Source organism: Mus caroli, unplaced genomic scaffold, assembly GCF_978045245.1.
Source record: "Mus caroli unplaced genomic scaffold, Mus_caroli_1 scaffold_6, whole genome shotgun sequence".
In the NCBI taxonomy this organism is placed as follows: Eukaryota; Metazoa; Chordata; class Mammalia; order Rodentia; family Muridae; genus Mus; species Mus caroli.
Window position 1 is genome coordinate 99,027,736 of NW_028227261.1, and position 142,265 is coordinate 99,170,000.

The following is a 142,265-nucleotide window of genomic DNA, read 5'->3' on the forward strand; positions in this document are numbered from 1 at the left end:
TGAAGGAAAGGAGACATCAATATCTAACCTAGGACAACTGGGGTGTACTAGAAAGGGAGGCCTCCTCCTGCGATTTTTTTTTCAGAGCACCCAGTCACCAAAGACAGATGTGTGGAGAACAGCTGGAAAACAGCCTTTTATCTATCACCCAGCGGGTGGTATAACTGGATGATATACTTGGCTCAAGTGACTGTCAGCCATGGGAGGGGACTATCAAAAGATTCAACAGTGTTGCAGGGGAGCACAATGAGCAGACAGCAATGAGTTAAACCTATGTCTGTGGAATTAGCCCCATTCTTCTTCTGAGGTTGTACAAACTTGGCCGGGCTGTGACCCTTTCCTGGGTCTCTGGAAGAAAGGTGAGCAAACCTGCTTTAAAGGAGAGTAAGTGACAGTGCTGTCTGAAGCTGCTGAAATATCCCAAAGCTGGGAGCCAGGTGCCTGTCACAGAGACGGGGAACGGACTCTTTGCGCCCCTATCTGAGAAAACCTAAATATAAATCATCCTTTGAAAAGGGTGCCTTGGGTGCCTCTCCTTGCAGGGGCTCGAGCCCTTTCCAAACATCCACACCCCCTTTAATCCAGGTAAACACTGAAAGAGAAACACCTGGAAAAATGGCGCTTTTTTTTTTTTTTTTTTTTTTTTTTTTTTTTGATGAGTGCAGGCAATGAACAAATGAGGCTCAGCTTCTACCCTAAGGTCACACACAGGAGGCTCCTGTGGATTGGGGAACAACCTGCCACCGATTGTTAGCTAAGCTGCCCTCAAGACTGGAGAGCAGAGAAGCAGCTAGAAAACCCCTGTTGTGTGTGCTAAGTATTGCAACTCGCAGTTCTAAGAGAATGTAAGAAGAAACCGAAGAGACTCTGACAACAGAGCTCAACTTTTATTTATCCCCCTCCTGCTTGATTTGAGTAGGATCTGTTGGTCCAAAAGTAGTAACAGGATACAAGGAGGGAGGAGGGGAGGCGAGATGCTTTAGACATGGAAATTGACGTCTTTCCCCTTCTTTTTAGTTCAAAATCAAAAAAGGAATTCAAGGAGAAGAGACTAGAGCGGGGAGAGGGAGGGGGGTGGGGGGAGAGAAAGAGAGAAGAGAGCGAGGAAGAGAGGAGCCCAGAGTCGTCCGCAGTCCGCGGGCTTCCTACCCGCAGAGCCAGGACCGAAAGCGCTTTTCCGCAGCCGCCGCGGGCTCGGAGCTTTTAAGGGTTTCTAATCCTGGAAGGCTGTCTGACATCACCCCGTTTCTTGTCGGCTGATGTTTCGTACAAGCCTCTCATTTCCTCAGCGATCTCGGAGCCGCCAATTACTGCCCCGATCTGGTGTTTATGTTTGCCCGGTCCTGCGCCTGGCCCCGCGCCCGCCCGCGAGCTTGCGCTTCCCTGGCCGCGCGGCCCGAGGGGGTGGGTGGGGGGCCCTGGCCCGCGCACCCCAGCGCAAGGGAGGGGTCCCCCTTCATTTTTTTTCATTGACTTCAGCACCATGTGATCAGGAAGTCTGGCCTCCCTCCATTTCCCCTCCCGACTGAAGGGAAACATTGTGTAGCAGCCCGCCGCGGCCACTGGTGGGATGGCCTTCGCTGGCCTGACGTAGGGGGATAAAAATAACCGGCATATTTAAGGCCGGAGCAGGAATCCCGGCGCTCACACGCGGCCTGGTCAGTTCCCGACGCCGCCAGCAGCGCTCTGCGCAGCATCCTAGCTGCTGAGCCAGCCAGCTCGGGAGTGCCTGCACCGCAGATCTTGCCCTTGACCTGGGGACCCAGGCCTTGGAGAGGCACCTCGCAGAGCCCTCCCCTCTCCATTCTCGGCGGCCTTGCGTTCTGTGTGCTGCCTCCCTAGAGATGAGAAAGGAAAATGCACATCAGGATGGCCTCAGAGAAAGTGGCCAAGAAGCCTGATGCTCCCAAGGTTAAGACAGCCTTTGTCTCAGGGGAAGGTGACAACAAGCTGCCACTCCAAAAGCTGCATGCCTCCAGCCAGGCTCAAATCAAGTCCCTTCTACGCCTCCCTTTTATACTGGAACTGCGTGTTTCGAAGATTTACAAACACGTGGGAGAGCGAAAAAACAAAGCAGCAGCATTTATCAAGGCCAACTTCATCAAAGAAAACAGAAAAGATCCACCATCATCACTATGCCCCTAGAATACCTAGTAGTCTGAGATAATATGATTTCCCAGTAACTTGTCCAGCTGTTGCCCACCCCACCCCACCCCCAGCCAGAACACTCGGGCTGCCCCCTACAGCCCTTCACTGGGGCTTCCAGCTATGCAGGGACCCAGAAAACAGAAAAGGAGGAATATTCTTTGTGCCTAGATGTGGAAGCCCTCATATCCCACAAGCACCCTCTCTCCCTGTGAACCTGTCTGCAGCTGGCATTCTCCTGCTCATGCCCTCGGGTAAACCTAGCGTCCTGTACAAGAATTTCGGACCTCTTATTTTTTACACAAAGGGAAACTGAGGCTGGGCGAGGTGAGTCAATGTGCTGATAGGACTTTCTGCACCATCTCCTCCGTTCAGTTACATCATGGATGCTGTGGCGATTTCTCACATGGGGAAGGAAGCCAACTCAGTTCTGTTGCCCCTCCTCCCCAACTCCAATCCAGCCCGGCAGAGGTGAGTTCTCCTGTGACCTGTGGAATCCTCACCTCTGCCCTAGCTCTGAGCCATACACAGGTTTTTACTCCCAATTAAAAATGAGAAGTCTCCCTGTCTTCCGTTGTCTAAAGTAACAAGATATTCCGAAATTTCTGGCACAGTGACTCTCCTAAAAAGCCAAATGTTATGAGGAAAAGGAACGGACCCCCTCCCTCCCTCCCTCCCCACTTTTTGGTATTACAGAGATGACAAATATCTATTTGTCTGGGTGGACGAGGCAAAGAAGTGTTCCCTAAGAAAGACTGAGAATTTAACCACCTCAGAGGAGGGAGACTCCAAGGATAGATGTGACTTGGCTGATTCTGCAGCTCCCAGCACACTGACTGGCAATTGCTGTTCTTGACCCATAATAATTAGACTGAATGGATAGAAGGGATGAGGGAAGCCAGGTACAGCAGATCGATCGAGGTACATCAGAAATGTGTGGTCTGGTCAAAGCTTTAGTGACTAGTGATGGTCACATTACCATATCCCTGGAAGGTAGATGCCATTGTCCCCGCTGTGAGTGTACAGAAAGTGCCACAATATGAAAGTCTCAGCACAGCATTTGAACCCAGACAGCTTACTTCCAGAAGCTGTGTTCTTAACTACTAGGCTAAATTCCAAAAAGCTGAAATGTCAGAGAAGCACCCATCCTTCCCTAAGCACCTCCTTGGTTCCATGAGGCCGAGTCCTGAAGAAGAGAAGGCTTTGCCTCTCAAGCCCCCAGGTCTCAGAGAGAGAAGCTTGAACACACAACTGGACTACAAGTACCTCACAGGAAGACATGGCACACACACCCTCTTCTCAGTTACCCCACATCGCTGACACAAATGTCTGTTGAAATGGTTACTCCTTACAGAAGCCGACCTCTGGACCATCAGCCATCTTCCCTATTTGCATTGAATGTAGCTAATGACTATGACATCAATCAAGCCTACCTAGCTGCTATTGCTCTGGCCTGAGAATATCTGAGGACAGAAATGGTGACTGGCCTGGTCAGTATGGGGACAGTGGGCACTCACTTAATATTGATAATGGATGCACACAACGCATTAGCCCTTCACTGCCCTCCTTATCGATCAGTATAGGCCCCTGGTGACCATCACTCTGACTTTCAGTGTCTCAGCACCTCAACTGCTGCCCCACAGAATTTGCCACAGTTGTTTTTTGACTTCCTTCTTCTTTCCCATAAACTCATGAATGCAGAAACCACCTCGATTTGCCTACCACAGTACACCCCACTTGGATTAAAGTGCCCCACACATTGTGACGCTCAGTAAACACTTAAGAAGTCAATGAGCAAACGAATGAGCAAGTGAATGAATGAGTGTGCAAATACATGAATGGATGGTAGGGATGAATGGACCAACATTCCTTGAAGCAAGCCTTATCTCTTCATTTACAATAAGTCTATTCCAAAAGTCAATCGGGACTGTGGAAAGCCACTGAAATAATGTCACTGCCCACGTTATATTCATAAAGTAAGTGCTTTTTGTTTGTGACCACTCCAAATCCAAGACTCATCCATATTGAAGATAAAAAAACGACATGAAAGGGGGTCATTGAATGAGGCCCTTCTTCTCGTACAATGTGGGCTCCAGTGGCCACTATCGTTAGAGCTACACACAGACTCTCTTTATGCCTCTCTGTTTTCATTAGCTCGGGTAACTTGCCAACGAGTGATCCTTTGGGGCTGAAATTTTCCATGCTGGGTCTTGGCAAAAGGTGAATTTTGGGGAAAAGTTTGAATAAAATCCCTTCAGCCATTTTTTTTTTTTTTTAGTTTGATGAGGATAAAAAAAAATACATTTTTTCCCTCGCCTTTAATTGAAGACATTTTTAGGCCACAGGAAATGCCAGTTCAGTTGAACTTTGAAAAAAAAAATGAAACTGAGATCTAAACCCACCTAAGGAAACAGGGGAGATCATTTGGGGCTCAAGAAATTTTTTTAATTAAAAAAAATAAGTCCAAAAGTGTCCTTTAAAACTGTGTTGCAGCTTTAGCACCCACGGTATCTGCTCTCACAGCCTGGGCTGTATAAGTCTATCCGTTATTTTAGCAGATCACAAAGGCTCAAGCCATTTAGAAGGGTTATAAAGCTTGGATTTCAGCTCCTCTGCCGTGACATATGATAGCACTTCTCGCTTGCTTTTGTCTCAAGAATCTTTCTGTACCAGGAATATATGGTTTGAACAATCGCCTCTAAAGAGAACAAAGCTGGGGTTCCTGGCACGAAAGGATCGTTCCTTCAAAGCCAATCACGCAATTTGCTTTCGGGAATTTTCTCAGACAAATGCTAACTGGACTATTTTATCTGGTATTAGATTTTTCTCAATATTCTATCCAATATCAGATTCTTGCTTTCTTATTCATGGGAAACTACCAGGCACCAGGCACGTTAGCATTCTTGCCACAACATTTTTCTCAGAAAGCAGCGAGGAGTTAGAAAAGCCTGGGTTTGATTCTCAACAAATTCCACAAACTCTCTATGACTTAGTTTATTTGCCAGAGAAATGGGAATAACGGCACTAACTCAATAGACACGGTGGTGATTGGTTAGGCCAAATGTCCTCCCCTTGCCTTCTACATTAAGTGGTATGGACTCAGTGCTTAATAAACAGCAATGTTTCTCCCCCCCACCCCCCATCCTCATCAGGTTCACTCACATTTCTCCCACCTTCATGCTATCTAGTTGGCTCCTTGAATCTCTTTGTCTTAGGAAACAAGCTAGGTGAATCCTCTGATCTGAGGGCTCCGAGAAACAGCAGAATCAAAATAATACTAGCCATACATTTGGATCCATGCTGGCTCTTTGCAGGGCTGTCAGCACATGCACCCTCTTCAGATGTCCATGTGTCCTCCTCTCCTACCCGAGGGACCCTTCCCACCTTTGTCACTTTAGGAAGTAACTGGGTTATCAGACAAACAGATGACTGAGAGGACAACTTAGCACTTTCTTCTTCCTTATAGACAATGACTTCTAAGCAAGCGTTATTTTAACACACGCTGTATGAGACCCAGGACCTGCTAGGATTGCTCACTCACCTGGATGGTTTTATATTAAAAAATGTGCTACCAAGACACCTTACTCTCCAAGTGGCTCTATTTAGCAATAGGCGGGCAGCAGCCTCCAACCAAACCTTCCTTGAGCCCCAACTTCTCCTATTCAAGTTTCTCCACTGCATAGATACAGAAAGGCTTCGACAGAAGAAAACACTACAGGAATAAACAGACAAAAGAGGGGAGTGAGGGAAGAAACAACGGGGGGGGGGGGAGGGAGGGGGAGGGAAGGAGGGAGGAAGGGAGGGAGGGAGGGAGGGAGGGAGGGAGAGAGGGAGGGAGGGGAGGGAGAGGAACAGAGGAGGGATGGGGGATGGAGAAGGAGAGGGAGGGATGGAAGGCTAGAGCTAGCTAAGGCTCCACACCTCCACGTCCTCTGGCTACACTGTATTCTAGTTACCGGGTTTCCTGCCACAAGTTTGGCTGGGCTTCTTGCCTCCTCTTTAATAGCTAGAATTATGAAACTTCAAGATGATTGAGTTGCAACTGTGTGCCCTTGCTTTTGGCCGTTTTCTATCATTCCATCCACACCCCATTTCACAGACAAGAAACAGGCCCAGAGAGGTTAGGCAGTTATCCTTGGAGACACAGCTAGAAGATGCCACATCATCTTAAGTGACCTTTCAGGGTTTCTCAAACCTTCCCACCCATCTCCCAGCCACCCAACATGCATGTGAGTGGGATTGTGGGTATGTGTATACCCATACTCACATATGCATAATGTGTATTTATGGGAAAGAAGATGTGTTCTATGGATCCAAAACTGAAAGATACATCTATGATCTATGAAACAAACATCTTCTAGGATGGAAGAACTCCACAGCGGGGTCTTCTCTGGGGGAGAGAGGAGATGTCCTTGAGATAAGGGACAGAAAGTTTCCGCTGTATTTGGTCAGTTTTTTATGTCATAAGCTGGTTGTATTCATGTGACTTTTTATGTTGTGTTTCATAAGTATTCATTTTTCATAATACCTTTTATTTTTTAAGACTTATCAGCATTTCCTGTTTTTTTCCTTGCTATTTATACTCTTGCATCATTGCACAGACACAACACACACACGCGCACACACGCACGCACCTAGAGGCACATTTAGCACACAGTCTATCTCTGGCAAGTACACAGCTCAGATATACCCTCTCCCAAAAACCCACACGTTTGCTCATGATGACAGGCAAAGATTTAAACAAACACAGACACCCTGCCTGGCAGCTCCAGCCTCTGACCACCATTCTCTTCTTCAGTCAGGGACAACAAATCCAGACAGAGGGACTTTAAAACCTTTGGTGTTGGAATAACACCAGCTGAGCAATGGGGTCACCTAGAATTTGGCAGAGTGAGGAAGTTTGGGGCCTTCTCTTGGGAGCTGTCATGGACAGATGCTACCATTGGCCAGAGTGTGGAAGAAGCCCTCTTGCCACTGGCTCATCTGGGAAGGGACAGAGTTAAGGAGCAGAGGGAAGTCTCCAGGTTTTCACAGTTTGGGTGGGAAGCAGTAAATGTGTGGGAAACAACCTCCTCAGAAACCATAGCAACGCCCATTTGGCGGCTCTGGATTGGACCCCAACCAGAAATTTATTAAGCAGCCTCATGAGCTGTGGTCTCCAGAAGAACAATACCAAACTGATCAAATGTTAATAGCTTCAATCTGTTCCTACACAAGGAGTTCTTCCCCATCCCCCTCCAGGCACTTTGCATTGCTGCCTCCAGCCTCAGCTGAAAACTGTTCTGCCCCATCTCAGAGCCTAAGTGCAAGACCAGGACCATGAGGCCCACACAGGTGAGTCCTGGCACGGGCATGGAAGGTCCCTGGGGCCTTAGCAAGGCTGCTCCTCAGCTGGACTGTCCAAGTGGAGGTATCCAAGAGCATCTCCCCCAGCAGTTCTCACTCTGGCTGTGTTTAAGGATTACCTGGTGAGTTTTAAAGGTAGTGCCAGTGTCTGGATTCCATAATACCCAGCTCAATCAACTCTGAACCTCAGAGGGTGGAGCATGGTTATCATGTTTAAAGCTCCCCAGACAACTGTAATATCCTGCTCGAGCCTCAGAATAATTTCTTCCCGCTGTTGGATGGGGAAGTCAAAAGAAGACCATGCACTTGCCCAAGGTCATAGAGCTGGAGAGTCAGTGCTCAGAATAAAACCCTGACATCCCAAGACCTAGCTCATAGCAAGCTCCATTTATCCGGGCTACAGCATTCTAGAAAAGTGTAGTGATTTCTCCCCTCCCCTCCCCTCCCCTCCCCTCCCCTCCCCTCCCCTCCCCTCCCCTCCCCTCCCCTCCTTCCTCTCTCTCTCTCTCTCTCTCTCTCTCTCTCCCCATGATTCACCTTGAATCCTACTTGAGATAAAGTGGGTCCAAAGATAACACAAGAAATAGAAGTACTCTTGTTGATTCCCAGCATCCACCACCATTTTCGGATGAATTGTGGCTCACTATGTGTCTCCTTAGCCAGATTCCCAAGGTCCCTTCTCCCCAAGATAAAACCCGAGGTATGGCTTTACCCCTTCAGGCTTCATTCCTGCTCCTGTGTGATTTGAGTCTGCTTCCTAAAGAGTAGCATCCTGGAGAGGAGGGAAGGGGAGAGAAGAAATAGGAAAAAAATCAGCCTATCCCTCAGTTCTTATTTTCTCTATTGGAATGCTTCAGTAGGAGTCAGGCATGGTACTAGAGAGTTATAGTCCCAGCACTCAGGAAGCAGAAGCAGGAGGATTAATTCAAGGCAAGCCTTGGCTACATTGTGAGTTTGAGGACAACCTGGGCTTCATGAGAGTCTGCCTCAAAAACAAATACCAGAGAAGCCTCAACAGCACCTCTTCACCAGTCTTCAGTCTCCAGTCTCCCCTCATAGAGCCATCCAACCATCCTCTCTAGGATACACACTTTCTATGTTGCCCCTCAGCCAAAGTGTCTCAGGTAGGCCACTGCTAACAGGCTCCAAAGCACTGATCAGCTAACTCATTACACAGGGACCATATCTCACATTCTGGGCCAGGAAATGGCTGCTAGGGCAGAGCTTTAGAAGCAGAAGTCACAGTCCCATTGAGAGACTATTCGTGTGACCACTACTGTGAAAGAGGCAAAGCCAGGTCGTCAGAGATGGGAGGATAGGCACACAGGAACCTACTCATGGAGATGTTAAGATGGGTTCCCCTGAGCAAAGGATGGGATCACTGATCTGCTATCTGAAAGAAGAGGAAAAGTTACAAGTGAAGAGAGGAGGAATCAGACATGGGGGCAACAGAACGCTCAAATGTTCTTGATAGGCAAAGGCTGGTCTAGGAAGAAGATAACAAAGAAGAAAGGAGACAAAGAGGGTCAGGAGAAGGATTGCGTGAGACCTTGTGAATCAGGATTTTAGTGGGGTGACCAACCAATCCAATGTGCCCAGGATGAAAAGTGTCCCAAAATGTAGGACTTCTAGTGCTCAGATGTTGAAGGAAGAAGTGGGTGTTAGGGGGATGAGGGATGGAGCTGTGCACCTCAGATGCTTTGTTGGTTGTGACATGGTACCAGTCTTTAGAAGGTACCAGGATTGAAGAGAGGGTAACAGATTCAGTAGTTGAAGTTGGAACATTAGGGCAGTAGCCAAGTGGAGAGGCTAGCTAGCCTCTTTCTTCTAGATCCCTCCAACAGACTTAGATTTGGGAGCCATCAGCATAGACAGGGTAATGGAATGGTGGGGGTGGGTTAAGTAACCTGGAGAGAGTAACCTATGAGAAAATAAAAAGCCTACATGGGACCTACACTCAGCCTCATGGAGTCCTAGTCTACAAATATCTGGAAAGTTGGGGCAAAACCAACAAAGGAGGCTGAGAAACAGTAACCAGAACTGTGGGGTCTTGAAGCATAAAAAGTTAGTGGCCAGCAGGATAGAATCATCCACTATGCCCAACGATACCCTTGGGAAGCAGTGAGATCAGGGGCAAATGGGAGGAAAGGAAATAGAATCAGAGCACTGGAAGAAAAGAGCCTTGAGAAATTTGTTTAGAATGAAAACTGATCGAGTGGGATCCAGACAGAGGCACAGGCAGGACGGGGTCTAAAGTCACAGATCTGAGCACAGTTCATCACGATGGGGAAGATCCAGTGGAGAGGAAGAATCCAATGACACAGAAGAAGAGCTCTTCACCCCTCCCACAATGCACTGCAGTGTGGGCACACACTCCACCCAAACAAACACTCCATGCATTCCTTGCGTGGTAGATGCTTTGCCTTTGACCACAATGAGGATGGCTCTCACCGAGATCAAAGAGCAACCTTGAGAAGCCTTTTCTCCCAGCTTCACACAGCCCTGTATAAACATCTCACAATGGCATCCAAATATGACTGATTTCCATGTTATCTCTCCTACTGAAAGAGGAAATGAGATACAAATTCATATCAAATCACACACACACACACACACACACACACACACACACACACACATTGGTCCTCAGGGCACATGCATGGAATGAAGAAATGAATGAATCAACAATGAACTTGGACAGGCACATGAGTTTCAGGAGTTCCTCTTGGGTTGGCATGAGACATGCTCTCTGTTCCCCAAGCGGCAGGGACCACAAAGCTCTCGATGTCTGCGATCCCTGGAAGGGAGCAGGCAACAGGAGGCAGGGTGGGGTGGACACCTCATGAAGATCACATTCTTCCTTTCCATTGTTCCTACTGGGCAGTGAAAGAAAAATAGAACATCTACTAAGGCCCCGTGTGTGCACCTTCTCTTCTCCCCCAGCAGGGAGAGAACAGATGGGCGTAATTTATGCCCACGCCCTTGCTTTGCAGCCCTGGCACTCAGGAGAAAGGTGCAAGGGCAGAGTCCCACCCAGCTCCTGCAAACTTCTCTCAACATCTAGGCAAGAGAGCCACAGCAGGGCAGTGGGGTAGGGCTGGGAGCAAGAGAGGACAGGAAGAGAGGGAGGAGGAGAGAGAGAAGGGAATGACTGCTGGGAAGTGGCCTTGGCCTGGTAGTCCCTGTATCGGCCCAGGGCACACCTTATTAACTCCATGTGTTGGTAATTCCACAAGGAGCAGAGGTTTTCTGTCATTTGTTTGTTTGTTTGTTTGTTTGTTTGTTTGTGACAGGTTCACACACAGCCCAGGTTGGCTCAGATTCACTATATAAGCAAAAATAACCTTGAATTCTTGATCTTATCTGTGCCCCCCAAGTGCTGGGATTAAAGCCATGCTTGTATAACCACTACCTGATCCAAGAAGCAGATCCTTACACCTGCTTCAAAGATTAGGATACTGAGGTGCAGAGAGGAGAAGAATCTTCTCCAAGGTCACCCAGCTATGAGTGGCAACAGAGCCCAGAGTTCCAACCAACCCCTGGATCCCAGTTATCACCCCCATTTCTTCAGACCCCACTGTGAAAGGAGGTCACATCTTCACTTGACCCTTCATCTTTCATGGCCATCTGAAGTGAACTACTGAAGGATCCTTTTGATCCCAAATCCTCTGCTGAGAGGCTGGACACTGATGCAGAAGCCATAAAGAAAACCCGGCACAGAGTTCCAGAAGACAGCGCCAGAGAAGACTGTGATGAGATGCCTCCGTAGCAGACAAAGAACAGCATCTTGTCAAATGAGGGTTTCTGTGACTTCCTTTTGGGATCAGCCCTCTGCAGGTGGCACTAGCCTACCTTCAAGGTTGGAAAAAGAGCTGAAGGTGCTATTCTGAGAAAGCTGAGCTCTGGGTCACCAAGCCAGGCTCCTAGCAGCCGCTTGCCTCCACAGTCCGTGTCCATTGAAAGTAACTGCTCCAGAGTTAGGGTTAGTGTGACAGCGAGATCCTCCACATGTTTTTGAACCCCACCATTTCCTATCTGACTTGTTGATGTCATCTGCCTCTGGGATGTGACATTTCTTATCCATGCTCTAAAGGCTAGTTTGTCCATGGCCCTGAATCTGAGTACATTTGAGAGCTGTGATCATTCCCATGTCCCCAGAGCCCATTGTGGGGCTTGGTACCCAGTAAGTGCTTAGTCAAACATATTTTAACATCTATCCATATTGAATTCATATTTGGTGCAGACTTCAGGTGAGAAGAAGCCAGACTTGTTTATATGCTGATAGCAATCCACAAGGCAAATGCTAGTAGTATCTACAATGTACAGGTGAGCTATGAAATCTGAGGTCCAGAGAAGGAGACTCTCAGAAGGAGAAACAGACAAGATCCAATCATTGGTATTAGGATCCAGAACCAGTTGAGGCTTTGAACCAGGGGTATGCAAGGTGTAGCTTGTGGGCCAGAGCCTGTGTGCCACCTAGCTTATGACGAGTTTTATCAAATATGGCTGACCCCATTCATTTTTATTATGTGTGGCTACGGCACAATGGTCAAGTTGAGTATTACAACAGAAACAATGGAGTCTTGCAGGATATTTATTACTAGCCCTTCACAGAAAGTGCCCACAACCTGGAATAGTAAGTAGGTCATATCTATAATCATAACACTCAAGGAGCAGAGACAGGAAAACTGCCTTAAGTTCATGGCCAGCTTGGGTCACTGAGTAAGACACAATCAAAAATGAAAGGGGACCAGCAAGATGGCTCAGAAGTAAAGGTGCTTGCTAAAAGACTGTAATAGCAGCCTGATTTCTGGGGCCCCTGTTATAGAAAGAGAACCAGTTTCTGAACTTTGGAAAGTTGATCTCTGAACCCCAAAGGAGAATCATTGCAAAGGCACATACCCACACATATACAGAAAATAAATAAATTGGTTTTTAAACAGCTTTTTAAAGGGGTAGGAAGGGGTAGAGGAAAAAAAGGAGAGAGGGAGGGAGGGAGAGAGAGAGGAAAGGAAGGAAGGAGTTGGGGGTAGAGAGGGATAGAGGAAGGAAGGAATGGAGGTTGGGGTAGGTAGGAAGGTAAAACATCACCCAGACCTGTTCTATCTACAATTCTAAGCTCCCTTCCTCCCTCCACATGTTCACAGTTTTCAAGGGTAGGGGAAGTACCACTTTTAAACATATATGCAAAAGACCCATGGTATGGTAGAGAGGACATTAAGCTGAGGTCTGAATGGCCAGAAACCTCAGTCATGGAGCTATGGGAGAGTCTGGGTGGAAACAAAGGTTCTGGGTGGTATCAGGATCCAGAGAGGCACAGGAAGCCAGCATGATTGGGTCTGCGTAGGGAGTGGGGAGCATGGGGCCTGGCATGGAGCATGGGTAGAAAGGGGTCTGGCTTGGAGTAGTGCCAGAAACCGTGTGATTAGATAAGTGGCCCCAGAGGAGACCTGGGGCCCCTCCCTCCCTGGCAGGTCTCCGTCCTCTGAGCTGTGAAGTTTGCTGTCACTGTGGGTCATTCTCCTGGGATTGTCATGGTCAGTAGTAATAAAAAACATAACAGAAAAACCCTTGGCAACACGAAGGGCAGCCTCAAGTCAAATGGCTGCCTCTGGGGTGCATACTGAAGTGAGCTAGAAGGTTCATAGCCCTAGAGAGCTGTAGGACAAAGAAGTCAGGGGCATGGTTAACCCGGTGAGCCCTGACACTCCCTCCAAGCCAGGATGAGTATCATTTGGCCTTTCTGGGCCTGGGAACATCCTCTTCATGTGGCCCATAGCCAAGGTGGTTGGGGATGGAAGGCCTAAGCACCTGGAGTAAAGCACCAAGAATTTCCATGAGATGGTGACCTAGTCTTCAAGAGAAACATGAACAGAAGCCTGGGGGTCGGGGGAGTGGGGACATGGGTGCACCAATACTGGAGGTCAGGAAGATAAAAGGGAATACCTGGGTAACATGTAACCCCATCAAACCAAGTTTCTAACTGTCCTTCACCCAGCTCCTGACTCTTCCTTAATGCTAAACAATTGCTCCTGTCCTTGTCCCCTCTGGAAGGACTGAACAAAAAAGTGGATGAATGATGCCCAGGTTAAACAAAAACAAAAACAAAAAAAACCCTGCAGTCTAGCAGGCCAAGACAGCTTCCTGGCACCACTATTTATTAACTAGGTCAATCTCCCCTCTCTAGAATGGAAATATCATCTCCCACAAAACTCACATCAAAGGTTATGAGGATTATGAATCGTTATATGCAGACAGCAGTAGAGTGAGCACTCTTTAAAACTTATCAGGATCTTCTGCTCTTGGATTCCTGGGGTCAAGCAGGTTACCTGGACGAGAGCAGATACACAGCAGGGCCTGCTTGCTGCAGCTGGTATGTCTAGGACATACAGAAAGGTCTGACTCTAGGGACACAGGAGACTCTTAAGAAAGCCCAGAGTGACAAATGGTCTTGGTCTAGTCGTTCATTCTTCAGTTTATTCACCTGACACAATGTAGGCAGCATTTGCTCTGCTGTGGGAACATAGAAAATACCCAGAAAACCGAGTAACCGGAGGCCTGGCACGCAGACGGATGGCAGGCACACTTGTGCACACACCTGCCCAATGGTCAAGTGCACGTGAATGATATCACCTGGTATTCTCTAAGCACAAACACTTCTTGCATACCAGAAGATACAGGAAAACACACTTCAGTCAAAAGGCAGGTCTTTATGAAATAAAAGGGGGGCTATTTGGGGAACAGGAACTAGACCAGAGGAAGGAAGTAGGGGGAGAAAAGGGGATTGATGCAGTAGAGAGAATATTATCAAAGTACCTTATGTGTATGCATAAAGCCTATTTTTGTTACAGTTGTGTGTGTGTGTGTGTGTGTGTGTGTATAGTATGTGTGAGTGTGTATGTGTGTGTGTGTGAATATATATGTGTATGTGGGGTCTCACATGTAATACAGAGCATGTGGGAGTCAGTTTGCAGGAGTTGGTTCTCTCCTTCCACTATGTGGGTCCCAAGGATAAGCTCAGCTCATCCAGCTCGGTGGTGTTTCTACCTGATGAGCCATCTCACTGAGCCAAAGCCTAGTGTTTTATGTAATTAAAACAAGCTAGTCATTGTTTAGAGCACGTGATGTGAACCCCTCAGGTTTGATATGACAGACAAATGTGAGTTCAAATCCCAACTCTTCTAATTACAAACTCTGTCTTGAGCAAGCCACTCACTTTCAGAGTTCTTTAAATTGGAGACTGGGCAAACAGCTCAATGGTAGAATACTTCCCTGGTGTGTGTGAGGTCCTGAGCTCTCGCTTCAGCACTGAATGAAAGACACAAAACACACAGACTTGAATTGAGGCTGGTAATACCAGTAGGCAGGAGTGTGAGGCAGGAGGATCGTGAGTTTGAGGGCAGCTTGATCCACATAGCAAAATGTTGTCTCAAAAGAAAAGAAAAATGCAAAAGACAAAATTAAATTAACAATAAGACCTAGCCCTGTGACCCTAAAGTGGGACAGAGGAAAGAGTTCACATATACAAATTGCCCTCCATTCTGGGACTTCCCTCCTCTCAGGAACCGCCTATACTGACTGAATTTACTGCCATCCAGAGTAGATTACTGCCTTTCTTGCTGCCATATCTAGCCATGCCACTAAGTTCTAAGCAATGGGATATATTTAGAACAGGCGTATAGAACTCTAGGAAATGTGTTCCAAGCGTGCCCTCCCTTGCTTCTGCCTTTCTCTTCTTTTCCTGCCTCCTAGGATGTGGCTTGAGGCTGGACCTCAAGCAAGCATCTTGGACAGTGAGGTGACCTTGAGAAGAGCCACACAGCACAAGAAGCCTAAACCCTGACATTACATCACCTCCAATCCCAGTCCCGACTGCTTCTGACCAGAAGATGGGGGGGGGGGGTGAAGATGAGAAGTGGAGCTTCTCCAGCTACTAATACTGGTTAGGAATATAGATAGTGTGATTTTCAAATATCGCTGAATTGGATCCAATCCTTAATAACCAGAATTTAGGCCGAGTGATTTTAGGCCGATGTGTGTGCCCTCTTCTCAGTTCCCTACTGTCTTGTCCCTTTAGCACTGCCTTCCAACACCAGGTCTTCTCCTTTGGGCTCTGGTTCTCCTTCAGTGAGGTCATGTGTCCTACAGGATGTTTTCAAGGTTTACCCACAGTTAACAGGGGCAGGTGGCTAGAAGGCCAAAGTGCAGAAACAGCTTGATCCATGCAAGAGGGTGACAATGTTTCCAAGTCCAAGTATATGTCTATGGACTAAGTCTAGCTGTGTGGTTGAACACCAGTAGCCTCCAAAGAACTCTGTCGGCTTCTCAATGTGAGGCTGATGGGATGCTGCCTCCAGTGGACACTATATCCTGGCTTGCAGGTCCGAGAGAAGGAGAGATCCATCCTGGAGAAGCAGGATCCTGTATTCCGATGAGGACATGTTTACCTAGAACAAGGCAGGAGAAGGATTCACTCGCTTAAAAAATACTTATTGAGAACTTATTGTGGAGCAGGCGTGTAAGAACAGACAGTAGATTGTTCCCTAATCATAGGGACTGCTCCTAGGAATGTCTGCATGGCAGGCAAATGTGTATCCTGGCCCTGGCAGTCCCCAAGGAGTCCAGCATCTTCCCCCCAAGCCCCCCGCCACAAATTCATCTAGACACTTCATTCCTATTGAGAGCAGGGTCATAGGGCTCACAAGTGGACTTGAATGCTGTGAAGCTGGCCACAGACAGGCAGTGGTCAGCAATAGTTGACAACGACCCGTGGTTTCCTGCATAGTCATGAAGGGTGGGTCCTGGTTATGAGGCTGCTCTTCTCCTCAGCCAAAGTGTAGTTATCTTTAACACAGCATAGAGGCCAGGAGAGAAACCCAGAGGCAAAGCATTTGAGAAGTCACAGGCTGAGTTTGATGGCCAGTGCTTGCTCTAAGAAAAAAATACTGGTGGGCTTCCCACACAGTGGTGCAACCTCTGTTTCATGATACATAAAACCTCTGTATGTTTCATGATACATGTTTCTACAACGTGGAAACAACCATGTTTATTTGGAATTGAAAGGATAAGTGTTTTCTGTGACAGGAAAGAAAAGAAAAGAAAGAACAAGGAAGGGAGGGAGGGAGAGAGAGAGAGTGAAAGAAGGAAGGGAGGGAGGAAGGAAGGGAAGATGGGAAGGAGTGAGGGAAGGAAAGGAAGAAAGAAGAAAGAAAGAAAGAAAGAAAGAAAGAAAGAAAGAAAGAAAGAAAGAAAGAGAGAGAGAACGAATGGACAGTCTAAGGACAGACTAGGAAAGACAGTCTCATTCAGCTGAAACCCCACGAACTCTGTTTCAACTATTTCTGAAGGGCCTTGTCCATTTATTCTTCCATTTTTTTTTTTGGTTTTATCATAGACAGACAGACAGACAGACAGACAGACAGACAGACAGACAGAGATAGTTCCATGTACTCAAGGATGGCCTCAAGCTAGCTATGTAGCCTAAGATTGTCTTGAACTACTAATTCTCTTGCCTCTGCCTCTCAAGGGCTGGGATTGTAGACCTGTGCCACTGCACCCAGTTTATGGCTGCTGGGGATTGAACTCAGGATCTTGTGCATGCTAGACAAGTCATCTGCCAACTAGCAACATCCCTAGCCATTTTTATCTTTTTAAAACTATGAGAAAACATGTATAGCATGCCCTGCTCACTCTGGGCCTGGGATCCCCATTAAGTGCAGGTACAGGGTGCTTCACATGGATCCAGCATGCCTGTCTCCATCCAGAGAGGCTCATCGACTGCCTAACGAAAGGGCAGCCTGCACTTCCATTCAGAAGGCACAGCAGCCTGCTTTTACACAAGGTGCATTTAACAGGCAATAATCTCAGGTGCCATGCCTGTTAACACTTTATCAGCTAGACAGAAAACACAGTCCCCAATCAGGCCAGGCCAGGCCAGGCCAGGTGTGGAACACAGGCCGCAGAAAGGGCAAGAGCTATCAAGGCCTGGATTCCAGCCTTACTCACTCCACTGCAGCCAATCCCAAGGCCAACTGTGTCTGAAAGCCTTGTTAAGTCTGTTTTATAACTTTCTTTTTTGACAAGTGAGGCCTTTAAAACACGTTTCCTCATTGTGTGAGGGTGAAGTTCAGTCCAAACACTTGTCTGCAGAAGACACCACCGGGTGGACAATAGCCAGGAGACCTCCATAAACTTTACTCATACCCTGGGGCCCCTGGCTGGACGTGCTTCTTCAAGACTCCCTGTTAGTGGTGCTGCTAAGAGTCAGGACATAATACAAAGAGTGAATATAACCCTCTGTCCCCATGATAACTGTATAACCACTATATCTATCTTCTATAGCTCTAACATCAAAACCCAATGCTAACATCCAAGCTTTCTGAAAGGAAGACTAGATTCTGATGCACCACCCAGTTAGATGGAGGTAGCCAGTACTCAGATTCTGACCCATCTATAACAAACCTATGCTCATTCTAATCCACCAGCCACCTAACAGACAAGCTTTTTCTTGGAAAAATAAAGTGTGTGTGTGTGTGTGTGTGTATGTGTGTATGTGTGTGTGTATGTGAATGAGTTCACATGTTTATGTATGTACCTCCACATGTATATGGAAGTGAATGTAGAGGCCAGATGACAACTTTGGGTGCCATTCCTCAGATACTACCCACCTTATTTTTTGAGACAAGGTCTCTCACTGGCCTGCAACTCACAATGAGGCTGGGCTGGCCACAAGGCCCACAGGTTTACCTATCTCTGCCTCCCCAGCTTTGGGACTACAAGTGTTTACCACCAAAGATGGATTTTTCACATGGATTAGGGAACCAAACTCGGCTCCCATAGGTGCTTACAAACTCAGCACTTTACCAAGTGAGCTATCTCTCCGATCCCTTAAACACCACATTCATTCACACGGTCTCTAAAGCTGTCTCTCGTACTGCCGAGCCTCCTTTTAGAACCGTGTGTAGTCTGGGAATCTAGGTCAGACTCAAATCTCCGTCTCTTGAAGACAAAGCAGCTGGAATCTTCTGGGGGAACTCACCCTGTGGCAACTGGACAAGCTTTAAAGCCTTGCCTGTGATGTCCATTTAAGATAGATCAGGTGGCCTATGTCCCATCACTCTTCTGAGACCTTCTGGATGCAGCCCACATAGTCAGCAAGAAAAGCAGCACCAGGGTCAAGGGAAAATCTCCCACTCAATGACCTCCAGTGGGGAGGTTTTGTGAGCACACCTGACCCAGGGTACCAGTCACTACCCGAGTCGTTATGAACCGGACAAAGAAAACCTAAAGGAAGAAGAGTTTGTTTTGACTCGATGTTTGAGAATGCTCTCCACCACCAAGGGGGAAACGGCAGCAGGACCATAAGACAGCTGCTCACAACATGTCTACAGTCAGGAAGAACAGTGAGATAAGTGTTGATGCTGAGGTCCCCTTCTCCTTTCTATTCAGTCAGGGTCCCCAGCCCAGGGAAGGATGCTGCCCACATTTACAGTGGGTCTTCCTGCCTCAACTAACTCAGTCTAGAAACCTCTGCCGGACATGTTTGTCCCATAGGTGACAAACTGACAACAGTATTAGCCATCACTTGGAGTCTGCCTCAGAGGATGGAAGTTGGGTTGCTGAGAGCAAAGCACACAGATGTCCCACGCATGGAGGAGTCCTAGGTAAGCATTTCCTGCCCTGTCCTCATCTCCTGCCTTTGGCCAATACTCAGCCTTTCCTCTCCCATTCACACAACCCCTCCACTAGAAAATCCAATGCTAGGTAGGCAGGTGTGGATATTAAGTCAGTAGTTCAATGTTCTTTATTGACCATAGACTATTATCCTGGGAGGTAAGAAGAAGTTAAACATTTTCTCTGAATGCTTCTTGCGTGTTGATGTCAGAACTTCATGAAATCTGCGACATCATATTATGCCAGACATATGACTGCTTGTAGCCCACCCCCCACTCGATGATTGAAACATAATTCCAAAGGCATAACTCCAGGGAAAGGGTGCTCACTCCCTACCAGTATAACCCACCCACACCTTATCTGACCTCTGACTATGTGGTGGTTTGAATATGCTTGGCACAAGGACTGGCACTATTAGGAGGTGTGGCCTTGTTGGAGGAAGTGTGTCACTGTGGAGTGGGCTTTGAAACTTTCCTCCTTGCTGCTAGGAAGACAGCTGTCTTCTCCTATTTGCCTTTGGAACACAATGTAGAACTCACACTCTTCCAGCACCATGCCTGCCTGGATGCTGCCATGTTGATAATGGACTGAATCTCTGAACCTGTAAGCCAGTCCCAATTAAATGTTTGTCTTTATAAGAGCTGCTATGGTCAAAGTGTCTCTTCGTAGCAATGGAAACCCTAACTAAGAGAGACTACAACAGGGTTTCTCTTGCATTGGCCCACAGCACACCATCAGGCATGCTTGTGCCCTGAAGCCCTGTGAAATGCATCTGCTTTCTCCTCCCTGGGTAGAAATCTTGCAAGCTTCCTAACCTCCCAGTACCTTCCTTCCTCCAGAGAAGTGCTTCCCCACCTTGCTAATACTGTGGCCCTTTAATGCAGTTCCTCATGATGTAGCGACCCCTGACCATAGAATTATTTTCATTGGTACTTCACTGTAATGTTGCTACTGTTATAAATCGTAATGTAAATAACCGTGTTTCCCCGAAAGTCTTAGGTAACCCTCAGAAGGGGTTGTTCAACCCCAAAGGGGTCATGATCCACAAGTTGAGAACCGATGCTCTAGAGGAAACTCCAGCTTCTGAATCCAAGGCTTCAGAGTCCTCCATAGCTTGAACATCTCTTCCTATATCTGCCACCTCCTCACATTCACTCCATATATAGGTCAGGACCCAGAGCACTGAGCAGAATTTCTGACTGGCCCCAACAAGCATAAATAACAAGTTAGACTCTTAGAACCAGAGTCCTTAGAGACCATATAGGGATGCTGACCTTACAGATGTGATGTGTCATCATCTATGCAAGTGCCCTGGTACCCAGGAGAACACAACCACATTTGTTCACAACAATAAACAATAGCATCATTGTTGTTCTTGTTTTCATAGGATGAACTCATGATAGACCTCCGTCTAGGAATTCTGATCTCCTCATCAATGATGTCAATATTAATCTTGGAAGTCCTTCTGATAAACAAGCCAGGTTTTTTTTTCAATTAAATAATAAATAAATAAAGGAAATCCTTAGAAACAGCAAGTGCAGGAGTGGTTGCCAGAGGTTGGGAGGAGGGGAGAAGGAGGAATGATTGCTGGTGGGTTAGGAGGTTTCCTTAGGGGCTATAAAAAATTTCTGAAATTTGATCTCAGTGATGGTTGTGCAACTCTGTGAATGTAGTAAGGACCACCGAAGTGTGAATTTGCCAAGGATGATCTTACAGTGTGTGAATTATATGTCAGTAAATCTATAATTTCTAAAAAGCCAAGGGACCCAGATAAGTTTCCCCAACTTTCTTCAGCTCCACTGCCTTATGCTCGGTGCCTTGACTCAACAAAAAGCAGTGTTAGCCCGGTGGTGGTGGTGCCCACCAGCACTCGGGAGGCAGAGGCAGGTGGATTTCTGAGTTCGAGGCCAGCCTGGTCTACAAAGTGAGTTCCAGGACAGCCAGGGCTACACAGAGAAACCCTATCTCAAAAATCAAAACAAAACAAAACAAAAAACAAAAACAAAAACAAAAAGCAGTGTCTATTACTAGTTAAAGAATCCTTGAAGAATCTGTCTTAGATGGCCACACACACACACACACACACACACACACACACACAGGCTGTCAGCTAGAAACACTTAGAGTCGATGTCATAAGCAATTACCTTACCCAGCCTTCCCAGAGATCTCTAAGGTTGGGGCTCTCAAGCTTCAGTGTTCATCAGCATCACCTGGAAGGCCTGTTAAGACAGACTGCTGGGCTCCACCTTTTGAGACTCTGACTCAGAGGGCCAAGCTTCTGGGTGAATGCCTGGAGTCTCGTATGGGAACCACTTTCCACACTTGGCAAACCATTGCTAGAAGGAAGTAGTCACCTATTTTACAAATGAGGAAACTGACCCTTAGAATAGATTCAGTAAATCGACTAGATCACATGATGTTGCAGGCACTGTGGAGAGAGGCCTATCTTCTTCAGTTTTTACATCTCTTTTCTCTTGTTGCTCTTAGAAGCCAAAACCACTCACCATCCTTTTCCAACATTGTTTTTTTGCAAGTGGAGTGGCTAGGCAGTGTGATTCCAGATCGTAGCCTGTTTTAGTTCAGATGGAGACCTGATTCTAAATGTTTTTCCTCATCTCCTGCCAGCAACATGGTAGAGATATGGTGGTCAGTCTCCATTGTCAACTTTGCTGGATTTAGAACCACTTAGGAGACATAGCTCTGAGTATATCTGTGAATGTGTTTCCACAGTTTTAACTGAAGTGGGCATTATCTCAAAGAATTCAGTCTCAGACACTAAAAGGGGACAGGGGGAGGAAGCCACCAGGGGTCCTCTGCCATGTTTGACTGAGACCTCAAACGTGGAGCCAATATATACACTTCCTCTTATACGTAGTTTTGAGGTGTTGTTGTTGTTGTTGTTGTTGTGTACTTGTTGGGTCAGGAACCCCAGTCTCACAAGGGTCTTCTTGTCAGCCATGCAAACTGGAGCCCTATGGATTCACATGCCAGCCAATCATTCTCCTAGCAGGTGGATACATGGATGGAGGATCTGTATGAGAACCGGGATTTATGCCTAAGTCTATCTAACCTCAGACTTATTTTTTAAAAGCACAGCATGTTTACCTACAGTTTTCTGCACCAAAAAAAAATTTTTAACCATACAGACCCTGGAAATAGAATTTTGGACTATGAAGTAGTCAACACTTCCTAGCAAATCTCTTAACTTCCTTCTAATTGTGTCTGTCCCCCCTAACCCCACCCCGAAGGGAAGTGGCTTGAGTAATTAGCCTCAATCCCAAGCAAAGGAATTGGGTGTGGTTGAATCTAACCAATGTCCTGTGAGTGACCCAGGCACACATATGCTTTTAGCCAAAACTTCTCAAAGTATGGTATGCCACCATCACGGGCAGCGGCAGCACCTAGGAGCTGCTTAGATACACAGATCTCTTCTCTTTGTATCTCATTGCAGCCCGGATGAATCAAAATCTGACCACTAACAAGATCCCCAGGGCCTTCATTTGCTCATTAAAGTTGAGAAGTAGTGTTCTAGTTCAGTGGTTCCTGGGTCTGAGTGAGCATTAAAAATCACCTGGAAATCTATAAAGAGACAAAAAAATCAGAGATCTGGTTCTCACCCCAGACTTAATGAAGCAAAACGTTGCCTGGGAAGAACTAGAAACCACATCACTACCTTGTATTATTTTTGCATTATTTTTCTCAAGGATCGTTTTGAGGAACTGATGAAAATTATAGTCCTTCTCCCCGAGCACTGCACGCATATCTACAAAGCAGTCTGCCTTTAATTTCAGAGTCACAGGTCCCTGACATCCACCCAGAGACCTCCTAGGACCTGTGGTCTCCAAAATAGGAGATCTCTACATGTCTGGGCAGTTATAAAAATGCACTCCAGAGCCTAATAAGAAAAGGCAGCCCAGCTCCTGCCAGCTGGGTGAGCCCCAGTTAGTTCTCACCTGAAGATGATTTATATAACCTGCTGGAGTCCGGGTCATAACTCAGCAACTTCTGCAGAGAATATGGCTGGTCTTCTCTGGACTTCCTATCAGCCCAGATTATACAACTATTCATTTCATTTTCGGCAAATTAGCCTAATTCACATGGAAGATGACTTCCTGTTTAGCCACTACTCACAGGATGCCACCGAGGCAGATGCCTCATTGAATTAAGAGAATATTTTGAAAATTGCATGCAATGCACTTCAGAACAAATTATTACCAAGCAGGGACAAGGATCTCAGCTCCCCAAGCCAACTGAGCAAGCTTGTTCTACTTCTACATGGATATTTCTCCCACCACACTCATTCAGCATCTTATTATGTCATTGATGTCTTGCTCTGTCAATAAGCCACAGGTTCCTAGAACCAAATGACAGATTTTTCATAACTAGCTAACATAAAACCTGCTACAAAGAAAATAGTGAAAAATTATTTGGAGAATAAATATGGTAGTGGATGAATGAATTGGTAGGTTCATGGGGGAGGGTCCATGGATCCATTGGATGGAAGGTTGATGCATATATAAGTGGGTGATGAGTCGGAGGGTGGATGGATGGGGAGTTGGATGAATGGGTTTGTGCATAGGTAGGTGGATGGACGAGTTAGGTATATAGGTAGGAGATGGGCAGATGAGTAGATGGATAGATGTATGCATGAGGGCTGGAAAGATGGCTCAGCAATTAAGAGCACTGGATCTTCTAGAGAACCCAGGTTCAATTCCCAGCACCCACATGCCAGTTCGCAACTGTCTGTAACTCCTGTATACCCTCCCACAGACATGTGGTCAAATCGACAATGTACATAAGATGAAAATATAATAAAATAGTGAGTGAATGTATGAATAGATTGCTGGGTTAGCAGGTAAACAGATGAATAGATGGATCGATGAATGACTGTGGGGGTAGATGGAAGGTAAGTGGATGAGTGATATGGGTGGATGGATAAGCAGATGACTCATAAATGGAGGGAGAGATGAGGCAACAGGTTGGCAGTTAAATGGAAATGGAGACTTTTTTTTTCTTTAAATATAATAGGATGGATAAAACCACAAGTTCAAATCTAGAAAATTCAGATCAAGTGCTACCATGCACTGGGAATCTATGGGGTCTTAGTCAAGGCATTTATCAAAACGCTCCTACCTGCCTTATCAAAACGCTCCCATATAGAGAAGCCTACTAAGCCCTTGTCAGGAGGTTGCAAATTGGAAACAAGTCTGATGATATTTATCTATTAAAATGTCATAATTAAACCCAGTATTTTGTATACTAACTTTTTAAAAATGAGTAAGTGAAAATATATCAACCTAGTGTAGGCCTAAGAGTTATGCGATTGACAGGACTTAGAATACAATAAAAAAAAAAGATAAAATAACTGTGGAAGGGGCACATGCCTGCAATCCCAGTACTGAAGAAGCAGATGCAGGAGCCTGGTCTGTATACCAAGTTCCAGGCCAGCCAGGGCTACACAGTTAAACCTTCATTCAAAAAGCCATCCAACCAATAATCAAGTGAGAACCTGAGTTTCTAAGGTGACTGTGATGATTAACTTTGAGAATATTTCTCCAAAAAGCAGGACTATGGCAAGAGAGGGATGCTGTAATCTGGCAAGTAGCTCTACCTCTGATCTCATCGTTATCAACTATTAGACCTTGGGCACATTGCACTTGTTTTAAAAGGGGAAATAGCAATAACACACACACACATACACACACTCCCTCATGGTTCTGAGGAGACCCACTTAGATAAAAGCTCCTCATTACAGGCAGCAATGTGAGTTTGCAGAATTGCCAATAGAGGTGATTGATTAAGAAAAATGCCCACTGTTATTGATTTGATCAAGTTGAGTGGGAAATCATGATCCAACCATCCGAGCTCTCATTGGTGGCTAGAGAGAAGTAATGTTATACTGGGAGGAACCATCACCACAAAGTCTCTATGAACTACCAAACACTGAGGTTTTCAGGGTAAGTTCCACTACTGTGCACCACATAAGCAAATCTCAGCTGCCTCGAGAAAGCAAAAGATGTATGCATTTCTTTCTATATTTCTCTCTTCCTACCCCTACCACTCTCTCCTCACCAATCAATATCTTTCATCATAGCTCCTACATCATCTTTCGCCATAGCCTTTGAGGCAACAAAGTTATCCTGAGCTTTGGAGAGCCAGAGTCCCAGGTTTGGAAACCTCAGACTTCTGTGCTCTGGATAAAAGACCAAATGAGCCTCCCCTCTGTGGGCCCCAGATCCCCATGTCAACCCACCTTGAGTCAGCCACTTCAGCCTATACCTAGAGGCTGCTGCAGGGTTTAAGGAAATATCAAATGTAAGAGAGCAAGAGCAAGTTTCTCTCTTCTGAAAACGGACAGGAGTTCCAACTAGAAGAAAGTAAACCTTATCTGTTTTGTTGTTGTCATTGTTGTTGTTTTGTTGTTGTTCAGGAATTAGAAGCAAAGAACTCTTAGACTAAAGTCAGGAAAAGTCCTTTATTGCAAATGCCTACAGAAACATCCTGGTATTTTATGACACTGGCACCTTCCATGAGGGCTCTGGTTGGATGAACTGGAGAGGGCCACCAGTGTTCTCAGGACAGTGAGTGATCTCCATTCTTTCTGCCAAGATCTTGCTCAGAATCCTCAAGTCACATCATTTCCAACACACTGGAGCACCATAGCTGAGATGTAGTCTCCCATGGTTAATGCTGTCAGCTTGTTAGAACTTAGGCTTACAGAAGAGATGTGCCTCTGGCATGGGTACCAGAGATAGTCTGGGTTAGGTTCATTGAAGTGAGGAAAGCTATCCTAAATGTGAAGAGAGAAGAAAATGACCGTCAGGATTTGTCTCGCTGTCCTTCCTGCCTGCTGACACAGTGAGGCCAGCTGTCTTATCCAGTTGCCACCACTCTTTCCACACCATGACAGAAAGTACTCCTAAACTGTTCTTCAAAATAAACCACAAGAAAAGTAACGAACCCAAGCTCCTTGCATCAGAAAAGTAGGAGAGACATGATAAGTAAGCCTCTGTAGGTCAACCAGCCCAGGGAACACGAGCACTTCATGAGTCTGCCATGTTCCAGAGCAGCTCCTGTGGAGCTGAACCCCCCTTTGCCTTGGGGAGTCTCTATCTCATTCAGATCTCAGAATGAGGAGATGATGAGAATCTGCTGTGTGACCCTGGGAATCTTGCTGAGCCCCCCTACCCCATGTAGTCTACATGGCCCAACACTCCACACAGAACTCATGTGGCTCTCCTACACATGGTCTTATTTTACCTCCCCATAAGGGAGACTCTGGTAGGCCCACTGACAAATGAATAAACTGAGGCCTGAGGAGATAATAAAGTACTCAAGGGAACATAGCAGCTAGACTAGAGCAGACCCAAGGCTCAGATCTGTGTCTTGGCTGCCTCTGTCTCCGCTGTCCTTTCTCTTATACATTACCAGCAGCTACCCAACATCCAAGTCCCCAGCCTGCAATTTCCAATTCTCCTCCATCCCATTTCCAAGGCCCTAGGCCAAAACTCAAGAGCAAACACAGGGAGGATGCAGTACCTGGCAGCCATGCATAAAAAGAACAGGGCTCCAGGTACCTGAATCACCTCTTCATAGTGATAGGACAAGACAGTCTTCACCTGTGGCAGAAATGATCTCTCTCTCTCTCTCTCAGAAACCCTCAAATACCAGAAGAGAGCACATGAACCCAGTCATGGTAGCACATCTCTGTAGTCACAGCACTCAGGAGGCTGAGGCAGGAGGATGAAAAGTCTGAGGCCTGGGTTACATAGTGAGTTGCCAGACTAGCCAGTGAGTGCCAGAATAGACTCTTTCTCAAATCAGCCAAGTAAGAAACAAGAGGGTGAGTAGGCAGTTCTTACAAAAATAACCCATGTCTATAAGTTCCTAAGCTCACTAACCATCAGTGACAGGGCCTTAGTTTAGGAGACACTCTCCACACAGACAATTTAGACCAAAGAAGTTCCTCTCAGAGTTCAGAATTCTGACAAATGAAAGAGAGAGAGAGAGAGAGAGAGAGAGAGAGAGAGAGAGAGAGAGAGAGAGAGAGAGAAGAGAGAGAAGGAAAGAAACAGCGTAGGCCTATCGTCCAAAAGGGGAAAAAAAAATCAATGTTAAATGGCAGGTAAGAAGGAAAGAAGTAATTTATCGGGAGAATGACAGGAAGTCCATGGGTAAAAAACAGAATTTCATTTTCTAACCACACGAAGTAGGTGTGTAGTCTTCCCTTCCCCCAGTTCCTCTGTAAATAAGGGGCTAGTGCTATCTGTGAAATAATTTATGATCTGGTGTGCTCCATTGTAAATGGCTGCTGTGTTTGCCAGCTACACCCCTGAGCACACTGACCTTCGCAGGTGAGCTTTGTGTTTATAGCACAGAAAATTGTTTTACTGCTGCAGCCCAGGCAACTCATATACCGGACACCTGTCAGGAGGGAGAGGGGGATCAATCTCTCTGTGCTTTCAGGAAGAGGGATCCACAGAGGAACAAGGTACCCCTCGTGTGGCCTAGCCAGGTCAAACAAACTACTAAGTACACGGTCAAGTTTGGGCCACAAGAGACATCCAAGCCCAGGATGAGCCAACTCAACACTCCAGGCTGGGGACTGAGGGCCAGAAGGCAGTCTGGAGACTCGAGAAGTCTATCAATTCTGTCAGGAACCAACAAACTGAAGTCCAAGGCAAGCATGCAAATAATGCCAAGGGCTAAGCTGGAATAACCTAAATATGCTGGGAAATATGGCAAGCAGGAACAAAAGAAAGATGGCGACAGGAGCCAAAGGTCCAAAGCTGCACATCCACCCTGAGGCAAAATGAGAGGTGTCTGCAGTGTGCTCAAGAAACAAAGTTGAGTGGAGTGGCGAGGGCAGGGCTGAGGTAAAATAAATAAATAAATAAATAAAGCATCCGTTGCTTTTGATTGTACAGCTCAGTCTAAGGAGGAAACTGTCATTGTCATCACCATCATTGTCATCATCATCATCATCATCCCCACCAATACCTCAGTACGTAGATTTCAGAGAGGTGTGGAGATAGAACACACACCCTTAGAAGGATAATTACAGGGCTGTGTCTGTACCTCAGTGATAGAGTTCACATCCATCAGGCTCTATGTGTAAGCCCTAATACTTCCCTTTTAAAAAAAAAATAGAAGAGGCAGTGTTGAGAGGGAGATGGCTTAACAGGTCAAGCCTGACCGCCTGAGTTTGATCCCCAGAACCCACAGTAAAAGGAAAGTTGGTCTCTGACCTTTACATGAGCACGGGGGCATGTGTACATTCACACCCACACGCATGAGTACACACTCAACAACAATAGAAAGCTTTGAAAGATTTAAAGAGAGATTTACTAAGCATCCACGTGGCTTCATGGACTCCCTTTTGCTAGTGAGGCAATCAAGTCTTCACCAGACATTTAACAGGGCCCCTGATTTAAAAACAAAACAAAAACAAACAAACAAAAAACCCTCTTGAATTTTGAACCACAAGATGAGGCCTACATGGACCAAGAACAGACAGAGGTATACAAAAGAGCAGAAATAAGGGCTAGATCTATCGCTTAGTGGTAGAGCACGTGCCTCTCTTTCATGAGGCCTAAGGTTCAATTCCTTTCACTATTTAAAAAGAGAGAGAGAACAATACTATACTTGGAGGAGTCCTTTCTTTAACACAATGATGAAATTGAGGACAGGACACAGTTTCCTCACATGGAGGCCCTGGAAGAAGGCTTCTCTTTCGGCCCTAGGCCTAGTCAAATGAGGAAGAGTCAAATGGGCTGGCCTGCAGTTGCCCAACACCCTGGGCCTCTGGGGAGAAGGAAAGAGGAAGTTAGCCATTGTGTCCAGACCAAATGAGAAGCTTAGTGCGTTCCATGCCTGGTGTTTTCAATTCTGGGCCTTTGAAGGCCATTTTAATTTTTTAATTGAAAAAAAATTACAGTTGATGATCTGCCAGTTCCTCACACACACAATTATCACTGAAGGCCAGACCCTCACCGCCTTGTAAATAAACAATAAACTGAGAAGACCTGAAGTCAGTGAGGTAGAGGTTTCTTCACCTGGGTCCCTGCTCCCCTGACTATGCGCACATCAACACTGATGAAGCCTCAGACAAGATCTTCACACCATAACCCAGAGCCCAACCCTGGGGCTAGAACATCCTGACACTTGTGGATATCATATCAACTTGTAGATCTGACTCCTAAATAATGATACAGAGCATGAGGTAGCGTTCAGAAGTTTCTAGACCACTTGCCTAGCACTTGCAAGCCCTGGGTACTATCCCACTCTGCAGACATGCACATTCATCTCTATAACAATGAAAGAAAGACTAGCAACAGGACATGCAAGAGAGAGAGAGAGGAGAGAGTCCAAAGTGGATGTGCCTTGGAATCCCAGCCAGCAGAGAGCTGAGTGTTCTACTGGCAACAACAAGGCAAGGCAACATTGGCAAAGACCCTGAAGGTCCCAGAGCCAAGCCACATGCCACTCACTTCCAAGTCTTGCTGTTCTCCCATCCCCCGGGAGGGAAGTGTGCTATAAAAGAACACAGAGCACGGAAAGAGCTCTCCCCTGGCTTGTTCAAGACAGAAAGAAACAAACTGAAGTCAGGTTGATCTCTGGAGATTCCAGGTCTGTGGGCTGAAAAGCCCCTGGTCTAAATTTACCCTGATCATTCACTACTGGGGCTACGACAAGGCAGTTACTTAGTGAACATTTGCCAAATAAAACTCACCTAATAAACAAGATGCATGTGGCTTTGGATGTAACCCAGGGAGTTATTACAACCCCTAGAGAAGGGAAACACTAACATCCACCCACTCATTCTTTACTCCATACATATTTGATGAGCATCTGTCATGTTGCAAACTATGTGGGACACACTAGGGAGAAAAAGCATGGGACATGCTAGACACGGTCTCCAACTCTCCCCAAGCTTACAAACCAGTAGGAGAGAATGAAGGTAAATTAAGAGACACCTAAGATAAGTATAGATTGTAGTAATGGTATGAAGAAATAGGCAGGGGGTGGAATAGAAGTTATTGGTGAGGGCCATTTGGCTGGAGAGCCAGGGGAGCTTCTGAAAGGGGGTCTTTCAGGAGCTGAAGGGTGGGAAGAGGAAGTGCCATCCAGGCCAAGAAAAGGAACATGTGGCTAGACTAGGAAGGATTCAGGACATAAAAGGAAGATGTGACAGGAAAGACACAGTAGATATGGAGGTTAACTGTCTAAAGGTGCACATCGCTTTATGTTCTGCCAGTACAGTGTTCTCCCTCCTTCTTTAGCAGCAGAAAAAACTTTTTTTTTTTTAGTCATGAGGCTTGATTAGTATTGATTCCTCTTCCCAGGACAGAGATGGGACACTAATCTATGCTTAGTTAATCAATCCCCACCTGCTCCCACCCACCCCCACGATCCCAACCATTCATCATAGCAAGTCCTCTTGTGCCTGGGCTGTCCATACACTCTATCAGGTCAACAAACAAGATCTCACCTGCAGCTGTTAGTGGAGGTATAGACTACAAGGAGGAGCCGTGCACAAGAACAGAGCCAGCTGATGGCCAAGCAGAGCTGAGACGACCTCCCGCTCCTGTGTAAATCCTTCTTCTAGCTGTCCCTGGAGGTTTCATCTTTGTGAATGATTAAATCTCTCCTATTTCTCCCTTTTCTCCACTAAACTGAAGACACTGTTTCTATGACAAAGACTTCAGACGTGCTGGCAGCTGGGTGACAAGAAGAGGACCAAGAATAGAGAAAAACCCATCAGGGAGCTAAACTGGGGGTGAAGGGGTAGAGAGGAGAGTCTGAGCATCTCTGAGCAGAACCCAGAGGGGGGAAGCAAATGCTTGCTCTAGCATGCTCGGTCTTCATACATGGTCCATACAGATCTCTAGCTGGCTTGGGGTGTGACACACCCATGCCTTATGTACGTGTCTTCGCTAATTTAGATCCCTCTAAAGGCCTGAATTATCCTCACCTTCTATCTCTCAGCTCATAAGATCCTGTGTACAAATGACTTCCAGGAAATAGATCAAGGAGTTCCCTATTCACCTTCCTCCCCATTTCATCTTTGTATGACATGGTCATAGCCCACGATGTATATGTGGGGAATATGGGTGACATCAATTTGCCATAAAGCATTGGATTTGAGGTCTTCTAAAACTGGAGTTGCAGGCAGTTGTGAGCTGTCATGAGGATTGGGAGAACTGAACTTGGGACCTCAGGAAGAGCAGTCAGTGCTCTTAACCACTGAGCCATCTCTCCAGCCCGCCCATGATTATTTTTCAATCTGTGTCATTTCGGTCTCTCCCTGAGAAGTGTACACTTGAGGAAGCTAGGGCCCGTGCCAATCTCCTTTCACCGAACACAGCTTGGCACATACAGGTACTTGGCAAGAATGTGTTAAAGAAATGCTTTCCCTACCAAGAACTGAGAATAGTTTGAAGAAATAGGCATGTTTACCCAATGGTACATGTGTATGCAGTAACATCACAGAGAGTCAGGTGTGGGGTACACACCTATAATCCCAGCACTCAGGAGTTTAAGGGAAAAGGATCACAAGTTTGAGACTAAGCTTGAGCTACACAAAGACATCCTGTCTCAAAAGCAAACAACCGCCAGGTATAGTGGTCCATGACTATGATTCCATCACTTGGGAGGTAGAGGATCCAGAGCTCAAGGTCATGCTCAGACTCATAGTAAGTTCAAGGACAACCTGAGCTAAATGATCTAGGAATGGAGAGAGGGATGAAGGAGAGAGGGAGGGAGAAAAGGAGGGAGAGAAAAGTCATGCGGTACTCCACAAATCTGCATAACTTGCATGTTCCCATTAAAACTTAGATAATAAAATAATTATAATAATATAACTAGAAATAGACACTGCAGGGTAAGAATAGAGACCCATAAGCAAATGAACAGTGGTGTCTCTACTTAGGGCATTTGTAATTGGAGAAAAATACAATTATCAAGTTTTGGGAAAATGTATGAAAACAATGTCAGTTGATAAAAGATGAACAACGCATTGCATGGATTGTACCAATATTTAGAAATGAAAGCATGCCTACAATGGAAACCTGAGTACACATGGAGAACTACAGGAAGGGAGGTGCAAAATCAAACAAGTGATGTGGAAAGCAGGTAGATCCGGGCTTGAGTTTTTTTTTTTTTTTTAATATAGCACTTTTTATTTCCTTACAAGTTGATTTAACAGTAAGTAGGTGACATGGAATTGGGCAACATGCTGACTCAGAATAGAACATTCTAGACTATTGAGGCTGTAGGAATCATGCCAAGCCTTCTGAATAGTTTGAAGGTCAAATAGGAGCCTCAAATTAGAAGCTCCCTGTTCAGTAGCCGGGTGTGGTGCTATGCGCCTTTAACCCACTCAGGAAGCTGACATAGGAGAATCAAAAGTTTAAGACCCCCCTGGGCTACAGGATAGATTCTGTCTTAGTACCTCCTCCTGAAAAAGAAGTGCCTGCCTCAGGTCTGGCACAAGTATTTAGCACATAAAATTAATAACAACTTCAACAGAAACTAATGAGCACCCCTGTCTAAAGAAAGGTGAACAAGGGGGTGGAGAGATGGAACTGTGGTTCAGAGCACTCGCTGCTTCTCTGGAGGAACTGAGAGCTGTTCCCAGCACCTGCATGAGGCAGTTCACAGACATCTACAGCTCCTGTCTGCTTCAGAGGACCCTATGCCTCTGGCTTTCTCAGGTACCTGCACTCATGCATACAGACCCACGTTCAGACACATACCTACACAGAATTAAAATGAATGAAAATGAAACTGGAGAGACAGGGAAGATGGGATGATGTATCTCCAGCACAGCCAACAAAGCCTTGGAGAAATATTTAGTCTCATCTTTGAGGGTTTTAAAACAGGATGTAATATAGCCTAGGCTAACCTTGAACTCGTCTTGTAGCAGAAGACAACTGTGAACTTCTGATCTATCGGCCTCCATCTCCTGAGTGTTTCCATCACAGGTAGTGACGCCACGCCCAGTTTATGCGGTGCTGGAGATCATACTGAGGGCCTCATGCATGCTAGGCAAACACCCCCATCAAAGCTCCATACCCATCCCATGCTTATAATCTCTGCTGACCCTTCGTTTCCCCATGTGAGGGGAAAAAAAATCTGACCTTGGCCTTACAGAGCTCTTAGGAGGCTGCCAGGCCAAAGGGAGCGACTCCCAAGACCTTAGCGGCAGCAGCCCAGTCATCAGTGCTAAGCAGAGAGATCCAAGGGAACAAAAGCTTCAACGAAGCCTTGTATTTTTCCACCCCTTGATCTGGTTGGTGCTGACTACTCCTTTATTGTTCTTAACTGAGTGCAGGGGAAAGGCTTTTTAATGGGCAAAGAAGGGAAGAAAGAAATGAATCACTGGGTCCTTTAAGAGAGGGGACTTTAAAAAAAAAATTATTATTCCTATGCAACATCAAAAGTTGCAAAATGGTTTACAATCACTTACTGGCTGCTCCTGGGGTGTCATTCAAAGAAGCTAAGTCCTTCTCCCTTCGGAAGGTCACTGTGTGCGTGGGGCTCTGGATAAATGATAGGTCAGGTACCATCTGTGCTTCCAAAGGGCCGCCACTTATGTCAGAGGAGAATCAGGTACTGAAGAATTATCAGGACCTAGTGCAAGTGTCAGACAGCAGAGTGTCCTCCCAGTGTCACTCACATCCATCTGTTGTGTCCCATCCCCTCACACCAAGGCAATGACCAAGGCACTGAGTAGGGGAACAGGTTTTTAGAGGAGCTGAAACTTGTGCCCTTCATTTGACCTATAGGGCCCTTTTCAGGCTCTATGCGTTTCCTCAAGGATCTCTGCGAAATACTCGGAACCTCTCCCGGCCTCCCATCTTACTGCTCTCGCCATTCCTGGACAATTATACAAGGAATGCTTGTAGTCCCCACCCACTCCAAATGAACACACTGACATTCTAACCTGGAAGATGATGCTGCAGGTAGGGTGGGGCTATGGCAGGCAATTAGTGCCTTGTGAATGAGCTCCAGAAAACTCGCTCACCTCTTCCACTATATGACGGCCCAGAATTATGGCATCATCAAGTAATCAGAAAGCAAGCCCTCAGCAGACTCTCCATCTAGCAGACCATTGCTCTTAAACTTCCCAGGCACTATAACTGTGAGAAACAACCCCTCTTGTTGATAACCTTCCCAGTTTGTAGTATTTTACTATAGTGCCCCAAACAAATAGGATGCTACACCTACAAAAGATATCCAAGGGCACTCTCTCATCTTCCCTTAGCTTCGTGAGGACTTGGTGAAGTGCTGAAAGGCTAAGAGGCCTCTCTGCACTGGCCCCTCTGACCAGGGACTTCCTGCCTCCAGACCTGTGAGCCATGAATGTCTGTTATTTGAGACAGACTTTATGGGTCCTTTATCACATCAGCCTGCACTAAGGTCCTCTGCTCTGCCCTTATCATACCAAAGTCCCAACTGTACCCCAAAATTGTATTCCATGGGCATACTAAAACCTCTGCACTCTCTGTGTGTTTAACTATGGGGACACTTACATACTGAAATTTGGGGCTATGTCAATCTGTCAGTCAGCTCATGGGGGACACATGAATAATGTGTTTCCATGTTTCTTACACCTTACATTTGGGTCTAGTTCCGTAAACACATGTTACGTTGGAGGGGGAAAGGATACAGTGTTCATATACATGATGTAAACAATAGCAATAAGCTGAGCCTGGTGCTGCAGGCCTGTAACTTTTGTACTTGAAAGACTGGGGTAGGAGACTCACAAGTTCAGTGCCTGAGACACACAGTGAGATCAGAAGCAGCCTGGGTAACTTAGGGGGAGTGTAGCTCAAACATAGAATGTAAAAGAAGGTTAGGACATAGCTCAATGAAAGAGAGCTTGCCTGGCATTTAGGAAGGCCTGGGTTTGAACCTCACCATTACATAAATAAAACCAAGCCAAGACAAGAGTTCTTGGTCATCCTTGACTACATAGTGAGTTTAAGGCCAGTCTATGCTACATGAGACCCTGTGTTAAAAAAGAAAATTTTTCAGCAAATAATTTTTTTTATAAAAGGCTGCTGAGGTTTTTTGAGGGGTGGGGGCGGGGGCTGTTGCAGGAGTGAGGACTTGAGTTTGATATGCAGAACCCACATAAAAATGGCGGCTGTGGTGAGGCATACCTTTTAATACCAAACCTGGGAACAGAGATAGAGGGATTCTTGGGGCTCCGTGGCTAGCTCCTGAACATAGTTGGTGCTCCTCAGAACAGTAAGAGACCCTGCTTCAAAGGAAGAGGATAGCATTTGTACGGATAACATAAGAGGTTGTCCTGTGCCTTACACACACACACACAAATATGCATACATGCACATACAATCAAACACACTCACAAATGCACAGACACACACACATGCACACACATACACTCATACACACAATATATGTATTTAATATTTATTTATTAAATTATATATAGTTTATATATATTTATATATGTATATAATTTATATATACATAAATATATAGAGATTATATTTTTAAAGGCCTGGTGCTTCCCCACAGGAACTTGGAAAGTGCCACCCTAGAAGTCAGCTGAGAAAATTCCCATCTTCCAGATGAAGAGAATAAGACCCAAAGAAAGAGTGCGTCACTTGCCCAAGCTCAGCACCACTGACAAGAGACAACTCAGGAGAAACCATGACAGATGAAGAGAACCGTGAAACCTCTCAGCAACTGGTAACAGAAAAAGCACTGGCCCCAGACAGATGTGTACTAGTGCATGCACATTAAAAGTATGAGAAAAAGGCATTTCCCAGCATCACAGCGGCCAAAAATGGGGCGGAGGGGGGATCACAGCTGAAATAACGTGCCTCTGCCAAGAGCTACCTGTAAAGACAGATGACAGTCTCTCTCTCTCTCTCTCTCACACACACACACACACACACACACACACACACACACACACACATCTTACTGACATCATGTTTATTTTGTTGGTTATGTGGCTTGTTTGTTTTGTTTTGCTCTTTTTGTGACAGTGTCTCCAGTAACCCAGATGTATCTGAAGATAATCTTGGAACACCTGGGTCCTGCACACCCAGACCCACGGGGAAGCCTTACTTACTTCTCGAATGCTTTCCCAGCTCTCATCACAGAGGCTCGTTAAAGCCCGACAGCCCCATTACTGGAACTACATCCACCAGGACTAAGTCTCCTCCTTCTCAGAGCTGATGCTGGCCCTTTCCAGAATGTTCTTAAATAACCTCCTCATCTTATGCAACTGAGAAAGCTCTGTCTGCCTGAGAAGTTTTGGAACAGTACTGCTGTAGTCAAGACTCTGTGTTTCAAGGACTAAGTTTTAGTTTATTTGGGTTCTTGAGGCAGGATTTCTCTGCGCAGCCCTGGCTGTCCTGGAACTCGCTCTGTAGACCAGGCTGTCCTTGAACTCAGAGCTCCACCTGTCTTTGCCTCCTGTATGATGGGATTAAAGGTGTGTGCCACCACCACCCAGCTATTTCAAGGACTAACAATCGTGTTCATTTTGTTGACTATGTGGCTTGTTTGGTTTGTTTTGCTACTCTTGAGACAGCATCTCCTATAACCCAGATGTACCTGAGGATAACCTTGAACCCCTGATCCTCCTGCTTCCATCTCCTGAGTGCTGAGCTTACAGACACGAGTCACCATTCCCCATTTTATGTGACACTGGAATCAAACACTCGGTGCTTTGTATAAGCTAGGCTGGCCTACATCTCCAACCCAACCAAGCTCATTTCTCCACAGAGAGATGGGGCTGCTCTTAGACCCACACAGACACACTAAGAGGTAAGTAGAGGCCACACTAGAGGCTGGGAAACCTATGTACTTTACCCACAAAGCTTACAAGAACCACTTTATCCCTCTCTCCTCTCAGCCCTTCCCCCTTTCTTCTTGTCTCTGGGAGTCTCTTCCAGTCTTCACACACACACACACACACACACAAAGAATTAGCTGTGTAATTGTTTCACCCACACCTGACTACTGTTTGTTCCTACCTCAATTCCACCTGGCACCTGAGCCATGGAACAAAGTACCCACTAAGTCCATTTCTCTGGTCCCAAGTCTAACTTCCAAGAAACAGAATCTAATTAGGTAAGCTCATCTTTATAGGCCACAGTTCCAATCAGTGGTCTCTAGCTTACCTAGGAATCAGCTCTTCTAGGGTCCAAGGTCTATCTCGGGCCTACAGAGTGGTTGCCAAGAAAAGGTAGGTATGGCTATAAGTCATGTCTGCTTAGATGCAGGAGACTAGAACACCTAGCATTGAGAGGCTAATACTCTTCTGATTCATGACTCAATTCCTCACTCCAGCAATGCCTTATCTGTTACTCTTGCCACACGGTGGGAACCCAAGGAATTCTCACCAGGTCCTCACTAGACTATGTTAATCTCTGGGGACCTGAACCACACCATAGTCAACTTTGTAGCAGGATGCTAGGTACAGAGGAGATCTAAAATCAGCCTAGAGGAGAGGACTCAATGAACAGCCAAGTGAATCATTTCTTGAATAAAAGGATGGGTTGTGCTATGTCTGCTCTAGAGAAACTAAAGCAAATCTCAAGGCCAAGGGAGGGGGATAAGGTAGATTGAGGAGTAGGGGTCTTGGTGTGATATGGTGGCATGCCCTCTAACCACAGCCCTTTTGAGGTAGAGGCAGGAGGATCCTGAGTTTAAATTTATTCTTGGCTAACTATCAAGTTTGAGACCAGTCTCAGCTACTGACATCCTGCCTCCAAACCTAAAAATTGTGGGGGATTCTACATAGAAAACTTAAAAGGGGTGTGGGGGGAAGCATTCCAAAGGATGAGATAAAGAAGTGTTTGATGTGCCAGACTGTAGCTCAGTTGGCACAGTGCCTGTCTAGCATGCATGAGGCCCTGGGTTCAGTCACCATGATTGTGTAAATTCAGACACAGTGGCACACATCTGGATTCCCAGCTCTTGGGAGGTAGAGGCAGAAGGATCAGAAGTTCAAAGTCACAGACCAGTGAGATGGCTCGGTGAGTACAGTTGCTTGCTGCCAACCCTGATGGCCTAAGTTTGATCCCTCGGGCCCTCACAATGGAAGTAGAGAGCTGACTCTCAAAAGCCATTGCAGGACCATTCACACACACGCACCTGCAGGTGAGGTGACAGAGTCCAGCTTGAGGTCACCATCCATGTCTCTAAAATGGAGCAAGTGGTAGCAACTTTGCTGCCTGGCTGAGAAAACAAGGATGGTATAGGAAGCGTGCCTGGCAGAGGACCTGGGATGGGTCAAAGGGGAAAGGTCAAAAGTGCCCATGCGCTCTGGGTGAAAGAGCTCTTCCAGAAGTTGCCAGACAACTCCAGGTAGACCTTAGTGGCAAAAGGGACTGTGCAGGGGACCTGGGCACGTACACACTGGCTTTGCTCTTGTGTCCTCCAACTTGGGAGTCTGAGGCAGTAGGGTTGTCTGTGTGCTGCTGGCTGACAACAGGAGGCCTGTGCAGGCCAATAACAAAGTTATGATGTTAATCATTACAGTGCTGTGTCTGTTTCTGTCTGGGAACAAGGCATGCTGATCTTTGTTCCCCCTCCATAAAGATGAAAGGTGAGGTGCTACTGAAAGTGATGAGTCCCAGCAGAGAGAATGGCATGCCCGCCTTGCCACCTGGCTGGAAGGACATCAACTAGCTTCTCTCTATGTTCTTCTTAGAGTCCTTGGAGGGTGAAGTCTGAGCCCCTTGCAGGCAGAGGAGCAGGGAGGCAGATTTTCTCCTACAGGGAAGCCCCTTGTCTTAGTTGGCAGTTTTTAGTGCTGCGATGAAATACCATAAGCAAAAGCAATTTGGGAGGGAAGGGTTTATTTGGCTTACACTGCATATCATACTCCATCAGCACAGGAAGTCACGACAGGACCACAAACAGGGCAATAACCTGGAGGCAGGAGCTAAGGCAGAAGCCATGAAGGAGTGCTGCTTTCTGGCTTGCTCCTCATGGTTTGCTCAGCCTGCTCTCTTATAGAACCCAGGACCCCCAGTCGTGTCTTACAGAGACATTTTCTCAGTTGAGGCTCCCTCCTCTCCAATGACTCCAGTTTGTGTCAAGTTAACATAAAACTAGCCAGCACACCAGCACACCAGCACACCAGCACAAAGGAAGCTTCATGGAGCCAATTATCAAGAGTTAAAATATATGGAAAGATATATATGCCCAAGTCGTATGAAAATGTGTCCCCACAAAAAAAAAAAATCAAACAGAAATGTACCTGTGACATTATTCACAACCATCACAAGGGAGAAATAGACCAAGAAGATAGGTGTCACATAAAAAGGTTTGCTACACAGGTCTAATAGCCTGAATTCGATCCCTTGAAGTCATCGTAAACTGCTGGATGCAGCAGTGTGCAATCTGTAATCCCAGCCCTCCTACAGTGAGTTAGGAAGTGGAGACAGGAGAATCAACCAAAAGCTTGTGGCTCAGCTCTCCTGGAGTCCACTGTACGATGCAAAAACCAGAGAAACTCTACCTCAACAAAGGAGAAAAGAATGGACTCCCAAAGGTTTCTTCTGACCTTCATACACAAGCCATGACATGCACATACACACATATATACACACCATAAATAAATAAACGCATTTTTTTCAAGGTGGAAACTATTCTAATTCTAGCTGCTTGGGAGGTTGAGGCAGAAGGACCACAAGTTCAAAGCCAAGCTGGGCTACAGAGTGAGTTCAACACCAGCATGAACAACTTGGTGAGACCCTGTATTAAAACTAAAAGCTAAAGGGTCAGGGATGCTGCTCGGCTGCATGGCACTTCTTTAGCATGGGGGGGGGGGATTGAAAATGATGTACCCAGTATGAAAAGAAATGAAAGAAAGAGTAGAAAGGAGAGAGGAAGGAAGAGGGGGGAATGAAAAGGGAGAAGAAAAGGAAAAATGGAGAGTGGGGAGGAGGGAGAGGAGGAGGGAAGGAGGGAGAATGGAAGGGAAGGAGGGAAAGGGAAGGAGGGAGAAGGAAGGAGGGAGAGAAGTGGAAAACACACAAATGGCCCAGATGCCCATCAATAGAGGGATGTAGGAGATGGTTCATTCCAGGCTAAGGATCTCCATAGAAACAGATGGGAGATGAAGGTTGCCAGGAGTATGGGGAAAGGGAATCAGAGTTGATTGCTAATAGTTGTTGGGGAGACTAAAATGTGTGTGTCTGTGACTATGATAAAAGCCCAGCACTTAATACTTTAAACACATGAACTGCACAGTGTGCAGACAGTATGTTTAAGGAAGCTGCTTGGGCAGTCCTCACCTAGACTCAGGGTCCTCCCCAACCTATGGCAAAAGGCTCGGCCCTGAGCTTCATCCTAGGTGGCAGATCCACAGTCCTGAGCAAGGCCGATAACTCCTGGCCCTCACAGCTGTTATGTTTTCCTAAGACACTCTGCAAAATTAAAATAAGCATGTGCAAGCATGATGAGATTCTGAAGCAAATACAGAGCTTCAAGAGAGAACCCTTGAGAATGCAGGAGCATGCTCAGAATGGGAGCCATTCCAGCAAAGACTAGTGCATGCAAAGGGCATGGGGTAGGAAGAGCATGTGCTAAAGGCACAGAAATAAGGTACGGAGTGCTGAAGCACTGCTGTCCCCTTCTTCATGAGTTCCCCTGAACACATCCCACTGGTTCCCTAAGTCTCATCAGGGAGACAGTAGCAGTCATTCATTCAGGGCCCTAAACTGTACTAGATGTAGAAACCCAAATATGACTTTCCTTTCCACCATCTCCATCCTGTCCTGACTTGCAGATGAAGTCTACACATCCAGCATTGGGTATGCACTCTAAGCAGGTAACAAATATGCCCGTATAGTTCTCCTACCAATAGTGTGAATCAGAAAGACGAATGGCTCTAAATGCTGTATGGCATCAACCACAGAGTCAACCTGTAATGGCTTGTGAACTGTCTCCCTGAACAAACTCGACTTGCCCAGTCCTTGTCAGTCCTTTCTTGACCAGTGTGTCAAGAGCAACCACTGCTGTGGCCAGTCTACAACGACTACCTTTGAGCAGGCGCCAGACTTATCTACCAACTGGTCTGAGTCAGACAGCTCTGTTAAAGAAAAGGTGATACTACTGTGTATTTTGTTGTTGTAATTTTGAGGTTTTCTCTGTATCGTGTGTGTGTGTGTGTGTGTGTGTGTGGTATGTATGTGGTGTGTGGTGTGGTATGTGATGGGTGTGTGTAGAGGGCGTGGTGTGTGTGTGTGCACGCGAGTGTGTTTTGAGGCAGAGTCTTCTATAGCCCAGGCTAGCCTTAAACTGACTGTAACCAAAGATAACCTTGAACTCCTGTTCCTCCTGATGCCGCCTCCCAAATGCCTGGATCCAGATGTTACTGCTCTGTCAGAAGCTTGAGGTTGAAGCTCATCTCTATGTAGATTTTCTTTTTCCTAGCAGTGTTAGAAGTATAGGACAGTCCTCTGGTCACTTCTCTCTGGCAGCAGCAGGCTTCTGCTGCTGTTTCTGGAGCATCGCGTTTGAATAGCAGAGCCCCCACAGTTCTGGCTGTGGCCGTGTTGATGCCGTTAGTTGACAGAAGAGCCTGGATTGGAGTGGCCAAAGTCTGCCTCCAGGTTCTTAGATTTTTTTTCTCTTTTTAAAGATTTATTTATCCTTTTTTAATATGTATGAGTGTTTCCCTGTGTGTATCTGTGTGCATTACACGCTTGTTTGGTACCCACGGAGGCCAAGAAGAGAGCATCTGATCCCTGTCTCTGAGGCAACTCCATCTCACAGATTTTCCAAAGAATCCCAGTTTGGTAGCACATGAGGGTGCATAGTGGGTCTTGGGTCCAAGAGAACTGGCTGTTCCTAGGGCAACTCCAGAGATGCTGACTTGGAGACACACTTGCCCCCCACTCACCTCCTTCATCTCCCTTACTTCTCCATCTCCCACATGACAAATAGCCTCTATTTCACCAGAGCTCATCAGGGCTAATGTACACTTAGTGTCTAGTACAAGTCTAGTGCACATCTTATTTAAAACAAGAGTAATCAATGTTCTCATTTGCTGTGCTATATTGTTATTGCTTTGTGGTTTGGAGGAATTCCTTTTTAAAGCATGGTCTCACTACGTTGCCCAGATTGACCATAAAATCCTGGGGTCAAAAAAAAATCCTCTTGAGTAGCTGGGACTCTTGGCCCACACCACCATGTCCAGCCCTGTGGTAAATGTTATATGTCTCATATTTTTCTCATGGAATCTTTTCCCAGCACCCTCTCAGGTCAGTATGATCATCTGTCTCATTTTACAGTTGAAGAAAGGAAGACTGAAAGAGATAGCATATTGCAAGTTCAAGAGGAGGAAGCTATCCCTTCATCCATCAGGACCTGAACTCAGGCACGTCACAGTGATGCCTCAGAGCCTCATGAGACTGGCTCCATTCCCCAGAACCCTCCTCAGGCCTTCCCAAGAAATCACACACCAATTCAACACAGGTTCATCTCTGAGTGGCCCTGTCTGATGACCAGGACCGTGTGGAGGATGATTAAAGCCAATCCCATAGCTCTAGATGATCCCAGCACCTGTTCACAATGGTGACCCAGCAATATCTCAATGGAGCAGAGGGAAACACAATACGTAGCTCTCCTGTGTGCTGGGAATGAAGACAAGCCATAAGGTGAGGATTTCCAGGCCATACACCATCAGGCAGTCAGAACTAGGCCCACTTCAGCCCTAGGCTGAGTTCCAGGGAAATGGTGGCTACATCATATGTTATCTTGCCTCTGGGAGGCCAGGCAGCCCTGTGTCTACACAGGAAAACCAAGGTAGATAAATGCAGGAATTCACAGCCCTATAAAAAATGAATTAAGATAAAGCACATACCCTTACTACTTAATGAGTGAGCTTTACGGACAGCAATGCATGACAATGACTCAGAGGAACACAATTATCTTATCGTAAGTTAAAGGCAATCGATTTTCATTTCTAAGCAAATACCATATTACCTCGATCCTAACACACCTAGATTTTGAGGGGGAAGAGTAGGTGGGTAGGCTTTTTTTTTAACATTTTACTCTTTCTGAGGTATGGGGACAAGTCACCCTCAGATGAGTAAGTTGACTCTGCATCTTTCTTCTCCCCAAGGCCAGTGTATTGAACTGAGCATATGAACTTCAACCGTGTCTCCCTTCCTCTCTCACCTCTGTCCTAGGCTAAGCAGACATTCCCTTCCCCACCCCCACCCCCTCTCTTTAGTTCAAGTGCCAAGAAGAAAGCTATGCCTTCCTGAGAAGCTTAGGCGCCTGGCTTGCTTGCTTGTCCTGGATGGAGCAGGCACTGTCTTGGGGAAGGATGAAGTACTTAGGAAAACTGAGGAAGAGAACACCTCTTCCTCAGCCCAAGACCATCCCAAACCCTGATTCCGAGTGTGAAGAAGGGCATGGTTAACTGAGCCTGGATCTAGTGAGCTGGGGTATGCAGCCGCTCACTTCAGCCCTCTTGTCTGTGCTCCCTGCTCTCTGCCCAGAGGTCCTTGGCTTGCCATGAGGAGAGACATAAGATGCTGCCTTCTTGGGGGCAGTGGGCCAGTGTATACTGGAAACACACTACAGCATCTCTCTCCTGAGCCCACAACCCCTTCCTTCTGCTTCATGACATGCCACCCACATGCCACCCACAATTCTCAGGACAAATACTAACCTCCTTTGCAGGCTGCTATTCTAGATGTGAGGCTTCTGGCCATCATGTCCTGGAGACTCCTCCATCACTCTCTCCTCCAGTTGTAAAAATGTTAAATGTGAAAGGAGGTCTCGGGGCTGCCTTCTTCACATGGGAGACTGGGGCAGAGAAAACATCCCAGATTCAAAAGCAGGCTGGGCTACAGAGTGAGATCCTATAAAAAATAAAAAATAAAAATAAATAAATAAATAAATAAATAAACAAGGCAGGACCAGGGATGCAGTTCAGTTGGTAATATGCTTACCTATGTGCTTGCCTAGAATGCATGAGGCCCTGGTTCCTCCCCAGCACCACATGAATTAGGTGTGGGGATGCCTACCTATAATCCTAGCACTTAAGAAGTAGAGGTTTGCAGATCCGAAAGTCAAGGTCCTCTTCAGCCATGCCACAAGCTTGAGACCAGCCTGGGATATGTAATGTCTTGCCTTTAAAAAAAAAAAAAACAAACAAACAAAAAACAGTGTGAGAAAGCAGTCAGCAGGTTTTCCAGTCCAGGATCAGGCAATCCAGAATGAGAAGTACCAGGTTCAAGCCTTGCCCTTCACCCTTCCCCTGTGTGTGAAATGGGCGTAACCCCTCCCGTCACCTGCAGGTATTACAGCAAATCTATCTAAAAGCTTTTCCATGTCTCAGAAGTCACAGGCTCCTTCCCAAGAGCCCTCAGTCAGTTTCGGCTTTCTCTCATGCCTGATACGATGTTGCTCCGTTGTTCCCCACAGGCGCAGAGCTAGAAGATGGAACCAGGTCCCCAGGCTGAAATGTGGGTGGGGTGGGACGCTGCCTATAGTGTCTTCAGGGAAAGTTTCATAGAGGCAGATAGCTAGCAAGCAAGTGAACCGGTTAGGAAGAATTGACCCCACAGAACACACAGCCAATCAGCAGGGCATCTCCACAGGACAGGAGAACTTGGCCCAGACCCAGATAGCTGTATTCACCATCCTGATCTGACACTAGGTCTTGACTTATGTGCCTGTAAAATGGGAACGCTAAACAGTGCTTGACACCCAGGGTCCAAGAATCCTTGGAATGATGCCCAATGCCTAGCTAATTCTATGGTCTTGTTCACTACTGCCCGGGGCTTGAAGTACGTTATTATCTCATAGAATCTTCACAAGCCTGGGAAGAAATAATTATTCCGTAGATGAAAAACCTGAGGCCCAAGTCCCTGTGCTGAGATGCAACAGGCCAGGGGTTTAGAAGCCCCTGTTCTTACTGACCTCACCTTGGGCTGTAGCAGCCACTTCCCACCCTCACCCCAAGAGAGTCAGAAGAGAGAAAGATCATGTTGAGAGGATGAGGAGGTGAATGAGGCAGTAGAGAAAAGGACTCGCTGGGAACAGCTCAAAGCCAGAGAGCTGGCAGCAGGACAGGCTAGGGGAGGAGCATCTTCATCCCCAGGAGGGGACACTAGCTATAGGCTAGGGACCAGCATAGACCTCCAAGTCTTTCCCAGCAATGCTCTGAGCAAGTCTCTGAGCCTCCTCCTGCTGCAGACCACACCCCCAGTCAGCAATGTCAAGGATGGACAGAGAAGGGGAGAGGGATAGACCCAGCCAGGATTCAGCATAGACCTAGCTCCAGGATTGACCACGGCTCAGGAAAGCCCTAAGACACCCTTTCTTCCCACACTCCCAGGGCTCCAGGTATCACATCATCCTGGTCACAGAACAGATGGGGAAGCTGACCTGGAGGGGACAGAGCCACCACCCATCCTGGCCTAGGTTGCCTAGCACCTGGCCCAGCAGCCATCTTTGTCATCACAAGGATCAGCCACACATCCCAGGCAGAAGCTAGCTTCCGCACTGGAAAGAAGAGTCCCCTCCACATGGAGACGTTCTCCCCTGGGACTCGGTGCCCATTCCCAAACCCAACAATTAATAAGCAGGAAAGGGGCTACCTGAGCCTGCCACAGGGGCCTACATCGTTGGCTACAGAACATGACAAGGAAAGTTGAAACTGGAAAACATTATTAGCAAGATCAGAATGTGAGTCTCCCCATACCAAATTCCTGGTCTCTAGAGCACACACATAGAAGACCCAAAGTTCTGCTTTAGGTCAGTCCCAGCTAGCAATTTATACTATTCTAGAAGCTTCATTCTGCCTTTTGATCTAATAGGTCTGAGGTATAGAATGGCACTGTGTATGTGTGTGTGTGTGTGTGTGTGTGTGTATGTATGTATATGTGTGTGTATGTATATGTGTGTGTATGTGTGTATATGTGTGTGTATGTGTGTGTATGTGTATGTGTGTGTATGTGTGTGTATGTATATGTGTGTATATGTGTGTGTATGTGTGTGTATGCTCACAAGAGAGAGAGGGGGTGGGAGAGAGGAGAGAGGTAGGTGTAGGGACAGGGAAGCTGTTCATTCCATAGAAAAAAAAAGCATCCAGTGTCTTGGGCCATGCTACCTTTCAGGACCAGGACACAAAGCTAGTCACCAAACCGGTAAATACCTTCCAGGGAGAGGGACACCATCCACTGGGAGGCCCTGCTGTCTTATGGGGGCGGGACATAGCAGGAGCATCTAAGGTAAGTCTATGTGTCAACTCGGGTAGACAAGGATCTCCCCGAGGTGCCTGTGAGAGCTACAGCCCTTTCCTGGTCCTCAGAGGGTTTGGAAGGAGCCTCTTGAAAGCAATGGCTCAGGATGCTCTGCCCCCTCTGCTTTCTGCCCTTACAGCACACACAGAGGCACCTTGGGAGCTTCTCCTGAGCTTGAGGGTCTTTCCTTTTAAGCACAGAACCTCTGGTTCATCCAAAGAGGGGGCTGCACCAGTGTTACCTCGTGATCCTCAGCCTGTGGGGACTTGAATTGTGGGGACTTGACTCATGAAAGAACTGCTCAATGAAAGCCATCGATTCTGGCTCTGGTGGTTCCTCGGGAACACCACGATGATAAGCATCTAGACGACTCCTGACTGTCCTCTACATCAGATGAGGCGTGGGAGATGAAAGGACCTTGGAACCAACATACCAGCAATGATATCGGTCTTATTATCCCTCATAAAAATGGCACCAGTTAAGTGTCTCTCTGGGAAAGGCCATGGCTGCGGAGCTCCTAGTTTTAGCGGGAGTGCACTTCTGTGTAAGTGGGAGCACACAGTAGGCCAGGAAAGCCATCTGGGCCCTGAAAGACCTGTAGCTTCAAGCAGCCCTCAACAGCATTGGCGTTGTTGGTCTCATTCCTTGGCTTAGCGCTAAGCTGAAAAAAAAAGAAAGAAAGAAAAAAGAAAAAATGGCGTGTCCTTAGTACCCCTGTTCTGCAGTTGTCCAGCTGTCTGTTAGCTGTAGCCAATGGATTACCAGGCAGGACGGAAGCCCTGTCCAGCCTTAAATGACCACTGGCTCCAGGCTGGCCACCCGCCCTGGCCGCCCGCACGGAAGGGCTGGACTTTACCCAGCAAATCGGGAAGGAACTGGAGTCTCTGAACTTGGGACTTGGGCTCCATCGATAAGCCAGTGGACAAACAGAGGGCAGGGGCCAGAGCTCCCCTTTATACACACAGAAGCTTGGCTCCAGTCTGATACATCTAGATCTTTGCCCTTTAGTTCAAACAGGAAATCTTAAAATGGAAAATGAGCTGCGTAAGGAAGGGGCGCGGCCACCAGCCTACAGGGAAAGACAGCAGGTTGTTGGCAGAGAGTACTGGGGCTTCTCGCAGAAGGGAGTTGTGCTGCGTGGTATGTTTAAAAGGATTCACCAACTGTATATGCCAGACAGCAAGCAGGCAGGTGAAGATGCTCTATAGACAGCTTAGAGCCAGGGAGAGTCAGGAAGCTGGCTTGAGTCACAGCCTTCTTCCATGAGGGGTCTGTGGAGAATGGTGTCGCCCAATAGAACCTCAGCTTCTCCATCCATAAATAGGGCTGGCAATAGCATCTCCTTCCAAGTACACACAAAGGCATCTGAATGAAGCTGTGCACGGAGTATTCGGAAGGCCAGCTTTGCATCCTAATGAGGCCCCTCCCCAAGAGATATTTCACAATCGAGGGGGGAAATCCAAAATAAGATCTCTGGCTCCCCATGCCACCCCCGTACACCTCCATGCTACCCAGTTCAAAGCAAAGAAAATTGGGGGAAGGTAAATAATTAGAGAAGCTGAGCGGGTCTCCCTGCTGGGGGAATCCAAGTAATTATTCACCTGTAAATTACTCCTCTCACATTAATTCCACCTCTAGATCCTTCAGACAAGAGAAATTCATTTATTTACGTCTCTAACCGGGCTGCTTTGGTAAACAGCCCAACAAGCTTGCGTGGCCCATTAAAGGGGGGGAGAAGCGAGACAGGAGGAGAGAGGGAAATTAACATGTGGTCATTACTGGCATTTAGAAGATTACCTCCAAGGGTAATTAATGGGGAATCAAAGCCAAGGCAGACCTCATACTCAGCCAAAGGGGAGGCCATGGCAGCCAGGAGGGGCCTGCAGGAAACCTTGGCTGCAGGTGTCCTGGCGTCCCACTTGTGAGATGGAACCTTCCAGCAATCTTCCTTTCTGCCCTAATGCAGTGGCGTAGGCTGCCCTGAGTGTAGAAATAGCTCTCCCTATATAGTGAGGTCATTCTTGATTCTTGCCACCAGCCCCCGCCTCAAAAACCCAAACCTCTCCAGAGCATTCTCAAGCCAACCTGGCTATTTCTGGACCTGGCACATGGACACTCGTTAAGTTGTTACTGAATGAATGAATCCACACAGCTGTTCATTCTAGTGCCATAAAGCCTCTCAACTTTACCTAAGCCCATACTCAGCCCAACCCCTGCCCCACCCCACCTATGGAACTGACAAATCAAACAAGCTGATCATCTTCCAGCTCCAACCAGAGAGGAGAACGTTGTAAATTTAGGCAGTTTTCCCTAGGCTCAGACAGCCTGGATTCGAAGTCTAGGTCAGCCCCCAGATCACCTGTGTGGCCCTGGAGACGTGGATTGACATCTCTGAACCTTAGCTTCCTCGTCTACAAAATAAGAATGGAAATAGAAGCTACCCAGTCCTTACTACCAGGTGCATTGCAAGTTAGTGGAGAAATGTATACCATCTAATAAGCATGCACTGTTAGCTTCAGCAACGAACGCCATTCATGACATCCCGCCAAGCTTCTTGGTGTCCTCGAATGAAAGGCAAAGAAACTTCTTCTCATGTACTGTGAATATCGGGCCCCAGATGTCTCTCAGACTCAATCCTCACCACTTCCCATCCCTCTTCGCTGTAGCCACAAAGTCCTTCTGGTTTCTCAAAAGCTTACTCTACCTCCACGGCTAGCACAGGCTGCATCCCAGATGCTGGCAGTCCAGGGTGAAGCCCCCGGGGAAGCGACTTCACAGGAACCCATCCTGCAGAGCACTTATGAGGCTGGAGGCTGGCCTCCTTGGCTGGCCTTTCTGAGCATACATGTGGTCTAGAAGCTTTCTACTCACCTTGACACACTCAACAGCCTTGGGAGCCGGAACATAGCTGAGTTTTAACATGAAGGAGCTGTGGTCTCCAGAAGGGGCAGTGACTCGGTCATGGTCACCATATAGTATCAGAAGGGACATTATCTGAAGTTTCCCAGGCTGGGATACAACTCAGAAGCTGGTAAAGTATTTGCCTAGCAGGCAACAAGACCCTGGGTCTCAGTCCTCAGCACTTCATAAAAGCAGGCATGTTGGCTCATGTCTGTAACCCCAGAACCTGGGAGATAGAGGTGAGGGATCCAAGACCCAAGATCAATATGGACTACTTAGTGAGGCAGATGAAAATAGAGAATCAAGGTCAGCTAAGCCAGACACAGTGGTGCAAGGCTGTAAATGCAGCTGCTCTGGAGACCAAGTCATAGAAATGCCAAGTTCAAGGCTAGCCTGAGTCTCACGATGAGTTCAAGAACAAGGCACCTTAGTGAGACCCTGCCTAAAATATTCAAACAGAAGACTGCAGAGATAACTCATTGGTGGAGAGTTGTCTGGCATGCATGAGGTCTAGTATTTAATGACCAACACCAAAGGTGGGCGTGGTGGGGTGGGTGAGAGAAGAAGAGATGGAAGAAAAGAGTAATGAAGAGAAGAAAAAAGAAGAAAAGAGATAAAAGATCAGAACCAGTTGAAGCAAATGTGGAGATCAACATTAGACCCAGAGACAGCTCCAGGGAACCTGGAGGGGACTCAGAACCAGGAGCTAAGGGAAGAGATGTGGCAGGGCAGGGACTGAAAACACACAGTGACAAACAACAACAGCAAAGCTGTTACCACAACAATCACCCCCAAAATAGCAACATGCACTTATTCAGCCTTTTCCTCCAGGTACGTTCTATGAGCCTCGTTTTAATATTTCACTCGAGGGATAAATGATCTCTGTATGCTAGCAGGCATGTCAGCAGACATAAACTGCACAAGGGCAAGGCCAGCTCTAGAGCCCAGCCCAAAGCCTGGCCTGGTGCCCTCAAGAGATAGCAAGAGTACAGAAAGAAAGAAATGACAAGCTAACACAGATGTTATGGGGAACCCCCAGGATGTCCTTAAACTCGTATTTATGGAAAAAAAAGAACTCAGAGTATTATTATTCTCATCTAATTTTATTTGTTTTCCAAATGACTGCCTAAGCAATTACGTAAGTTAAAAGTAGTGTCTGGAGGAATCTGAACTCCAGGACCCTCATGCTCCTTAAACACTAGTTTCTATTTAGCATCTTTATTGGAAGGAGGCAACAGCACATATATAAAGTAAATTTTGGAATATAGCTCGACTGGCTGGTTGCTAGCTTAGCACCCACAAAGCCTTGGGCTGGATCCCCAGCTCCACATAATCCTAGCATGGTGATTCAAACACATCAGAGGCAGGGGCAGGAGCATTAGTATTTTAAGCTCACTCTCAGTTACCTAGGGATTTCTAGACCAACCTGAGCTAAATGGCCATGACTCAAAAAAAAAAAAATCATATGGTTTTCACTTCATACATGGAACCTGTCTACCAGGCTAACAAGTCTGTAACTATTTAGAAATATAATCTCTAGAATGTATTCTCCAACCACTAAATAGATGATCTAGAAATAAAAAACAAAAGGGAAACAAGAGGAGTGTGGTTTTGACAATATCTGAGTATAAATCCAAATAAGGCCAAGGTCACAGAAGAAATTAAGCTGTGCCTTTGAACATGCTTAGAACTGCTGGTGACAAATCTATTGGCCTGCGCATGTGCACAGCAGAACAAGTTTCACGGATGGGTTATGGATGGATGGTAGTGCTGGTTTGGATGGAAGAAGTGCCAGGGTGCTATAGACTAAATATCCAGTTTAAGGGGTTGGAAAATAAACACAAAACAAACTCGAGGAAAGAAAACTTTAAAATAAATATAGACGGGAGCAGAGATGACTGGACGGTTAGACAGAGCAAGCCCAGGTTTAACAAGGGCAGACATGGTTCTTCATGGAGTTTAAAATGACTGATAAATTTTGAGAGAGAATGATCAAGACAATTATAAAATTATGAAAGCTTAGAAAAGGAGCACCATGGCTGGAGTTAGTGGTCTGTAAAGAAGCTGAGGCAGGAGAATTGCAAGTTCTAGGTCAGCCTCATCAATTTATAACAAGACTGGAGGGGAAGGGGGGGAATGTCAGTGTACCTCAGAGGCACTTCCCTAGAATATGTGAGGCCCAGTGTTCCATATAATAACAATAACAAAAGTCATCACTGGGAGTGCTAACCATGGAGTATGGTTACCGATAGCGTAGTGGTGAAAGAGCAATAATCACTGTTATGAACGAGTGGACTGAGCTGCGTCTCAGTGGGAGGCTACTTGCCAGGCACGTACAAAGCCTTAGCTTCAATACCTAGAATTTAAAAGGACGTACATTGTGAGTGACTTTTTGTCAGTAAAATTTAAATAAATAAAAGAGAACTTATAATTATGATTTACAAAATCCACTAAAAATAATTAGAATTTTTGCCTTTTTCTTTAACCATATATATATATTATATATTTCATACACATGTATAATATATATGTGTATGAAATATATAATATATACATATATAATATATAATTACATATGTGTCTGTAATATATATAATATCTATTAGACTTTTTAATAGCTAAAGAAAAATATTACATATTAAATTATCCTAAAGGAAATTTAATATATATTATATGTAGCATACATATATATGTTAAAGTCTTAAAAAGAGCTCCCATGGGTCTAGGGAGATGATTAAGTGGGTAAAAGTGCTTGCTACAACAAATGGAGGACCTCACGTCAATTCCTAGCCCTCACATAAAAAGTTTGGTGTGGTCATGGGCATATCTATGACATTGGTACTGTGGGAGACAGAGAAGAAAGGTCTATGAGCCTCCAGGCTCAGTGAAGACCCTGTCCCAAAGGAATGAGGCAGATGCAGATGCACTAAGTCACTTAATGTCCTTTTCTGGCTCGCAGCACAAGCACCTGCATATATAGGACACACACACACATATCATGTGGCACAGCCTTATAAACAGAACTCTCAGGCTCAACAATTCCAACTCATGCAACACAGAGAAATAATTTCCCACGTTTGCTGAAGAAAATATGCCTACATGAGACGAAATAAAGAAAGAAAAGAAAGAAAAAAGAAAGCTATCCAACCTTGTCACATGTGACCCTAGATGCAAAGCTGTGTACAATGTAGTTCATCTACCCCAGTGGTTCTCACACTCCCTAATGCTGTGACCCTTTAATACAGTGCTCACGTGTGGTGACCCCCAACCACAAAATTATATTGTGTTGGCTTAAACCAGTTGTATATTTTTGCTATTCATCATTATAGCAGGGTTTGAATTTTTTAATATTTATTTTTACTTATTACATCTATATGTGTGTGGTCGAGGTTGGAACCCACAGAGGTCAGAAGAGAATGTCCAGGTCCCCTGGAGCTGGGGTGTGGACGCCCGACTCGCCAGCAAGGAGGACACCACAACAGGATTCTTCTGCACACGTTTATTGGGAGAGCTTGATAGCGAAGGCGAAAGACCCTGAGCCCCAGAACTGGCGCTGCTTATATAGGCCTAGGAGTGGCGTGTCTATACCTGATTGGTTGTGCTTTCAGTACCTCATTTACATTCCCCAGGATGGGCTGTGACTTGGTGCGAAACCCTTATGCACATGCGCTTATTGGTTGTTTACCCGAACTTACAGGCGGTGGCCAGCGGTAGCCATCGCCATCTTGTAATGGCGTATGTGACTTCCCACACTGGGGTTATAGGGAGTTATGAGCCACCCAATGTGGGTTCTGGGACCCAAACTTGGGCACTCCGGAAGAACATGCTCTTAACTGCTGGGCCAGCCCTCTGGCCCCCTCACAGGAGCATATTAAGGGAGATTCCCCACAAGACTATGAGCAGTCACAGAAAAAATGTCGTTTAGAATGCAACAGCTTAGAATGCAACACATGATTTGGAGGCAAGAAACTTAGAAAACTAGAAACAGAAACCTCCCTGGTTTGAAAAATTACAAAAATCCAAAGCAAACATTACACTTAGTGGTGAAGTGATAAAAGAACTTGCTTAAGGTTAACAAAGCAGCCATCTTTATTTTAGATTGACTCATATATACATTATCAAGCTCCTTAAATCACAAATAATGACATTTATAAAAAAAAAAAACACTAAGGAAAACTAGAAGCTACTGAGATTACAAAAATTAGCAAGATCGTTATCATTATGAGAAAAAAAACTGTTACCTTTTTAAAATGCAATAAACATGAGTTAGTGTGAATTTTAAAATCTAAGCTGAACGGGCATGGTGGTGCTCAGATTCTGACTCGTTTTGTTTGGGGCTGTGTATGATTCTCATCAGTGGTACTGAGGCTAGGCCCAGTCCCTCTGGCATAACTAGAAAGGTTCCCACCACTGGCTTCCAGATCCATCCCTGGGCCTTCATAACTGTATTTTGAGACAGGTTCTCACTAATTTGCCCTGGCCTTAAACTTGTGACCTTTGGTTGTTGGTCTCCTATCCTGAATCTTGCTCTGGAAACCAAACTGGCCTTGAACTTACAAAGATATGTCTGCCTCTGCCTCCTGAGTATTGGGATTAAAGGCATGAGCCACGCTGCCCAGTTTCTATCTTGGTTCTTATTAAATTTTTTTTCATTTTCAAAAAATACAGATCTGGAGAGATGGATGAGTGGTTAAGAGCACTGCCTGCTCTTCCAGAAATCCAGGGTTCAGTTCCCAGCCCAAGCGAAGACGTCCAGTCCAGTTTTAATTCCAGCTCTAAGGGCTCCCTCTCTAGCTTCCTCAGGCACTGCGCGCGCAAGGTGCAGGCAGAACACCCATCCACGTGAAATGAACAGATCTAAAAATAAAGTACAACTTACTAAAGAATAAACCCTCTGTTTAAAGGATAGGTCTCTATATGTAGCTCCCGTTGGCCTGAAAGTCAAAGTGACCCTCCCCTTCCTAAGTTCTGGGATTTCGCGTGTGTAACACCTTGTCCAGCTTTACAAAAATAACTACAAGACCTCAGTGGGGAAATTCGCAAAATGTGGGTGCTGTTGTTTTGTTTAATGGGTTTTGTTGTTGCGGGGGGAGGGGAGAGGAAGGGAAACAAAACTTCAGCAGCTTTTCCACAGGAACTGGAACATTGGCTTTGAAACATCTGAGAAAGAGCCAAAGGTCAGAGATGAACCTGGGGTAAGCCTAGCTCTCAGAAGGTAGAGGCAGAAGAGTCGGCTGTTTAAGGCCATCCTCAACTGCATGACAAGTTCACAGCCGACCTGTGTCCTACAAGAAGATAAAAAAAAGTAACTTAAAAAGAACATACTCTATTTGAACAGTGTCTCCAGCTTACCAGGACCACTAACGCTGCCTCCTGGGGATTCCCAGAATCTGCAGGTGGCCAGTTGTCCTTTATGCCTTCCTCAAATTGTGAGTCCCAACATACACCATGCTGACATTGGTATTAAAAAAAAAAAAAGTTTAAATCATGCAGAGCTAAGCAACATCTCAATATGTGAAAAAGAAGAAATGGTTAGCAAACCAGAAAGGTTTCAGCTGGACAGGCACACTCCACCAAGACCAGAGACCCTTCACAAGTGTAGACAAGAGGCCATGTGTATCTCTCTGGGCTTAATTATTTAAAAGAAGCACAGAGGCCACTGTTCTATTTCACTGAGTGATGCTTTACACGAGTCTAGGCTCAGCGGCTCAGTGGTAGAGCCCTGTCCTCATATGGACAAGGCCCTAGGTTTGATCCCCAGCACTTCAAGAAAAGAAAAGCCCATTTAAAATATTACTAAAAATTAATGGGGCTGGAGAGAACCCTCAGCGGTTAAGAGCACTGGCTGCTCTGCCAGAGGACCTGAGTTCTATTCCCAGCACCCACGTGGCAGCTCACAACTGTCGGTAACTCCAGTTCTAGGGGATCTACACTCTCACACATACATCCATGCAGGCAAAACATCAATGCACCTAAAAATAAATTATTAATTTTTAAAGAAGAATTAAAATGTAGCTGAGAGGATGTATCTCAGTAGTAGTGCTTGCCTGGTGTGGACAAAGCCCGCGGCTCACTCACCAGCACTGTGAGAGGAAAAGAAAAATAATGGTAAAACTATAAGTGCATAGAAACAAGGGTCCTGGAGATGGAGTGGCAGCTATGGCTCTCTTCAAATGACAAGATGTCATCTTTTTCTTCCCCTTTTTTCTGTAGCTTCTAATTTTCTACAATGAACATGTATAATTTTTATAATCAAGAAGGGGAAAAAAGTACTTTGTTTAACAACACAAACCCCTAATTTCAAAGATAAACACCAAGCAGTTGAAAGAAGAAGGGAAAAAAAAACCCACTGGGTATAAAAATAACTTTCCCTAGGCTTGATCCTCAAACAGTGAGCTACAGTCTCAGGAACTCTTTCTCCCCTGAGCTTTTCTGGGTCCTACGTAAGAAAATTGGGCCAAATGTGCCTGTTGGATTAGATTGTTCCCCAGGCAGGTAAAAAAGAGAAAGCTTTTGTGCTTTTAAGGAAAAGGTACACCAGGCCTTATTTTTAGATTTACCGTAATTCAGTCTCTTAAAGGACTTAACAGCCAAGTGAGCTGGGAAGTCGGTTCTTCCTCCGCAAGCATCAGAAGTTTCCCTTGCTGTTGTTGTTGGTAATGGAGTGAGTTAATGAGTGTGTGTGCACACATAGATGTGCATGTGTGTGTGTGTGTGTATGTCCATCTGTGTACATGAATGTATCTGTGTGTGCATATATGTATGTGCATGTGTGTGTCTCTGTGTGTGCATGTATGCATCTGTGTGTGCATGTATGTGCATGTGTGTGTCTGCATGTGTACAGAGGCGTGTAATCTAGCCTCATCACAGACAGAATTCCCTTTAGTTTATCTGTCTACACATCTCTAATTTGGCCCTACCCCCTTTGTTGGCCTCACCAGACACTGAATTCTTTGTCGGAAGATTAGCATCTCAAGTACTGATGCTAACAGCAGCAACGATGGTCAGCTGAGATGCTAGCCCCAGGATGTAGATACAGGGGCCAAAAGATGACCTCTCTGAGCTTTGTCAGAGACAGGGGCCAATACACAGGACTGAACACCACAGGTCACCATTACTTTCCCTGTACCTGGCCTCTATCCTTCAGCTTCTCTGTGGTGTCTCACCTAATAGAATGCCAAAAGCCAGGTCCAGCACTCCATTTGGAACTCCTTTAAAACCTTCTGTATAGAGTGGCACCTTCCTATAACCTAGAGCCCACGGGAGGTAGAGGCAGGAAGAGAGGGGAGTTCAAGGCCAGCCTCAGCTACAGAGCGAGGGGCTACAGAATGACCTCTAAGCCCATCTTCAGCTATCGAGACTTTGTCCCAAACAAACAAGTTCATTTTGGGTTATATATTAAAATAGTAATGTTTTAATTCATCACCTTAAACAAATACAATAAATACAGCATTAGGGATATATTATATAGTCTACTAGTTTAAGTTTTCTGTTATGGCCCCAGACAATTTAGGTCTTTAAGTATGTACTGGGTAAAGAAAAGTCTAGTCAGAGTTCTACCACATGAGGCCCAGGCTGTAAGAGGACTCAAATCAAACCTCACATCCATTGCTTACCCCTAAACTACATATAATAGGTATTCAAGAAACACATATAGAAAAGTAAAAAGAAAAAAAATCACCAATCCTTTAGGACCCACAAAGAATGACTTTCAGTCCTCACCAAATAAATGTCAACTTCTCAGATATATTTGGTTTGTGCCAACTCAAAAGTTGAAGAAAGAAGTCAAGTTGGGGAAACACACAGATTGCCCAGGTCTGCTGCTAGAACCCACGTAGCCAGATGATTTCAGCCAACTCTATGGTGGGTTGCACTACAGTGGCTGCTGTCCCTCGGATTCTGCTGGGGCCTGAGCTTTGAGGAACTGCAGCAGACTGTGCGAGGGAGGAGTGTGAAGCTCACCTTGTGTCCTCCACTCCCCCACCACAGTTGTCTGGCCTGAATTTTCTGGACAGCTACAGACTGTGCAGACACCATGTTCCCTGGATTTACAACTCGGTTTATAATGTTTTGGGTGAGGCCTGTATGGATGTTTTCCTTGCTTTTCTTTGAGCTGAGTGGGATTTCTTACAGGAGACCTGGCTGACACGGGAGAGGGCCAGGCTCCAGAAAAGCATCAGAAAGCTCTGGTTATCTTCCTCTCGGCATCCAACCTTGGCATCTTGGCCTGGGTCTAGAAAACAGGAGGAAGAGCTATCTTCTTAGAGTTGAAAGTTTATCTTAGAACTAGCTTTACATATCCCCAGATTTCAACAGCCCACCAGATGCCCAGTTGAGCCGTTCTCAGAGACACGGTTAACTGTCTTGTTGTTGTGATAAAATATATTGATGAGAGCAAGAAAGGGGAAAGGAGGTTATTTGTTCTCCTGGGTGGATAGCACAGCCCTTTATGTCCAAGAAGGCGTGACGGTGGGAGCTTGAGCCAGCCGCTCATGTTACATCCACAGTCGGGAAGCAGAGAGGAATGAGTGCTAGCTTTCTCCGTTTTTATACAGTCCAGAGAATGGTGTCACCCAGTTAGGATGGGTCTTCCTACACCAACTAACCTAACTGAGAAAACCCCTCACAGACATGCCCACAGGCTTTTTCCTGGTGTTCTAGGTTCTTCCAAGTTGACCATATTAATCTACCATGCTATCGGTCCCCAGAATACAAACATTCTGTATTTGTAAATTCTCCTCCTCCTCAAACTTCGTTTTAAACTCCAGTCAAAGCTTGAGATGTGTTTTTTTTTCTTTTCATTATGTTTGTTTATATTTTAGTTATTTATTTGGAAGGAAAGAGTACTTAAGTGTCACAGCACACATGGGATGGTGTCTCTCTTTCCACCATGTGAGTCTCTAGGATTGAACTCAGGTCATCCGACTTAGCAGCAAGCACCTTTATCCATATAGCCAGCTCATCGATGTCTTAGTTTTGTTGATACAGAGTCTCATTCTGGTCCAGGCTGACCTAGAACTCCCTACATAGTTTAAGCTGCCTGCAGATCAAGGCAATCCTACCCCAGCCATACTCCTCACAGGCGTGAGCCACCACACCCAGTGCTTTCTGGGCCACTCAGGATGTGGGACACTTCAGTTCAACCTGCATATTCCCAGCTGAGGAGTTCCTCTGTTCTCCTGCTGTCTCAGCGCTGAGAGAGTAAGACAGGAGGATGGCCAGTTCAAGGCCAGGCAGAGATACATGGCAAGACTGTCTCAACGAAAAGCAAAAGCAAATAAAACAAAAACAGTAACACTTACAGAACACAGCCAGGTACAGAGTGATGTGGGGAGAGGGATGTGACCAGGGATTCAGAGGAACCTGACCACATTTCCTCTGGAAGGCACAGGTGAGCATTCCTAACTTGTGTCAGCTTTTTGGGACAGTCACTCTAGAGGACTAAAAGTAATTTTGGATGAATTGTAAATTATAACTCTTCTGAAACATCCCTATTTCTTTTCTTTTCTTTTCTTTTCTTTTCTTTTCTTTTCTTTTCTTTTCTTTTCTTCTTTCTTTCTTCCTTCCTTCCTTCCTTCCTTCCTTCCTTTCTTCCTTTCTTCCTTTCTTCTTTTCTTCCTTTCTTCCTTTCCTTTCTTCCTTTCTTCCTTTCTTCCTTTCTTCCTTTCTTCCTTTCTTCCTTTCTTCCTTTCCCTGCCTTGTAAACCCTCAGCTGGGAACACTCCTGGGTCACATACAATTTTTTTTTGTCTGTCAATGACCATAGAGGTCCCATAAGGAGCTGAGTGTGTGGTGACTCACACCTGGACTCCTAGCTTAAAAGGCAAGGGCAGGAGGATCGCCTCAAGATTGAGGGAAGCCTGGGCTAGGTATCCCATGTAGTTAAGGGTGACCTTAAATTCCTGATCCTCTTGTGAATGCCTTGGAAGTGCTGGGGTTGCTGACCTGTGCCACCACTTCCTGTTTACCTACTGCTGGGCACTGAACCCAAGGATTCATACATCCTAGGCAGCCAACTGAGCTAACCCCCAGCCTCAAGCCCCACATCAGCTTGCACTTTTTCATTTTGCATAGACAGCTGCTGCCTAGCAACACTGTCCTGCCAGGCACAGCAGGAAAGCCAGTCATGGTCAGCTGTCCTTAATGGGAAAACACCTTGATTGGTTTATAGTGCTCAGGGAAGGGCAAAGCTGCCAGGGAGAGAGAAGTTAAATACTAACTGGGGAGAAAACTGCCAATGGCCAGTTACTTCAGAGAAAAAGTTAGGTGGTAAGGAGGAGGATGACTAGGAAGAGGGAGAGAGGGAGGGAGGGAGGGAGGAAGGGAGGGAGGGAGGGAGGAAGGAAGGAAGGAAGGAAGGAAGGAAGGAAGGAAGGAAGGAAGGAAGGAAGGAAGGAAGGAAGGAAGAAAAGAACACTGAGCCAATCTCTTCCTTGACTGCTCTGCTGGTACATGGGATCCAGTACAGAAAATCCCCAAATAAAAAAATAAACGCAGTACACATCTGTCTCAGCTACCTACCCGGCATGAAATAACCAAGGAGACCTCTGGCCTTCTATCCTGAGTCACCGGCCTGGCGCCTCTCATGTCTCTTGGAAAGTCAGGGGTTATGGGGTCAAATGGGCATAGATTAAAAGCCTACTCATCTCTTTCTCTTTCTCCCAGGCTCTCCATCGGCAACCTGAGGGTTGATAACAGTTTTTGAAGATCTGGGAAGGACTGAGAGAAAGCTAGTACCCACTGCCATCCTGGATCCACGTGGGTCATTCAAGGTTCGACCATGTTGCTGCTTTACCCCCCTCTCCTGCTTCCAGCAGCACATTCACTTGTAAGTATGGTCTCTCTATCAACCCCTTACCCTAGAGAAAAAAGGCTCTTGTGTTCACAGTCCCCCAAGTTTGATTGTATACCCACTGCTACTTTGGGGTACTGCCCTGCCCTGCCCTGCCCTGATGATACTGTATTCCCATCTTACATAACAAAGTCTTGCACAACCCTAAGGCTTCAAACAGTGATAGGAGAGTGCAGGAAGCAGGACAGGTGCTGTTCATCCCTAGTTACACTCCGGTAGGAGCAAGATGCTGCTTGGGGAAAGTGCTTCTCCTGCTTAATAAAATTCAGACTGGTGCCAACCTGGTGAGACAGGGAGACATGGGGATGGGAGGTGGGTGTGAAACTGGAGCCTTGGGTAGGTGTGCTGGCACGTGTTGTTTTAAGAACAAAAATCTCAGTCATTCAATTTTACCAATAAAGATTCAGGAGCCACAGGCTGGAGTAAAAGTCTACTAGCTCAGAGAGGCAAAGAAAGCACCCAGCTGACCTTCCTATTTCCACCAATGTCCTAAAAGGAAAAAAAATTTCCCCTTCTCCTTCCCCTTCTCCTCCTCCTCCTCTTCCTCCTCCTCCTCCTTCTCCTCCTCCTCCTCCTCCTCTCCCTCCTCCACTTCCTCCCCCTCCTCCTTCCTCTCCTCCTGGATGTCTTAAATGCCCTTCAATTCACTGTCTTACTTTCTGTTTACTTATGTTTACTTTCTGTTGGCTGGTTGCTCACTCCACCTCTTGATCTAGGGTTGACTTTATTTAGCTCTTGTGTCAACGGTGTGTACCAGGACTGAGCCACACCACGACTACTTGTTCACAGTAAACAGAAAGCTCTTGGATGTGGGCAAGGACTGAGCCACACCACAACAAGGCTTTTCCAGTTCACAATCTTGAAGTTCTGCAATGTGATCAAATATTCGGCAACAGGCACGTGCACTGATTACGCTGTCTTTCCATCTTACATAAACACTCAGTACCTGGGAGACAGAAAGGAGAAGGGTCACCATAAATTCAAAACCAGGGGCTGGGAAGACGGTTGAATTTGGAAAGTGCCGAGCGAGCATGAAGATCTCAGTTGGATCCCCAGAACCAACATGGCAGTGTATACCTGTAACCCCAGTACTGGGGCCTGAGAGATGGGCACAAGCCGACCCAGGGGTTACTGAGGCTCAGGACAAGATCCTGTTTCAACAAAACATGGAGAGGGGTAGAAGAAACAATGAAAGTCAACCTGTGGCTTTCATACTCAACTGCATGGAGAGTGTACCTGCACACACCCATGCTCGCTCGCTGGCTCACAAGTACGCATGCGCAGAGAGAGGTGCGGCAGGGCTGTGCGCACAAAAGAAGAAGAAAGACGAGGAGGAGAAGAAAAAGGAAGCCCAAAGCAAGTTCAGAGGCACCCTGGGACAACTCCAGAGTGAGACTAAGAGTGAGACCCTGTTTGGAAAAAAAGGAAGGAAGGAAGAGAGGGAGGGAGGGAGGGAGGGAGGGAGGGAGGGAGGGAGGGAGGGAGGGAGGGAGGGAGGGAGGGATCTAGGAAGGAAAAGTAAGTATCTGGTGTAGAGGGAGCAAGGATTAAGGCTCTGAGGGCCTTAACTATGTGCTGGTACAACACCTCAGCACTCCAAAGAAAGAAGCAGGAGGATTACTGCAAGTCCAAGGTCAGACTGAGCAACATTGGGAGGTCACACAAGTCCTGGCTTCATAAATGAGACCCTTTCTCTGAATCAGAAAAAAACCAAAAACCTGAGTAAACCTTCAGCCGAATCTCATCTCCCACACAAAGCACACTTCTCTTTTATTAAATGAAGATGGGAAATTCTTTACTTCTATTTTTTAAAGATACGGAATTTTCAATTAGCAGAATTTAATACTTTACCCATAAATACAATTACAGGGGCAAGCAAGATGGTTCCATGAGTAAAGTGCTGTGCAAGCAATCCTGGGAGCCTGCGTTGATCTGAAGCACACACATACACACACACACACACCACACTTACATACACATAGATAGATAGATAGGTAGATAGATAGATAGATAGATAGATAGATAGATAGATAGATAGATAGATAGATAAAGATAGATAGATAGATGATAGATAGATAGATAGATAGATAGATAGATAGATAGATAGATAGATAGATAGATAAAGAGAGAGAGAGATAGGTAGATAGATAGATAGATAGATAGATAGATAGATAGATAGATAGATAGATAGATAGATAAAATGACCAGCCCTGCTCTGCCCTAGAGATAACTTCTACTCTGTCATGGCAAATCCTTTTCTAGATTACTCAAACTGTGGGTGGGTTTTGTTTGTACCTTCAGCGTTTTGAAGCAGGGTATTGCTAAGTAGCCCTGATTGACCTCAAACTTACTATATAAACCCAGCTGCTTTGAATTTGTGGCAATCCTCCTGCCTCAGCTTCTTGAGTATTAGGATTCCTTTTTTCCAGTTTGCTTCCTATCACTTTACTGATATATTAACAAAAACAGAAACAACAACAACAAAAAAAAAAATCGGGAGGCAGAGGCAGGTGGATTTCTGAGTTTGAGGCCAGCCTGGTCTACAAAGTGAGTTCCAGGACAGCCAGGACTATACAGAGAAACCCTGTCTCGAAAAACAAAAACAGAAAACTTTACTGATATATTAGCATGCTGCCAATATCCATCAATATGACATGCTAGCATGCTTGACAGCCCCATGGTAGCCCATTGGACAGGAGATCTATAATTTATTAAATCTCTCCCTTAAAGAACCTGTGATATACCTCTGGATTTTAGCCTTTTGCTTATTTTGTTGTTGTATTGAGACAATGTGTCGTGTAGCCCAGGATGAGATCAAACGCACAATGTAACCGAGGATGTTCTTAAACTTTCAGTCCTCCTGCTCTGACATCATCAATGCTGGAATTACTTGGCTTGAGCCACCATCGCTGGTGTAGCTGATACTGGAGATGGAAGCCAAGCTTCGTGCATGCTGGACCAGCAGTCCATCAACTGACAAAGGCCTTTGGCTCATCTTTGCAACTTAAAGATAGTTCTGAGAGAACACGGTGGCACCTACCTTCAATCCCAGTGTTATGGAGGTGGAGGCATAAGGATCAGGAGTCAAGTTCAAAGAGAGCTGGGACTTAAGAGCCCTGTCTCAAAAGACAAGTTAGTGAATAAATAAAATTCTAATTTCTATGAAATAGAAATAATTGGTTACATAGACCAATTGGGAATTATAGAGATTTTTCTATTTTAACTTCCCCATGTAGGCATTTTCTGAATGAATATAAATGGGCTAGACTTGCTTGGCCCTCCCTGGCGAGCAGCTGATGTGACTCCACATACGGGAAGCTCCAAGCCTGACAGGAATGTCTGCCACTGAGCCTGGTCAGGCCCGATTTCCTGAGGCTGACCTCATCCTCCCCTCCTCTGTAAAAAACAGTCCAGATATGATCGTGGCAAAATTGCATTTTATAAAAATTGCCTCAAGATCTCACAAGTAGAATAACATGGCATTCTGTCACTAAATCAATTCAAGGAATACATTGTAGATAAATATTTAAAGAATAACAAATAGGAGTTAATTTTGTGTATTATAGACTACTTTAAACGCTTGCAGTTTTGCTCGATAAATGTTAATAGTTTCACCAGAACAAAATATAGGTCTTGCCAAGTACAGTGGACCAGTGAGGCTGAGGTTTAAAGATGCCTGGTTTTGCTGGGTGTGGCAGCACACACCTTTAATCCCAGCACTTGGGAGCAGAAGCAGTCAGATCTCTATGAATTCAAGGCCAACCTGGTCTGCAAATCAAGTTCTAGACAATCAGGGCTCTGTTACACAGAGAACCCCTGTCTCGAAAACCAAAAAGAAGAAGAGGGGGAGGGGAAGGAGGAGGGGGAGGGAGAGGAGAGGGGGAGGGGGAGGGAGAGTGGTGGGGAGGGTTGGGGAAGAGAGGAGAGGAGAAAAGAAAGAAAGAGAAAAAGAAAAAGAAAAAAGAAAAAGAAAAAGAAAGATGTCTGGTTTCGGGCTAGCCTGGGTTTCATTAGATCCTATCTCAAAATTAATTCATTAAAGGCTTTTCAGGTTTTTTTTTTAAGTCATAAAATGTTGAAAGAAAAATACAATCAATCTCTTTTAACCCCTCATGTTGATATTTTACTATGCCTCCCTATAGCATTTTCCTATATATAGTTAAATGTCTAGGTTTTTTAAAGTTATCTTGTGTGTGTGCATATGTGCATGAACAGGGGCTGGACTGCAGGGGCACAGTGTGTGTGTGCAGATCAAAGAACAACTCAAAGGCAATGCTTCCCTCATTACATTGTGTGGGTCCTGGGGATCAAACTCCTATCATCAGTCTTAGCTGCAAGCACCCAGCTAAACCACACAGTTGGCCCAGAAGCCACGCTGTAAATAACTGGGATTATAATATAAATACAATTGTATACCTGCTGTTTTCAATCATAAATCGCTTTCCATTCATGAACTGCACATACCTAATAGTTATATAGTATTCCATTTCTCAGCATAACGAATTACACCACGTTCCCCCATGTTCACAGTTTAGGTTGTTCTAAGTACTCATCTCCAAAACGTGGGTTTTTGATCTCGGACAGGAATCCAGCTCTTCACTTTGAATTATTTCCTTATGAGAGATTCCCAGAAGTGAAATGACTAGCCCAAAGGAAATGAACACTTTTCAGGCCTGGGATACATACTGCCAAATTCCTTTCCCCCAGAGGGCTGTGCCATTTCACACTCCCACCAGCTCTGTTGCTCATCCCGTGTTTAATGGCATCGCTGGCTGAACTAGCCAATAGCAAGGTCTGAGCAAACTAGGACACATCCAGTCAGTAAATCATGCAGCCCATGAACTTGATCGCTGGACTGTGGAACTGTAGAGAAAGACAAGAAGCATGAAGCAGAGAACGCAGGCAATAGGCAACTGCATGGAAAATACATAGATAAGACTATCTAGGGATGAAGTCTGACATGAAACGGTAAGTGTGGTGCACCAGGGTTGTAGCTCAATTGGGAGAAAGCTTGCCTACGATGCACAAAGCTCTGGGTTCCGTTCCAGATTGGAATGGTGGTACATGCCTCAAGTCCCAGCCCTTGATAGAAGGAGAAAGGACCATCTGAGGTACAAGGTCTTCCTTAGCTACATAGTATATTTGAGGCCATCCTGTGTATATTTACATTACATATTTGAGACCTTGACTCAATTTTTTAAATTAAAAACAGGAAATTGTGCCAAGTCCCCACTGGTTTTAACTGTATTCATTCTGGGCTAACTACCTTACATGGCTATAACAAAAACTAGCTAGTTATTTTTGTTTGATTTGTTGTTGATTTTGTTTTACAGTGTGTAGACCAGGCTGGCCTCAAATTGCACAAGTATTTGAGGATGACCTTGAACTTTGGATTCTCCTGCCTCCATCTCCTGAGTTCTGGGGTTATAGGTGTCACTACCACACCATGTTAGTGTGGTGCTAGGATTGGAACTCAGCATCTAATACCTGCTAGGGGAGCACTCTGCCAAGAGAGTTCCATTAGAAGCCCCTAAACTATCTCATACCATAGCACTATTTAAAAGTTTCCAAAATATCACATACAAAAGAAAACTATTCAGGCTAAAAATTTGCATAGTTCAGGGTTTCTCAAAAGCTGCTGCTGCAAGATTCCGGTACTTGCAAGGCCAGCCCTAGCATTTTCGTGGCTGGAGGATCATGGTGGTCTTTTCTGAATTCCCAGAAATAATTAAGTCAATGAATGGAATTTTCTCAAATGTAAATTCTCCCATGATCCCCCCTCACCCCACCCCCAACCTCTGGCAACTGCCACCAGACTTCTGCTCACAGATGACAAGAATGAAGACTTCACCAACAGTCACAGAAACCGCTAGGGCAGCTGGTCACAGCTTAGGAGACTGTGTTTGTGGTTTTCAGCCTTTACCACAGCATGGAAGGCAGTCATATTTTCTGCTCTCAGAATCACTTCACGTCCTGTGATGGAGCAAACAACAGTCGCTCCTGACCATTTCCCATGGCCATCAAGATGGCAGTTGCTGAAGGCTGCCCTCTGTAGAGATGGGAGCTAAGCTGAGCCCTCCCGCACCTTTCTTGGGTTTTCTTATGGATGAGAAAAACCCAAAGGGTGACATGTGTAGGGGCTGACAGGAGAAGCTGCAGTCTTCTTAGAGACCTGACGCTTAGTGTGTGCCTTGTCTGATGCTTTTCCTGACAACAGCCACACAACTCCCCACCCCAATCATCCCCGCCCCCATACTGGCTTGAAGAAGAACGACTTAAAACTTTCCTGGACTCGGGAGATGACTCAGTCCTCACCTTTGCAAGTGTGGGGATCTGATTCAATCCTCAGAGCTCACAGAAAACTACTCGGTATGGTGGTACTTGCAATCCAGGTGATGGGGAGGTAGATACAGGAAGGTTCCCGGGGCTAGCTAGCTAGTCAGTCCAGCCTAATTGATCAACTGTAAGCCAAGGAGAGGCAGCACACCAAAAAGAAAGAGAGTGGATAGTACCTGAAGATGAGACTCAAGGTTAGCCTCATGCCTCTGCACACATGCACATATGTACATACTTATATGCATGGTGCATTTTTAAGTTTTTCATTAAAATAAAAGTATTTTCTACTTCAAGGATAATCCAGGTACCCATAGACTCAGCAAGTCTCCCACCACATCACCAGTATGTTAGAAATTCAAGTTGCCAACACATCCTATCCACAAGGGATTAGAATCTGTCCTTTTATAAGCTTACCAAGTGACCTGCAGTACCCATGCTTTGAGAAGCTCTAGGCAGAGCTGATAATGTCTTCTGTAGCTTCCCTATTTGTAGAGAGCAAGCCCAACACAGTCATCTGGTCCCAGCCTTCCTACCTAGTCTCTTCTGAATGAATTCTCACACATTTTCCATTCTCTGAAGTCCACAAAGCTATGATGGCTTGTATATGCTGGGCCAGGGAGTGGCACTTATTAGAAAGTGTGACCCTGTCGGAGTAGATGTATTATTGTGGGTGTGGCCTTTAAGACCCTCATCCTAGCTGCCTGGAAGCCAGTATTTTGCTATCAGCTTTCAGATAAAGATGTAGAACTCTCAGCAATTCCTGCACCATGCCTGCCTAGATGCTGCCATGTTCCTGTTTTGATGATAATGGACTGAGCCTCTGAACCTGTAAGCCAGCCCCAATTAAATGTTGTCTTATAAGAATTGCCTTGGTCATGGTGTCTGTTCACAGCAGTCAAACCCTAACTAAGAGAAAAGCCTAGCTGTTTCTGTGCTCTACTCCCTATCTGAATAACTTTCCATAAAGAGTGACATTATACAAGTCAGGTCACATCCTCCTCCAGGAAGCCCTCTAGGATTTTTCCTAAGACACTTTCCACTTCTCTGTTCCACTAATTTGCAGGTTGTGTGTGTGTGTGTGTGTGTGTGTGTGTGTGTGTGTGTGTGTGTGTGTAAGTGTGTGTGTAAGTGTCTGTGGCTGTATGAGTCTGTATCTATGTATCTGTGTGTATATGTGTCTGTATTTATGTATTTATCTGTGTGTGTGTGTCTGTGTAAATCTCTATGTGTGTGTCTGTATCTGTGTGTATATCTGTGTGTGTGTGTGTGTGTATGTGTACATGTATGTACACTTCTAGGCACCAACAGCCTCATGTGTACTCTGGTAGTCACTCCACGTTTGCTAAGTGGATATGAATGAATGAGTTCCCTGCTAGGGACTGTTAAATTTTCTGCACCCCTATAATCTATAGATTTTTGTGAATTCAAATTTTTTCTGTGTGTATTGGTTTGTGTTAGGAGTTCTGGGAGTTGAACCTAGGGCCTCATACTCTTTTTCACTTTTTATTTTGATTGGTTTTGGTTTGGGGAGACTGTTTTTGATTATTTGTTTGGAGACAAGATCTCACCATGTAGTTCTGGCCTGGAACTTGCCATGTAGACATGCTATTTGCCACTGCCCACTTGCTGACGGCTAGGGTTATGGTGTGAACCCCCCACCCGGAGTCTCAAATTTTATTTTGAGACAGGGTCATGAGAAACTGCCCAGGGTGGCTTTGAACTTGTGCTACAGCCCGGATGGGACTTGAACTTGTGAACTTTCCATGTGGTGGGATTATAGACACTGAGGGTAGGTCTCTCCTGGATTTAGACAAATCCATACCTCTGTGTCTGCTTGGGTTTGGCCCTTTGATCATAACTGGAAGAGAAACTGGTTCATAAACATTGCAAGGCTCCATCCACAGGTATGAAGATTCTGGAGGGAGTCTAGAGTTTTACAAGCTTCTCAGATTCTGCCAAGATGAAGCTAAATCTGGTAGTGGCTTCCTTGGGCTCGTTTCCTCCCAAGCCCATGGCAGGGATTGGTGTGAGGTAGGAGAAGCATCTTGGTATAGGATCAAAGGATGCTGTCCCTCTCCAGGTTACACACAGCAGGACAGGCTTTCTGAGAGAAAGGTCATCCTTAACGAGCACACCCTACAGTGTTTCCCTTATCATAACTCCTCCCACACAGCAGGCCATTGTGTGCAGGGCTCAGCCACTGTCACCGAACACCATGTGTCTGGCCCACTATGCTCACTCCGCAAATGAACCCAGCAAGGACCACTCAACTATGTAAGGAGCTCCAGGACTGGCCCAGGTGAGCCGAGGACAAAGTACCCACAGGACCTTGGCATTTCAGGCCAGACCACAACAGCCCAGTAGCCGTCTGTTTTCTCTTAGTGGGAAAGAGGCAGACTGATCCTAACCTCATGCCCCTGGAAGTCTGACCACCTCAGGGTACTAGGAGCCTTTGAAGAGCCCAAGGTTTGGCGTAAGTGAGCAAGATTTTCCTCAGTCCCTTACAGCCTGGTTGTGTTTCAGACCTGGCGTCAATGTCATCTCAGCTCACAGGAACTGCCCCAGATGCCCTGATATGAGTTTGAGGAGGCAGCTCCCACTGCTGACCCACGCAAGAGAATCCCAGCTATATACTCAGTGGTCCACTCTGGTCATTGGTCCACTTTGGCTGTGATCCCACTCTATATGGCCGACTTAGCAGTAAGCCATTGGCTTAGCTACTTCTTTCTCATCTCCTTGAGGTCCTCAGTGCTATAACCACCAGCTCACAGAGAAAGAGCTGGAAGTTCATCTTCAATGCTCCTTCCTGGCCCCTGAATTTCTTTTAAAATACTGAATACTGTGAGTTACATTATTTAGTAGTAGCAGCAGCAGTAGTCGGATATTATGTGCCTTAGTTAGGGTTTCTATCGCTTTGATTAAACACCATGACCAAAAGCAACTTAGGGTTTCTTTGGCTTATGTATTTTAGGTCAGAATCCATTGAGAAAAGCCATGGTTGGAACCTGGAAGCAAGAACTGAAGTAGAAGCCATAGAGGAATGATTCCTGGCTTTCTTCCCATAGCTTGCTCATTTTGCTTTCTTACACACTTCAGAACTACCTGGCCAGGGGTAGTACAACTCCAAGTGGTCTAGACCCTCTGACATCAATCCTTAATTTAAAAAAAAAAAAATCACCCACAGACTTGCCTACAGGCATTTTCTCTATTAAGACACCATCTTCCCATGTATGTGTAGGTTTGTATCAAGTAAACAAAACCAACCAGTTTAGTGTGCTGTGCAACGTGATGTGCACCCAATGTCAGAGAACAACTTTGTGGAGTTGTCTCTCCTTCCATGTTTTCTGAAGTTTCAGGATTGAACTCATATTACCAGGCTTGTATTGCAAGTGCCTTTATCTGATGAGCCATCTTGCAAAGCTGGAATGTCTTGTCTTTTTCTTTCTTTCTTTCTTTCTTTCTTTCTTTCTTTCTTTCTTTCTTTCTTTCTTTCTTTCTTGGTGGGGGGGGGGAGAGATATGGTCTTACTCTTTAGTCCTACCTGGGCGAAAATTCATTACATAACTCAGGCTGGCCCCAGACTCCTATCAATGTTTCTGTCTCATCCTCCCAAGTGCTGGGATGACACATACAAGCCACCATGCCTGTCTTTGTCTCTAAGCTCTATTTTGACTCCTTGGCTGTGGTGGTGGCAAAGTGGGTTTGCTGGCTTGGTCATTTGGTTGTGGTTCTAGCTTGATTTCTATTGCTCTGATAAGCATGATGACAAAAGGTTTGGGGAGGCCTGGGGGTTTAAATGCTCTGCCCCAATAAGTCTGGGCATTTGAATTTTTGGTCCTTAGGTGGTACCTGTTGACAAGAAGGTGCCATAAGTGAGCAAGATTTGTCCTTGCTTTGACACTTCAAAAGATTCACACCATTGCTAATGTGCTCTCTGCCCCCATCCACAGTTCAGTATGTGAGCTATCAGTTGTCCCTTCTCCTGTGGCTTCAGTCTCCCATCATAGACTCTAACACTGTAGAATCATACACCCAGTTAAATGCTTTCTTTAATATGTTGCCTTGGCCATGGCATTTTATTCCAGCAATAACAAGGTACCTAGAACAGAAGTTGGTACCAGGCAATGGGTTATTGCTGTAATAGGCCTAACCATGTGGTTTGTGGGGCAGTGTGGAAGGCTTTGGAACTTTGGACTAGAAAAACAGTTGAAGGCTGTAATGGGCCATCTGAGTAGGAGCTTGGAAGATGGTAGTACCGAGGGTCATACGGACTTTGGAAATATGGCTCAAGAGGTTTCATACAGGAATAAAATTAGCAATTAGCCTAGAGACCACTCTTGTGATATTTTGCCAAAGAATGCAACAATTTTCTGCTCTTCTCCAAAGATACGGCAGAAATTTTGCCTGAGACTAAATTTAAAAGTAGGGGAGTAACTTCTTTGGTGGAGATTATAAAACAGCCTGCTATTGGGTATACCAGATGGCTATTAGTAATCCCTCTTATGCAGGTCTGCAATGAAAAAGAGCAAGTCGGGCAAACAGAAATACAAAGTGTACAGTTAGAAAGGAAAAGAAGCACCATGACAAAGGGTAAAGAGATGAAGAAGAGACCTAATGGGAAGGTGAAACTGTTGTAAATGTAATTCAAGGGTTCACCACCACATTCGTCAGGGTCATCCATGTGTGCTGGCTTTAGAGCCATGAAGGATACACTAGTAAAAGGGTTATAGACTGTTCCTTTGAAGTTGAGGAGAGCCACTGGGGACAAGTCTGTGGCCGAAGAGTCCCTGCATTGAGACCCTGAGAGGCCATTATGTGAATCTGTGAAAGTGAAACCTAAATTGTACTGGAGACCCAAAGATGTTGATGTTCAGAGCCATGAGACCTTTGCCAAGGAAACTGCAGACAGAGAGTGGAACCAGCCCAAGGAAGAGAAGTGGGTTGCAGTCAGAAAAGCTGGAAGGGCGGGTCACTTTATTTCTGTCACCCATAGAACTACAGGATTTGGAGTTTGCCCTTCTGCATTTCTGTCTCTCTTTAGTCAAGTATTTCCTCATTATGCTCCAATTCCTCCCTCTTGAAATGGAAATATATATTCTAGGCCATTGTAGGTTGGAAAGATATAATCTGTTGCTGTATTTTACATGGGGTTACAATTAAGAGATTTGCTTTGAGTTTCAGAAGAGTCTCTGGGCTTTAAAACAGTATGGGAGACAGTGAAAGACTATGGGGAGTTTTGAAGTTGGACTAAATGCATTCTGTGTTATGATACAGCCATGATACTACTGGGGAAAAAGGAGTGGAATGCAGGTGGTCCAAATGAAATGTCCCCCATAAGTCTCAGGCATGTGAATACTTTATTCCCAGTTGGTGGGTGTTTGGAAGGGATTAGGAGGCATGGCTTTGATGGAGGAAGTATGTCACTGGAGGTGCACTTTGAGGTTTCAGAAGACCCATGCCATTCCCAGTGTGCTCTCTGACTCCTGCCTGCAGTTCAGTAGGTGAGTTCTTATTTGTTCCTGCCACTATGCCTTCAGTCTGTCATCATGGACTCTGTGGAGCCACAGTCCAAATTAAATACTGCTTTTATAAGTTGCCTTGGTCATGGTGTTTTATGGATTTTACATGGAGTTACAATTAAGAGATTGCCTTGAGACTTTGGACTTTAAAATAGTGTGGAGACTATAAAAGATGACTTTTTGAAGCTGGACTAAATACATTTTGTGTTATGTTATATAGTACTGGGAGCTAAGGAATGGGAGGCTTAGTTTCTCAGTAAGAGAAAAGTCACTAATATTAGAGGAAAGAGGTTATTTTATCTTACAAGTTACAGCCCACCTTCAAGGGACACTAACACAAGAACACAAAGCAGAAACCATAGTGGAATCCTGGCTTGAACCTGTTCAGCCCCTGAGTTCAATCTTGAGGGTTCAGTAAGCATTTTATTGGTGAAAAGGACATATACATATACATACACCAAGTTCCATTTCTTAAGTAAAAGAAAACCCAAATATGACAACATGAAACCTGGTCATTTCAGTATTAAAGAAGCAGAAACTCTTCACCTCCTCCCCCTTGCCTCTGGGCACCTGAGGCAGTCAGGAAAGCTGGCCCTGGGGTCATGAGAGTAGGTGAGCTAGCCCTGCCCCTCACAGGCTGCAGCACTTGGGAAAATGGGTCCCTTGCCTGAACTGGGCAGCACAGTAGAGTTGGCTTTGAGGGCCTGGGTGCAAATGAGCCAGCAGGAGGGCAAGAGAGCCAGAGAGCTGACCCTGCTTCCTGATGGCAGCATTGGGTGGCTTAGCCAGAAGAGTGCGGGAGAGCTCATCCTGGTGGTGCAGATAAGGGAGAGTGGTGGTGGTGGTGGTGGTGGTGGTGGTGGTGGTGGTGGTGGTCAGAAACTGTCACCACCACTGCCGTCAAAAGATCATGGCAGCTAAATACAGTGTAGAATTGCTGGGTGAGATGATCACTCCTGACTGTCAATGTGATAAGATTTCCAATCACAGCTGAAACAAATACCTGGGCTTGTCTATGTGAGATTGGATTAGGATAGTTGGGGTGGGAAGGCTTGCTCTATATGTGGGCAACATTGCCCTGTAGTCTGGACTCCCAAACTGAATAAAAAGGAGAACTAGAATTGACCAACAGTGTTCATCACCCTTAGCTTCCTGATGGCAGATGCCATGTGAGCCCCTGACTCAGGCTCCTACTGCCATCTTCACCACAGTGGCCTGTGTGCTGGAACTGTAAGCCAAAATCAACCCTTCCTCCCCTTCCTTCCTTCCTTCCTTCCTTCCTTCCTTCCTTCCTTCCTTCCTTCCTTCCTTCCTTCCTCCCTTCCTTCCGTTTCTTTTGTCAGGGGTATCCTATAACATCTGTGAAACAGAGAAGCCAGACTTCAGCATTAGGCCTCTGTTCCTCCTCAAGATGTAGTTGTGGTTTTCAGAACCGTGATGTAGCTTTGCAAACATTCACAAAAAAATCTTGATATTGTGTCTGTTAATTGGTCTTGTGATCAATCTATGAAACTTGGAAGTAGGGACTGAAATAGGATTCACTTTATCACCTGACTGGTGTCTTAGACTAATTCTCCCATCTGGAACTAAGTAGAAAGGTGATAGTCAGGAGAGGTGGTGGGTGTGGGTGTGGGTGTGGGTGTATGTGTTGGTGTGTTGGGTAGCAGTAGATTTAATGGTACAAAGATAAATGATATTTTGAAGATAGAGATTAACCCAAAGGAAGTAGCATGGAAAAGGGCCTAAAATAGTTACCCAACAAGACAAAAATAAACAATTAAATGTAGATGGGAAAATATCAAAAGGAGTTAGTTGGTTGTACATTAGCCAAAAAGAACTGAATGCTAAGCTTCAGGAGATGTAGAACAAGAGGGGTATCTAATGTCCATCCTCTCTGTATTTAAGAAAAGGAACCATTGCCAGGGGGTGTTGTTTTTATTATATTTTGTGGGGTTTATATTTTATATTTTTATACATTTGTCTTTCTATGTTGCCCAGGCTAGCTTGGAAATCACTGTATAGCCCAGACTACCATCAAATTTGCAGAAATCCTGCCTCAGCTTCTCAAGTGTTGGAATTACAGGTGGGAACCACCATGCCTAGCTTAGCTGTGTTTTGTTTTTTGTTTTTTGTGTTTTTTTTTTCTCAGCAAGTTCACCTATATATAGAAAGTAATATTTGCAACGGGTACCTATTCAAAAATGGCTACAGATTACTTCAGAGCCTGAGGCCCTCAGAGCACCCCTGAGACCTAGTATCATGATAGCTGTTCTCATGAGGAAAGCAAGACTCCATGAACAAAGGGCTGGCCCGATATCTTAAGGCCAGAGAGGGAGAAGCAGGATTCTGGCCTCATGGCCCTTCCCTCTTGCATAGCAGACCCACAAAGCAGTTTGCAGCTGGATTATCTTCCACTCGCCATCACACCTGTCACAAGTCCACAGCTTAGACAAAACACACTTAGTCTTACTACAACGGCCTCACCCTCCAGCTGATGAGGTTTCTAACCTTCTGTTACTGACAGAATCACTTGGGAACCACATTCAAGCTGTCTTCATAAGCCAGGACACCCAGAGCGTCTGCTTGCCTTCCATCTAAGCCTTCAGTAAGTCCTGTGAGGAGCAGGTCACCAATCCACTTGTAGAAAAGTTTAGGAAAAGCTCGCATTCCTCTGGGGGAAGCCCAGTCTTACCACTAACTAGTACATCCCTAGCTCTTGGTTTGATGAGGCAGTGTCTCTCTGAGTAACCCAGCTTGCAATCCTTCTGCCTCAACCTCCTAAGCATTGATATTATAATCATGTGCCAACATACCAGACCTGAGAATGATGTTCTAATCTCAAGTAGGCTCTCAAGAGAAGTGTTTTATCCAAATCATTCCCATTCTCCATGCCCAGCAGGTTCTTGAAATTGTGTTTGTGGATGTTAAAATCCTAATTCAAATGTTCTGGGAACCTAAGCCCTTGGGAGGCAGAGGCAAGAAGCTTGTTAACTTGAGGTCGGCCTGTACTACATCATAATTTCTAGGCTAGCCTGAGCTGTGGGATGAAACCTCCTCGAGCTCAGTTGGTATTGTGCTTGCCTAACATGCACAAAGCCCTGCGTTCAATCATTAGCACCACACGAACTGTATGAGGTCCGTGCCTGTAATCCCCATGCCTGGGAAGTAGAGGAAGAAGGATCAGACGTTCAATGACCATTGGCTACATAGGGGGGGTTGAGGTCAGCCTGAATAATATAGTCTATAAGGCGCGGGAGGGAAAGAGGAGGGAGGAAGGGAGGGAGGGAGGGAGAAAGAAAGAAAGGGAGGGAGGGAGGGAGGCCTGGAATTCTTAGTGCATTCCTGGACTCCCCAGGGTTTGCCATTGCTCTCATTTCTGCATCCTGCTCCCTTTTCCCTCCAAACACTGCAGACTCGAGGTTCCAGTGAGTAGAAGGGGTGCCCTGATCCTAAGTGAGGTACCCACCTCAGGGTAAAATTAAGATAAGAATGCAAAGCCATAAACGGAATGGTAAACAAACAAGGAAGAGACATCTGGTCCACACCATGATCTTCTCTCCGGGCACTTTCATGACACATTGATTCTTACCTGTAGCTGCTAGCGTGAGGACAGGGAGGCTGGGAGAAGACTGGCCCTCACAGGAGATGTGCTGGGGACTTTGAGTTGTCCTGGACCTGAAGGTAATTCCAGGAGCCTTCTGATCTACCCCAGCTGAGGAAGCACACCTCTAGATATCCTCAGCAGCTGACAGGACTTCTTCCTAAAACCTGTGGAGTACCCTCCGGAAACCGACCCATTAGCTCTCAGTAAAGGCATCAAGCCCTCTCTCTTTCTGCATTCAGCATCTCCTGCCCTTCAGGAGAGATTCCAATAGTATCTCTCTACTTCATTGTCACTATCCCTGGGCTCAGATACCTCCCTGTCAGTAATCACCCCTCCTGACTTTATTTAGCTCTTTTTCTCTCCTGTGGTCCTCCAGACACATACAGACAAATATACAGACAGGCAGACAGACATATAAAAAGTAAAAATAAATGAATAATCCTTTTACCTCCGTCCTCCTCTGACTATGGCCTTCTCTGTTACTGTGGTTGCCTCAGCTCTCCCTCCCCGTCTTGCTTCCATCCTGTTCTGCTCAGCAAAACACATTCTACCAAAGTTGCTGTGATCCGTCAATGCCCAAGCCCAGTTGTTGGCTTGAGTAGCCATCTTCCTTATAGCTGGAGAATCCTGAACACTTAAAGACTCTCAGGATAGCAGGCCTCAGCAGCACCCCAGGCCCTTGAGGACGACCAGCTCTTATCTTCCATACACACACACCTGCTCCTCAGAGCCACGTCATCCTCAGAGGTCCTGAGTCGTGGTAACCTGAGAATTGCTAGCAGATTTGATCGAACGTGTCCTGCAGTGCTTCCCATACTCCCAATAGTGGGATGCCGTATTCCAAGGTTCTAGGAATAATCTGGTTCTTCCTTCAGAAAAACTAAAACTTCTGAAGGCCCTAATCTCCCCAGTTTTCTATCTTTTCAGTTTTGCATATGCCTGACCTCATTCACAGGGTGCTGGTTTCTAAAAGACAGCTTCATTTGCAAGAGGCTATACTATGCCTTAGCCTCTAGGTTCCACCAACAAGGAGTCCTTTGATTGACTTGAGGACACTCACCAAGAGTTCACAATCCTACCTAGCCAGTCTCCAGCTGTCTCCCCACTCCTCCTTGAGCCTTTTCCTCCTCCAGTTTCTCTTCCAAGACCTTCTGAACTCCCCCATCTCCATCACAGTCAGGCAGAACCTATGGCTTGCCTCTGGATTGCCTTCCATGGCTATAAACCAATCATAGCCATGTATTGATCATTCTTGGCATTCTATTAGGGTCATTCTGGGCTTACTGTCACATTTATTTTCATTTCAAAACAGTGTTTAAAGGCAATCTACAACTACTTGATACCTAAACAAACACCCAGACCCATTATGTCAATAATCTGGTAAATGTTTTACTTGCTGGTCTCCAGCTGCCGTGAGGAGACAGCCGACCATTTGCCAGATGCTCAGATGATACCTGAAGAGCAATCTACAGGGAAATTATTCCAAGATAGATTGACACACTGGCCATTTCAGAGTTGCTAAATTGGAGAGTGCATGATGCTGTGATAGTTCTGATCCTGGTCATGTCCATTAACCAAGCCCTACTTAGTCTCTGGAACTGTTGCCTCACATGCATCATGACGATGCATAGGAGTCTAGCTGGTGCCCAGGATTGGTGGAAGAAGAGATGTGAACACCTTTCCTATGCTTCAAACCTTGAAAGACCTTTGTGAAGCCTGCTGCCATTGCTGACTTGGGCGATCGAATTCAGTGGGGCCAGTACCATTGATGTTGTGTGGCTAGAGAGCAAGCAAATTGACTTGGGAAGTCCCAACTAAGCAGGCTGCCTCCCACCCTGGGCTTTTGTGATTTTACATTATTCTTTGGAAGACAGTGATACTGAGGACGGCAAATGGCTTCCAAAAGTCAAGAGTGAGGATTGAGTCTTGGAGCACTCAGTAGCAAGAATCTCTAGGGTGTCTGTATGCACGTACATATCTACCTGTTTCAGGATGCCATGTGTATGTATGTGTGGTTTACTTAGCTTTGCTTTGCTTGAGATGAGTTCTTATTTAATCTGGGCTGCTCTGTAACTCCCTATGTAGTCAGTATGACCTTGAACTTCTCTCCCACTGGGTTCCCAGAGCAGAGCTACTGTGCCTGCTTTATGCAATACTGGAAACAAAACCTGGAGGACTTTGTTTGCGCTGGGTAGGCACTCTATAAACCGAGCTGCATCGCCCCCACATTGATTGGTTTTTATTTGGACAGGGGCACTTTTTGAAGCACAGGCTGGCTAGAAGTCATTATATAGCACAGGCTGACCTCAAACCTGAGGTCAATCCTTCTGCCTTGGGATTACGGGTATATGCCTACACACCCAGGAACAGTGTACACTCTTTATGCACATTCAAAACATTTCTCCTGCTGCTAATATCAGCCACAGCTGCATCCACTACAAGGAAGAAGTTCAAAACCTGTTAACAATGCAGTCCACCCATCCAGCAAACCCACCCATCCCCCACCCTACCGGCCTGCTCTGGCAGCTACAAACTCCTTAAGTTGGGGTGACTTTGGGATGATTACTGCAGTTCCCTACCTGCCCTCCTTCTCTGACATCTGAGGACACTACATGAGCCTTCTTCCTCCCTGGCTATTGAGTAAACATCAAGTGAGGTCAGAGATTTGAAAGCTTTTTGGTAAACAGTACCAAACAGCTGTATGCAACGCTGTTTGCATATAAACAATCCAAATTACTTATGGTGAGTCTCATGAGGCCCAGTATGATAAATGAGGGAAAACCCATCTCTCCACCTCACCAGGCAGAAGCAGAAAAACCACCCAGAGCCCTGATGTCTTCTAAGAATAGAGGGAGTGAGAGGGGGAGTCCTAGATCCCAGTCTAGCTTTGGGGTTTTGCATGAGTGTTCTGAGATTTGGGATTTGAGAGTCACCTGCCTTGCTGATGGTGACAACTTGTATAATCTTAGGCAATGTTTCAAATCTTCCCAAGTCTCTCAGTTGGTAGAGTATTTGTCTGGCATGCATGAAGACCTGGGTTCGATTTTCAGTACTGCATTAAAATAGGCCTGATAATCCCAGCACTTAAGAGATAGAGTCAAGGGTACTAGAAGTTCAAGGTCACAGCAAGTTCCAGGCCATCCTTATCCTTATGAGATGCTTTCTATAATCATCATCATCATGTCTACCTCATCAAAGCTATGTGAATGTTAATATACTTACACCGACAATGTGTAGCTCAGTGCATGGCTACCCGTGTTGGCTGTGTTTTCAGTAGGGAAGTCAGCCGGAGAACAGAAATGAGTGGCTGTATTGAAGTAGAAGTAAATTACTTCTAATTTGCCATGGCTCGTTCTCACTAAAGGAACTGTATAAGAGGTCTGCATTGGGACGGGGCCTGGAACACTGAGCGAAAGAAGAGTGTGCTACTCTGGTGGAGGGATGGGGACATCTGCTTCTCCGCCTCCATTCAGGTGCTGTCATCACGTGTATATCAGTTCTAGGTTCTCGCTTGGAGACAAGGAGAAAAGGTCTGGTGGGTAACCTGGCTTATCATGTCAAGGCACTGGCTACCAAGCCTAATCACCTACATTTAATTCCCCACACCTACATGGTAGAGAGAATTGACTTCTACAAGCTGTCCTTTGAAGTATACTCAAGTATCATGACAAAGGCTTGCTGTTGTGCGGGCACACTAATTAATTAATTTAATCAATCGATCAATCAATTATTTATTTAATTTATTTTTTAGAAAGGCTGCTATAGTAGCAAGTGCTTCTAATCTTAGCACTTGGGAGGATGAGGCAGGAGACTCTCCCTTGTGAGTTTAAGGCTAGCCTGGGCTAGATAGACATTGTCTCCAACAACAACAACAACAACAAAGGAAAATGACATTAAAGTTGAGGATGAGGAGAAGCAAACAAGATATGGCGGCTCACGCCTGTAATTCTATAGACTTCTAACACTTCCGAGTCAGAGGCAGGCAGAATGGAATGCGAATTTTAGAGAGGTAGCTAACTGGCCTCAGTACAACAGGGGCAGTTCGGAGATAACCTGGCAAGCTTCTGTGTGCGTGGCAAGCATGGATGAACCCTGGGAGGACTGGGAACAGTAGTGCTCCTTAGCAATAGGCCTGCTCTTCAAACGGCTGCCACTTGAGAGCTTGCCTTAGGGGTGACACTTTACCAGGAGACCCTAGAGCAGTGGTTTCTAGAAACAGCAGCAGCTGTGAGGCTCACGCAACTGGGTTCATCCTTTGTCTCCGACCCTGTCACTTTAGTGACACACACTCCCTTCTGCCATTCACCTCAGTTTCTTTTGCAACCTGGGGGACTCCACAGAAGCTGGCCCTTCACTGTGCAAACTCTGACCCGTTGAATGTTCAAAAGCCAGGAGTGGTGGGTGGTACAGTCCTGTTACCTCAGCACTTGGGAAGCTAAGGCTGGAACTACAAAGTGGATTGAAGGCCAACCAGGGCTATAAAGTGTTTGAAAACTAATATAACAACAACAACAATCAGTGTTTTTTTCCATCTAACATCCTTGAAAGAAAAATAGTATAATGTAGAATATAGTTTCGGGTCATTTGGCACTGTATTGTAGACCTTACTTTGTCTGCTGGGTAAGCCCCACACTTGCTAATCACATCGGGTAGTCCAGGCTCCTAAGCCAGATAGACCAATCAATAGGTCAGTCATACTCCTTGCCCCCATTGCCTGTTTCCCATTGTTTGCCTGAGAACTAATCCCAGTTCCAAGTGAACTGCAACTTGGCTCGGCTCAGTAACTGTGAACACAGTGACCTAGAAAAAACGGGCAGCTCAATGCTTCGTTTATTGTCCAGCATGACATCAGTCAGAAAGCATTGCAAAAATAATAATATTATGATCATGGAGGGAAGGTCTGTTACATGCCGCATTCTGTGCTTGCTGTCTTAAGCACACTAGCATCCACTCTCACAACAAGGTGTATGTTACCACTCTCTTTAAACAGGAAACGGAGACCAGAATGGACTCAAGGGGTCAGGGTGGCCCTGGAGTCACCATCGATCCATCTTTTGGAGTCCTTTGCGTGACATCCTTTTTCCACCAGGCAGACACTTTACAACAAAGTGGCTTTGAACTAGCAGTTCGTCCCATCTGCTGGGAACCCAGCGGGAGCTGTGTAAGTCAGCCAGACATCTCTCCCTGAGTCTGACCCACACTGGGTAAAACCCAGTTGGTTTGTATTTCTAAGGAAGCGATCAAACTACCCTTCTCAAAGCCAGTGGGGGAAGGGATGTTCCAGAAGGCCTGAATTAAGCTGAGAGGTCTAATTTGGGGACATTCTTAATACACAAAATTTCTTCCAGAACATTTGGTCCTTTGAGATTTACCCCAAATTGCCAACGATTAGACAGAAAATTCCATCTCCCTCTCCCTGGTTGCTTCACAGTACCCGTCGTTTGCCCCGCCCCCCCATACGTTCACCCTGGTTTATTTCCTTAGACAGCTTGAGTACTTCCTCATTTGCATACGTGACTGACTTCATTGATTCACCGGTGAAGCTCCATCTGAATGGTTACATTGTTAGGAACCTGCTCCTTATCCCCCGGAATAGACAGGAAAGAGGTCCGTGTCGCACCTCTCCTTCTCTTAGAAAACTCTGAGTTTTAAACTCACCATCCAGATTACAACATCTCTACTTCCCCACAGTTCCAAGGAAATTAGTCAGGGCTTAAATTAAACTTTAACCTTGTTTCAAATTAAAAATGCAATTTAGCACATTAGTTTCATATGTCCCTGCTTCCTATCCAAAAAAAAAAAAAAAGCCTCTAATAGCTTCTTGACCTAGGAGCTTCAAATCCTGCTTAACATTCTTTCATTCTTTTATTCACTTTTAAAATTGTATTTGTTTATTTATTATTTTTCTCTGTGTACACCATGTGTGTGGCAGTCAAAGGAAGTTGGGTCTCCTTCCCAAGTGGGTACCGGGGATCGAACTCTGGTCTTTATGCTTGGCAGCAAGTGCCTTTACCCATGCCGAGCCACCTTGCCAGCCCTATCTATTCTTTTCTCTTATTTCAGTCCTGAACTTCTCCCAGAGCCCCAGGCAGTGAGTTGTTCCCACCTTTGTCCTGCCTACAATGCAGATGCAGGGCAAGTTAGACGCCTTCAAATAAAAGGTTACATTGAATTTTGTTTTGTTTTGTGAGTCTTTGGAGCCAGAATAGCCTAGGATTTGCTAAGTAGACAAGGTTGGCCTTGAACTTGCAGAGACCCTCCTGCCTTAAGCTCTTTAATTCTAGTATTACATGCCTGGGTCATCTCACCTACCTTCTCATTTTAATTTTATTTGTTTGTTTAGTTAGTTAGTTAGTTAGTTAGTTGTCTGAAACAGGGCCCAGTCTGGCCTCAAACTCAGAGTGTAGCTGAGGATGTCATTGGACTCTTCACCCCTTGAGTCCTGGGACCAGGACTATATGCCACAGCCATGAGTGCTGAGTACTGAACCCAGGACTTCATGCCTAGGAGGCAGAGATGGGACCTACAGCACCAACCCCGGATTACTTAACAGGTATGTTTCCATTTCTGGAAGTAAGGCTCGGGGTTACCACAAGCTAGGCAAGTGCTCTGCCACTGAGCAACACTCCAGCCTCAGTGACCCTTTTTACCAGAATATAGCACTTGGATACACACACGTCTGCACATGTATGCTTGTGTATCCACAGCAAAGGCTAGTCCTGGTTTGGTCTCAAAATCAGACTGGCCTTCCTGCCTCAGTGTCACCCTTGAAAAAACTACACCTAGCTGGGTTTTGGAGTTGTTGCTTTTTATGTTTCTATTATTTTTAATTATGTGTATATGGGGGTGGGATATGTGCACGTGAGTACAGTATCTGGGTGAACCACCTATGTGGACCTGCCTAGAAACCAAACTGTGGTCCTCTGCAAGAGGAATATGTGTTCGTAGTCATTGAGCCTCTGCTGTAACACCAAGCAGGCAGACTTGGAGGTGTCTGTAGGTAGTGACAGGCTGATTCTACATTTTATATGAAAACATGCAGGACCAAGAGAACCAAGCTGGAGCTCCTATGAGAGCTCACATCCCAGAAAACTACAACCGTGTGGCTTCAACACAAACAGACTGCAGACTGGAAGGGAACCCACAGATTCATAAGCACACCCCACTGATTTATGATGTACGCGATGCTTCAGCCCAGAATGAATGGTGGCTGCTTTCAGTAAGTGGGGCCAAATCAACTGGATAAATGCACTTTTAAAAATTAAGAAACACACATTAAAACTAATTCCAGATGAGTTGAAGCAAAACAATAAGATGTTTTTCTAGTATACATGAACACATATACATGTGCACACTCGGTGTTGTGTGCACATCCATGGTATGCACATAGTAGAATAAGTTGCAGTATAAGCAAAGTTCCAAATGAGGACAAGAACGACCAGCCACTAAATGCATCAAACCGATAAACTGAATGACATCATAAGCAAAAAATTATGGTCCGGCCAGATGGCTCAGTGGGTAAAGGCATCAAGCCTGATGACCTCTAGAAGTCATGTGATATAAACAGAAAAATGACCCCAAAAGCTGTCTAGTGACCTCCTCTTATATACCATGGCTCAAGCACATGCTTGTACACACACACACACAAAATAAATGTAATGTAATTTAAAAATGAAAAGTGCTCATCTGTAGCATGACGACACAAGCCTACAATCTCAGCATTCGGGAGGCAGAGGCAGGAGAATTAGGAGTGCCAGGTCAGCGTTGGCTGGATGAGACCCTGTCTCAGCACAAGACACACTAACACAGGGCAGCTCGTCAGGAGACCTCACTAAGTATTTAGAAGCACAGGAGACAGATTTAGAAAATATATTTTCAAAAGTCTATCTGGCAAAGGATCAGAAAATAATATGATATAATATGATGAGCGAAGACCTCCTGAAAGTGCAGTCAAATGCAGTCATTTATATAACGATAGTCGGGATGGTAGGAAAACAATGGGAGGGAAGAGTCTGTCTCTCTGTCTCTGTCTCTCTCTCTTTCACACACACACACACACACACTTGGCCCACCATATCAGCAGATTACTCATACATGAATCAAAAACAGTCCAGCAATTTGTTTCCTAAGACAACAATTCATGTAGCTTTGGTGGCCTTGAACTCCTGATCCTCCTCTAGCATTTAAAAGATGTGTGTGTGTGAGAGAGAGAGAGAGAGAGAGAGAGAGAGAGAGAGAGAGAGAGACCTGTAGGCCTGTGTGGGAGCAAATCTGAAACACAGGATGTGTGTGGTAAAGGTGTCACCTTTACGTGGTTTACAGAGATGGAACTCAAGCTGCTGGCCTAGCACTGCAAATCCTGTTGCCAGCGAAGCCATCTCATAGGCCATTTTTAAGGATGCCTCTGAGCTAATGAAATACAGACACTTTCTCATGGCTACTTCCTAAGCTACCCAGTGTAACAACTACTTATCTAACATTTACACTGCATGGAGTATTATAGGTAAACTGAGGGGAGGGTGGAGACAGAAAACACAAAAGAAGATATGCTAGAAATATGCAAATTATGCAAGGAGTGGAGTGTGCACAGATTTCTGGTGTTGCAGGGTCTCGAGTCCAATCCTCTACAGATCGTTAGGCACAACTATATGTTCAAAAGGCTGATACACAACTGGGAGGGGCACAGGGAAAATTCAAATTAAGCCCACCCTCAAACCTGCGCACTGGAGGGCTGAAATAGAAAAGTCTGGAAGAGCCTCAGTCCTGGTGAGATTACAGAGTGAGTCAAGCCCTCCTTCCTACTGGGAGAGTGATTATTCCCACACTGAAATTGCTGCTGCTCTTGTTGTTGTTGTTGTTGATGATGATGATGATGATGATGATGTTTGGTAAGTTTGGGGTTGTTTGTTTTGTTTTGTTTTGTTGTTTTGTTTTGAGACAGGGTCTCTCTCTATACACAGCTCTGACTGTTCTGAAACTCTCTTCATTGACCAGCCTAGTCTCGAACTCACAGACATCTGCTTACCTCTACTTCCCAGGTGCTGCAACTAAAAGCAGGTATTTTGTGTTTTGTTTGTGTTTGTGTTTTTGAGACAGGGTCTCATGTAATCCAGGCTAACATTCACCATGTAGTCAAAAATGACCTTGATCTTCTCACTGTCCTGCCTCCACCTCCCAAGCAAGTGCTGGGACACCAAGCATATACAATAAACTTGTTTCTGTGGTGCTGGGAAGTGAGCCCAGGGCTTCGCACATGCTACAGATGAACTGCATCCACAGCCTGTGCTTCTCCTTTTAATGATGAGTTTACTGAAGTCCAGAAAGTAATCTACTCACACCCTTGTCCGTACCAGGTCAGAGGAGGTGTGAGGTGGTGGCCGGGAAGCTACCACGGCTGTCATCACCCTGCTTGTGCACTTCGAGCTGTAGACGATATCTGCCTTCTCCATCCGCAACAGAAACCTCGAGTCCTTTGTCTTCTGTCTGTTCTTTTACCCAGACATGAAACACTCCCATTTCTCTGCTTGGCATCTTGCTAAAGTCTGAATACACCCCTGGGAATGAGGCTTAGTTCTGCCCAGACTGGAGAAACAAACAGACGCACACAGAAAACAACATGTGTTTCCAATTGCATCCAAAGACCCAACGCTTTCTGCCTATTCTGAAATGTGTCCCCAGAGAGCATGCCTAGCAGTCAAGGTTAAGGTCATTTTAATTTCTCTACAGGTTCAAATTGCAAAATCACCCTCTGAAAAGATTGGACCAGAATACACTAGAGGCATATATTTGCCTCTTTTGCTCCTCCTCTTCCTCTTCCTCCTCCCCCTCCTCCTCCTGCTCCTCCTTTTCTTCTTCTTTTGTCAGTGTTTCTGGCGATATAGACTATGTGCCTTTCCAGATATCTTCACAACTGTTAAAACTACACTAAACAAGTAGCAATGCCTCTTTCTCCCAAGTGCCAGGATCACAAGACTGTGCCACCACTCGCGGCTGTTTGGGGTTTTTTTGTTTTTTGCTTTTTTGTTGTTGTTGTTGTTGTTTTGAGTTGGTTTTGTCTTGTTTTGTTTTGTTTTGTTTTGTTTTGTTTTGTTTTGTTTTGTTTCGTTTTAACTTCCCCAGGTAAGAGTCTTGCTCTGTAGCTCATCCCTGGCCTGGACCTCACTGTACATCTCAGGGTGTCCCCACGCTCATAGCTGTCCTGTCTCGGTCTCTGTGCTGGGACTGCAGATGTAAGCCTCTCTTCTACTCTATCTATTGCTGTGATAAGCACACTTTAGACAAAAGCAGCTTGAGGGAAGACATGTTTTATTTCAATTTATAACTAACTCCAAGACATCACTGAGGGACACAACATTTGCCATTCTACACAGCATTACCTCTGACTAAAGAAAACTCTCACGCACAGACAAGAAGCACAACAGGACCCACAGAGGCTATTGCTTGCTAACTGGCTTTTTCACCTGCTCGTACTCAGCTGGCATTGCCTAGGAGTGGTGCTGCCCATAGTGCCCTGAATCTGCATATATCAACTGGCAATAAAGACAGTCCCCCCAGAGACATGCCCACAGGCTAATCCTGTGGTAATCCTCAGTTAGAGCTCTCCTCTCAAATGATTAGGCTGCCAACTGACAGAGCCAATCCGGACAGCCACCATGTCTGGCATAAAGACAATTCCTTACAAATGCTGTTGGCCGGCTTCCTTCTTTCCTTCCTTGCTCCTTCTTTTTTTATTTTTCCCTTCCTCTCTTCTCCTTTTGTCCTCCCTTCCTTCCTTCTTCCCTTCCTTCTTTCCTTCATTCTTTTCTCCCTCCTTCCTTTTTTCCTTTTTCCTTCCTTCCTATAATTGGCAGTTCACATATTCTTACACTTTCATATTAATTTTTTTGACATTTTGAAACAAAGAAGTTTTCATCCACCATTCTGCAAGTCTTTTTCCCATGTTTTGATTCTTCCCTTTAATTGGTGGTATTTTTTTCCCCTTAGATATATCAACTTTAAATGTCTTATAGTAAAATCTGTTTATTAAAGCCTCTTTATTTTTACAAAGTATTCAAGAAAGACCTTTCCATCTCTAAACTATAAAGTTTATTTCTGGCTGATGCTGTTTTCCTGCATGGATTGTAGGCCAGCTTGGAATACACAGCAAGACAGTGTCAAAAATACAAAAGGAAAAAAGGAAAGGAAGGGAAGTTGATAGGAAACAAGAAAAGAGAGGAAGAGAAGGGACAGAGTAGGAAAGCCGAATAGGTTTGGCCCCCACAGACGCATGTGTTTTAATGCTTGGTTCATAGGAGGTGTGACCTTGTTGGAGGAAGTGCGGCACTGTGGGGGCAGGCTCTGATGTCTCCTACACTCAAGTTACACCCAGTGTGGTACACAGCCTCCCTCCTGTTTTGTCTGCAGATCAAGATGTAGGACTTCTTGAAGCTCCTCCCACACCATGGCTGCCTGCACATTGCTAGGCTTCTCATCACAGAGATAATGGAATAAACCTCTGACACTGTAGCCAGCCCCAATTAAACATTTTCTTTTATAATAATCATCCTGGTCATCGTGTCTCTTCCCAGCAATAGAAACACTAAGACAGAAGTGTAGTCATGTTATATAGAGAATCAAATACTTAAGTACAAGACAGAGCTTAGAGCAAGGAAGCAGTCCTGTGCAGCTATCAGTTCCAAGAGGGACAGCACTGTGTAGTGACTGCTGTAACATCTACTCCAGCGGTTCTCAACCTTCCTAATATTGGACCCTTTAATACAGTTCCTCATGGTGTGGTGACCCCAACCATAAATTTATTTGGTTACTTCATATATGTAATTCTGCTAGTTATGAATCAAAATATAAATATCTGATATGCAGGATATCTGATATGTGACCCCTGTGAAAGGGGCATTTGACCACCAACCAGGTTGTGTCCCACAAAGTGAGAACAACTGTTGTCCTTCTGTACTTGGGTGGTATGGGGAAAGAGAATTTGCTACCAGAGGCTCTCCCTAGCAATCAGTATAGGGGATTGTCCCTCTAGGACCCAGAATGGAGATGTAGGCTACAGGGAAGGAGTCTCAGGTATTGCAAAATGTAAATGATGGAATTACAGCAAGAAAAAGTAGAGGAGAGATCCCTGACATCCTAGTCCCGCTCTCTACTTCCCTGTAGTCAACTCCCCATCACCAGCCTGGCCTTCACCCTCTCTGTTAACCTTGGAGAGTACCCTCAGGTTACTGACGTTAAGTTTTGACTTCAATGCTTCCCTTTCCTTCTTTCCTCTTTCCCTCCCCCTCTGGCATGAATGAGCTCAGGTTTTGATCTCAAGGTGTAGACTTAAGCCCGTGATCCTCCTGCCTCCACTTCCTGAGTTCTGGGGTTACAGATATGCTCACGTACTCTGGTTTATGCTATGCTTGGGTTCAAACCCAAGGCTTCAGGAAAGCTAGGCACATGCTCCATCCCCAGCCCCATACCCTTCACCACACTACAGGCTGACATCAATCTACCACAGAGGCCTGAGCACATCTCTCCCCAAACAGAACCAGACTTTTCAGTGCATATTCAAGAACATATGGCTCTCTATGTCTGGATGGGGAGCAAGGTATTCATCTTCTCCCAAAGGCAGGCATATGCTTGCTTGTGGGTATCCCTCTCTAGCTAGATGACCTGCCCTGCACATATCCCGGGTTCAAATACTACCTTTATTATGCCTTCCCAGGCTCCATCTTCCCATATGTCATATCTCACCAAATGCTGAAAGCCAAAAGCCTTTTACTTTATGTGATGTTTTGAATGAGAATGGTACCCATAGATCATATGTTTGAATACTTGGTCCTTGGTCAATGGAAGTGTATGGGAAGGTGGAGTGGAAATTTCTGGTTTCTTTGGAGACTCAATTGTGTCCTGTGATGTTTTTCTGGAAGCTGTCGTATGAGAGGATGTTTTGCTGAAGCAGACACATGAGAGGGTGTTTTGCTGATACAGCCACATGAGAGGATGTGTGATGTTTGGAAAGAGTATAAGTAGAACCCAACAGACAGTGAAGGAGGCTCTTGCATTGGTTTGCCTTGCAACACTTTGCTGGACTTCACTGATCTTCCCTTGTGACTTCTTAGAGAGAAATGAGCCAAAGAACTTCTCATGGGATTCTGGCTGCTTCTTGCCGCTCCCTTGGACTCATGCCAATGTGGTGAAGCCTCGCAGTCTCTTCTGGATCAAGCCACTGCTACTGATTCATGTTTGGTGTTTTGGACTAGACTACTAATATCCTGACAACAAAGAATGGAATTGCCCCCAAAGAACTACTTCTAGACAGGTCCCCATCCTCTTGTCCTGTTAACTATTTTCTCCCCTACCTTTGGTCAGTGAGGTAGAAGGGCGGGTGAAGCACTTAAGAACCCTTATTAAGAACCCTTAGAAAAAAATCTAAGCCTACAGGAAGGATTAGGAGATGTGGACTTGTTGAGGGACATATGTCACCGAGGACAGGCTTTAGATTACAAAAGACCCCTGTCCCAGAGGCATTCCAAGTGTGGTTGCTGTGTCACCTGTGCATTAGTAGGCATCAGAGAGTAGAGAGTCTATGTCTTCGCTCAGTGTTCTAACCTAGGAACATCTGAATTATTAGCAGCCTATCATTCCCCGAAAAAATCTAGCCTGAGACAACCACCAGTCTGGTGTCAGGGGACCCACACAGGGAGCTAGCCTGAGATGACCAGCACTCTGGGCACAGGCAGGCCCCAGTGTCTCCTGGGACTGGGAGCAAGATAGACACTAAAACTCCACCTGGGACTAAGAGTCCCAGATAGAAGTGAGCTTGAGACAGATGATCCTCACATGGGGCTACTTCGGTGGGCCAGGCAAGGAGCAAGCCCTAGATGACCACCAGACCAGTGCCATAGGGCCCAGACAGAGAGCTAGCCTGAAATGACCACCAGCCAGGTGCTATGTATGGCTCAGATCATGCCTGAGATGACCCCTGCCCAGCACCATAATGCATGAGTGGAACAAAGACTGAAACCACTCTTGGCATGACCCCAGACACTCAGAGACCCCAGTATCTCTAAAGGGAGCAAGTAAATGGTGGAGAAATGGAAGAGAAAGAGAAACAGAAGGATGTGGGCACAATGAAGAGAGGCAGAACTGGAGACTCGAGGGTAGTGAGGAACACCCTGATGTGAGTAGCTGGTGATGCCTCCTGGGACTATGTGTGGGATCCTGGCCTGGCCTGCCACTGGGGACTATGTATGGGTCCATGATCCTGCAGCAGCCAGGTCTGTTACCACTAAAGGCCAGGCAGATGTCCCTAGTCTGGGCTGCCACCAGGGACATGCTGATATTTGAGAGCTGTAGGCATAAATTTTTTGCAATGTATTTTTAATAAGGGTTCAAGCTCTCCTCTACCCCACAGAAGAGGTAGTGGAAGAGAAAAGTTAATAGGATGTGAGGGAAGTAGACCTAATCATTAGTAGTTCTTCGGGGGCAAGCTCCATCACCTTTCTCAGCAGTTCAGTCCTGTACCAAACACCAAATACAACTCAGCAGCTGCAGACCAGTCAGTCCTCGAGGCAGGCAGACACCAGGCACTAACCAGCAGCTGTAGTTCAATCCTTTAAAAACTGCCAGGTTTGCCAACTAGCCTGAGGTGAGGCTGCAGAAGTGGCAAGCTGCTGCAGGACCTCATGGGCAGTTCTTTGACAAGTTTCTCTCAATGTCATCATTACCACAAGTTGATCTCAACAACACTATATAAGGCGAAAAGCACGTGCATGTCTTTAGCAAAGAATAGCAAGGTGGAGCAAACCAAACTAATGCTCAGTGCTCATCTCCCACTGTGGAAACTGTGGGGTCATATGTATACTTCATCGTGGGTCTTTTCACGTGATTGCTATATCAAAACATCCTTTCATCTGTGTCTGCTTCAGGAAAACAGTCTTTCCTGTGTCTGCTTTAGCAAGACATCCTTTCACCTGTGTGCCTCAGCAAACCATCATTTGACATAACTAACTTTCCAAAGAAACTAGAAGTTTGCACTTCAAATGCTTTGCAGAACTGGCCCCATCCCTTACCTGACATCATGAAAGAGCTGGCTCTGGAGGCATGAAAGCAAGAGAGCTGGCTCCATCCCTCGCCAGTTGGAGTGCTCAGTTGTTGTTGGTGAGCCAGCCTGAAAGCATACAAGCATGGAAGAGCCCTACTGCTGTCTCCTGTATGGTGGTGTGGATAAGAGAGAGATAACATCCTTTTCTCTCACCCAGCAGGTAGGAACCTGACCCTGGGGTTATGAGAACAGGAGAGCTGTCCCTGTCCCTCACCAGCTGCATCACTTGGGAGAGCCAGCTCTACACCTTGCCTTGGCAACACAGTAGAGCTGATTCTGTTGGTGGGGTCACTGATAACCCAGTCCTGAGGTCATGAGCATAGGAAAGCCAGCCCTGCCTCTTGTCTTCTTGGCAGTAGCTTCAACGAGGGAGAGATGCCTTCCTTCCCTCCCTTGTCCCTTGCCATCTATGGCAGGCAGGAGAGCTGTCCCTGGCTTCAATACTTGGGAGAGTGGGCCCTGCACCTTGCCTAGACAGCAGGGTAGAGCTGGCCCTGGTTTTGGGTTTACAGGTGAGCTATTGCAGAGGGTATAAAAGCAGAAGAACCAGCAGTCGGACCAGCTCAGATACCTCTCAGGCCCAGATCCAGTGCTTTCAATTTGTCCACCCCAACATCTCCTCAATCAGTAAACTGCAGGCATGCAAGAAGGGGCTGGTCTTAGAGATCCAAAACTACAGGATCTCCATGACACAGGGCAACAACAGGCTATCTAAGAGGAGACCCACTGAAGTCCCACTATAGATAGAGTAGCAGAAACCAGGGCCTTGGACCTGACCAATGAGTGATTGCATGAACATTTGCAAGCAAAGAAGTGTGGACACAAGAGTTACTGCGGGACACACTGTGACACACTACAGTTTCCACAAGGAGATTTTTTTTCTCTGTTGTGTGGGAGGTTGCAAGGGTGGAGGATGGGCATGAGAGGAGGGAGGGATGAGTGGGATTGGGGTCAAGGATGTGAAATGCACCAAGAACCAATAAAAAGCTTTTCTTTATTAAAGATTACAAAAGCCCACACCATTCCCAGTTCTGTCTCATGCTTGCGGATCGAGATGAGAGCTCTCAGCTACTGCTCCAACACCATGCCTACCCTCCCAATGTCATGCTCCCCAATAATGATCATGGATTCTCACCCTCTGAAGCTGTAAGCCTCAAAAGGAAACACTTCCTAAGGTGCCTTAGTCATGGTGTTTTATCACCATATTATAAAAGGAACTAAAACACTTTCTTTGTTCTTTCTTTCTTTCTTTTCTCCCTTATTTTATTTTATTTTATTTTATTTTATTTTATTTTTGAGACAGGGTCTCATATACAACAGACTGACTGCAAACTCACTCTGTGTCTGAGGATAACCTTGAACTTCTGACCTTCTGCCTGGGACTACAGGCATGCTAAACACCTCGTTTCTGCGATGCTGAGGCAAGCATTCATCCAACTAAGCTTCAGTCTTTCTATCTTAAAAAACTCACTTAGTAATTTTGCAAAAAAAAAAAAAAAATACAGCATGAGAGAGAGATATGTAGCCAGGCTGGCCTTGACATCACTGTAATCCCTGACATGACCATAATGTTTCTTATTTTAGTTGATAAATAATTAGACATTTTGATCCAGGTACAATGGTGCACACCGGTCACAATGGTACTCAAGAAGCTGAGTCAGGAGGATTACTACAAGTCTAAGGCTAGCCTGGGTTACACAGTGAGTTCCAGGCCCACTTTGGTTATATAGTTACGACTCTTCTCAAAAACAAAATTGAACATGAAACATGTAGACATTGGGAAATCGCTCAAATGAAATAATTAACATATGCATTACCTCATATACTTAATCGTTTTTGTGGTTATGAGCATCTACTCCCAGGACAATTTCGGGACACAATGTAATGCTCTTATCTGTGGTCACTGTGTTGTACAACATGCCAGCAAATTTTCAGAGTCTTCATTATTTTACCTAAAGAAGAAAAAGTGCTTCCAACTATACCATAACACCATGCCTTCCTAAGCCTTGTGATTTTTTTTACTTTCTTCTCAATGCAGGATTTCTCCATGCTGGGTGTGATGGAATAAGCCTTCTTTCTAGCTGAAGATGCCGAGACAGGAAGGTGGACTTCGCCTAGGAGTTCCAGGCCAGCCTGGTGACTCAGTGGGACCTCCCACCCCTACTAAAACAGAGCAAAACAGTTCTTTGGAATTTAGAATCTGCTATCAGTCATCCTTCTTGAGTGCTTTATATGTGTGTATTTAAACATGAAATAAATAATCAAGGCACTAGCACACTGATAGACCCTTTATGTCGACAACTGTAAGAGCCTTTATTTATAATACCTACTCCCATTTTGTCTATTTTTCTTTTGTTTTTATTCATTTTTTAATTTTGTTTGTATTTTTTTCCTAAAGGGTAGAAGCAGTTGAGACAGGGTCTTATGTAGCCCAGGCTAGTCTAAACTCAAAATGTACCTCAGATTGATCTTGGTCTCCTTGTCACCGTGTCTCTGCCTCCCAAGTACTGGAATTACCTGTGAGGGTCATCACAGCCTACTCCTCTCCCTTTGGAGATGCTCTAGGGGTTGAGGCTGCAGCACTCACCCAGCACGTGCAAGACACTGTTGACACCCAGGGTGATAATTAATCAGTATCAGGGGAAGAGGTACACTAAACTTGAAATACAGATAATCTCTTCCTCCTAGATTAGCATCTGGCACACAGTAGGTACTCAATAACTGTTTGTGGGCTTCCTATTAGTTTGTGACATATCACAGGCCAATCTAAAGGAAAGTAAGCTGGGTGTCATAATATATGTCTATAATCCCAGCTCCTAAGAAGTATAGGCAAGAGAATCAGGAGTTCAAAACCAACCTCTTCCACATAGTGACTTTGAGGCCAACCTGGGGTATACAGGCCCTATGTTACCAAAACAAAAATGAGATTTCCAAATGGCCCTAGACTTGTGTTCAAAGCTTCCAAAATGGCAGTTTGGCAGCAATGCTGGGCTATTGAAGGCCCTGTTGAAGGTGCTAGGGGTGAAGGAATAGCTTCTAGCACAGAGGCTATCCTGCATCCAGAGTGGAAAAGAAGATGGCTATTGATCCCATGCAGCAGATTGGTGGAAGTGGAGACTATCAGATCTGCTGGTTTTAGCAGAGTCAGGAGGAGATAATGAGCTTTAGAGTATGAGGTATTTATTGGCCCTTGAAAGTGGGTTTTTATTTATAAGTGAATTTTTGGACCTCATGTCCAAAACCAGCACTAAATATCATGCTCTACACTCTGCCTGCACCACACCATTCTCCCTCAGTGAGATGCAAGGGGAAAAAAGGCCTCCATTTGTGGGGAAATGGAGTAGTTATAACCAAAGGAAAGTAATTACACATTTAGAACAGGGACAATATTCTACTAGGCCTCCGTGTGAATGGAATTTTGTTTGAACAAGTTAAATTTGCAAAACACACACACACACACACACACACACACACACACACCCCTCTTTACCAGGAGAAGAAGAAAGAGCCCATTGCTTGCTGTTGTATTTTAAGCTTGGGTAAATATAGGACACCGTTCTCAAACCCTGACATTTGGCTACCCTACATCTCACCTTGGCCACAGAGGAATCTGTCAAAACTGGGGCAGATTCTAGTCAACCAAGATGCTTGACAGTGCACTCAATGGGTGAGGCAGGTAAAGGCCTGGCCATGTACTGGGAGGAGCTCTAGATTCCCAGGCAGGGAAACCGTGAGCCTGATGAGTGACTGGACATTTGCTTAATCCAAGCTGCATGTATAAAATGGACCCTGTCTCACACACACACACACACACACACACACACACACACAAGCACTGGTGACAGTAAACATACTTAATAATCCATGTGGCAGGACATTCATAACAGGTAGACAGCAAAAGATTTTCTGTCCCTTCCCCCATGTCCAGAGATAACTCTTTTGTTGCTGGGTCATAAAAGAAGACCACGGTTGCACAGTTTGCGAGGCTTCTAATCCCAACAGTCAGGAGACTGAGGAAGGGGGATAGCTAAGAACTCAAGGTTGGTCTAAGCTAGACAAGAGCCTATCAAAAATAAAATAAAATGAAATAAAATAAAGCCTATTGTGGTAGCATACACATAAAATTCCAGCACATGGAAAACAGAAACAGGAGAATCAGAAGTTCAAGGTCATCATTGGCTACATAGCATGTCTAATTCCAGTCTGAGCTACATATATATGAGGACCCAGTCTCAAAAAGGGAGCGCAACAATTTCTTAGAAGCCTGCGTACCTGGGTTCAATACCCTAGAGCCTATGTACATGTGAAGGGAGAATACAGACTCCACAACATTGTCCTCTGACCCCATGCATGTGCTATGACATGCTCATCACAAATAAACTTTAAAAAATTAAACCCCCAAATAAAATAAAATAGGATAAAAATAAAAATAAAGGAAGACCAAGGCTTTCCAGGTAAGAACTATTCTGGGGGAGGAGTTACAGTGGCTATTTATTTGCCAACCACAGCAATCTTGTTAGCACATGACATCAGCAGCACATCTTGAGCCCACATGTACCATGTTCCAGGCAACCTGCCCGTGGGCCTCCTATAGTAAATGAGGTTATACAGCTGAGAGAAGGAATGAGTGAGTGAATGGCCTCCTGGACTGTGCTCACATGTCAAGAATTCTACAGCTTCTCATGGAGGTACACACCTATCATCTCAGCACTGGAGAGGCAGAGACAGGAGGATCTGGAGTCCACAGCCAATAGCCTGAACAACAATAAAAATAAACAAAACAGTGATGTCATCTGGTGGCTGTGATGGTGGTGCTGCGGCCACGGCTGCCACCATCTCTGCCACTGCTCCCCATACCGCTCCTCTCCTCTCCCATTTCTTCAGGTTTCTCTGGTTATTGCCTCTTCAACATGGCTTTTATTTTCTCTGCTAAGCGTGATGCCCCAGACCTCAAACATGCCAGGCTAAATAAAGCTGTACCACTGAGCCACAACCCCAGCCACACACTCATTCAGTATTTTAGTGAACACCTGCAGTGTGCCTGCTTACATGCCAGATGCTTAGGACGGAAACATCTAGAAGAACTTGCTTCAGGAAGTCCTCCCAAGCCAGGCAGTGGGAGGTGGACACAACATAATGTAACATCCCAGAGCATGAGAGGACTGCAGCAAAGGCATAGACAAACAAACAAACAAACAGAACAGCAAAGACATCAACCAAACACACTTTCCTTAGGAAGCTAAAAGCCATTGTGTTGTAAATCAAGCTTGAAACTGGAGGCCTTGAGACAGGCACAGGGAGGAGACTGTAGCTCGGTTGGTAGAGAACTATACTGAGGGTGTTTATGGAGTGCAGGAGGCCCTGGGTTCGATCCCTAGCACTGCATAGTTTGAGTGTGGCAGTATACAACGCCAGCACTGATAAGGTAGGGATGGAGGATCAGAAGCTTCATCCTCAGCTATGAAGCTATATAGCAAATACGAGACTGGTCCAGGATACATAACACCTTGTCTGTGTGTGTGTGTGTGTGTGTGTGTGTGTGTGTGTGTGTGTGTGTGTGTGTGTGTGTGTGTGTGTTTAAAGAAGGGGGTATCTTATTAGAATTGGATGCCTCTCTGGCCCACACAGGGTGCCAAGTGGAACAGACTATTTCAAAGCAGGTTTAGAGAATCACAGTAAAGCAGAATCCAGGGACGTTTTCAGGGTCAAGGTGGATATAGGAGGCCGTCATAAAGACCATGCGATAATCTAGGTCTATCATGAAACATAAATCAGAGAGGAAAATGCGTGAGGAAAAAAATGGGGTCCATAAACAAGAAGCTACAGGGAAAATCACATTTAAGAACTAGAGCTGAGTGTGGTGGTTCACACCTGTCCGGGCAGCATCTGGGATGTAGAGACCAGAGAAGGAGAGCTCAGGGTTGAAGTGGGGATGTCACTAAGTCAATAGAGTGCTTGCCTAATGTTCATGAAGAACAGCGCCCCAAGAAGGAACATAATGGCATACACTTGTGATCCCAGTGTTGCTGGTTGTCAGTGTCTTCACCTGGTGCTTCCAGGCTCCTGGCCTCTTATCCAGTTTGTAATAAATGCACACAAAGATTCAAAAGTAGCAAGGAAACTTGGTTCAAAATCAAAAAGCCTAAGATGAGTCAGAAATGTGCTCTCAGAAGGGCTGGCAGGAGCAGCGAGCTGGGTGTGGTGGACTATAATCCATCCACTGGGAGGTGGGGGTCAGAGAATCCAGTGTTCACGGTCAACCCGGGTTCCACAACAAGGTCAAGATCAAATGAGCTTCTCAAGACTCTTTCTCAAATAAGGAGAAGAATGGCAGTGGGCCACGGGCATGGGAGCACTCTAAGGAGCCCCAGGTTTTATTTGGGATTTCCTGCTGGAGTACAGCTCCTGTACAGCACAGCTGCTTCTCTGTTCTGCCTGGCAGCTTTGAAGGATAGAACCTTGTTTCTACATTGGCCCTTCCCATAGTGCATCTCATTTTAATCATATAGATGCCCAATTATGCATAGGCAAAAGATGGACCTTAGGGGATTCTCCCTGAATGTTCACTCAGAGGACATGGCATGCCTTACTTTGCATGCATTCACAACCAGTTCAGGCCAGACTTTTCCCCCTTGCTCTCATACACAGATTTACCTGGAAAGACTTCTGGATAGAAAATGTCTATGGAAGAGCTTTTGATAGGGATCGATAGAGAGGCTTGTTACCCTGTGGCTCTCAGGGGGCTCCGAGGTTGTTAGGAGCAGGATATATTCATACTGTGTGAAGGGGTCCGAGGTTGCCAAGCTAAAAGAGGAGAGTTAATGGAGGATCACTCAGCTGTTAGAAAAAAATGAAATCATGAAGCTTACAAGAAATGGACAGAATGGGGAGGGGGGGTGGTAATCATCCTTAGTGAGATAACGCAGACCCAGAAAGACAGACATGGTATGTATTCGCTTATATGTGGATATTCACTGTGAAGTCAATGATAAGCAAGCTGCAGTCTATATAACCACAGAGGTTAAGGAGGAGACTAGGGAGGGACAGAAAGAGCTCCGTAGGGGAAGAAAAAATAGTTACAAATAGAAGGGGGAGTGGAAGCTGAAATGGAAGGATTAAGAGGGTAGAGAGGGTGATGAGAGAGAGAATATGGAGAGACGCAGTTAAAACTAAGAGCCATTTGAGGAGTAGTATAGAACCTTCCTAAAATATCTAACCCATGAGGGCAATCTAAATGAAACTGCCAAATTACAAGGAAGACAGAGCCCCATCTGGACATTTCTCATCATCAAATAAAGCTTCCAGAACTGGGAGTGAGTTACATCTAATTGAATTGTTGGCCACAGGAATCCCTTGGGAACCCCAAACAACCCAAGCTGTTGCCAAAGCTATAGGTTGCTCTCCACAAGCTGGCACTAAGGCCCCACTGCTGAACACAGCACCTACAAAGCTCACTGAATAAGGAGAAGTAGACCTGGTGCCTACATAGAGTCATTACCCTACGGGTTGGTATTCTTGGTACTGGAAGGTACCCTGCACACTACCCAACTACAAGCCCTTTGATCGATAATAGTGTCCTACCTGCAAGATATGCTAGGGCAATGGTGACACAAAGTTTATAGGAGTAATCAATGAATATCTAATCTGATTTAAGCCCCATTCCATGAAATAGAACCCATACCCAAATGCTTGAGTGAAGAAGCTGAGATTAGGTAGTCCATGGACCTGGGGGGAATCCAAATACTGTTCTACTAGACGAGAGGAGTAACAAAACGACTCCTAATGACATTCTGCTACATTCATAGGTCAGTGTCTTGCTCAGCCATCATCAGAGAATCTTCCTCCTGCAGCAGATGGGAGCAAACACAAAGACCCACACTCAGGGAACATCTTGGAAGAGGAGGCAGAACAAGTGTACAAGCCAGAGAGGGATGGAAGACACCAAGGAAACAAGGCCTTCTAAACACAGCAGGACTGATGCACATATGAACTCAGAGACGGCAACATGCACATGTCTGCACTGTTCTGCACCAGAGGAGAACAAAGAGCTGAAGAGTAGACACATCCCTAAGCCAGAAGCTGTCTCCAATTGGTAACTACTTGCAGATAAAAATTTCATTTTCGACAAGGGAGTCTTAATAGGGAAACTACCCCCTAAGCAGCATGCCCAGCAATAGATGGACAACAGAAAAGAAACTCAAGGGCATCCTCGGAGGGTCCTTGTCTGATGTGGATGGCCCCGGTGCTGTTTGCATTTTGAGGTTAATTCCACTTCCCCAAGTGGGGCTGCCTAGGAGAGGAGAGAATCACATACTGCGGTGACTTCAAGTGAACCTTCTCCCCATTTTAACCTGTAAAATATACGGCTAGAGCCGGTGATTTGGCACTGAAAGGTAAGATGGAGCTGAAAAGTTTTAGGAAGAAAGAGGAGAGGCGAGAGAGAAGGGAAGATGGAGGAGGAAGTGTAAGGAAAATGGAACAGAAGCATGAGGCCTGGGAGAAACCACCATAGCTGGGGAATATAGTAGTGTAGCAGTAGATCTGCCCAATCTAGGCGTGAAGCTTGTATTCATATTGAGTTGTATTTTCATTGCATGGGCTTATTTGAGTTAAAGATTCACCGAAACACTTGTCTCATAACATTTTGTCAGGGATTTTTTTTCTTTCTCTTTTTTTAATTTTATCTTTATTTTTCATTTTTATTTCCTTCTCCCTTTTTACCCTACATCTTATATTATACCTTACAAGCATATATCAGCTTCCAGTTTTGTTTTTATAGGATTCCTGAGAGTGTGAATAAGTGGGTCTCTCTGTCTATATCAGCCTTTTGAACCCTTTTGTGAGCTCTTTTCCTTCTGTTTGTTTTTGTTTTTATCTTACTTTGTTATTATCCCTCAGAAGCCTGCTTGTTTTTGAAAAAGAGATAGAAAGGAGGTGGATCCCAATGGGAAGGAAGGTGAGAAGAACTAGGAGCAGTAGACCAAGGGAAAGACATAATGGTATATATTTTATGAAAAAAAATCTATTTTCAACAAAAGAAAAAATAAAAATAAAATAAAATAAATAAAAGCTACTGCCAGAACCTGACACATAGAAACAGGAGTATCAAGAGTTCAAGGCCATCCTTGGCTACACAGAATATTCAAGCCAGCTCAGGCTCCTGGAGAGCCTGTCAAAAAAGAAAGACTCGGAGTAAGGTTCGTCAGCCTGGAGGACTGACATTGTTGTTAAGATCCGATATGATAATCCCAACAGTGGAGTAAAAGAAGGCTTCATGAGTTCTAGATCAGCCTGGGCTACAGAATGAGAGCCTGCTCCAAACACTCCAAAAGACAAAGATAAAAGGCAGGGGGGAAGGAAGCAGAAATTCAGATATGAGAGGGAGACATTGGTCATGCTGAGCAGACAAGGTCTGGATACTTCAGCCAGGGTGATGGATCTCTGCCCACAATCTCCCATATTTCCAGTGTTTGCTTTGGGTCACAGGTCTGTGTATCCTCATTATGTCAATATGGTCTTTATTGAGGCCCCCTAGCTCCAGAGCTGTTGAAGACTCTCCTCATCAGGCAGTCTCATGGTAATTGAGGAAGAACAGACATACAGAAATGAACATAATTCTGAAACACACACACATGCACACTCACGCATGCATGGCATACATATATAATCCCAGCACTTGAGATGTGGAGGCCAAGAGAATGAAGAGGTCATACCAACTTGGACACCAGCCTGGACATCATGAAACTGTTTCTTTAAGAATAGATTTTCTTGCAAAACACATGAAACTCAAGAAGAACGAAGACCAAAGTGTGGACACTTTGCCCCTTCTTAGAACTGGGAACAAAACACCCATGGAAGGAGTTACAGAGACAAAGTTTGGAGCTGAGACAAAAGGATGGACCATCTAGAGACTGCCATATCCAGGGATCCATCCCATAATCAGCTTCCAAACGCTGACACCATTGCATACACTAGCAAGATTTTGCTGAAAGGACCCAGATATAGCTGTCTCTTGTGAGACAATGCCAGGGCCTAGCAAACACAGAAGTGGATGCTCACAGTCAGCTATTGGATGGATCACAGGGCCCCCAATGGAGGAGCTAGAGAAAGTACCCAAGGAGCTAAAGGGATCCGCAACCCTATAGGTGGAACAACAATATGAACTAACCAGTACCCCGGAGCTCTTGTCTCTAGCTGCATATGTATCAAAAGATGGCCTAGTCGGCCATCACTGGAAAGAGAGGCCCATTGGACATGCAAACTTTATATGCTCCAGTACAGGGGAACGCCAGGGCCAAAAAGGGGGAGTGGGTGGGTAGGGGAGTGGGGGGGAAGGGTATGGGAGACTTTTGGGATAGCATTGGAAATATAAATGAGAAAAATACCTAATTTTAAAAAGGGGGGGAAAGAATAGATTTTCACTTTTATTTTTGATGTGCTTCCTATGAAGAGGAGTCACCAGGCTGCGAGTATGGCTCAGTTGGTGGAGCACTTGCCTAGCATGCACAAAGCCCTGGGTTTTGTCCTCAAATCACATAAGCCAAGCAAGGAGATGTATGCCTGCAATCCCAGCACTCAGGAGGTAGAGGCAGACTCATTAGAACAACAACACAGCAAATTTGCAGCCAGCCTGAGCTATATGAGACACTTCCTTGAGAGAGAGAGAGAGAGAGAGAGAGAGAGAGAGAGAGCACTTCAGTTCCTATTCTACAACTGACCAGTTGTAATCCAGTGACAAAACAGGTAATGTCTCCAGGTCTCAGGTTCCTTCTAGTTTTCAAATATCTACGACCTCCTGGCCAAGAGTTGAGAATCCACATACACAGTACAGCAGTCTTGCTCTCTTTCCCTGCCCATCTCCCATTTGAGAGAATAGGCCCTGAGGCAAATCGTATTTCTTCTCCTTTGTATACCCCTGAATGTAGGAAACAAGAGAAGCTGAATTCTTTCCATACACGACACAATGAAGTTAAATAACGGATCTTAATTGTTCTCTACGAGAGAGCTGGATTCAATAGCTTGTTTAAGAAACTGTGCATGTTGGCCCACTCTCGTTCCCTGCGAGGCAATGAACTGGTTCCGAGAGGGCAAAGCCAGCTAAGCAGCCTCCAGCAGTCGCTCTCTTTAACAGGGCCCCTCCATTCAGACCCCATTTTCATGGGCACACTCCACTGTGTTAACTGGCTGCAGCTGCAATTAGGAGTCGGCGAATCCAGGCATGTGTTTGGGTCCGAGCTGCATCCTGTGTGATTCCTCAAATACTTTGGGTTTGGCAGAAGCTGGGACGCATTCTGTCAAGTTCTTTCTCTCTCTTCATTGTTAAACCCGTGTGTATTCAAGAGAAATGGGCTCCATCTGATTCTCATTCATTTTCGCTTAACTCGACAAAAAAGTTGTCTTGGAAGAACCAGAAAATATCCAAGTGGCAAACCCAACTTCTTTAATGGAAGTCTTATTAGAATCCTTTTTCTCAACTCTAGACAGCTTGACATTCTCCAAATGGGCCAAGCATTTCCATTTCACAAGGCCCTTGCTCTTGTGGACCAAGCCTAGATTGCTCCTCACCCCACTTCCTGTATGCTGTCTCCTACTCAGGGAGTCCCAAGGCTGCCTCCTTTGTTAGAGCCTGTTTCAGGCCCCAACTCAAAGATAACTGTATGATCCGGAGCTCCTGCTCGACCTCACTTGGAGTGCTAACTAGCCCTTTATCCCAAGCCTGCTTTGTGTTGCAGTCAGTTGTTGAACCAGGTTAGCCAAGCCCTCACTGATGTCTGCTTCAGTGTTAAGCCCTTGACCTTAATTAAAGGCCTGTGCAAGAAATGGCAGACAAAAATTGGCATTTGCGGTAAAGCTCTTGCCAAAAACATTAATTATTGTGTCTATCAATGTCCTTATGTGGGCTTCCAGGTGAGAACTGAGCGTAGGGTTTAAAGGACCAAAATAACCATGGGCTTGTTCCCCTCTGATGAGAACTGTGGCCAGCATTTGTTCCTTTTCTGTCCTGGCTGCCAGGAAGCCAGGAGACAGATTTGACAATCATGACAGCCCTGTCCCATGCTAGCTAGCTAGCTCCATTTCTTCTTTTCTTCTTCCTTTTTAGTTTTTTATTCCCCCTCCCCTGCCCGTTTTAAAGGGCCACATTGTTACATGTATGCAGGGAAAGAAAATACATTCTCTTTATGAGTCATTTGAAGCACTAACAGCCTGTCTCCCTAAAAGAGTAGGTTGTCCATGACTGCTGCTGGAGATCAGGTCTAGTAGTGCTAAGGGGTGTGTGTGTGTGTGTGTGTGTGTGTGTGTGTGTGTGTTGTGGTGGTGGTGGGTTACTTTGGTTTTAGTATTTTGAGATAGAGTTTAAATGTGTGGCCCAGACTGATCTGAACTTTCACACTGTAGCCCAGGCTGACTTGAGCTCATGGCAATCCTCTGCCTTAACCTCCTAAGTACTAAGATTTACAGACATGAACCACTGTGCCCAACTCTAAGCATAGAAATCAGAGGACAACCTATTGGAGTCAGTTGTCTCCCTCTGCCCAGTGCGTTCAGTGGATTGGAGTCAGGTCATCGGGCTTGGTGGCAAGGTCCCTTACCTACTGGTATATATTTGTGTGTTGGGGGGTGGGTGTGTCTGTGTGTGTGTGTGTCTGCACATACATATATAACTTAGAATAAAAAGCACTTGGTTTCATCACGGCATCTTCACATATAATTAATGATCCCCTAACCCACTCTCCACCCCACAGACTCTCCTCTCGTCCCATGGGTCTTTCTGCCTGCAGTTGGTTCTTCTATCTTCTTTTCCATTACATACTTCATCACCCTTCTTATGCCCTTTCTTCCCCATTCATGATCTTCTTTCTAGTTTCATGACCTACAAACATGTGTAAATACACACACACACACACACAGCTATAGAATTTTAAATTTAGGTTTGATATTTGAGAGAAAACACATTTGTCTTTCTGAGACTGACTTATTTCACTTAACATAATTTCCAATTCCATCCATTTTCCTGTTGTCATGATTTGAACTTTCCTTTATAGGAACATAACATTCCGGCATTCACTCTATTGAGAGGCATCTAGGCTAGTTCCACCTCCTGGTGAGCACAACACCTGCAAACATGGGCATGCAAGAACCATGGCCATGAGTTCAAGGCCAGGCTGGGCTATGGTATGAAAGTTCAGATCAGTCTGGGCACACATCGAGATCCTATCTCAAAATACCATGTTGGCTTGAGAGTTTTTATTATATAAACCAAGTAAACATCTTGGTATATGATCATTCTATTTTCAGGTTTTTTGTGGCCCCTACATGCTAATTTCCATAGTAACTGATCAATTTTATTTTCCCACCAGCAATGAGTAAGAGTCCCTCTTTCCCCGTGTCCTCCCCAGAATTTGTAATCCTTCGTCTTCTTGATATAGCTGTCGTGATGGGGTAAGGTGGACTCTCAAATGCTTCTCTTTTGTATAATCCCTGATGTAAGCACTTTTTCTTGGCAGCACAATGTATACCTCTCATGTTCTTCTCTGGACTCCTCAGCATATAGCAGAGTTCCTTCTGTGGGCATCCTCCACGTCTGCTAGATGAATGGGAATCAAAACAAATATCCAAGACTTTGGGACTAGACAAATTAGACAACCACAGACTCACAGCTGGAAATACAGTACTGCGCCTTGGCTAGCTAGTTCCTTGAATCTATTTGAGATGTGGTGGCTCAAACTATAGTCCAGTATGTGGACTGAGATAAGAGTATCAAGTATCATAGTACACTTGAGAGCAACCTAAGCTACAGAGTGATTTTAAGGCCAGCCTGGACTATAGAACAAGATCTTATTTAAAACAACAAAAAAAGATATCTAAGATCACTGAGAGCATGGAGCATGACCTCTGAGGGACAGTGGTGCCTAGCATTCCTGTTTTTCTTGTCTCTTTGCTTCCATGAGGTGAGAAACTTCTACTACTGTGTGTTTCTTCCATGGCATGCTGCCTCAACAGGCTCAAGAGCAAATTGGCCAAATTAGCATGGACTCAGACCTCTCAATCCACAAGCTGAAACACAGCTTTTGACTTATTGTATTTTGTTATACTAACAGTACGATGCTGAACGCTGCATCTTTGGTCCTAGCAGTTATTTTATTCATTTGTTTGCATGTTTGTGATTATTTGATTAGGTAATTCCAGCTCCCTGCGGGCTAGGAGTGCATCTTCATTTATGCTGATATTCCCTCTCAGTGTCTAGCTCTGGCCCACACACATGGATTGTGTTCCCTAAACCAACTTCATAAATGAAAGAGTAGATTTGTTTTATTCCACATGTGCCTTCGGTCTCTTAGCTCTTAGACTGCTGTATAGTTCATTGAGGGGGTGGATGCTTGGCACAGAGACAGCTGTTAACTCTCCTGTTTGTTCGGGCCAACTATAATGGAAATGTAAGGTTTGCCAACAATCAGGGGAATTCGGGATGGTAAATGGAGCGCCCTTGCTTTCAGGACCTGGTAAAGGTTTGACAAGCAACACATAGCCAAAATAAAAATTTTAAAACTATACCCCAGGAAAGAGTTGGCCACGTCCTTTCAAGAAACTCCCCAAGCAGAGAAAACAAGTGAGAGAGAACAGAGAAGGCAAGGAAACCCGTTACATATACTAACCACGTCTCAGAACATGGAGAACGCAGAGACCACGGAAAGGACAAAGAATTGAGCACTGTTATACTAAAATGAAGGCAAAGCCACTCTGCGCTGTATTTGTGTAGGCAGACAACTGGGTTTTTTAAAGGATCACACAAAGATTTTGTTTGGTCTTGTTTTACTGTCTTGTTTCTAAATGGAGGTCTCACTCTATTGCAGGCTAGCCTCAAACCTACGCTGGTCTTCCTGCCTCAAGCCTCCTATGTGCTGGGACTACAGGTCAAGCCACCATGTCTATCTCAAGGATACTTTCTGACTCAGTCTTTAGCACAGTTGCAAAAAGGTTTCAGGCAGGCTGGGGGTCTAGCTCAGCTGATCGTGTCTGCTGCACATGCACAAAGCCTTGGGCTCTATCCCTGGCATCCCATAACCAGGCATGGTTCTAAATGTCTATAATCACAGCACTCAAGGGGTAAGGGAAAAAGAATCAAAGATCAAGGTCATCCTTAGAAGAGAGTTTGAGACCTGCCTGTCTCAAAACACCTAGAGCGTGACACATGCTTGAAGTCCACGGGTTTCTTACCTTGGGAATACCTCGGCTGGGGTCAGCCAGACCAATGGTCAAGGACTCCTCTGTCCATTCATACCCATGTTGATTGAGCCTTAGACTTGCTCAGTTTCCCTCTCCCATAGCACAGAGGGGGGACTCATCATGCCAACTGAACAGAGGGCCTACCCAAGCTTACATGTGCAACAGCCAAGTCCAGACTAGAGCCTAGGCCTTCCCCCTCAGCAGCCAGCCCCTGCCCTGCACACACCAGCTCTGTGGTGAGACAGAAGCAAACATTAAGCTTCTCCCTGCTGCCCAGGACATCCAACAGCTGACCGGCTGCAGCTTTGTCTTCAAGTCAGTGGTTTCTGCCCCCTGTACGCCACTCCACAGTCTATTATCTCTCTGTGGGTTTTCTATCCCAACAGGCATTCCTGAGACATCTGCAAATAAGTGGCTAGTCTCCTGGTACTATTTTTTTTTCTTTCATCTGTACTGACTTCCCTGCAATCTAATGCAATCATGGCACAGCTATCTTAAATTCCAAGAGCTTTTTAGCTGGTCCTGAAGCGCCTCAGAGTCAGGAAGTATGCCTTACTTATTTAGGACATGCCGATACCTAAGCCAGTGACTGGCACATAGTAGATCAGCAAAATGAGAGACCCAGAAAGCTAGGCCTGGTGGCACACACCTATGATCCCAGCACTCGCAAAGTGGAATTAAGAGTTTAAGACCAATCTGGGTTTTATGAGACTCTGTATTAAAATACAAAAGGAAAAAGATATAACACAGAAGTAGATATTGAAGCCAGAGATGGGTGGGTTAAAATTAGATAGATGCTTTCAAAGGGCTGGGAGGTGTCACTCAGTACTAGGGCACTCACAAGCCTAGCAGAGATAAGGCTCTAGGGTCGTATCTTAGCACTACAAAAAAAGATAAAATGAAGGCTTTGAGTTGTAGCTCAGTTGGTAGAATACTTGCCCAGCATGTACAAACCCCTGAGTTCTATTCCTAGCACACATAAATGAGCACACTTCATAATGAGAGGTGCACACCTATACTGTTCCAGCGCTCAGGAGGTAGAGGCAGGAAGATCAGAAGTTTAAGGTCACCCTAGGCTATAGATTGAATTTTTTATGTATCTAGTCTAGGCTACCTAAGACCCTGTCTCAAAAGATGTAATAATAATTATTAATAACAAAATATAAAATAATACAAATATCTCTATTTCCTAGTATTGCTGTGAGGATAGGAAAAAAAAGAGATACTCCATCAGTTGTAGCCCAGGTAAGGACACCAGCCTTTGAACTTAAGACAGAAAAGGATGAAGTCAAATTTAAATTAGTTATTTCCTAGGAGACAAGCAAGAAATAAACAAGGACAATGGATGTGATTATCCAGTGTTCAGTGTTTCCTTGGCTATTTATTGTCAGAGCTCAGAGCCCATTTAAAGCTGGCCCTGCCTCATCCCCCAACTTCTGCTTCATCCCCCAGTGAAGTCATACTGCCGGGCTCGCTCATCTGTCTATTGACACAGAGAGCCTGTGAGTCACAAATTCAACAGGATGACTTGCTGCAGTGTGATTGACTGGAAAATGTTCCCTCATCTAATTTTTTTTTTTTACAAGCTAAAGAACACACTTAGTTTTGCAGCATGAAGTGCAGGCTTTTTTATTTATTTGACGTTGGTCTTTTCAACACGTTGGCAGAGGGAGGGCTCCCTATGTTCGTGTTTTGCTTTACGGAATGACATACATTCTCTCCCTGCCTCACCTCCTCTTCCTGCTAACTATTATATCTAAAGCAAACAGTTCCAGGACAATGGTTAGATTGCACTTGAATTTGATGTTTACTTGACATTTACACACTGGCCATGCTGGACAGCTCAGGCATACCCAAACAGGGGCTCAGCCAGGAAAGGACTGTGCTCAGCTGCACAGCCCTCTCCTGAGGAGCCAAGATCCCGAGTCAATGGGACACGGTGGTGACATGTTGTTTATGCTGATTCATATGACAGAACTAGGCTATGAGGGGAGAAAGGGTCATCAGAATGTCTTCAGTGCTCTCAGGAAATCTCTCCCTTCGCTGTGGAAGGAAGACTAGTTAGATCATCGAGACTCTTCCTGCCCCAGATTCTTATCTGCACTGTGAGGGGTGTGTGAGCCTTCCAGTGCTGGATTTGTCTCAGGATGGGCTGGAAATGACTGATTTCACTTCATTTCCAGTTTCCTTACTTCTTCAGCAAATTTGGTTGTTGTGGGTCTGATGAGTAACAAGTCTCTGGGCAGATTTGGACTCTGAGAAAGCCCTTGGCGAAGGCTTGTTTGCCCGGTGTGTACTGACACAGGAGGGAAGGGGGCTCACAGAAGCACTCAACACGGGCTTCCGTCATCACTGCTGTCCAATGCCTGAGCTCAGACAGCAGTCAAGATGCCCGTTTTCTCATTCCATTTCTGCAAGCAAAGAGCAATACCCTACTCACCAGGTCTCTGATTCTGTGGGTGCAGGCTAGGACAGTGGGGGGATTCCAGTTCAATTCTAACTTTAGTACAGTTTCCGTCCTTTCAGAGTTGGAAAGAAGTGGAACTTACTGCCATAAATGCCTGAGTAACCCAAATGCAGTGATGCTTACTGGAGGACAATAACTGGGAGACAGTGCACCCCAATCTTTGAACCAAGACCATTCATCATGGCCCAGCACTGTATAATGAAGAAGTAATTAACTATGTAGAGTTTCACTGATTGAGGGACAAAAGTAATATTGATTGGCACCTTTCATGCCTACAGTTTCAATTAATGTTCACAGTAGCCTATGAAGCACATATATTCAAGCCCTTCTCACAGTCAGATGCACTGCGGCCATATGATCGATGTGCTGAAGGTCATCGGGACCTCAGGCTAATTACTTGGGTGGCATCATTCATGACTTTCCCCCCAGCAGTCTTGGCACGCTTCCACTTCCTACCATTCTTCCATCTTCCATAGTCCAGTGAATTCTGGCAAAGACCCTCTACTCCCACCTCCTTAAATGAGTTACAGCAAACGGCTCAAAGAATCGAACTCCGATAATGATAATCTGCACTTGGAGAAACCAAAGATGCTGTTTTGTCTTGAGCTTGTTGAATGAAACATCTGAACACTGAATTCAATATGCCAATGTTTCCCACAACGCTTGGCGCCGAGAACTCTGTTGGTTAAATTTAGCAACCAGGAAAAAAAAATGCATCAGCAACTGACTCCACAGACTGAACTCAGTCTGAATGGACTGCCCTCCTTGAATATCTACCATGATGTTGGGAATTTCTCAAGATCCGGTAACAATGCCAGGGGCTTTCACTTCAGGGATGATTATGGCCTTTCCGTGTATGTATATAAAAGCATCTAGATTTGAGTTATTGACTCCTCTGCATCAAATACACTATGAGACGTGCAAAAGCTCTGCTAGAAAGTTCTCTTGGCTTTTCCTTCCTTTCTGAACATTCGCTCTTGTCATCTTTCCAGCTCTCTCCCCACCAGGCAGGACACTACAATTGATCAACGAACACAATGTGAAGGAAAAGAACAATCAGTAATCAAATGCATTGTTAAATTGAAAAAAAAAATCCCTGGCTCAAAAGGACATAAAGTCATATTGGCAAAAATAACCTATCCTCTGCCCCACAAACTGAGAAGAAAATTAAACACAGAAAGGCTTGGTTTTTGTTTGCGTTTCTCAGGGTGTGAAGCACTCATTTTCAACTCATTTCTAAATCCTACACTTGGCCCAAGGCAAAAGAAAAAAAAAACAACAACAACAAACAAAGCTCCCACAAGATGGACAGCAGGAATCGGTTTTCCCCTGAAAGATGAGCGATCCCAGCAGATACTCCCAGCTCTCACCTGCAAACGGTAGCATCTGGGACAGGAGGTTCTCCTTTGGAGGTCAGTTCTCCCTATTCCCAGAAGCAGAAAAACTTGGTGGACCAGGGCAAGAAGAAAATTATGACTTTCTTTTTAATCCTCTTAGGCCCCCAAACACACATGGGGGTGGGGGAGGGGAAAGAGGGGGATCCAACTCATTTTTTCCCTTACTGTATTTTCTTTTAAACGGTCTCCTGTCACTTAGGCTAGCTTTGAACTCCTGATCTTCCAGCCTCCACCTCTCCAAGTGTTGGGATTACGGGCTTGTATCATTACACCTGTTCAGCTCATTAACGTTTAAGTGTTTCAGATGACTATTGTATCCAGTGAGATTCTTCTCTTATGCTTAAGAAGAAATTATGCCGTTAATGATGGTTTACAATAGCCCATAATTTCTTAAGAGAATTGTTATTGCAATAACTACTCTTAAAAGTTACTCTTCTATGTTGTCACTAAGAATAAAAAAATAAGCACAGTATGGGGGAACTACGGTATCAGCACTGGAGAGGCAGGACTATGATAAGTTTGGGGCCAGCCTGGTCTACCTACTGAGTTCCAGGGCTTCATAGTGAGACCCTATCTCAAAAGACCAGAATAAGAAAAAAAAAAAAAAAAAAGGCCAGGCGGTGGTGGCACACGCCTTTAATCCCAGCACTTGGGAGCCATAGGCAGGTGGATTTCTGAGTTCGAGGCCAGCCTGGTCTACACAGTGAGTTCCAGGACAGCCAGGGCTATACAGAGAAACCCTGTCTCAAAAAAAACAAAAAACAAAAAAATCAAAAAAAAAAAAAAATCCTAAATAGGACATAGTAGTTCAGCTCTGATATCCAGGCTGAGGCAGGAGGACTGCCATGAGTTTGAGGGTAGCCTGGGCTCTAGAGCAAGAACCTGTATCAAGAACAAAACAAATCAGCACAACAAAACATCAAAAGTTTTAAAAATTGGTACTCTCATTAATTTTAGATTTTCTCGGTAAATAGCTTAAAGGGTGTGTTGGGCCTGGTCTTTTGGTTTGGGTTTTTGGGTTTTTTTGGTTTGGGTTGGGGGGGAGGGGGTTAGGGTGTGTGTGTGAGTGTGTGTGTGAGAGACAGAGACAGAGACAGAGAGAGAGAGATGGCGCACACAAATGCGCAATGCACATGCGCCTTGCGCATGAAGACTGCAACTAAAGTGATCAAACCTAAGAGTTCACGAAAAAGATTTTAATTAAATTTCTGAGAATTGATTCTTAAATGTCTGTGATTCATTTTCTGCTCTAAAAACTTCAATACCCAAAGTTCTGGGTTTTGAAAGGCAATGAATTTGGCTGCAGAAGAGAGTCTCTCTCCATTTGGTTTTGGTTTGGGTTTTGGTTATTTTTGTTTGTGTTTTCAAGTTTGCTTTAGTACAATGGCTGGGCATGGGCTCTTCATCCAGTTTGTCCAGCTGCTCTGAGAAGAGAGAGTCAAGCGATTTTGGTTTGTTTGTTTGTTTGTTTTTTGTCTTGTTCAGAGAACTTTACAAAGGAAAGAAAATGAATGGGTAAGAATAATAAAAAAGATGAAAAATTAAGTCTCATCCTGCCAACACTGGACTTGAGAAAAATATATGAATAAAAGAACTGGAGGCCAGTGATGGCTCAGAGGGCAACGAGGTTGCCACCAAGACAGGTACCCTTACCTGAGCTCTACACAGTAGAAGGAAAAGAACCAAAACTAGAAAGTGATCCCCTGACAGAGAGAGAGAGAGAGAGATTAGATAAGAAAAAATAAATAGATCAGTTTTTTAAAAAAAAAAAATAACAATTTTGGGCTTTGATCATGAGTACAGCCTAGCACAGAGGGTATTTCAGACAGAAAAAGACATCACAGATTCATGGGTTTGAGAGTTGAGAGTTTAAGGATCTTGGACTGGTCTCTAAAGAGGGCTCTGGAAAGTTTATCTAGGGCTAGAATAGGAGCGTTTGGTCTAGCCAGGGGTAAGCAGTTAGGTCTTGCTTCTCTAGGCAAAGAGATCTGTCTGCTGGCAGGGCTTGGGATGTAGCTCAGTGGGCAGAGTGCTTGACTAGCACACATGAAGCCCTGGGTTCAAGGATCAAAATAAGCATAAAGCAGTCTATTGGTGTACCCCTGTAATCCAAGTGTGAGCAGGACAGGTGTGAAGTTCAAGGTCACCTTTTTCTACCTCTGCTACCTTAGAAAGTCCCAGGAGACCAACATGGGATATATAACACCCCTGCCTCAAAAAGAAAAGGAGGCCAGTCTGAAGACGACAGCCTTGACGAAAGGCTAAATCAAGGTAGCCAGGACAGGAAAAGGACAGTGGAGCAATTTAGGAATCAAGTTTGCCAACCTCCGTGAACACATGCATGCTTGGGACAAGGTAAGGAGGAAACCCGGGTTTCAATGTAGTATGCTGGGGCAGAGAGGTGAGGTTGTAAGAGTCTGAGCAGACTCACTTTGAAGGGGGGCAGCTAATGAGTCTAGAGCTGAGAGCAGAAAGAACAGCTTCCTGTTAAGACTTGTTTCCACAGGGAAAGTGTACATCCTTCAGAAATACTCAGGGCACAGCATGTATCAGGTGGGTCCTAAGTGAGTGGCTGGAAACGCTAACAGGGGATAAAGTGATGGTCCCCATCTATCTCCAGTTTATTGTGCCTGGAGAAAACTGGTGATATTAAAACCTATTAAGTCCTGAGTGTCAAGCCTCACTTCTTTAGATGATCTAATTAGATTCTCATTACTCTAAGAAGTGGCTACTATTAACATCCCCATTTTATGGAAGAGGAAAACGGCAAAGAGAGATCATTTGCCAAGCTACGAACCAGCAAAGTTAAAATTTGAAAATCTAGTGTTAAAGCCATCTTCCTTCTACTTTTTCTTTTCTCCCTCCCACGACAAGGTTTCACTCTGTAGCCTGGGCTGGCCTCGAATTTTAGGTGCTCCTGCTTCAGCCTACGAATACTGGATTCCAGGCATGTACCATCATGCCCAACTTTTGACAATGCACGTATTTAACTTCAGCATAAGTCTGACGTCAATGCCAAGCTTGATAGGCATGGTGGGGCCTGCATGTCATTCCTGGTGATCAAAAGCTTCAAGAAGCTTCAAGTGGGAGGAACGCATGATCCCAGAAGTTCAAGGCCAGCCTGGGAAACACAGCAAAACCACACAGGAAACAAAAACAGTGACACTAAAGTCAGGGTGGCCTTTACAAGATGGCAGCAGATACCCAAAAGAGACCATGGTCCATTTCGGGAGTTCAAGTCCTCACAGTTGGGATTTTACAACCTGAGCCCCAAAAGCCACCCTTTCCTCTGCCTAGCTTTTAACCCAGGACTTTAGTTCAGTGACAGAGTGCTCACCTTGCACAGGTAAGGCCCCTGTATTCAATTCAACTTCCTGTATTCACTTTAAATATATATATATATATATATATATATATATATATATATATATATATATATATATTTTGGCTGGGCCTGGTGATTAGCACCTATAGTCCCAGCACCTATGAGCTGTGGTGAATTCAAAACCTGATTGTGCTATAAGTTCCAGACCAGACTGGGCTACAGTGGGGGCTCTACAACAATTTAAAAAAAAAAAAATTAAAAGAACACTTTTTCTTGAATCCTATTGGCAACCATATACAGAAAACCCAGGAAAAGGAGCAGGTGCCCAGCTACTCCATGTGGCCTGACCTGTGCCCAGCTATGTGTGGAGTCCTGCACTGGAGATACTCATACAGTCTCCCCCACAGCTGGGCAGTCATCCCACCCCACCCTACCCTTCCTCCCTAGCTCTGGCTACTGCCATTACATCATCTGCCAACTGCTGCAGTTTGTGCTGGAAAAAAAAAAAAGTATTTTAAAACTCCAAGGACATCAATAATTAACTTCCATACCACAAAACTTGTAATATGAGTTTGCCGAAATAAAGTCACCAGTATTTAATTCTTCTTTAAAGGGTGTCTTCTATTATTATTATTTTAGAGTGCAATTTAGTCATCAAAGGTTTACACAGCCTCATGTTTATAAATTATATGGGGCAGGGATTTAACTCTTCTGGCCCTACCTGTTCTGATGAGAGGGAGGGTCATAACCCTGTTGTCACACCCGGCACCTGCCTTGAAAGGGATGAGTTGTGAGCTGGAACTTCATAGCTCTTTTAGAAATCTGGGATGAATATACAGATTTCCTCTGATGATGCAATCGCAAGAATAACCCGTGTGTTGCCTGCTGGCTTTTATCCTCCAGAAGGCTGTTGGGAAACTTCATCTTTTTCAGTTGCGTTTCAGAATCTTGCCTTGATTATATGACATAATAATAGTGGCTTTCCAATTCATCTGTGAAATCTTTTTTCGTTGCGGTGGTTACTGGTTAGATGGTCAAGAGGGGGGGAGGGGCTACTGTCCTAGGTAAATAAAAACCACCGAGTTGAAAGAGTCTAGGGCCCTGACTGACTTTACGTGTTTACATCCTCATCTAAGTTCATCGAGGGTTTGAGACCTTGGCCTTAAAGTGGCTCACTTTCCAAAGTAATGCTCAATCCTAGCTTTCCAAGCCGGGATTTTTTTCTTTCTTTCTTTTTTCTTTCTTGACACCACAATGGGGGCGAAGGGGTGGGAACAGGTGTTCTTTTTGTTGTTCCTTTGTTTGAACGAGTAATATTTTCAGAGTTAAACTGGCCTAGTTCCAAGGGAATGGGGTTGAACCCCTCGAGGTCGCGTGAAGGGGGAGCTCCGAAGTCTGGCTCTTCCTCACCCCTTAGCGCGCCTAGTCCTCTGCCAAAACCAAGAGAAAGGATGAAAAGCCCCTCCTCAAAGGCTCCCAGCTCCAGCCCTGTCTTTGACAGACTGACTGGGCAGCCCCACTTCATTGGGACGAGATGCATTCCAAGAGCGCTCCTGTAGTCGGCCAGAAGTGGAAAATTCAGGATGACAAATATTCCGAAGAAAACTAATATAGGTCCCAAGGATTCCGGGACTCAAACAGGTGAAACGACAGAGGACGTGGCACCGACGCTCCGAGAGGAGCGAGTGCACATGCTGCCTATGGTGGAGCATCGACCCACTTTCCCGAGTGCCTTTCTTCAGTCCCTGCCCTCAGCTGTCTCCGCCAGGGTTCAACCGTGAGGGCGGCGGAGCCCAACTCTGCTCCCCAATCCAAAATAAACACCTAGCCTTAAAAAAAGAGTAAACCTAGTTTAGCGAGTTATACTGAACACCACACTCACGGTTTTTGTTTTAAGTACTTGGTAGAGATGAGGGTGAAAACCTTTCCCGGCTGGAAAATTACTGAGGGTAGTGGGGAATGGGAAAAGGAGTTATAAGACTAAAATAAAGACTGCCTTTTCCCCTCCCGGTAGGCAAGGGCCTGAGGTGCCACTTTGGAGAACTAGGGTCCCATTGCAGCGCTCCTCTTCCCAGCGCAGGATCACCTCCCAGTGAAGTCCCTTTGAGTGGGTTGGCTAGCTCAGAACCTAAGTTGAGGGGAGCGAGTTGTCCTATGACCTTTACCTCGCCGCTTCACCTCTTTATGACTCACTTCTCATCTTCAAACTGAAGAGTGCGAGTGCGTAGCTTGTAAAGAGCTTTGAGATCCCTGGTGAAAGGTATCTCCGCGCCTCGGTCCCTCTCCGCGTTCCCACTCCCCCACCTCCAATGTAAATCTGGACCGCCTTCCCCTTGTTCCTTCCATATCAAGAGGACTACGAGCCCAATCCCGGCCGCTCTCTTCCTTAGCAGGCGCGGAACCCCTTCTCCTAGCTTCTGAGATTCCTACCCCCCTCCCCACAATCACCCGGCCCCCACCCCCACCCTACGGGAGGCCCCACTGGCATCCGCGCCAGGCCAGGCCCTGCGCCGACACGGCCCGGCGTCTGTGTGCGTATGCGAGAGAGGGCGGGCTGGATGAGTCACGCGGATAATCGCGCTCTCGAGTGCGCAGACGACTGGACAAGCGCGTACGCGAGCAGGGGTAGGGGCGCGCCGCCTCTTCCCCCCCGCACCCCCAACCTCCTGTCCCCCGCCAGGGTTCCCGTGGCAGGACTTTCGAGCCCAGGGAACCGACCGTGGCCGCCCAGAGGACCCCGAGTAGCGCTACCACGGGAGCCACGCCGTGCTCCCAGAGCCGAAGCCGCCGTCGCCGCCACCGCCGCCGGCGTCAGCAAGGCTCCAGCCCGCCAGCTGCCGGGCTGGCGTCACGGCCTGGCCCCGCCCCGCCCGCGCCCCTCCCTCGCCCCCGCCCCCACGTGCGCGGAGTTTGTTTATTTAGCTACCATGGCAACGCGCAGTGGGGGCTGCGGGAAGGCGGGGAGAAGAAAGGCAGGGGGCGGGGCCTGGCGGCGGAGCCCCGCGCCGCCACAGGGAGGAGGCGGGGAGCAAGCGAGCGAGAAGTTATAAGTAAGAAGCGCGCGGCGGCCGCCGGCAGTTCCCCGGCCGAGAGAGCGAGCGCGGCTCCGGGCGCGCGGGGAGCAGAGGCGGTGGCGGGCGGCGGCGGCACCCGGAGCCGCCGAGTGCCCCTCCCCGCCCCTCCAGCCCCCCACCCAGCCACCCGCCCGTGACCCGCGCCCATGGCCGCGCGCACCCGGCACAGTCCCCAGGACTCCGCACCCCGCGCCACCGCCCAGCTCGCAGTTCCGCGCCACCGCGGCCATTCTCACCTGGCGGCGCCGCCCGCCCACCGCCCGGACCACAGCCCCCGCGCCGGCGACAGCCACAGTGGCCGCGACAACGGTGGGGTACACTGCTGAGTCCAAGAGCGTGCAGCCTGGCCATCGGACCTACTTATCTGCCTTGCTGATTGTCTATTTTTATAAGAGTTTACAACTTTTCTAAGAATTTTTGTATACAAAGGAACTTTTTTAAAGACATCGCCGGTTTATATTGAATCCAAAGAAGAAGGATCTCGGGCAATCTGGGGGTTTGGGTTTGAGGTTTTGTTTCTAAAGTTTTTAATCTTCGTTGACTTTGGGGCTCGGGTACCCCTCTCTCTTCTTCGGACTCCGGAGGACCTTCTGGGCCCCCACATTAATGAGGTAGGTGAGATGTTGGGCTTGGGAACAGAAAGGGGTGAGGACTGGAGGGAAGCTTCGGAGCAGTGGCCAGGGTGTCCCCTGACTCCTGGTCCCTGTGCGCCCCGCCCGGCCCGCAGGCAGCCACCTGGCGAGTCTGACATGGCTGTCAGCGACGCTCTGCTCCCGTCCTTCTCCACGTTCGCGTCCGGCCCGGCGGGAAGGGAGAAGACACTGCGTCCAGCAGGTGCCCCGACTAACGTGAGTGTCGCGCTAGTGCCCTGTAGATTTCTGCAGATGGGGTGGGGTGTATGGGTGAAATCCGGGGGTCACCAAGAGCCCCTGGTTAGGACAAGGATTGCCCTCCATTGGAACTCCACAGCCTTCCCAAGGTGGCTCCTCGGCCCTTGAGTCGGCCTTAAGTGCGTGTGGTCCCGGCACTGCGGTACCGCCAGGGGCGCACAGCGGTTCCCCACCAGTCTCCGGGCGTCCGGACCGTGGGGTGGGCGCACTCAGGCCACTATATTGTAGGTGGACAAGTCTCGAGACCCTTTGGGCCGGAGTGATCGTAGCGCGTGGGCGACCGGGTGGCTATGGTGCATGGGGAGAAAGCCACCGTGTCCCAGTGTCCCAATTCCGTGGGCGGCTGGAGCGTCCCGCGGATCTGGCGGGGAAGCGGACTGGGCTGGTGGAGCGAGGGCACTAGCTTGCAGGAGAACGAACGCGCCACCTCTTACCTTGGTGTTAGCTGAGATTGCAGTGCTGGCCCCTGGAGTCCCCGAGGCTGCCTTCCTGTTCTGTCCAGTTCCTATAGCAGGGTGTTGGTGTGCTTCACCCAACAAGTCAATATTAGGGGTGGTAACAGGGGGCTACAATTAACAGTTTCTCTCTCCCTCCCTGTTCTTGCAGCGTTGGCGTGAGGAACTCTCTCACATGAAGCGACTTCCCCCACTTCCCGGCCGCCCCTACGACCTGGCGGCGACGGTGGCCACAGACCTGGAGAGTGGCGGAGCTGGTGCAGCTTGCAGCACTAACAACCCGGCCCTCCTAGCCCGGAGGGAGACCGAGGAGTTCAACGACCTCCTGGACCTAGACTTTATCCTTTCCAACTCGCTAACCCACCAGGAATCGGTGGCCGCCACCGTGACCACCTCGGCGTCAGCTTCATCCTCGTCTTCCCCAGCGAGCAGCGGCCCTGCCAGCGCGCCCTCCACCTGCAGCTTCAGCTATCCGATCCGGGCCGGGGGTGACCCGGGCGTGGCTGCCAGCAACACAGGTGGAGGGCTCCTCTACAGCCGAGAATCTGCGCCACCTCCCACGGCCCCCTTCAACCTGGCGGACATCAATGACGTGAGCCCCTCGGGCGGCTTCGTGGCTGAGCTCCTGCGGCCGGAGTTGGACCCAGTATACATTCCGCCACAGCAGCCTCAGCCGCCAGGTGGCGGGCTGATGGGCAAGTTTGTGCTGAAGGCGTCTCTGACCACCCCTGGCAGCGAGTACAGCAGCCCTTCGGTCATCAGTGTTAGCAAAGGAAGCCCAGACGGCAGCCACCCCGTGGTAGTGGCGCCCTACAGCGGTGGCCCGCCGCGCATGTGCCCCAAGATTAAGCAAGAGGCGGTCCCGTCCTGCACGGTCAGCCGGTCCCTAGAGGCCCATTTGAGCGCTGGACCCCAGCTCAGCAACGGCCACCGGCCCAACACACACGACTTCCCCCTGGGGCGGCAGCTCCCCACCAGGACTACCCCTACACTGAGTCCCGAGGAACTGCTGAACAGCAGGGACTGTCACCCTGGCCTGACTCTTCCCCCAGGATTCCATCCCCATCCGGGGCCCAACTACCCTCCTTTCCTGCCAGACCAGATGCAGTCACAAGTCCCCTCTCTCCATTATCAAGGTTAGTGGGGGAAGGGACTGACTGGTAGAGATGCAGCTGGGAGCTTTGTTTCTGGGGATTCTTGAGACTATCCAGAATGAAGTTAACCCCACTTTCTTTACCCCCCTAGAGCTCATGCCACCGGGTTCCTGCCTGCCAGAGGAGCCCAAGCCAAAGAGGGGAAGAAGGTCGTGGCCCCGGAAAAGAACAGCCACCCACACTTGTGACTATGCAGGCTGTGGCAAAACCTATACCAAGAGTTCTCATCTCAAAGCACACCTGCGAACTCACACAGGTAAGGGAACCAGCACTGTGGAGGAGGGTTGGTCCCTGTCTGCTCCGAAGGCTGGCTGTGGGCTCCTTTAGGGCTTTCTTGGGTGCTGGGGTGTATCTCTTCTCCATCTCCTGGATCACAGAGGAGGGCAGCAAACAGGCGCCTATGGTTTTGCCCAGAAGCCTTTTGCTTGATGGATGCTATCTGCTGCCTGAATGTGCAGTTTCTCATTGGGCCTTTAAAAGATAGGGAGTTTCCTGTGTGTGCCTGCCCCTCCTAGCCTGGTAATCAAGAAGTTATACTTTGCAATGCAAAACTGTGGCGGTATCTTTAAAAGAAAAGTTTTAAATTTTCTAGATTATTTTCATTGTTGTCTCCTCCTCCTCTTAGATCTACCTACCCTTGACTCTATTCTGGTCTTTAGAATAATTAGGTCGTATTTACATTTGAAGAATTTAATGGTTCCCATTGCTGGGGATTCTGGTGTAAAACTGTCCCAGCAAGCTGGGTAGGGTGACACTCAACTTTGGAGTTACAAATACCAAAGACACCAAGTTGAACGAATCCTGTTGAATCAAGACCAATCTGGTCAAGAACCCGAGTCTCGAAATAACAAAGAACGCAAAGGTGGTCATTTAGTGGGTAGAGTCTTCCAGATCCTTTTATGAAAACAGCCAGAACGGCTCTGCTGGAGAAATTAGCCACGGGTGGCATTCTGGACCCAGCGTAATGGCATGGGATCCTTTGGGTTTCAACAGAGCTAACTCCTAATCCAGACCATTTCCAGTACTGGTTAGGTTCGAAAGAGTGAAAACCCCATACTGTGGGGGTGGACTGAGTTTGAGAGGGTATCTGCCTTTTTTTTTTTTTTAAGTTACTAACTACTGTTTCTCCGTGAGTTTAAACTCATAACACATGTCATTCCTATTCATCTGAAATTCAGTATGGCCCTTCAGTGTCATAAAGACATTCCTGGACTTTTTTTATTATAATTTTTACTTTCTTGAAAGGAGAGAGGGTGGGGCAATGCAATAGAATTTGCTCTCTGGCCTCTCCCTGTTTAAAAAAAAAAGGGTGGGGGGGCTAATTCTTCCTTCTAGCAATGGCTTCAGCAGCCCGTTCTCTCTTTCCCTTTACAGGCGAGAAACCTTACCACTGTGACTGGGACGGCTGTGGGTGGAAATTCGCCCGCTCCGATGAACTGACCAGGCACTACCGCAAACACACAGGGCACCGGCCCTTTCAGTGCCAGAAGTGCGACAGGGCCTTTTCCAGGTCGGACCACCTTGCCTTACACATGAAGAGGCACTTTTAACTCCCACGTAGTGGATGTGACCCACACTGCCAGGAGAGAGAGTTCAGTATTTTTTTTTCTAACCTTTCACACTGTCTTCCCACGAGGGGAGGAGCCCAGCTGGCAAGCGCTACAATCATGGTCAAGTTCCCAGCAAGTCAGCTTGTGAATGGATAATCAGGAGAAAGGAAGAGTCCAAGAGACAAAACAGAAATACTAAAAACAAACAAACAAAAACAAACAAAAAAAAAACAAAAGAAAAAAAATCACAGAACAGATGGGGTCTGAGACTGGATGGATCTTCTATCATTCCAATACCAAATCTAACTTGAACATGCCCGGACTTACAAAATGCCAAGGGGTGACTGGAAGTTTGTGGATATCAGGGTATACACTAAATCAGTGAGCTTGGGGGGAGGGAAGACCAGGATTCCCTTGAATTGTGTTTCGATGATGCAATACACATGTAAAGATCACCTTGTATGCTCTTTGCCTTCTAAAAAAAAAAAGCCATTATTGTGTCAGAGGAAGCGGACGCGATTCAGGTACAGAACATGTTCTAATAGCCTAAATGATGGTGCTTGGTGAGTCGTGGTTCTAAAGGTACCAAACGGGGGAGCCAAAGTTCTCCAACTGCTGCATACTTTTGACAAGGAAAATCTAGTTTTGTCTTCCGATCTACATTGATGACCTAAGCCAGGTAAATAAGCCTGGTTTACTTCTGTAACATTTTTATGCAGACAGTCTGTTATGCACTGTGGTTTCAGATGTGCAATAATTTGTACAATGGTTTATTCCCAAGTATGCCTTTAAGCAGAACAAATGTGTTTTTTCTATATAGTTCTTTGCCTTAATAAATATGTAATATAAATTTAAGCAAACTTCTATTTTGTATATTTGTAAACTACAAAGTAAAAAAAAAATGAACATTTTGTGGAGTTTGTATTTTGCATACTCAAGGTGAGAAATAAGTTTTAAATAAACCTATAATATTTTATCTGAACGGCAATCTCTGTTTTTTTTTTTGTTTTTTTTTTTTCGAGACTGAAAAAGAACTTTTTAACGGGGGTGGGGTGGGGGCAGGTGGGGAGGGTGCACTGGTGAGAACCACACTGAAACCAACCTTACCTCTGCAAGAGGATGGAGCAGCTTGCTTTTTTAGACTACTCGGTTGTACATGAAGTAGTGTTGGAGTTGAGAGCTGTACGGATGGGACCTTAAAAAACATCTGGTTCATGTTTGCTTAGTACGAATGCAAAAGTATACCCCCTTACCCAAACGCACATTTCCAGGTACGATGGCTCAGTTATTCTTTGATCTGCTCAATTTTAGCAGGGAGCACTAAACAGTAGGCCAGGACACTCTAGTTTCATACATCTATACACATAGACACATACACACACAAACATATGTGTGTGTATATGTACATATTACATTTTGTCTTTAAATGAAATTATGAATCATTTTCTGTGCAGGCCTGGCCTTGTAGTCCCCACAGAATCTAAGTAACAAAAGAACCTTCCCCAGGCAAACATCCTTAAGAACAGAATGTAGTTCCACAGTGCCCTCCTGAGGATTAAGGGCTTCATTTATGCTGCATATATTATCCCTAAAGAGATCCAAAGTATACTATCTACAGAGTATCTCAAAGCTTCCTCAATCTCTCTGAAGGCATGGAAACAATAATTACTCAAACCCTGGAGGACAGGACTGTGTAGCCCAGTGGTGGGGTGCACCTGACCAAAACCCTGGAGAGGTAGCCAGGTTGAAGCAAAACTATTTTTAGCTGTCACAAAATGGAAAAGTCTGTGTGATACTTGTAGACATTTTAATGGTGGTGTGGGTGACTCAGAAGATGAAAGGAGCAGAAGCTGACTGGCTTATTCTTTAGAGTGCTTATTAACCATCCATTGTATCTAGTGCCTGGAGTTGTATTTACACCGTATTATGCTTTATAAATGGAATTTAGAAACATAGATTCACAAGGAGCTCATGGGAGATGGGCTCAAAGTATTTTCTTTGACTTTTAAGAGGCCAGTGTGATTGAAACCACAGCATGTGTCTTTGCTTAAAAGGAAACAGGTGCATCAGGAAGATGGAATTTTATGTGGTCAAGAATATATTCAAAGCAAAGCTAATGACATGGAAAAATGTTCATGGTATGTTAAGTGGAGAAGGCCGGATATAACACAATAAATAGCGAGACTCCAATTGTATGTGCATGTACTTGAGTTTGGGCTTGTCTCCTGTCACCCAGGCTGGCTCAAACCTAACTCTGTTGCTGAGAATGGCCTTGAACTGGTCACCTTGCCTCTCCCTCTCAAATTCCTGAATTATGGGCATGCTCTAGCAAACCTGGCTGTGTTTTGTTTCCTGTTTGGTTTTGTCCTTGCTTTTTGTTGTTTGTTTAAGTAGGTTTGCATATTGTAGCTCCAGGCAAGTCTGGAGCTCCTTGCAATTCAACTGTCCTTTTAACCCAGGGACTCTCTTGCCCCAGCCTCCCCAGTGCTGGTATGTATATATGCTCACTGTCCTATGTGGCTTGGGTATGTGTGTTGAGGAGCAGAAAAAAACAATAGGAAATAAAAAGATTGGAAAGAAACACAAAAAAGTGAATAGTAGTTTGCTTGGCTTCAAATTTCAGTCCAAATGGATTTGAGAACCAAATAGTACCCCTCCCCATCAATTTGCAAACACTCAAAAATAATAAGTACAGGAAATTTGGCTTTATATTTTTTTAAAGAATTTAACCTATGTAAAATAAAACTGCTGTATGCTTAAATAGTGGTGGTTGCTTTTATAACCTACCTGTCTTATAAATGGTTTACTCCACCTGGGGTGTAGTGCAGTTGGCAGAGTGCTTGCCTGGCATGCATGAGGCCCTGAGTCTGATCCCCAACATGACATAAAACAAGGCCTGGTGGTACTTACCTTAATCCCAATACTTGGAAAGCTGAGGCAGGAGGAATAGAAATTCAAGGTCATCCTCACCTGTACTTACCTGTAAGCTTCAAGGACAGCCTGTGACATGTGAGGCTCTGTCTCAAACAAACAAAAAGGGGGGGGGGAGGGGAAGAAACATCTTTCTGAATGATTGTTACCATAATCATGCATAAACTATCATGAGGGCTCAAATCTATTCAAAAATGTCTGAGGTCTAAGGAAACCTCAGTACACATTAGCTTCTTCTAATCTGCAAAGTCAGTTCAATATCGCAAACGGATGAGGAAGAAGAGTTCTCTAACAGGACAAAACATTATTCAACACAGCCTAAACCATTTCCTCTCACACCTAGTAGCTCTGGGCTGCCAGGCACACTGTCATTGTGGAGGTATGGAACCACTCACGTACAAGAGAGTACCTAATAATTGACATGCCTGCTTATTATATTTTCCTTATGACATTTAATTTTATATGTCCTAGATTTTAACTGGCATGCTTACACAAGGGGATTAACTGTAGTGTTTCCTGCCTGTCAACAAACAGGTAGGCTGATTTTTATTCTGTCAAAATGTACTTTCTACCGGAAGAGACTTGCAATTCTGGTTGGTTGTTTCTTTGTTTGTTTGTTTAAATTCTGTTTTTGTTCGTTCCTGTTCTTGTGTTGAGACAGTGTCTCATGTGTTCCCATCTGGCCTGGAAATCACTGTATAGCCTTGAACTTCTAATCTTCCTGCCTCCTCCTCTCAAGTGCTAGGTTTCCAGGCATGTGCCCTAGTTTGTACGATGCTGAAGACAGGGTTTCATACATTCTGGACAAGCACTCCACTATTTGAGCTGCATTCTCAGATTTTGGGGGGCTTAGGGGGGAAGCACTCTTAATATGTAGCTCAGTCTGGTCTCAAACTCACTCTGTAGATATCTCCTCCAATTTTTATATACTATATGAGTGAATGAGTATATATGCATAGATACATAAATACACTCACAAAGAAAGTGAGACAAGGAGAGCTATGTAGCAGAGGCTGGCCTTGAACTCCTCATACCCTAGCCTCAATCTCCAGAGTGCTAAGATTGGGTATGAGTCACTATGCTCTGCTACATGAGTCTTTATAAGGAAAACCAGGCACTGCAATGTGTAGAAGCGGTTCCATAGGAAAAATATTAACATAAGTACGCATACCTGTTGTGCTCTGACAATACAGGGAGTCTCTCTAGATTTAGCAACGAGTGGCAGTCACCTGCTCCATTAAAGTTCTGGCTTCTGATGCTGTATTTAGCACTCTACAGACCAGATCATCTCCATACACACCCCTTTCTCCCCCCACCCCCACCCTGCTCTTTCTCATATAGACAAAGGTAGCACCCAGTCCTTCAAAAACACTTTCATATAGTTGTTGTTTTTATCATTTTATTATTTTATTATGTATTGTGCTTTTTATATTTATTTTAGTTCTTTGTATTACCGTAGCACCTTCTACAGGCTATTGTATACCATCAAGTTTTTATAGTGCTAAACTGAAGCCATGTCTGCCTCCTAAAGGTCCTTTATGAAACTGTCTTCCATTGTTCGCATGTACAGTCATTCAAAGATGTTTCCTATAAAACCATCCTGATCTGCTGTCTTCATAAAGAAGGCTGTGGAATGCGCTGCCTGGGAAATCCAGTGGGAAAGGAACATGGACATCTGAACACTGTGTGAAGTTAGTCTTCTTAAAGTTTGCATTAAATGAAACTCAAAAGAGCTGGAAGTGAACAAGCTTTTGGAAGGCTTTGTCTTAAACACAAAAAGAACACAAAACACAAAAGAAAGTCTTAAGGAAATTTCTCACCATGTCCTGAAAAAAATGGTTAGTGCTTCAGTTGCTTTAAATTATGCATTGTGTCTATGGCCAGACCACAGTCAAAACAGAGGGAATGGGGGCTTCAAAACGTGCTGAAACACAATTTCCCAGGCTGGTGTAAAGCCTCTGGTAGCCATTTAAGTTGGTGGAGGAAGGCCATACAGCGGAAGTGTCATATTGCTGTAACATTATGTACTTGGAGGCCTTCTTTTTTAATTGTTTTGACCATACTCTTGATAGAGTCTCACTTGAATTGCTTCGGTTCTCTTCACACCTAAATGAGTCAACATGTTGCAAACAGGTCCGCCCAAAAGTCTCCCAATTGTTCTTAAAAGAAAAGAAGGGAAATAGATAGAAACCTAAGAGGAGCAAAGAAGAGACAACCCACACCTGCATCTCCTAGGTGGTCACCTGATTGGTCACCTGATAGAACCACGTGCTTTGTGGATACAACTCAATGATTAGAAAACAACGGCTCCAGAAGGTTAGGGCCATTTGCTGTATTTTTAGGTTTGTTCTCCTGTTTATGTCATATGTTGTCATTTAAGCAGGACAGAAAACAAGCAGTTAAGGAAAATATAGGTCAATGGCTGATGATGTATAGACAGACAGACAGAGGACTCCTGCTGAAGGTTGGACAATTATCTAGTTAAACCAACAACAACAAATAGATATTTCCAGTTCACTGTGTCTGAGGCCAGAAGTTCCTATCCCTTTTTATTTGTATTTAGTATGTATGAGACAGGGTCTCAAACTTCCCAGCTGGGGCTTGAACTCTTGATCTTCCTGCCTCCTCTTCTTGAATGCTGGGATTGCAGTGTATGTTACGGTACCCAGTTCACACAGTGCTGGGGACCAAACCCAGGGTTTAGTACTGCTAGGCAGGCACTTTCCCAACTGAGCAAATCCTTAGGCAGTTCTTATACCATAGGCACTGACAGGATCAATGGGTTGCTCTGCGGCCAAATCGCCATGGCACAAACCCAATGCACTCAGGTGCTACATCTGCATACTCACTCTGCAGCCTGTACGGTAAGTAGCTGCTGCAACAGAGATGTGGAAGAAAGCCTGGGTGATTCCCTGAAAGCCTGAGAAGTAAAGTAAGGCAATATAAGCCACGACAGAAGAAGGCAATCAGCACAATCGAAAGGGACTATCCACAGGGGTAGGCACACCTCATTCTGATCTGGGTTCCCTTAGTTCTGCACAACTGTACGCTTTCCCTTACAACAAAATGCAGGGGTGGGCTTGCCCCCTCCAGACCCCATTATGTAGATGAAGACGCCCAGATTCTCTTTTGATAAAGTTACCGTTTTTTTTTTTTTTTCGTTTCTCATTCTTCTGCTATACACTGAGTACTTTTTCTTGTTGGTTTTTCCTTTTGTTTTGGGGGCGTTTCTTTTAGCTGGGGTCTCATACAGCACAAGTTAGTCTTAACTTCAGCCTTCCTACCACCAACTCCTAAGGGCTGAGATTATAGGCAGGAGCCACCACACCCAGTCACGCTCGAAGCATTTCTAATACTTTTGTCTTCAGTCGGCTGGACTGGTAGGGCGGCAGGCAAAACAGATACATCCAGTTCAGGAGGACTTGCTAACACCCAGGTTCTTCCAGAAATGCTGCTCAGAATCAAAAGCCAGAGACTTTCTGTCTCCCAACCCGTGCGCTCTTCTTCCTCATCAAACTGGGGAGGTTTCAGCTTCCTGTGCCTGCCTCTGTCTCTCTGTCTCTCTCTCTCTCCACGCTTCCTTTCTCTTTTTCCTTCTTCCTCCGTTTTTATGGGAAAGGGTCTCGCTCTGTAGCTCAGGCTGACCTCAAACTCACCACCTCAACTGTCTTGGGTCAGCTTCTCGAGTGGTGGGATTACAAATATGTGCCACCACACTAGGCTCAAAGCTGAGTTCTTGAAAACACTCCTTTGTGCTCCTCCCTCAAGACTCTGCTGCTGCAAGGTTTCCTGGTGTGGCTTCCCCTGGCAGACAGGAGCTGCTGGAATCCATAGGGAGTTTTTCTTGATCGCCTCTGGACCCTCATCATCATCATCCTCAGCAAAACGAAATCAATGGTTAATGAGCATTTAGCCCCCAAACTCGGCATCTCCTTTCAGGGGGACTCGTCTCTGCTGGGTGATCATGGCATTGACTGTGGAGTGTGACATATTTTAGGAATGTGTTGGAGGAAGCAGAGGGTACGGGGGCACTGTCAGGAGATCAGAAGACCATGAGCAGGTTTGCTATGAAGCAACGCTTAGGAGAAAGGAGCTATTTTACCCCATTCCTCGCATGGCCTGTTGGCTTCCTTCCTTTCATGGGAAAATGTATGGGAAAGGAATGCTGAGGGTGTACAACAGTAATAAGGGGGAGCACCTTTGGGTTTCTGAATGGGTGAATGAGACAGAGGGAAGGGACGAGCTCGTCATCTGTCTGATGTCCTCCCTAGGGTTTCTAGGCATTTTCTGACTTTATACTATGCCTAGATAAAGTGACATGTGTAAGGGTCAGAGGGACAACATCTGAGAGCCAGGTCTTTCCTCCTGTAATGGGCTGAAACTCAAGTCATCAGCTTGGCTTCAAGAGCTTCTACCTGCTGGCCCATCTTGCTACCACTAGTTTGGAGTATTTTATTTTGAGACAAGGTCTCTTGTAGTCCACATTCATTCCCTGTGTATGGAGGTAGACCTAACATCGAACTCCTGATCCTCCTGCCTCTGCCTCCCTAGTGTTGAGATCATCCTGTGAGTATCTCCTGAGTTCTGAGTCCATCTGGGATGCATGGTACTCGGTCTCAGTAAAGGACATCAGCATCTGAGCCTCCATCAGTTCTTTGGTTGGCTTGTAGGTTAGTTTTATTTTTAACTTCTCTTGGGAAAGTAGATTTTTCTTTGCCTCGGCCACAATCCCTGCACCCCACATGCCATGTGCCTTGTACAGTTTTCTTGATTGCTTATTATTTTATATACATTCAACCTGTTATTCGGGTGCATGTTTAAACATGCTATTCAGGTTGAGCAAAAGGATTTTAGTGTTATTCAACAAAATAGTTTAAACTTTTGGGATTTATGATTCAAGCAAAATAGACCACTTTCGAGGAGGGGGAGGATGTTAACCCGTGAAATACCTTGAGTTTCTATGGTACAAGGGACCTTGTATGTTAGCCATGGGAAGAAAAGTATTTCTTTTAAGCACAGTGAAGTTTATGGCGTGAGAATAACTGAGTTCATAAGAAGAGCCTGGTGCCAAAGTCTGAGAAGACAGGGCAGGCTTTGCCTGGGGGGTTCTTTGCATTAAGAACTTTGTTAGGCAAAGCCATTATGGCTTAGAAGTCTGATTTGCAATTTGTGCCTTTGTCAAAGGATTAGATGATCCCTACTGTTTAATGTTCAGGTCTCAATTTGCATATGGAAACACAAGGCCCCTTCCAGGTTTGGCTCTCTTTTATTCTCAGCTTCTCGGTGGAGTCTGCAGCAGATACTCTGTAACAAACTTAGTAAAAGTGTTTGCAGTGATTCCAGACCTCCCGTAGGTTGGCTTTAGGGTGAAGTCTACCTGGGCTTCAAAGTTACCAAGCTAAGGATACAGGAGAAAGTGACAAAGAACTCATAATGATAGGTGTACAGGTGTCACTGGTTTTCTGAGTTAGAACATAGGGCACACCATTAACAAGAGAACTCTGCAGAGATGCAATCAGTTAACTGAAGGAAGAGAGCTTTGACTGCTTTAAGATGAATTTGGACACCTCTGCTCAGTGTCTTCCTTTATACATAAAGGCTTGAGAAGACTGATTTTAGAGTTGCCATAACAATGCTCTCATCACCACCCAGCATTCAACAGCCAAATTCTCTGGCAAACAGTTTTTACCTAACATTTTTGACGCTGATGCTGTTCCCAGATTGGGCAACCTACAAGCTGAAATAGAAACCTCTCAAGCAGGGACAATTTTACAGGTTGTGAGTTTAGAAGGAATGGTTTATTTGTTTATTTTTTGAAGTCTGTTTCTCTGTCCTTTAGCTTTGTCACTAGCCCCAGCTTGGAAGTGTTTCCTCTGTGGCAGTAGTAATGCACTGGGGCATGTGAACTTGGAGATGCTGGTTGAGTAGGGTAGAGGTGGATGGAGAGGAAAGGGGGGGAATTCACAGTCATTAAGTATCCCTGGTATGCTGAGAACTTTGCTAGAGGATGAAGATCTTGCTACACACACACACACACATGCATATATATATATATATATATATATATATATATATATATATATACACATATATATGTGGGGGTATATTGCTATTTTAAAACAAAGTCTCATGTAGCCCTGGCTAGCTTCAAACTCTCTGTGTGGAGAATGATCTTGAACTCCTGACTCTACACCTCAGCCCCCGACCAAGTTCTGGGGTTGCAGGAGCACGCCACCATGCCACTGTGTTAGAGCCCTGTAAGTCAGCAGTTCTCAACCTGTGGGTCATGACCCCCAAAATGACCATCCCAAACAGATATTTATATTATGATTCATAACAGTAGCATAATTACCGTTATGAAGTAGCAATGATAGTAATTTTATGGCTGGAGGTCACCACGGCATGAGAAACTGTATTAAAGGGTCGCAGCATCAGGAAGGTTAAGAACCACTGTTTTAGATCAAAGACAGAAAGCCCTACAGGAGTGTGACTTCTCTAAGGCTGCACAGGTATAAAAGGAATCTGTGTGTGTCTGCCTTGGAAGCCCACTATCTTACTGGAAAAAATATACACGGTCTTTCTCAGATAAACAAAAGCTCCTCCCTCCCTGCCATTTTGAATCTAAATAGGGTGATATTTTCTGCATGCAGAAATACATGGGCAGGACTGGCCTAACCATCCATTTTTCTAATCGAGACAAGTAATCTTACCTGTCTGTCATTCTACTAAAAAATACCCCACATTCCTCCAGTTTCCAGTTTGAACAATGGCCTCGGAAAGAATGACCAGCTCCTGCACTGTAGCAACCCGTAGTAGCCCTGACTAAAGCACCACGAATAAGTCATAGCTTTTCTTCGAGGATAATTCCCGCATGGTTCCAAAACATTTTATGCACGCCTTCCATTGCGGAGAAGAAGAACCAGCATCTCTATTTATAGCTGGGTCCACTGGAGGTGTGTTTAAGAAAACATCTTAGGAGGCTGGGTATGCTGGGAAAACGCAAGTAATCCTAGCACCCTGGAGGTGGAAGGAGAAGAGGTTTGATGCCGACCTCTGCCACATGGCTAGACTAGTGTGTGTGTGTGTGTGTGTGTGTGTGTGTGTGTGTGACAGAGAGAGAGAGAGAGAGAGAGAGAGAGAGAGAGAGAGAGAGAGAGAGAGAGAGAGAGAGAGAGAATCTCAAGCCTCTTCAATGCTCAATGCATCCGAGGAAGCTGGTCACTCTGAACCATGTGCTGAGCCAGGGCCATGGGAAACACTCCTATTTCTTGCCCATCTTCCAAAACCCTTTGCCAACATTCTTCTAATGCTCCCAATATCTAAAGATAATCCCTTTTCCCCTAACCAGGATCTCAACTGAAAATAGCACTGGGCATGTGCCGCCAGGCATGAACCAATGACTCAGAAGCCATTTCGGATCTCAGCAGCCTGGAAGGCATCGCTGAACACAGGATCCAAGTCTGGGAGCCTGTGAGTGACTGGCTAAAAGGCATTCCAAAGACTGGCTCACGCAAAGTCTCCTTCTCACAAATGGGGAAGCAGGGGCTTCTTGTCTCTTCAACGTTATGCTCCTGTAGAACTCCATTTTAGCCTCAGACTCCCAACCCTTGGATTCAGCTTGCAATAAAAGGTTTGGGGGTAAGTATCTAAACCAAGTAGTCCTAAACTGAGGTATCCTAACAGAGACTGGGTGTGGGGGTGGGAGCCAGTGGGCAGGCCTTTGAGAGCAGGAGTGATCAACATCAGGAACTTAGAGGGAAACAGTGTCCTTTAGAACCTGGGCTGATGTGGGTTATTAGCTCCGTTGAGCTTTTTTGGGTTTTGGTTTTTTGAGACAGGGTTTCTCTGTGTAGCCCTGGCTGTCCTGGAACTCACTCTGTAGACCAGGCTGGCCTCGAACTCAGAAATCCGCCTTCCTCTGTCTCCCAAGTGCTGGGATTAAAGGCGTGCACCCCCACGCCTGGCCCATTGAGCTTCTTTTCAGCTGTATTGAGTCTTATTTGTTGGGTTGTGCTACTGTTTCATCTTTCTCCTTCGGCTCATAAGAGTATGTCCTCTCTTTGGCCAACAGTGGGGCATTGGCTACGAAAGTTCTAGTGTAACCTCAGAAGCAGCTACACACCATTCAAGTGATCAGCAACGAAGACAGGCCAGCATGTGTGGAGGCTTCCGTCCTAGGGTCCCCATGCTCAGCATTTTATGCATTTTTCTCATTCAGTCCCTGTGATAATCATGGGAGATTACAGTTCTTCTCATTCTGGGGAGGCGGGGGGGGGGGGAGGGGGATGAGAACCTAGATGAGGCTGGACAACTGAAGCAGAAGAAAAGCAATCAAGCAATGAAGTGATGGCTTCAACACCTCTCTCTCTCTCTCTCTCTCTCTTTCATCTCTCTGCATATTTATGGAGAATGTTCAAAACTTCATGGTTGAGGTGATTGTTCACACTAAGGCAATTCCAGAAGGAATGCTGTCTAGGAGTTACCCTTTCCAGATTGTACTAAAAGAGCTTTGCTGCTTCGTCTTTAGTTCTTTAGCCTGCTGCTTGGTTTCCTCTTGATGCTTATTTAAAACACATCAGGATCGTTTCTTCTCTTTCTCTTCCATCACACAACACAGTGAAGACAATACCATGACATACTTCATCTGAAATCCCGGAATGACGACAGCACAGCCCATTCCACTTAGTGTGAAGACTCTGCAGTGGCCTTTCGGATGGAAAAGGACAGCCTGCCCCTTGCTCACGTCAGACCTACTCTACAGTAGATAGTTCTTTCAATGGCTAAGGAGAAGCCTATTGGAAATCTGCTTAGATAAACAAACCCACATTGAGTCCAGAGGTAATCATTAATGTTTCAAGGGCTAATTCACTGGATGCCCTTTTCCCTCTGATGGCTTCCAAGCACCCCTGATGATGGGTTTCAGAAGATAAACTTTCCAGTCCGCAGACTCCAATTGAGAAGACAATGGATTGGAGATGCAGAGATTAACAGGAGTTTGGGTGATGAAGATTACTCCTATCTGGTCTGTGTGAAATGAAAGGAGCTTGCAGCATCCCCAGATAGGAGTTGTTTGGGTTTCAGGCCCATAATACCCTCCCTCTCTCCACAAAGGATTAGACCCTCTCTGAACAAAGCTAGAACAGAATCGTGTAGGTCGGCCAGACTCTGGGCCTTGACCTTGCTCTGCTGTTTCTGGTCATGTGCCACTTGTTTGGGATTTTGTTTTTCTGTGTTCTTTCGAAGGGCGACTTTCCCATCGTCAAGAGCCTTTTTAAAGTCACAAGCGAATCATCCCTTAGTTCTTCCAGGCCGCTTTGGCAGGCCTTCTCTACCTTCCCCAAACAGGACCAAGCTCCTATATAAAATTCATAAAATTCTTGGCAGGAAAGAAACCCTTCCATTGGAAGGAACAGATGTTGGGCGAGTAACTTTGCCATGATGAGTTGTTCCTAAAACTGTAGGTTTAAAACGTGTGAGGATGTTAGCTTGTATTTTAATGAATGTCAACAAGTTCTGGGCAGTTCTTCCTTCGCTATCTGTGGCACACACATCACAAACACACACCTGAATTTCTACAGAGTCCTTGGGAATTGGAAAGCTATGAAAAAGCGAAAATGGAAATCCAACGTGCATGCTGATGTATTATTATAAGCTAACTCTCAGAAACACCTTTCCTCTCTGCCCAGCACCTGGATGGTCTACGTGTTTCTACTGAGGCAATTAGGATCAGTTAGCTTTGGGGAATCAGCAGAGACGACCTGGGTCCCCACCCCGGAGACTGGAGTGTCAGTTGCCTGGGCTTCTGCTGGCTGCAATGCAAGCCCAGAACCAGCCTATCCACTTTGGGATTCAATAGGTTCCCTGTGCGGTGGAATGCGGTGAGAGTAGCTCCACTACCGCTGGCGGAGGAGACTTGGGACTGGACTGGAAAGCGGCGCATGCGCGTCCCGGTGAGCAATGGGCTCCGCCTGGAGTCCCCGCTGAGGGCAGTTATCGCTCTGCCCCAGCGCACCGTCGTATTCCAGGTCCCCTGCCACGCCCGGAAGAACTCCGTAGCGTCCCTGTTCCTCTCCAAGAGGAGGTGGAATGGAAGATCGTAGGGTGTGGCTGGCGGAAGAACCGATCGCCCTGAGTCGCGACGCTCTTGGGCAGCCCCGATGCCCGGGAGGCCTGAGGGCTTGAGCTGGAGGCGGGTGCGACGCGGTCTGCAGCGCCCCCCGCCGGTCCTCTTGCAGTAACGCGGCCGCAGGCGGGAGAGGCTAGACCCAAGCCCTAGACTGACTCTTGTTCTGGATTTCTCATTTTTGATTCTCATCAGTACTTGGTTTGGGGCTCTTGAAACTTGATTCCCAGGCCTCTTCTTGGCGGATTAATACTGGGAGGTCGTAGGAACATTTCAGGGGAGTGGGTGGGCCGCAGACGAGGACAGGATTCTGGGTTTGTTTCTTATCGTTTTGGTACCAAGGATTAAAGACAGGATTTTGTGCATACTAAGTAGGTCTTGGACAGCAGAGCGACGCCCCCTCATTTACCTTCCCACGGAGAAGAAATCCGACTGCCCAGGTGGGATACTGTCACCTGTGGCTGTAAACTCAACTGTCTTCTCTCTGAACTTCATTTCCTCGTTGCAAAATAGTAATGATCTTATCTGCTTCCCAAGTAAGAAATGCAAAGCCCCTAGCTGTGACATCACCTGTCAGGGCCCAAGAGCAACAGTACTACACACACTCACACACACACACACACACACACACACACACACACCAGGTGCAAGGAGACACTTTACTCCTCACACAGTCAGCCAGCAGATCCAGGGTCCTTTTTTTGACAACACATAGCAGATGCTCAGCGGTCTATAGATCTCTGCCTGTGGCAGTCATGTTTGCTCACTCAGGCAGCTTGCAATGCAGAAAACTAGGTTTTTAAGTGGAGTGGGGGCAGTGGCTTATATGCTGCAGCTCCTGTAGTAAGGTCAGAGTACAACTTAATTTTCCCCATTTCTTTCCTTATTTAGTGTGTGTGTGTCATCTCAGACAACGTGTGCTACTGTGTTCTCAGACACTTAAGAGGGAAGAAAGTACCCACTAAGCCCTACACCTCAGCCCATGTAGGAAGCTGGACTACTGGGCCATGTGCTCTCATTTCTCCTTAACACCTCTCCCACACACATCTCTTTCTGAAGTGATAGTGTTAGAAAGTGTTAGTGTACACAGACTTACCAGTTGCCTGAGGTCTTTAGCCTGTAACTTCCCTTGGACCCAGTACAGCAGGCACATCTCTCAGGACGAGTTACTAACTAGTTCCCGCTGGAATGGAGCAGTGTGCAGATTTGGTGGATTGGGGAGAGCTTGCCTTCACGCCCTTTCCCAGACTTTGACTTTATCAAAGGATACCTCCTGGGACACCTGCCACTTGTGTGCTCTTGCTAAAGGTTGGCACTTTGCCTAGAGAGGGGGGAATGGGTCTTCTTGGACATGTTCTTTTTCAGTCCTGTTCTGGGGCATCTAATTCAACAGTCAGCATGAACTGAGACAAGAGTCACCATGGAAATCTATTAGGAGTTTTTATTTGTTTGTTTGCTTCTGCTTGTTTTCTAAAAGGGTCTCACATACTCTGGACTGGCCTTCAACTCCTGCACCCCACCCCCTCTTCTTTCACCTTCCAAATTCTGGGACTGCAGATATGTAAGGTACAGGCAAGTGAAGTGTAACCGCACCAGACTGATCTGTTGGGATTTTTTTTTTTTTTTGGTCTGTTTTGTTTTGGGTTTTCTGGTGCTCTCTGTACCAGAAGTGGAGGGCTATGATGAGAAGGGCATTGGTCCAGTGTTTGTAATTAGTCCTACTGAGTATGGTAGTCCGTGCTTGTTATCCCAATACTCAGGCGGTTGAAGCAGGAGGATTGAAAGTTAGAGGCCAGCCGGGCTGTGTCCCCAAGACTCTGCCACAATTTTTTTTAAGGCAAAAAAGTTTAAACAAGAAGTATATGAGCACTGATGTAATAATATTCATTTTTAGCAAAGCAAAAATCCAACTATGATATTTTTGTGGATTATGATAAGGTGTGAGGAAAAGAAAATTCCTGTCTTCTCTAGCTCTTGAAAATATCCTCATTCCCCTGTACTGGGGCATATAATCTTCAAAAGACCAGGGGCCTCTCCTCCCAATGATGGCCAACTAGGCCATCTTCTGCTACATATGCAGCTAGAGACGGGAGCTCTGGGGGTACTGGTTATAATGTTCATATTGTTGTTTCTCCTATAGGATTGCAGACCCCTCAGCTCCTTGGGTACTTTGTGGTTGCTGGGATTTGAACTCAGGTCCTTCAGAAGAGCAGTCGATGCTCTTAACCACTGAGCCATCTCTCCAGCCCATCTTGTCAAAATTCTTAAGTCATAAGGAGGTCAACCAGTTTCTCCTGCCTTCTGTTTTTCATAACGCATGTACACACCACAGTGGGGAACAATCACGGAAGAAGGGGGTTCCCAGACTGCCCTTTGACAATAAAATGGGAGGCCAGAACCAAAGTCTTTTGGATAAAGCACCACAACTGACTACACACTAACTCATTTGGCTGCCTACCTTCCCAAGGCACGAATCATCCCGGCATGGGAAAGACCTCCCTCCCTCCCTTGTGACCCATTTTCATTCTTCCACCATACACTCAATAAAATAAAATAAATAAATAAATGGGGGAAAAAAAGAAAAAGAAAATACCCTCTTTTGGAGACTGGGGAGGTGGCTCAGGGTGGTGAGAGCCAGAGCTTGCACCTCCAGACCTTCCAGCCAGGACTGGCCTGAAGTCTCCGTGCTCCCCTACAAGGCTCAGAAGGAGAAGACTCTCCAGAAGCTCAAAGGCCAGCTATCCTGGGTCCCTCAGCTTTGTACAACAGAGACGCTCATCTCAAAATAAACGGGAAGGGTGCGCGTGCATGTGACACACACACATACACACATACACACACACACACACTAGCATTCTTCAAATAGAAATTGCAAAGATACACAAAGAATCCCATTTTTAAAATGTCTAATATTTCCCCCGTCCTTAGCAGTCAACAACGTATTTCCTTGAGTATCTTATGCACTGAGCCATTCTCTGGATGAACCTCAGCAAGGACATGAGGTTTTGGACACAATGCTGATGTACACAGCCCAGAGTCATCACTTATTTCCTGCCTCCTCTCCACGATGCTACACAGCGCTTCTGCTCTCCCAGGCTCTAGAGTGGAATGGTTCACTGCCCCTCGGAGCAAGCACTCCTCATGACTCTTGAGAAATGATAGGACATGTGCTTTATTAATATAGAGCGCTGGACAAATTAGAGAGCTTCCATGGGTTATAACAAGGTAAGCAACAGCTGTTACTTTGCCAGAACTACTCATTATGGGCCATTTGTTTGAAAGTTGTCCTGGTGGCTTAGAGACAGGGCTTTTTCCTCTCTGACTCAAGGAAGCAAAAATAAGTTACTATCAGGTGATGACCATACTTAGAAGCTAAACTAAAAACGAGAAGGCTTGTCATCCTTGGGTGGAGGGCAATTTGGCTCTACTCTTCAAACTAGAAAGGACCAAGTAGTAGAAAGAATTTTCCCTTCTTCTCTCTCTCTCTCTCTCTCTCTCTCTCCTTTCTTCCTTCCTTTCTTTTTCTTTCTTTCTTTCTTCCTGTCTTTCTTTCTTTCCTCCTTCCTTCCCTCCTTCCCCCCTCTTTCCCCTCCCTCCCTCCCTTTGCCCCCCTTCCCTCCCTCCTCCTCCCCTCTCTGCATATGTGTGTTTTGAGATCGGGTCTGCTGTTTCTCAAGCTGACCTGGAACTTGCTATGTAGCCAGTAATGAACCGTAAACTCTCCTTCCATCTCTCAAGTGTGGGGATTAGAGTATGTGCCACCAGCCTAGTTTATAAGGCACTAGAGTCAAACCCAGAGCTTTGTACATACTATGAACACGTGCTCTACTAACTGAGCTACATCTCTCATCCCTTGGCAATTTGTTTGAGTCGGTCTCTCGAGAAGCCGAGGCTGGCTTCAAACTGTCCTAGAACAAAGACTGACCTTAAATTCCTGGACCTTCCCCCCAACCCCTTATTTCTGGGATTACAATACACACCATCATACCTAGCTTAATAAAGTGTGTGTTTGTGTGTGTGTGTGTGTGTGTGTGTGTGTGTGTGTGTGTGTGTGTGTGTGTTTAGACCAAGTCCCTGCATAGCCCTTGGCTGTCCTGGAACTCGCCATATAGATCAGGCTAGCTTGAACTCACAGAGATCTGTCTGCCTCTGCCTCCTAAGTGGTACACTTAAAGGTGTGTACCACCATACCTAACTGCTTAATAAGTTTTAAAGTGCACAGTTTTGTATCGTCAAATATAGGCCCTATATCATACATCAAATCATTAGGCCTTATAACTGAATTCACACAGAGAGCAACAACTGCCCACTTGCCCCTCCAGGCCTCTGGCAACCATCACATGCTCTCTGCTTTTATGAGATTATCTTAGATATTCAATAGAACCAGAATCATTCAGTATTTGTTTGCTTAGCATAATCCTCCATGTTGTTAACAATGGCGGGACTTCCTTTGTAAGACTTTATTATTATTTATTGTCTGTCTGACCTCAGCTTCCTCAGCTCCCATATCCCTCCCACCTCAGGGTCCTGAATGGCTGGAGTTACAGACTGAACCACCACACTCAGCTGGAATCCATTCCTATTCTCTTTGAAATAATATCCCACTGAATAAATAGACTTTAGTCATCAATTTCCTTGTTAATAAAGATTATGCTTGTTTCCAGTTTTGTTTGGTAATTTACAGCAGTACTTTTGAAAATTCCCATGTGTGTTTCCTGGTCTATGGGAGTAGAGTTTTTTTAAAAAAATATTTATTTGTATTTTATGTATATGAGTGTTTTGCTTGCGAGTATGTTTGCTCACCACCTTCACGTGATGCCAGCCGATGTCAGAAGACAGCAGAGATCCTTTAGAATGAGAGTGATAATGGTTGTGAGCCACCCTCTGGGTGCTGGGAACAGAACCTGGATCCTCTGGAAGAGCAGCCAAAGCTCCCCATCATGGATCCCACTTCTGAAGCCCCCACGAGGAGAGTTTTATCAAGGGTACATAGTGAAAAGTTGGGTTTCTGGTTTGGTAGAGATAGCACTGCACTGAATTGCTGGAAAGCTTAGGCTCATGTGAGTATTTTAACAATAATAAAATCTTGCAATCAGTGAACATTTCCAGTGTGTGTGTGTGTGTGTGTGTGTGTGTGTGTGTGTGTCTGTACTCAAATCCTTCTTTGTTCTGTCCTTCTCACTGTATAAGTACCTCAGCTCATGGTTAATTCGCAAGTGTTTATATTAATTATTTTCTTAGCTTCTTTTTAAGACAGTTGGTTGTCACTCTCTAGGAAAACAACTGATTTCTGTGTGCTTATTATCTTCTTTTAAGTTTATTGAATGCACTTATCAGATTTCGTAGGGAATTTTTGGTAGCATCTCTAATATTTACCATTCATAAAGTCAAATCAGCTGAAGCTGTAGGTCAGTTGGCAGGATGTATGCACAAGATCCTGTGGTGAATTTTTAGCCCCATGTGAATTGGCATGCTGGCATGTCTGCAACCCCAGTACTCAAGAGGCAGCACTACATAGCTAGTTCGAAACCAGGCTGGGCTGCAAGAGATGCTGTCTCAAAAAAGAATATCCTATTATCTGTAAGCAGAGATAATTTCACTTCTTCCTTTCAGGTCTGGGTTTTTAAATTTCCTTTTCTTGCCTAATTACTCTGGCTAGAACTACCAGCAGTGTTGGTTGGAATAGCCATTCTTCTCTTGTTCCTGTTAGAAGAGGAAATACTATAATTTTCCCCATTGAGCATGTCATATGTGGCCTGTACTTTATTCCGTGTGCTTATGCTACCTGTCTTAAAGGGCTGTTCAATGTTGTCCAATGCTTTTTCTGTTTTGGGTTGAGGTTATCACATACTTCCTAACCTTTGTTTTGTGAGTGTGTGACCAAATACCTGACAAGACACAACTTAAGGGAGAAAGGTTTATTTTAGTCAGGACATGCACGCTATAGTCACGGGAAGGGCGGGACTGCGGGGCTGAAGTTACCTAATCCGCATTGCATGCCCATTCAAGAAACAGAGACTAGTGCTGACGCTTCCTCGTTCCTGTTTAGTCCAGAACCCCAGGCCTCCCACACTTAAAATGCTTCTGCCTTCCTGAGTTAAACTTTTCACAGGCATGGCTAACAAGGTTTCCTTTTTTAAATTTTTCTAGCTTTTATTTAGTTCGTTTTTATTACTTTAAACCCGAGGAGGATACAGCATCACTTAGATTTTGTATACAACAGCCTTTATAGGGCGGTTGCTCCTGAATTCGGCATGAACCATGTTGCTGTTTCCATGAGCCCAGGTTACCTTGCCCCAGATCATTCTTGTCTGGTTTGGTTTGGTTTGGTCTGGTCTATTCTGGTCTGGGTTGGGTTGGTTTGCCACCATGAGTTTCTTTGGTTTCTTTGTGTGTGTGTGTGTGTGTGTGTGTGTGTGTGTGTGTGTGTGTGTTTTCCGATTGGTTGGTTGGCTTTTGTTTTTGTTTTCTTCATGTACACAAGCACATCTCTCGCCCTAGTAAAATTCCATTTCATCTCAGGCATATCTTCATTTTTAAGAAACTGTGCTCTCTTCAATTTTGAAGACTTCCTTGAGAGCTGGCAGAAGCAGCCTCCTTTCACGGCGGCCTTCCAGACCTATTTGCCTTTTATAAGTCCTCTTCCCAGGGGGCCCCAATATTCTGCCCCCAAAGTTCAACTCCATGGTGGTTCTAAACCCAATCAAGATGATAATGAGAACTAACCATCACAGTGTACTGCAGAGTTTAGTTTTCGTCCTTGTAGCCTTAGAGAAATTCCATTTAATTGCAGTGTATGGTCCTTTTAAAATCCTGTTGGATTTGGGTTGCTATTTATTTTAACTTGGCTTTTTGAGACAGAGCAATCATCTTCCTGCCTTTGCCTTCAGGGTGCTGGGATCACACGTTATCATGACCAGAGCGTTCACTGATACTTTGTTGAGGAGCCGACACACACCCACGTTCTAGGAGACTGGTAGTCAGCAAGTTCCAGGCACCTGCCTGTCTCTGTGCCTCACCCGAGCAGCATGCCTGATATGTTGGTGCTGGGATCCAAATCTTTGTTGTTTGCATAGCAACCATTCCTAGCCACTAAGCCATCTCTTCAGCCCCCTGATTTTTGCAAATGTTCATTAAAGATTTTGGTCTGTAATTTTCTGTTTTGAAACATCTTTGGTATTTGTTACACAGCAATGCTGGCCTCATGAAGGGAGTTTAACCAAACACAGTGACACCAGCCTTATAGCTCTGACACCTGGGAGCTAAAAGCAGGATAATTAGGGGCCAAAGCCCATTCTTAGCTATAAGTTTAGGGCAGCCTGGACTACATGAAATAATTTGCCAAAAAATGGGGAAAAAAAGTTTGAGATATTCCCATCTTTAAAATTTTAAAGACCTGGAGCATTGGCACTAAGTATGACATCCCATAACTGATCACAGACCATATTCTTATTTGGGTGGGTGGTAAGAAGATAGTGGAATTGGGACAACTCGTCTATCAATCATGTGACAGCCATAGGGCCTTACAGAATTCACTGTCCTACTGTGAACCATACATTCATTTGCTCAAAAAACTGGATGCGATGGGAGGTGGAGAGACAAACCAAAAAATTGGTGAGGAGTGTTGCTGTACACCTGACCTCCTGTTCTGTTCATGTTTGTGTGTGTGTCAGTGTTCCTGTGTGTGTCCATATTAGTGTGTGTGTGTGTGTGTGTGTGTTGATGGGGATTAAACCAAAAGCCTTGAACATACTAAACAAATGCTATACCCCTGAGCTCTCATCACAGTTCATATCTGGCTACTGTGAATATGAGTTTTATGGTGTGTTTGAGAAGCCACACTGACCCCTCTTCAGCTTCTCCAGTCACTTGTCCCTAGAGGCACTTAGTGCTGTGGTTAGAAAGAATGTGCTCATGTGCTCGTAAATCTACTTTCTATTGTGGAACTTTAGGCAGGATTCTTAATCCTGCTAAGCCTCTGTTTCATCATCTGTAAAATGGGAACACAACAGATCTTGTTAAAAGTGAGGTTACCAGCAAGAATGAAATAGGTTGTGTTTAGAGTATTTCAACATTGTCTGCCACTTGGCAAGCAATACCATTTTTTTTTTCGGTTTTTCAAGACAGGGTTTCTCTGTATAGGCCTGGCTGCCCTGGAACTCACTTTGTAGACCAGGCTGGCCTCGAACTCAGAAATCCACCTGCCTCTGCCTCCCAAGTGCTGGGATTGAAGGCGTGCACCACCACCGCCCAGCTTATTATTATTATTATTATTATTATTATTATTATTATTATTAACTGGCTCACATTCTCTGTCCATTTTGGGATCATAAGTCCATGGGCTATGGCAGGCATTACTTTTTGAAAGTTTAGAGTTATTTCCAAATAATGATTAAAAAACAAACCAGAGAGGACAAGGAGCCTTCATAACTTCCTCATAACTTCTCCTTAGCTAACATGAACCCTATGAAGTGAACAGCTAAGGCTCTGGGGAGAAGGTTCCCAGTATTAAATACCAGGGCTGAGGAGTATGTAGACGACCTTACCCCCAGTAGTCAGCCAGCACGTGTTACACATTGTCTTCTCTTTGGGCCATGACAAGTTATAAGATTTGGTTTAATTTACCTCCAGATCACTCATTAAATGGCTTGCTCATTCTGTCTGAGGGTTCAGGAATCTGTCTCCAAACATAGGAATCTGTCTCCCATACCTCCACCACCCGTGCACCAAGATGGGTGCCTACCCAGGGCACAGTACACACACACACACACACAGAGACAGAGAGACAGACAGAGACAGAGAGACAGAAAGACAGAGAGACAGAAAGATAGAGAGATCATACCTTGTATATAAACCATGTTTGGGACATGCTGTAGAAACAGCTGTAAAAATAATAACATCGCTGTAGAAGGATTAAGATGGAGTCCGTTTCAGCCACAGAG

The 142,265-nt window shown here is 45.7% G+C and overlaps 1 protein-coding gene, 1 long non-coding RNA gene and 1 other non-coding gene across 3 annotated transcripts; 2 read left to right on the top strand and 1 right to left on the bottom strand.

The window, feature by feature from the left end:
* Positions 1-43,895: 43,895 nt before the first annotated feature.
* On the bottom strand, positions 43,896-117,646 carry LOC147004314 (uncharacterized). Its single transcript, XR_015047379.1, has 3 exons — positions 117,545-117,646; positions 44,210-44,315; positions 43,896-44,044 (listed from the first exon to the last, which is right to left on the bottom strand). It is a non-coding gene; the product is annotated as an uncharacterized LOC147004314 (long non-coding RNA).
* Positions 89,141-89,271, top strand: LOC115031007 (small nucleolar RNA SNORA17). Its single transcript, XR_003836599.1, has one exon. It is a non-coding gene; the product is annotated as a small nucleolar RNA SNORA17 (small nucleolar RNA).
* Klf4 (KLF transcription factor 4) lies at positions 116,353-121,249 on the top strand. Its single transcript, XM_021160074.2, has 5 exons — positions 116,353-116,831; positions 116,948-117,068; positions 117,717-118,701; positions 118,811-118,975; positions 120,094-121,249. Exons 1-5 carry the CDS (start codon positions 116,827-116,829, stop codon positions 120,267-120,269), a joined length of 1,452 nt encoding a protein of 483 aa, XP_021015733.1. The 5' UTR covers positions 116,353-116,826; the 3' UTR covers positions 120,270-121,249.
* The last annotated feature ends 21,016 nt before the right edge of the window (positions 121,250-142,265 follow it).

What these genes read in the sequence shown, in the direction of transcription:
- Klf4 (XM_021160074.2), top strand. An exon ending in CAGCAGGTGCCCCGACTAAC is followed by an intron (nt 117,069 to 117,716) that starts GTGAGTGTCGCG and finishes CTGTTCTTGCAG; the next exon opens with CGTTGGCGTGAGGAACTCTC. An exon ending in ACACCTGCGAACTCACACAG is followed by an intron (nt 118,976 to 120,093) that starts GTAAGGGAACCA and finishes TTCCCTTTACAG; the next exon opens with GCGAGAAACCTTACCACTGT.